The sequence below is a fragment of the Stegostoma tigrinum genome, chromosome 35, assembly GCF_030684315.1.
Source record: "Stegostoma tigrinum isolate sSteTig4 chromosome 35, sSteTig4.hap1, whole genome shotgun sequence".
Taxonomy (NCBI): domain Eukaryota; kingdom Metazoa; phylum Chordata; class Chondrichthyes; order Orectolobiformes; family Stegostomatidae; genus Stegostoma; species Stegostoma tigrinum.
The window spans coordinates 23,304,620-23,448,798 of NC_081388.1; the positions used below are offsets into that span (position 1 = coordinate 23,304,620).

Genomic DNA, 144,179 nt, shown 5'->3' on the forward strand with positions numbered 1-144,179 from the left:
TGCTTGGCCTGCTGTGTTCATCCAGCTCCACACCTTGTACACTCTAAAAGGTCTTGCTCTCATACTGTTTAAATACAAATCACTATGGCAACAGAAATATTTTAAAAGATAATCATTAAACCCTTCAAACCCCCAGAAAACCTACATGTCACTGGTTCAAATACAAGCATTTAAACTCAAAAATAAATTGTATTAAAATATATATAAATCACACCCTTACATCATGATTCCAAAGGAAGATTTTTTTCTGCAATTCCAATCCATACACTGACTTTCAGGGAGCATGTGACAAACAATTGAAATACAGTATTATAGACCTGTTACTGATCAATGTTCACTGTGTCATTGGCTCTCTGCTGCCAGGAATAAAGTTTAACCTCTCATTTTCATTTAAGTGAGTTGAAATGAAAGGGTCGTGAAGATCTTGAACAACTTGCCCTGATCAATTAAAACATTTCTGAACGGAGGTGGGTAACTGATTTGGAGCAAAGGTAGGTAAATGGTGTCAAGATCATGATCTCAATAAATGTAGAACAGACTCAATAGGCTAAATAACCAGCCGTAACACCTTAGCTTTCTTGCTATCCTTGAATCAAAGATGCTACGATAGGGCCATCTTTCTTGTGTGAGGAGCCACATTTTATTTCTTTGTTACTTACATGGCTGGTGAGCAACTTGTAGAAACAAACAGGTGTTGTGAAGTTGGGTAGAATGTTAGGAGGCAGGACGTTAGAATTTGGTATTTGTGAAATATTGGTGTTTGTAACATGCTAGGAGTGAAAGCATTGCATGGTCCATTTAAAAGATTGTGTTTTTTCTATGCTTAGAGATTTAAACAAAATGTCTGTGAGTAGCTTGAAAGTACATTGAAAGTACCCGAATTGTGACCTTTGTATCAAAAGGCCATACAGTTCACAGTTAGCAGCAGTTTTGTTTTGTTACCAAGACAAGTTTTTGAATTTAGCTGATCAATTTGAACCAGGTACTTAGATACCAAAAACAAATTAAGTTTAAAATCTAATGGTTTTGACAACATAGGATCAATCCTAGTGTAAGAAATTGATATGTCATTAGGGGTATAAAGGAAGAGGGTAGTTGGACAAAGACAGGAGAGCGAACAGCCATCTACCAGAGTTAACAGTTCACAGCTCTCAAGAGAGAATTGCTGGCTGTCACAGTCCTCTTGGTTTTAGAGAAAGCACCATCGAAATCAAAATACTTTTGGTACAACTAGTTAATATTCCTCTCAGAAGAATTGATGGGGCAGGAGTTCCTTACAGAACATTTGATGAAGAAGGCACAGAGGATTCCGGAAGACACACAACCTGGCTGTTTCAAGAGAATAAGTTTTCTTTTATTTTAGTTTATATAAGTGGGACTTCTATTTATTGGAACAGCATACCATTAGAATCTTGTTTTATTCGGGAATAGTTCATAGTTACAAGGGGTTTATTCGGTTTATTAATAGTTTACGTAGAACATAGAACATTACAGCACAGTACAGGCCCTTCGGCCCTCGATGTTGTGCCGACCCGTCATACCAATCTGAAGCCCATATAAACTACACTATTCCATATATGTCTATATGCTTGTCCAATGACGACTTAAATGTACTTAAAGTTAGCGAATCTACTACCATTGCAGGCAAAGCGTTCCATACCCTTACTACTCTCTGAGTAAAGAAACTACCTCTGACATCTGTCCGATATCTTTCACCACTCAATTTAAAGCTATGCCCCCTCGTGCTCACCGTCACCATCCTAGGAAAAAGGCTCTCCCTATCCACTCTATCTAACCCTCTGATTATTTTATATGTTTCAATTAAGTCACCGCTCAACCTTTTTCTCTCTAACGAAAACAGCCTCAAGTCCTTCAGCCTTTCCTCATAAGACCTTCTGTCCATACCAGGCAACATCCTAGTAAATTTCCTCTGCACCCTTTCCAAAGCTTCCACATCCTTCTTATAATGTGGTGACCAGAACTGTACACAATACTCCAAGTGCGGCCGCACCAGAGTTTTGTACAGCTTCACCATAACCTCTTGGTTCCGGAACTCGATCCCTCTGTTAATAAAAGCTAAAACACTGTATGCCTTCTTAACAGCCCTGTCAACCTGGGTGGCAACTTTCAAGGATCTGTGTACATGGATACTGAGATCTCTCTGCTCATCTACACTACTAAGAATCTTACCATTAGCCCTGTACTTTGCCTTCCGGTTACTCCTACCAAAGTGCATCACCTCACACTTGTCCGCATTAAACTCCATTTGCCACCTCTCAGCCCAGCTCTGCAGCTTATCTATGTCTCTCTGTACCCTACAGCATCCTTCATCACTATCCACAACTAATTTTAGCTAATTTGTTCACAATTAGAATTAAATAAATAAATTGTTACTCATTGATTATAAAGTGAGTGTCAGGGATTTGTTTTCTTTAACCAGTAGAAGTTGCTGAAAGGCAAGTGAAACTACTTTAACACTCCTTTTTAACAGATTGTATGGCAAGGTGTTCCTCTTTGGGTGTTTTGGTTTTAGTTCTGAGAAGGGGGTCAACCTCCGCTTTTCAACAGATTGGGGGTTCGTGTCCAGGGTCCGAATGGATTTGAATGGGTCTGAATAGATTTGGTGTACAAAAGGTCCTATCAGATTTATACAGACTTGGGTATTAGTGTCCTAGATTTTCATATAAAACTTAGGTGAGAAGTTTAAAATCTGTTAAATTTTGATTGCTTGTTGGTTAAATCAGAAGTGAAATGATGGCTGTTTCATTCACTAGGGTGTCCTGGGGATGGAAGAAGTGATTTTGGTGGTTTTACAGAAGGTAAGCAAGGAAAAGCTGCAGGAATTGGCAGACAAACTGGAGTTGGTGTTGCCTCTGACGGTGAGAAAAGAAGAGGTAATTACAGCAATAGCTTGCAATTTAAATTTACTGGAAAGGCCATCAAAATCTTTGGAAATGGCTAGGATTCAGTTGTAGATGAAGCAGGTTGAACAGGAAGGGAAACTGAAACTGTTTAAATTGTGGTTCCAAGCAGAGGAAAGACAAAAAGAGAAAGAGAGAGAGAGTTTGAACTTCAGAAGTTGCAAATTAAACTTGATAGCCAACTTAAAATAATGAAAGTGAAGATGGAAGATAGGTTTAGTGAGTAGGAGGGTGATGATAAGCAGACCCATCATAGCAAAGACCTTGTAGGGATATATATAAATATGTCAAAATATTCAATGAAAACAATCTAGAAACCTTTTTTAAATCTCCCTTGAGAAATTGGCTAAACAGATGGACTGGCCAGAGACTGTGAGGGTAATGTTAATTCAGACCAAGTTGGTAGGCAGGGCTGGTGAGGTGTTTGCAGCGCTGTGAGGAGGTGTCAAGAGATTATGAAGGAGTAAAACAGGCTATTTTGAGTGCCTACAAATTGGTACCAGAAGCATAGGCAACAGTTCAGAAATAAAAGAAGCAAACTCGGTCAGACTTATTGAGTTTGAAAGAATTAAACAGAACAACTTGGATATATGGATGACAGCACTAAAGATAGAAAAGACATATGAGGATCTAAGAGATAATATTCTGCTGGAGGAGTTTAAAAACTCATTTCCAGAAGTGATAACAACTCATGGTGAGGAACAAAAAGTTAAAACGGTGGGAAGAGCTGCAGAAAGATCGGATGAATATGCATTAGTGCATAAATCGAAATCTAGTTTCCAACAGCTATTTCATTCTGTGAGGGACAGAAATTGAGAAAGAGGGACATTGTTCAACTAAAACAAAAAGTGGTTCACACTGGGAACAGCTTACCACATGTGGAAAAAGAAACCCAAGAGGATGGAAAAGAGGTGAAAGACCTCAGGTGTTTTCCGCAATGAGGTGGGACCCACAAAGACTGAACTAGTGGGATTAGTTGAGGTAGTGAAGGAAATCCCAAGAGAAGTCAAGCAGCTGCAGGAGAGGGTATAGCCTAGTCATGGGCTGCATAGTTAGATAGTGCCTGATCTTTTCAAAGACTTTATCTATGTGGGTAAGTTTTACTCAGGTCGAACAGTGGAGTAAGTAGAGAAGTTAAAATATTGAGAGATACGGAAGCTGGTCAGTCTCTAACAGTAAGAGATGAAAATATTTGCACTCCTTCTGAAATATTGCCTGAGAGAGTGATAATCTGTGGAATAAATGGAGAGAGAATTAATATTCCCATAAGTGGGATAAGGCTGGAAAGTCCAATCAAGAGTGAGGAAGTGACAGCAGGTGTGATTGAAAATTGGCTATTCCAGGAATACAGTTAATTCTTGGAAATAATATAGCTGGATCACAGGTGGAAAAGTCAAGAGAAAACCAGGGAAATGAGTATTTAGAAGGAAAATACTCTGGAATTTTTCTGGACTGTGTGGTGGCAAGATCCCACAGCCAAAAGTTAAAACAAGGAAGGAAAACAAAAGAGAATGATGAAGGAGTTGAGGTCCAGTTAGCTGACACGCTGTTTGATGCATCAGTAAAGGATAAACCTACATGAGCGGTTAGAGGATCAGGCAGAGGTTTTCATTTCTGAAAGATTAGTGGAATTATAATAAAAAGACAAGACAGTAAAAGATTTAGATCATAAAGCCTACCCGGAAAAGGAATAAGAATATATTCCAGAACGCTATTACCTTAAGGACAAAATCTTAAGGCAGAAATGGAGACCTTGGGAGGTTAGTCCAGATGAGAAGTGGGCGGAAGTTCACCAGATTGTGTTGCTGGTAGTGTACAGATAGAAAGTATTATGAGTAGCACATGAATTATAAGTAAAAGATTTAACAGCATCTTAGGTTTGTTTAGTAGATCTTCGTCAATGATCTTTCATCTATAAAATCAAAGTCTGATACTACCTCTCTCACTAACACCTGAAGAAGGACTGAGGCTCAAATGAACTTGTTGGACAATAACTTGGTGTCATGTGATTTCTGACCTTATTTAGGGATGTCATAGATAGTTTAGGCATCAAACACTTTAAATAAAGGTTTAGTGGTCCCTTTCAGATTGAGAAGAAGTTAAGTCAGGTGAATTTTCTGGCAAAGATCCCAGATAGGGTAAAAGTTTATTAGGCATGTCATGTGAACGTGATGAAACATTGCTATGACAGGGAATGGGAACCAGAGAAACAGGTATTTGTTACTGCCACTCAGAGTGAGGAATCAAATCCAGATGATGGGGATTTTGATGTGCTTCAGAATAAATTGAATAATGACAAAGACATTAAGGAATGGAAAAAGGGTAGTAAGCTATATGAACCAGGAACAGAATTGAATTGAAGGACTTATTGCAATACTATGAGGACATATGTAGAAATACAATAGGGAGAATTAATACAATAGCACATGAGGTTGACGTAGGTAATGTTGTTCCAATAAAACAACACTCTTACAGGCTTAATCTTCTCATAGCAGCACGGGTTCAGAAGGAAGTGGAAGCGATGCTCCAAGAAGATATCATAGAGCTGAGTCAAAATGAGTGGAGTGTGCCGATCATGTTGATTCCCAAACCAGATGGTACTCAACAATTCTGTGTAGATTATCAGAAGGTCAATGCCATGACCAAATCAGACTCATACCCAATTCCAAGGCTGGAAAAAAATAGGACAAGCCGCTTACATCGCAAAGTTGGACTTACATCATCGTTACTAGCAAGTACCTTTGTCACAGAGAAGTTTCGACTTTAGTAAGCCCAAATGGGCTGTAACCATTTAAATTAATGCCCTTTGGAATGAAAAACTCACCAACCACTTTTCAAAGGTTTGTGAACAGAGTTGTTGCAGGATTGACCAACTCTGCTGTATACAAAGATGACTTATTGACCTTTAGTCATTCATGGTAAGATCACATGGAGCATTTGGTAGCGTTCTTTGAGAGACTATGGGGAGCAAAGTTGGTCATGAGCTTGGCAAAAACAGAATTTGCAAAAGTGACATTCTTATGGCACAAAGTTGGAGATGGACAGATGATATCAAAGAATGTGAAGACAAGTACCATCAAGGAATTTCCAAGACGATCCTCAAAGAAGGAAGTGCTATGATTTTTGGGACTGAGCGGATGCTGTAGTAATTTGTACTGAGCTTGAGTTGCATGGTGGCACTGTTGACAGATATGTTAGAATAGAACATGAAATTCGGTGGACAGAACAATGCCAGGAGGCATTTGAGAATTTAAAACCTATGTTAGCCACAACAGATTTTTTGAACCCCTTCAAAGTCACCCTTTACGCAGGCAACGTGGGCGTGTTGTTACAGGAGGATGATTGTGGAATGGAAAGGCCAATCAGTTACTTTTCAAGAAAACTCAATATCTACCGGGGGGAAAAAAATCCAACCGTTAAAAATAAATAATTAAATAACGTGAACACTTGTCATAGTTTGCATTCCCATGTGATTATTCAACAATGATTTCAAAGGAATATTTTCCTGATGTTGAAAGCAATTTCATACCAGCGGATTACTGTAAACTTTGTAAACATCAATTTCAAGGGGCATGTTGGATGACTGGACAGTGGCTAATGTTGCGCCTTTGTTTTAGAAGGGATGTAAGGAGAAGCCTGGGAACTACAGACCTGTGAGTCTGACTTCAGTGATGGGTACATTGTTGCATGTGATTCCGAAAGATAGGATTTACAAGCATTTGGAGTGGCAAAGAATGATTAGGGATCATCAACATGGTTTTGTACGAGGGAAATCACATCTGACAAACTTGATTTTTTTTGAGGAAGTAACCAAGAAGATTGATGAGGGCAGTTCAGTAGCCATTGTTTACTTGGACCTCAGTTAAGCCTTTTCCAAGGTTTCACAAGTAGGCTAATAAGTATAGTTAGATCAAATGAGATTCATGTTGAGCTTGCTAACTGGATACAAAATTGGCTTATTGGCAAGAGACAAAATGATTTGATAGAGACTTGGTTTTTGGATTGGGGGCCTGTGACCAGAGGTGTCCCAGGCATCAGTGCTGGACCCACAGTTGTTTGTCATTTATATATGTGATTTAGATGAGAATATATACAACCTGGTTAATAATTTACTGATGACATCAAGATTGGTGGTTTAGTGAAAAGTGAAGAAGATTATCTAAGGTTACAAAGAGATCTTGATCAATTGGGCCAATGGGCTGAAGAGTGTAGATGGAGTTTAATTTGGATAATTTTGAGGTTTTCAATTTTAGTAAAACAAACAAGGGCAGGACTTATACAATTGAAAGTAGGGCCTTGGCTAGTGTTGTAGAACAGACGGACCTAGGCGTTCAGATACATAATTCATCGAAGATTGCATCACATACAGACAGGGTGGTTAAGAAGGCTGTTGATTTGTTTGCCGAGCTGGTAGATTAGTTTGCAGACGTTTCATCATCATGCCTAGTAACATCATCAGTGTGCCTCTGATGAAGTGATGTTGGTCTGCCCCGCTTCTTACTTAAGTGGTCAGGTCTGATGTGGTAACAAAGTGTGAAGCTGGATGAACACAGCAGGCCAAGCAGCATCTCAGGAGCACAAAAGCTGACGTTTCGGGCCTAGACCCTTCATCAGAGAGGGGGATGGGGTGAGGGTTCTGGAATAAATAGGGAGAGAGGGGGAGGCAGACCGAAGATGGAGAGAAAACAAGATAGCTGGAGAGGAGAGTATAGGTGGGGAGGTAGGGAGGGGATAGGTCAGTCCAGGGAAGACGGACAGGTCAAAGAGGTGGGATGAGGTTAGTAGGTAGGAGATGGAGGTGCGGCTTGAGGTGGGAGGAAGGGATGGGTGAGAGGAAGAACAGGTTAGGGAGGCAGAGACAGGCTGGGCTGGTTTTGGGATGCAATGGGGGGAGGGGATGAGCTGGGCTGGTTTTGGGATGCGGTGGGGAAAGAGGGGATTTTGAAGCTGGTGAAGTCCACATTGATACCATCGGGCTGCAGGGTTTCCAAGCGGAATATGAGTTGCTGTTCCTGCAACCTTCGGGTGGCATCATTGTGGCACTGCAGGAGGCCCATGATGGACATGTCATCTAAAGAATGGGAGGGGGAGTGGAAATGGTTCGCAACTGGGAGGTGCAGTTGTTTATTGCGAACCGAGTGGAGGTGTTCTGCAAAGCGGTCCCCAAGCCTCCGCTTGGTTTCCCCAATGTAGAGGAAGCCACACCGGGTACAGTGGATACAGTATACCACATTGGCAGATGTGCAGGTGAACCTCTGCTTAATATGGAAAGTCATCTTGGGGCCTAGGATGGGGGTGAGGGAGGAAGTGTGGGGGCAAGTGTAGCACTTCCTGAGGTTACAGGGGAAGGTGCCAGGTGCGGTGGGGTTGGAAGGGAGTGTGGAGCGAACAAGGGGGTGGTGGGGTTGGAGGGCAGTGTGAAGCGAACAAGGGGGTGGTGGGGTTGGAGGGCAGTGTGGAGCGAACAAGGGAGTTGGTGGGGTTGGAGGGCAGTCCATGATGACATAGCCACCATGGGCCTCCTGCAGTGCCACAATGATGCCACCTGAAGGTTGCAGGAACAGCAACTCATATTCCGCTTGGGAACCCTGCAGCCCAATGGTATCAATGTGGACTTCACCAGCTTCAAAATCTCCCCTTCCCCCACCGCATCCCAAAACCAGCCCAGTTCGTCTCCTCCCCCCACTGCACCACACAACCAGCCCAGCTTACCCCCTCCCCCCACTGCATCCCAAAACCAGCCCAGCCTGTCTCTGCCTCCCTAACCTGTTCTTCCTCTCACCCATCCCTTCCTCCCACCTCAGGCCACACCTCCATTTCCTACCTAATACCTCATCCCACCTCCTTGACGTGTCCGTCTTCCCTGGACTGACCTATCCCCTCCCTACCTCCCCACCTATACTCTACTCTCCACCTATCATGTTTTCTCTCCATCTTCGGTCCGCCTCCCCCTCTCTCCCTATTTATTCCAGTTCCCTCTCCCATCCCTCTCTCTGATGAAACGTCACCTTTTGTGCTCCAGAGATGCTGCTGGGCCTGCTATGTTCATCCAGCTTCACACTTTGTTATCTTGGATTCTCCAGCATCTGCAGTTCCCATTATCTCTGATACAATCTTAGGTCTGATGTGGTGTTTGGCCTTATTTCTGGTTTTACTTTTTAGCAGTTGGTGGAGTTCCGGATTGAATACCAGGCCTCTAGAGATTTCCATGCATGTCTTTGGTTGGCTTGTTCTAGGTTACATTGTCCCAGCCAAATTGGTGGCTTTCGTAGAACATAGAACAATACAGCGCAGAACAGGCCCTTCAGCCCTCGATGTTGCACCGACCTCTGAACTAATCTAAGCCCATCCCCTACACTATCCCATCATTATCCATATGCTTATCCAAGGACTGTTTAAATGCCCCTAATGTGGCTGAGTTAACTACATTGGCAGGCAGGGTGTTCCACACCCTTACCACTCTCTGAGTAAAGAACCTGCCTCTGACATCTGTCTTAAATCTATCACCCCTCAATTTGTAGCTATGACCCTTGTACAAGCTGACATCATCATCCTCGGAAAAAGACTCTCACTGTCCACCCTATCTAATCCTCTGATCATCTTGTATGTCTCTATTAAATCCCCTCTTAGCCTCCTTCTCTCCAATGAGAACAGACCCAAGTCCCTCAGCCTTTCTTCATAGGGCCTGCGCTCCAGACCAGGCAATATCCTGGTAAATCTCCTCTGCACCTTTTCCAAAGCTTCCACATCCTTCCTGTAATGGGGCGACTAGAACTGCACACAATATTCCAAGTGAGGCCGCACTGGCGTTTTGTACAGTTGCAGCATGACATCACGGCTCCGGAACTCAATCCCTCTACCAATAAAACCTAACACACAGTAAGCCTTCTTAACAGCACTATCAACCTGTGTGGCAACTTTCAGGGATCTATGTACATGGACACCAAGATCCTTCTGCACATCCACACTACCAAGAATCTTTCCATTGACCCGGTATTCTGCCTTCCCATTATTCTTCCCAAAGTGAATCACCTCACATTTATCTGCATTGAACTCCATTTGCCACCTTTCAGCCCAATTCTGCAGTTTATCCAAGTCTCCCTGCAACCTGCAACATTCTTCCACACTGTCCACCATTCCACCGACTTTAGTGTCATCTGCAAACTTACTAACCCATCCACCTATGCCTGTGTCCAAGTCATTTATAAAAATAACAAACAGCAGTGGTCCCAAAACAGATCCTTGAGGCACACCACTAGTAACCGGCTGAATATTTTCCAACAACCACCACTCGTTGCCTTCTTTCTTTGTCTGAGTGTGTGGAAACTGTGATAGTTGGTCCCATCTCTTGGTAGCTAGTTGGTGCTCATGTACCCTGATGGCTGGTTTTCTCCCAACCTGTCTGGTGCAGTGTCTGTGGCAGTCCTTACATGGAATTTTATATACAACGTTGGTCCTGTTAATTGTGGGTATTGGATCCTTATTCTTGTAGTTGTCGCAGTGTAGCTGTGGGTTTGTGTGCTACCATGATTCCTAGTGGTTAGAGTATCCTGATGGTCATCTCTGGTACATTTTTCATGCGTGGCAGGGTGAATGGTGTATCAGGATATGCTGTATATTTCTGTTGTTGTCTTTTAAGTGCCCGTGTTGAGAACCAGGTTTCCAGAAATTCCCTTGCGTGTCTGGTGCTTGCTTGTCCCAGTATAGTCACTTTGTCCCAGGTGAACTGATGGCCTTCATTGTCTGTGTATATGGAGACAAATGAATACTGGTCGCGTCTTTTCACTGCCTGCTGGTGTTTGTGTATTCTGGATGTCAGTTTCCTCTCTGTCCAATGTAATGTTTATTGCACTCGCTGCATGGTATTGTATATATCATGTTGGTCTTGTGTAATGTCTTTAGTATTTGATAATATTTGGCACAGTGTTGCTTTGGGTTTGTGTGCAATCACGATCTTATACGGTCTAAGGAGTCCGGTAGTCATTTCTGATATATTTTCGATTGGGACAAAGTGACCATACTAGGACAAGTGAACAGCAGACATGCAAGGGAATTTCTGGAAGCCTGGTTCTCAACATGGAACTCCATGAACAAACACATAAATAGACCCCTTATACAGACTACTGCTAAAACAGCAGAGCCAGAAGTGATGAGACCATCACACCAAGGGATCATACAAATCTGGAAGGAAGCAGAACACCAATGCTTCAATTAGAGGTGGCACTGATGATGTTGCCTAGAAAGGTAACAAAATGTCTGCACACCACGGAACAACTGGCTTGGAGAGCTAACGAATTATTGCATCCACAACCCATGCTACAAATAAATAACTTCCAAGGACTCTCCAAAGTGCAGTATTCTCAACTATTAACTGTATTTCAGGTTGTATTCTTTATCTTCCTTCATTATCCCAGCATCATGGACCTTTATTGATTACTTACTCATATATTTCTTGTCTCTCATTCAGCTTTAGATCATTTATTCCTTTCTGCCATTGTTGTTCACTGTCTCCATTTGTCACATTAATTGTCTGAGATTCAATGATATCAGAAAATCAAAGCCATTGTCGTAAGCTGCTGTGATAATTCCCATTCCCTTTGCAGTCCTGTCTTTGAGCCTGAATAAACCTGCCCCTGACATTAGCCTTCTCTGCAAGCCTGTGTTGAATTTCTGACCGCAATTATGTTTGCGATACTCAGACCACCCACTTCCACTGCAATAATATTGCGTGTCTCCAGCCTTGCCTCGACCCATTGACTTCTGAAACCCCCATGCCCGCACTTGTTATCTTGAAACTCGCCTTAACCTTCAAAACCCACTGCTCCAACTGGACTCTGCCAATTTTATAAATTTGCACCCTCTGTGAAATTAATTTCATCCAACTCTGATCTCCATAACCTAACACACACCCATTCTAGATAATAAAATGTGAGGCTGGATGAACACAGCAGGCCCACCAGCATCTCAGGAGCACAAAAGCTGACGTTTCGGGCCTAGACCCTTCTTCAGAGAGCTGATGAAGGGTCTAGGCCCGAAACGTCAGCTTTTGTGCTCCTGAGATGCTGCTTGGCCTGCTGTGTTCATCCAGCCTCACATTTTATTATCTTGGATTCTCCAGCATCTGCAGTTCCCATTATCTCTCACACACCCATTCTATTTACCCACAATGCCTGTGCTTGCTGACCTGTCAGCCTCCAGTCAGGCATTTTCAAATTATCAGCTATATTTTCAGTCTTTCCTCCATTTCACCTCTTCTACTGTTTGTACTTTTTGTAACCATCTTCAGCCCTGCAAATTTATCAGAGTTCTGTACTGCTCCAATTCTGGTCCTTTGATTTCAAACAGGGTAAGTATTCCCCAGTATACCAGGGAGAGCTTGCCTGCTCCTCTTCAGAATTGAGCCACAGAACCTTTTACACCTATTTGAAAGAGAAAAAAGAACATCTGTTTAAAATCTCATCTAAAATACAGCTACGCAGGCACTCCAAACCTCTTAACTACTGCATTGGACAGTCAGTTTTGACTTGTGTACGCAAAATATGAAATGGGACTTGAGCCCACACCCTTAACCGAGAGGCAAGCATGCTAGAAAGTGACACAAATTTTGGTCAACATTTATAGGCTTTAAGAGAGTCTCTAAGGAGAAGAGAGAGGCAAAGAATTTGGGAAGGAATTCCGGAGGTTAGGGCCTAGGTTGCTGAAGGTGATGTTGCTAACAGTGACGGGACAATGATAATCAGAACACACAGCATACCCAAGGAAGTTTAGAGGGCTGCAGGACTTTATGGAGATACAGAGAGAAAAGGCCTGGAGGCATTTACATGTGATGTGAATTTTAAAATTGAGAAAAAAACCAAAAGAACTGCGGATGTTGTAAATCAGGTACAAAAACAAAGTTGCTGGAAAAGCTCAGCAGGCCTGGCAGCATCCGTGGAGGAGAAAACAGAGTTAATGTTTCAGGTCCGGTGACCCTTCCTCAGAACAGTGTTTGAAACTGAGATTTTGTTTCACATCTAATCTTCATTTCATATGTTTGGACAACTATAGTTTACAAAGATAATATTTATCCTATTAAAGCAAACAATCACAACAGATAAATTATTGTACAGAATAAACAGATCTTGTATCTTTGTGTCTGTTATTGTGAAACAAAGTTGTTTTGATAAACCTGTGATGATATTAATGCTGAATCTAGTTACCGAAACACAGGTAACAATCCACAGTTTAAAAGAAAGTGATCAATACAGCATTTCAAGAGTAATCCAAAAAATGTTGAGAAATGTGAATAACAAGTTGTCATTACAATTACTACAGTAATTACTGCAAACAGATTTTAATACTACAATGAGCTGTACCTGGTGGAAACAAAATTGTCTGCAGGATCATCGGTATTTCTCCTCAGAAGATTGATCATACTAGTTTGTAATTGTTGTTGTGCTACCAAGTTATGGATGACGTTCCTCCAGAGGAACATCTTCATGATGATCATTCCCATTGGGGATCTGTGCATTATTGTTGGGTTTTGCTTTGTCTAATTCGTACTGTCCTCTTTTACGGGCGTTGTTTTTCAAGTACGAGGCCGTTGCTGCAGCTGTTATTAATACTGCTGCTATTCCTGCGATCAATAGTATTATCGATGTTAAATCTATGAAAATATAGAATGAAAAGATACACAAATCATCAACAGTCCAGGGAAATAGACTCATTGCAAAATGCCTGAATATTTCCAAAATCTAGTATCCAGTGTCTTTTATTTAGCTCTTTCCTGACTGTTTTCCATATTCTGTTCTTCACCTGTTTTCAGTCCTCCCACACTGCATGCCACTCCTTGGCAGTCTGCCTTCAATTCCTTGTCTGTTCTTGTTTACATTCTGCAGGAATTATACACAGGTAACTAAATTCAATGTAATGTTCCACACATATCGATAACAGAATTTCTTCCCAGCTGTTTGCAGAATTTCCAGAGTTTATAATTCCTCTCTATCTCTTCCATTGCTGATAACACAACTAAATATCCTGTCTTTCTTTCAGTTTTCAACCCTAGCCATTCATTAGCATTTTCCCCAACACACTGATTGAGCTGCTGTGTTTGCAGTACGTCCTGCTTGTGTTTCTATCTTTGTTTTTCCATGTTTCCCCCACCTCATTGTGAGAAGTGAGGCCCAGAGATGTGCATTTCACCCACTGATCTGCTCCAATACTCTGCCCGATGGAGTGTGTCATGATTCGAACCATGGCCAGGGGATCTCATTGACTATGAGATTCTTCATTGTGGTTTTTAACTTTGTCCAATCAGGGAGCCCTGGCTGACACAAATATGCATGGGATTCAGAATCTCCTCATTTCAGGGACTGACTCTGAGCTGGCTGGCCAAGGCCAGGTTACTGTGCATGCATAAATATAAGGCTGACTAGGTGACAAGATTCCGGCCTCTGTGCGGTTACTTCAGTGGTGACAAGAACATGCCTGAACAAAATTCTTTTGCAGCAGTCATCGTGGGAGTTGGGGTAAGTATTTCTAACATTGTGCCTTTATTTGGGAAGCTTGACTTGTTTGATACTGCCGTTGAAAACTTGCCCCAGTATGTGGAAAGAATTTGATATTTTCTCTGGGCAAATGACATTGGGACAGATGAAAAACAATGAGTAATTCTTCTGACAGTTTGCAGACCCACAGCATTTTCAGTTATTAAGGGCTTAACTTTCCGTGAGGCACCAGATACTAAAACCTTTCAAGAGCTGACAGATTTATTCAAGGAATATTACGACCCCAAGCCTACTCTAATTCTGAAATGCTATCAGTTTTACTTGGCTGTTACAGAACCCTGGATATCTGCATCATGATGTTTCATGATGTTAAGATGTCAGGCAGAGGCATGTAATTTTGGGTTCACCCTGGATGAGATGCTGAGAGACCATTTGTTATGTGGCATTAATGACATTATCCTGCAAAAGCAACTACTAGCAGAATCCCGAATGGACTTGCAACAGGCACTACACTGGCTTTGTCATTGGAAAACGTGGCAAGTGGAGCATGGGAGTTACAGGGCATCCCAATGGAACTGGATATCCTCCCCTGTCCAACTGATTTTGGGGAACACCACTTGTGTAGGCAATTGCAGAACCTCACGCAGTGTACCCTGGGTCAGCCCACAGCCAAACCCCACAACAAAGCTGAGCCTCAGCCAAGTGGCTAAAATGTTCTTCAGGATCTAGGCCGGCGAGCCATGGTAGTCGCTGCTGGTATGTGGATTCAAGACAGCAAAGGAGTCCTACAAGGCCTGACTTGAGTAAGAAAACTCATAGGTCAGTATCGAGGGGAGTGCACACCTTGGGAAGATCCCCCTACACGGGGTTCGGAACAATTAAATTGCTTATCAACATGCAAATCAGAACCAATTATAATAAATGTCTGATTAAATGGTCACCCGGTTCTCATTGAGGTCAATATATCAGTGGTTACAGAACCAGTCTTTAACAAGGTTTGCTTTGGGCTCCAACCCTTAGATTTGTGCAAGACCTCGGCCAGACTGATAATGTACACTGGGGAACCGTTATAGATTAACGGTACCACTTATGTTCCGGTCCCCTATGAGAAGCAGTTGATGAAATTACTACTGATTGTAGTACAAGGCTTGAGTGCAAGCTTGTGTTGGGGCAGAATTGATTGGGAAAGATTCACCTTGGCTGGCTCAATAGTCTTCAATTAGAAAATGGCTGCCTCAGTGAAGTCATAGTGAAATAGCCAGGAGTTTTTCAGGAAGGACTTGGGACAATCAAAGGGAACAAAGCCACTTTACATGTTGACAGGGAAGCAATTCCACAATCTGCAAGGGCTGCCCAGTGCCATTTGCAATGCGGGCAAAAATAGAGGGGGAAATCAGGAGGCTGGAGAGTGAAGGAATCATCAAACCAGTGCAGTTTGCAGAAAGGGCAGCACTGGTCACACCGATTGTAAAGCCTGATGGCTCAGTTTGCCTTTGTGGGAATTTTAAACAAATGGTAAACCATTTCTCATAGCTGGATAAATACCTGATCCCTTGCATAGAGTGATTGTACGTAAAACTGGGGTGGGGTCTGTGCCTTATGAAGCTGGACATGAGCAACGCCTACCTTCAGTTGTGATGAGATGAGGCTTCCCAGAAGTACGCTACAATTAATACCCATAAGGGTTTGTACCACTAAACGAGGTTGTCTATTGGGGTATCCTCAGCCTGCACCCTTTTCCAGCAGACCATGGAGAACATTTTACAAGGGTTACCCCGGGTTATAATTTATCTGGATGATGTACTGATAACAGGAAAGCCAAATAAAGAGCACCTGGAAAACTTGGACATAGTGCTTAAATGTTCCTCCCAGGCAAGCGTATGCCTTAGACAAGAAAATGTTGTCTATCAGGCACCCCAAGTGACCCAGCTGGGTTACAAAGTCAACAAAAGTTGGTTAAACCCTTTGGAAAATAAAGTGAGGGTGATCAAATGTGCTGCAGCTCCCATGTCTGTACCAGGGCTTGGGTCTTTCCTGGGTTGCTGAATTACGACAAGAAATTCAGTTGTAACCTGGCGTCCACCTTCGCACCCTTACACTTGTTGTGGAGAAAGGGGCAATCGTTGAAAGATGGATTCATTGGAAATCATTGCATAGCAGGAATCAGCCTTTAGGGAAGTGAGAAAGTAGGTATTGTCATCTAAGGTGTTGGCCCATAATGATCCAAAGCAAGATGTGGTGCTGACATGCGATGCTTCCTGTACGGTAGCAGGGTAGTGATGGCTCACGGAGGCCCAACGGAGAGGAATTACCAATAACATATGCTTCCTGGACTTTGTGGCTGATGCTGAATGCAAACGTACCAAGTTGAGAAGGAAGGTTTGGCGGTCATCTTTGGTGTGAGGAAGTTCCATTAATATCTTTACACATGTGAATTTGTCATAGTAATGGACCACAGACTCCTGCTAGAGCTACTTAAAGAAGGCAAGGCTGTGCCTCCCATAGCTTCTGGTCAAATTCATTGGGCCCTTATTCTCAGTGGGTACCATTATCCGTTAGAACACCATCCAGGAAGCCAAATGGCAAATGCAGATGCATTGACCCACTTCCCACTGGTAGATACTCCACTGGTGGTGCCTCCCCTGGAAGAGTCCGTTTTGCTTTAGCACTTTCTGGACACCCTTTTGGGTCACCGGCGACAACATTCAACTCTAGACACAGAAAGATCCCATCCCAGCAAAACTATAATGGCTGGTGGTAGCGGCGGCGGTGGTGGGCGGGGGGGGGGGGGGGGGCGCGGAAACAGAAGTGCCATTACAACTACAATTGAAACCTTGCTTGATCTGGTGAGACCAGGTTACCGTAGAGGATGGCATATTACTTAGAGGAACAAGAGTGATTGTCCCAGATACTGACTGAACTGCACAAATTTCCAAAATGAAGATGTTGGCAAGGAGTTATGGCTGGCAGCCTGGATTGGATGCTGACATAGCTGCATTAGTAGGACAGTGCCCAAATTGCCAATAAGCATCACCACTGGCAGCACTCCATAAATGTGTGGGAATTACTGGGTAAACCTTGGACTTGGTTACACATTAACTATTCTGCTCCTTTCACAGAATCCTGACAGTGTGGAAGCAGGTCTTTTGGCCCATCAAGTCCACACGCCCCTCCAAACAGCGTCCCACCCAGGCTCCTACCCTACCCCTGTAACCCTGCATTTTTTCAATGGCCAATTCTCCTAATCTGAACATCTTTAGACTGTGGGAAGAAACTGGAGCAACTGGAGGAAACCCACACAGACACGGGGAGAATGCGCAAACTCCACACAGACAGTCATCTGAGGGTGGAATTGAACCCAGGTCCCTGGCGCTGTGAGGCAGCAGTACTAACCACTGAGCCACTGTGCTGCCCAAAATGGGCTCAATATTCCATTGTGGATGCCTATTCAAAGTGGTTAGACAAGCATAAAACTCAATTGGCAAATTCAGGAACGATGATTGAAAAGCTATGATCATTATTTGTGAGACATGGATTCGCAGAAGTATTAGTCAAGGACAATGGGACATCATCTGCCAGCAGGGAATTCAAGTATTTCCTAAAGTCAAATGAATTCGGCAAGTTCGGATAGCTATCATACAATCTATCTTCCATGTTTTGGTGGAAAGAACCAAATGTTCAAGGCAGGCTTAATGAAGCAACCTACAACACTGTTCGATATCAAACTGTCCCAATTCCTGTTTGATTATTGGAACATCCCTCATGCAACAATTGGGGCAGCTCCAGCAGTGTTGCCAATGGGGAGAAGACTTTGTTAAAGCTGATAGCTCCAGACCTGGGGTGGTGGTGGCGGGGGAAGGGGAGGTGGAGGGTGAAATGGCAGTAGGAACGCCAATGCCTGCCACATGCCTCCTCTAAGTGAGTTCACTTCATGGGGATTTCATTTGTTGCTGGAACACACAAATGGCCCAGCATGGATATGAGGCAAGGTCGACACAATGTCAGGTCCTGTGACATACAAAGTTCAGGGAGGTGAGGTGGTCCTGAACAAACAAATAGATCAGCTGAAAGCTGCTACTGCGCAAACAGGGCAGGTGAAAAACATACCTGGCCCCTCAGAACAGCCAGAAAAGATGTCAGAAACCATGGGTTGTCCCCCTCTGTCCAGCATTGAGGAAACCTCAGAGTCAGAGATGGATGCAGCCTCAAAAACATTACCGCCGGGAGAAGAGGAAGGAACACTCTTGAGATGCTGCAGATGCAAGAGACGGACAATGGTCTGGTACATGCTGCCCATGTCCAAGTCAGAGGAACCAGACCTGAAGCGAAAACATCCCAGGAGAAGCTACAAAAGAAAGGACAGACCTACATTCCTGGACTTGGTGGTAAGGAAACATGGCCAGGTGGATCTCATTAACACTGAGATTCTAGATTGGCTCAGTTTAACAAACCCCAGCTGATAGATATAAACAGGGAATTCAGAAGGTCTTCTCAGTCTAGGGACTGACTTTGATCTGGCTGGTCACAGCTCATGTATAGGCCATATGTAAATGAAGGATGAAATGGTGATGGGAAACTGGCTTCTGTGCAGTTATTTCAGAATGGCAGTGTGTGGGTTTACAGCCACAAATGCCCCCCCAACCCCCCTTGGAGTTATTACCCAGGCATGTGGGACAAACATAGCGCAGGAGGAAGGTACTTCAACACATGAAAAGGAACACATGCAGGAGACTCCAAGATAATAAAATGTGAGGCTGGATGAACACAGCAGGCCAAGCAGCATCTCAGGAGCACAAAAGCTGACGTTTCGGGCCTAGACCCTTCATCAGAGAGGGGGATGGGGAGAGGGAACTGGAATAAATAGGGAGAGAGGGGGAGGCGGACCGAAGATGGAGAGTAAAGAAGATAGGTGGAGAGAGTGTAGGTGGGGAGGTAGGGAGGGGATAGGTCAGTCCAGGGAAGACGGACAGGTCAAGGAGGTGGGATGAGGTTAGTAGGTAGCTGGGGGTGCGGCTTGGGGTGGGAGGAAGGGATGAGTGGGAGGAAGAACCGGTTAGGGAGGCAGAGACAGGTTGGACTGGTTTTGGGATGCAGTGGGTGGGGGAGAAGAGCTGGGCTGGTTGTGTGGTGCAGTGGGGGGAGGGGATGAACTGGGCTGGTTTAGGGATGCAGTGGGGGAAGGGGAGATTTTGAAACTGGTGAAGTCCACATTGATACCATATGGCTGCAGGGTTCCCAGGCGGAATATGAGTTGCTGTTCCTGCAACCTTCGGGTGGCATCATTGTGGCAGTGCAGGAGGCCCATGATGGACATGTCATCTAGAGAATGGGAGGGGGAGTGGAAATGGTTTGCGACTGGGAGGTGCAGTTGTTTGTTGCGAACTGAGCGGAGGTGTTCTGCAAAGCGGTCCCCAAGCCTCCGCTTGGTTTCCCCAATGTAGAGGAAGCCGCACCGGGTACAGTGGATGCAGTATACCACATTGGCAGATGTGCAGGTGAACCTCTGCTTAATGTGGAATGTCATCTTGGGGCCTGGGATGGGGGTGAGGGAGGAGGTGTGGGGACAAGTGTAGCATTTCCTGCGGTTGCAGGGGAAGGTGCCGGGTGTGGTGGGGTTGGAGGGCAGTGTGGAGCGAACAAGGGAGTCACGGAGAGAGTGGTCTCTCCGGAAAGCAGACAGGGGAGGGGATGGAAAAATGTCTTGGGTGGTGGGGTCGGATTGTAAATGGCGGAAGTGTCGGAGGATAATGCGTTGTATGCGTTAATGCAGGAGACTGTTTCTCTGAGCCACTTGTACCCAACTAACCAGTTACAGAGCAGTATTATTAGAGGCAGGGAGCAGTTTATCCACGTGTCCCATTTCCCGAAAGGGTGCGGGAGAACAGGAGCCCAAAGTAATAATAACAACAGTAATATTAAATTCTGACCTTTGACCCTGATGTCCACATCCTTCTCATCACTTCCATATTGATTGGTAGCTCTACATATATAAATTCCTTGATGTTCTGAGGTTATGTACGGAATACGAAGAAATCCAGGACCAATCTCAATATTGTTGCCATTACTGGGATTTACCCACTCTAATACAGGTGAGGGTCTTCCATCGGACATACAGCTTAATGTAATTTCATCACCTTTAGTGACTTCTACCGGAAAGCCTGACACTGTTTTGTTATTTACTGATATGGTCATGATTGTGTCTCGTGGTTTATCTGGAAAAGAGAAGAAAAAGATGAAAATAGGCAGGCATACCCACAGGATCACTGATACAGCTCCCCAACACTGCTTCAGTTAGCAGGATATCCAAACCTGGCCACGTACTGGGGGAGAGTGGACTTCAACAGGGCAAGAAAAGAACAGGGCCGAATGAACAAAAACCAAAGGTTCATGGAAAATCAATAGCTGAACAATGAACTGCCTTCAAAGACAAAATGGTTTGGGCACAGTCAACGAAAATTCCCACAAAGGGGCAAAGGGAGGCAAACAAATGCAAACGATTTTCCATGTCAAAGGAGATGGAAATTCAGTTAGAAAGTGTGTTTCTGATGCATGTCAGATAGTAATTACAGCTGAGAACCAAACACAATACAGAAGGCTCAGAAGTGATGTGACAAAGCAAAATGAGAAACAGATTGAGAGTTAACATATATAAAAAAAATTAGCTGTTTTCCACAAGCACCTCCACAATAGAGGGTGGTGAAAGGAGGATTCGGGACAATAAAAGAGATTAACATTTAGGGGCAAGTGGCAGAGCTGAGATATGAAACTAATTTTCCATATCTGTCTTTACCAAAGAGATAGATGCCATCCAGGCTGTGGTGCCAGGGGAAGAACCTCTGTCACTTAGAATGGATTAGATTTGATAAAGAGGAATGTTTGGATAAGCTCTCAGTACACAGAGTTGAAAAGGCTTGGGACTAGACCAAATGCTTCCGAGGACATGAAAGGAAGTGAGAATGGAAATTACACAGGTAGTCGCAAGAATCGTTCAATCTTGCCTGGAGTTGAAGTCAGAGCTGGAAGAATTTAGAATTGGAAATCTTCTCCAAAAATGTTTTAAAGATTGAACCAGCGATAGCAGACCAATCAGTTGAACTTCAGCAACGGGAAAACTTTCGGAAACAGTTATTCGGAATAAATAATTGTCACAAGGCTGCTGATGTGGTGTACAGGCTTCCAAAAGCTGTTTGATTATGTCCCACACAACAAGATGTTTGAAGAAAGTGATAAGTCATTGAATAAAAGGCATTACACTAATATAGAATCAAAATTGACTCAGTGATAGGAATCAGAGAGTAGCAGCCGATGAATACATTTTGGACTGGATGGAGACGTATAGCAGCATTCCCCAGGGGTTAGTATGATGACCCTTACTGTTACGAATATAGATGGTCTAGATCTTGTTGTGCAGGAGACAATTCCAAAATTAGCTAATGACAGAAAATGTGGAAGCATTGTAAACTGTGAGGAGGACAATGTTCTGGTCATTTACAAGGGGTAGAGTGGGCTGGTAGGTTACAGCGGCAGTGGCACATTGCTATACAGTTAGCAGGGAGTTGTCCTGGGAGGCTTCAACAGTGACCCTGGACCCCACAACGTGACATGACATGAGGCCAAACATGGACAAGGAAACCTCCTGGTGTTTACCATGAACCATACCCCCTCCCCTGCCGATCTGAATTTGTACTCCTCCATGTTGAACATCATTTAGAGGAAACACTGAGGGTGGCCAATACAGAATGTACTCTGGGTGGGAGACTTCAATGTCCATTGATAAGAATGACTTAGCAGCACCACCGACTGAGCTGGTCGAGTACTGAAGGATATTGCTGCTAGACTGGGTCGGCGGCAAATCAAGAGAGAACCAACAACAGGGACAAGCAAAGGTGACCTCATCCGCAACAATTCACCTACCACTAACATGTCTTTCCAAGACAGCATCAGTAATGCACAGTCCTTGTGGAGACCAAGTCATGTCTTCACATCGGGGAGCCGCAGGATGGTAATGAATTTCTGTGGGCAGTCAAATTTGAGCAGGATGCTCCATACTACCTCACAGTTGACCAAGGCAAACACATTTCTCGATCAAAGATGGCCATGTATTAAGGTTGGTGCTGTTTTCTACACTCTTTTGTTCAGTGTGCCTTGCTATGAAGCTCATATCCACTGTTCCTCTTGATCGATGGATTCCACATTGTGACTCCAGTAGGAACTCTCCCACAGCTGGCAGGTAGTGATTGGGAAGTTTAACAATATTATTCCTGCGATGTATAACAGGAAGACTTCTGTGAAGTGAGTGCAATCTGCCTTTTCTCCTTCCTTTAAGGCAGTCACAATCTCAATGTTAGAGAACAATTGGCATACATTCCTTCTAGATGAAGTCTTTTTTTTTGTCAAGAGTGCTCCTCCACCCTATTTCAGTAATGTAGTGCAGATTCCATCTGTGCTGGCAGTTTGTTGGTTCAGAGCTGCCAGCTGACCTTTTTCAACCTGTGTGTTGTGCTGAGATGATGATGGGTAGCATGTTGTGGGATGGGTTCGAGGGCACTCACCTCCATGGTTACACTTCAGGAAGGAGGTAATGGTCTGGAGATGATGTAGAAGACAGTCATGAAAATGGGACAAGGAATGAGGGACTTCCCTTATATGGAAACAATGAAAAGGTTTGGATTGTGCCATTCAAACAGTGACGGCCAAGAGGGGTTCTCTCAGACATCTCCAAGGCGATGAATCAATTGTGGACAAATAAGGAGGAGATTTTAGTGGCAAAAGGATTGATAACCATTAGATACTGATTTCAGATGATTTGAAAAGGAACAAAGTGAGATGTGATTGCTTTTTCAAAGAAAGCAATTGATTGTTTTCTAGAATGAGCAGCCTGTAATGATGGTGGAAGCAGATGCACTTGTGACTCTCATCAGAGAGCGAGAGACAAATATGTGAAAGAGAAACACTACAGTGTACATGCTCACATAGTTACAGTCTGTTGCACATTGCACTGGGGTAATAATGGACAGTGTCCTCACCTGGGGATCTCTGTCCCTTTGGCCTCTGTGAGAAAAGAAGCTGCTGCAGGGCAGTCTCTGTGTGAGGAGACCAAATCAATTTGGTTAGGACCAAGAGGAGAGTCGGTATAAGAATTTCACTGGTGTCCATTTTGACAAAAAAATCCCAATGACCTTTCATGAGGTAAATAATGCTACTTACACAGGACATGGAAGGTTCCAACTTGTTGTTTAATAACAGGGCTGGTTATTGACTGATCTTGAAGTTTCAGTTCAGCTTCACAGATAAACTGCTGTCCATCCAGCTTTGCTTGAGCCTGTACTGTATGAGAGATAGTGAGCCCAGTACTGCTCGATCCTTTCGCTAATATGTCATTTTCTTTCTTCAGTTTGAGTTCAAGATCCCCTGAGACATTTAATACATGGCACGTAATGTTAACCAGATTTCCTCCATGGCTGGTTGGTATTTGGATTTCAGGGGAAGAGAAAACTAAAAACAAGAGACAGAAACTGTTAGAAACATTTGTTTATCAGTGCGGTCTCTATAGGGATGATGATGAGATGTTGAAATAGAAGTAGGTAATTTGTCCCCTTGAGTCTGCTCCACCATTTAGTGAGATTTTAACTTATTTGATTACCCTCAGCTTTGCTTTTCTAGTTTGTTCCACTAAGCCTGAATCCTTTACTGATTAAAAATCTGTCTATCCCAGCCTTTAATATACCTATTGATTCATTCTCACCTTCCCTCAATGGTGAAATATTCTACAGATTTAATATGGAAATACAAACGGCTAACATCAGCTTTAAATGGGTAGTCCCTTATTCTGCGATTATGCTCTCTGATCTGAGACTCTCCTACAAGGGCAACAAACCTCTCTATATTAACCCTGTCAAGCTATGAACCTTGTCTGTTTCAGTACGACCTCCTCTCATTCTTGTAAATTCTAATAAGTACCTGCCCAAGTTACACGCCCTCTCCTTATAAGAAAATCCCTTCCATACTCAGGATCCACTAGGTGAACCTTCTCTGAACTGCTTCATTCCCTTTGAAGTGAAGGCCAACACCTACTGGGGATTTGCCTTCCTCAATTACCTACTGAACTTGGATACTAGCTTTATGTCATTCTTGTAACTGGATGCTAAAATCCCCCTTTGCTGGAGCTTTCTATATTTCCCTGTTGAAGTAGCGGTCAGCTCCTCTGTTCTTCCTGCCAAAGTGCATAACCGCACATTCTCCCTCATTGTATTCTGTATTTTTGCCCACTTATTTAACCTGTTTGTATCCCTCTGTCAATTCCTCGTGTCATCCTTTCCATTCACTTTCCTCATCCAAATCATTCATATATATAGTAAATAATTGTGGCCCCAGCAATGATCCCTGTGACATTCCCCTCATTATTGATCCCTTTATCCTAACTTTCTGTCTTCTATTAGTTCAGCATTCCTCTATATAATTGTGTGCTAATATCCTGCACCCAACACCATGACTTATTTTTTTAGCCTTATGTGTGGTACCTTATCAAATGCCACTTGAAAATCCAAATGTATTACATTGATTGGTTCCCTTTTATCAATTCTGCTTGTTAAATCCTCAAAATAACTGCAATAAATTAGTCTGCCATGATTCCCCTTCATAAGTCATGCTGAATCTGCTCATTTACATATGACTTTCCAAAAGCTCTGCTATTACATCATTTGGATTATACCTCTTTAAACATTTTCCCCAATAACAGATGTTAGAACCGGCTTTCAATTATCTATTTTTACCTTCCACCTTGTTCAAGTAAGTGTGTTACAATGGAAGCATTTCAATCCCCTGGCCTTTTCCAGAATGTAACATTCTTGGAAGATTGCTACCAATAGATTCACTATCTCTGCAGCTACATCGTTGATAATCCTAGAATGCATTCCATCAGAGCCATTATTTCCTCCAGTACTTTTCCTTGAGTGTTAATTATTGTGTTTATTTCCTGACTTGCCGCCCTTTAACTCCGTTGATTATATCGCAATTTTCTATAATGAGGCAAAGAGAGGCAGCGTTCAGTGGTTATTGTTTACTGTCCATTTTACTACTGTTTCAGGGACTGGTAGAAAGACTCACAGCATCATGCCATGTTCCTCGGGATCCTAGTCAGCATTCTTTCCTGGCCCAAAACTGTTTCTGTTAGTCCTGTTGTTCTTATGAGATATGCACAAAAAGCAGGGCAAATCCAACCCAGCCAATTCCTGCCCTATCAGTCTCCTCTCTATCATTAGTAAAGTGATGGAACGTGCCCTCAACAGCACTATCAAGCAGCACCTGGTCAGCAATAACCTGCTCAGTGACGCCCAGTTTGGGTTCTGCCAGGGCCACTCAGCTCCTGACCTCCTTACAGCCTTGGTTCAAGTATGGGATAAAGAGCTGATTTCCACAGGTGTGCTGGGAGTGACGACCCGTGACAGCGAGTTTGCCTTTGACTAAGTGTGCTATCAAAGATAGTTGTGAATGTTGGAGGATAGACATTTCTACTCCAGGAATTTCCCAGTCAGTTGTGTCCCACCCAACCAAGTTCAGCTGCTTCATCAATGACTTTGCCTCCACCATAAGGTCAGAAATGAAGATGCACTGAGGATTACTCAATTTCATCACCACTGGCAACACCTCAAGAGTTGAAATAGTCCATATTCAAATGCAACAATATCTAGGCTTGGTTTGACAAGTGACACATTTGTGCAATACAAAAACCAGGGAATGATCATCTCCAAGAAGCAACATTCCAACCACTGCCACTTGACATTTAATGGCATCACTGTCATTGCATTCCCCACTAACAACATCCCGGGGTTACCATTGACCAGAAACTAACCTGAACTCACCATACAAATACTGTGGCCACAGGAGCAGTCAGAGACTTGGAAAACTGCGGTGAGTAACTCACCTCTGACTCCCCAAACCATGTCCACCATCTACAAGGCACTAACCAGGAGTGTGATGGAATACTCCTCACTTGCCTTGATGAGTGTAGCTCGAGTAACACCCAAGAAGCTCATTGATGAGGGTAGTGCAGTTGCTGTGTTTACACAAACTTCAGTAAGGCCTTTCAAAAGGTCCAACATAGAAGGTATCTTCAAAAAGTAACAGCCAAAGGGATCTCAGGAAGTTGACAAACGGAATCCAACATTGGTTTGCAAATAGGACACAAATGATGATTGCTGAGGGATGTTTTTGTGATTTGAAGCCTGTGACCATATTGATCAGTGCTGGGATTCTTGCTGTTTATTATGTACATGAACAACTTGGATGTGCATGCAGAAGGTATAATTTTAAGTTTGCCGATGATACAAAAATTGGTAGTGTTATTGATAGTAAGGAGGATGGTTTCAGGATACAATCTGATATTGATTAACTGGTAAATTAGGCAGTGAAATGGTAGATGGAAATCAATCTTGATGAGTATCCAATATGGGAAGGACATACACAATGAATGGTAAGCCCTGAAGGAATTCAGAAGAACAGAGGGATCTTGGTTACAAATCTATAGATTCCTGAAATTATCCACGCAGGTAGACAGGGTGGTAAAGAAGGCATACAGGATACATACCTACGTTTGATGTAAAATGTAGGAGCAAGGAAGTCCTGTCACAACTTTATGAAACATTGATTAGGTCTCAGATGGAATACTGTCTGCAGTTCTGGTTGCCACATTATCAGAAAGATGTGATTGCACTAGAGAGGATGCAGAGGAGATTCACCAGGATGTTGTCTGGGAAGGAAAGGCTCAGTTATGAGGAGAGACTGGATAGGCTCAGTGCGTTTTCCCCACAGCAGAGGAAGCTGAGGGAGGTCCTGATTGAGGGAGACAAAATTACAAGAAGCATAGAGGGTGTAGATAGTGAGAACCTTCCCACATGTCAGACGTGTCTAACACCTAAGGACCTGAGTATGAGGTGGGGAGTAAGTTGTTTAGATGACATCTGAGAAACAAAGACAATCCCCCCTCCCATATGGTGGGAGAAATATGGAACATGCTGTCTGAGGGGGTGGTGGAGGCAGATATTCTCACAACATTTAAGAAGCATCTGGGCAAACACACAATCTGCCGGGCAGAGTAGGCAATGGACCAAGTGCAGGTAAACGTGGTTAGTATAGATTGTGGTTAGTTGTTCAGCATCAGCACTGTGGGCAGGCGGGCCTGCTTCTACGCTGTATGACTTCATGAGCATCCAGAGCAAAGCAGCCTACTTGATTGGCAGAAGGCTAATTCTGATGAAGAGTCACTGGACCTGAAATGTTGACTCTCTTTCTCTCCACATGCTGCTGAATTTCTCCTGCAATTTCTAGCTTTGTTTGTGATAGCTACCCAATTCATTGGCACCACATCCACAAACATTGATTCCCTCCACCACTGCTCTGTATCAGCAGTGTATACTATCTGCAGGATGCACTGCAGAAGTTCGCTCAAGATCCTTAGTCAGCACCTTCCAACCCCACGATCACTTCCATTTAGAAGGACAACGGCAGCTCATACATGGGAACAGTACCATATGCATGCCCACTTCCAAACTATTCACCATGCTGACTTTGAAATATGTTACCATTCCTTCACTGTCACTAGGTTACAATCCAGGAACACTGTCCCCAACAGCTCTGCCACAATTGCATTGTGGGTCACCCTCCAGCTCATCGACACTTTCTCAAGGGCAACTGAAGATACACAATAAGTACTGCCCAGCTATTGACAGCTAGTGCATAAAAGAAAACAATCCTGCAATCTGAGATAATGGGAACTGCAGATGCTGGAGAATCCAAGATAACAAAGTGTGGAGCTGGATGAACACAGCAGGCCAAGCAGCCTCTCAGGAGCACAAAAGCTGACGTTTCGGGCCTAGACCCTTCATCAGAGAGGGGGATGGGGAGAGGGTTCTGAAATAAACACCTCCGCTCGGTTTGCAATAAACAACTGCACCTCCCAGTCGCGAACCATTTTAACTCCCCCTCCCATTCCTTAGACGACATGTCCATCCTGGGCCTCCTGCAGTGCCACAATGATGCCACCCGAAGGTTGCAGGAACAGCAACTCATAGTCCACTTGGGAACCCTGCAGCCCAATGGTATCAATGTGGACTTCACAAGCTTCAAAATTTACCCCTCCCCCACTGCATCACAAAACCAGCCCAGATCGTCCCCGCCTCCCTAACCTGTTCTTCCTCTCACCTATCCCCTCCTCCCACCTCAAGCCGCACCCCCATTTCCCACCTACCAACCTCATCCCACCTCCTTGACCTGTCCGTCCTCCCCGGACTGACCTATCCCCTCCCCACCTCCCCACCTATACTCTCCTCTCCACCTATCTTCTTTTCTCTCCATCTTTGGTCCGCCTCCCTCTCTCTCCCTATTTATTCCAGTTCCCTCTCCCCATCCCCCTCTCTGATGAAGGGTCTAGGCCCGAAACGTCAGCTTTTGTGCTCCTGAGATGCTGCTTGGCCTGCTGTGTTCATCCAGCTCCACACGTTGTAATCCTGCAATCTCATTTATTTAACCTTTTCTCAGGATTTTGGTAACACTGGAAGAGCTGCACTTAACATCTGTCCTTGGTGAGTTTACTGTAAGTGGTTCACTCCAGAGGATATGTGCTAATGAAACAGTGGAACTGCTCTCAGAGATAATTCTCTGGCTGTGAAACACTTTGAGAATCCCTGAGAATGAGAAAGGGACTACAGGAATGTACAATTCTTCTTTCATTTGGTCTTGTGGTAACTTGTGTTTGCAACTTTTGAAACGACATTTGTCAGTATTAAAGATTAGACAGTGGTCAATGTATTTACTGGTAGCTGCTTCTCTATTGTTTAAAGTGATGAAAGTTCTGACACGTTGCAATGTTGACAGTGATGAACTATCAGAATGTTGCTGAATGGTAAGCCACCCCAGCCCTCCCCCCACAACCAGAATCCTTACCGTACACCTCAATGAAGACCGTGTGATTCTTTGAGGGAACTGATGGATACTTCTCAAAATCAGCCATACAGACAACTTCGATCAGACCAGTTTCCTGCGGTGTCCACGCTGCTGTTGATTGGACAGTGTTAGAATTTGGCCTTGTGGTAACTGAGTTCAGTTCCTCACCATCCTGAAACCATCGTACTCTCATCTTCTCAACTGGATAGACATCTGAGACCTCACATGTTAATATGACCTCTTGCTTCACTTCTTTGGGCCTTTTGTCCAGGATTCTAGGCTGATCCATGAAAGCTGTAATACAGACAAGAAATTCACTTCATTTTAATTTGCTGCGGTGTATTTTAGTTTTTAATGGACAGTGTGGAAAAGGGAGCAATGCAGGTATTGGACAATACATCACCCCAGGGATTTACCACATTCACCCATAGTGAGGAAACTGGAGTCATCTGCAGGAGATTATATCGCACTATAAGAAGGATCTGCTAATGCCGATCATGGGATGTGACTGGTAAATTTGTCACAGCTTTTCTTATTCATTCACAGGGTGAGGGCGTTGCTGGCTGGGCAGCAACTACTGCCCATCCCTAATTGCCCAGAGGGCAGTTAAGAGTCAGCCACATTGCTGTAGGTCTGAAGTCACATGTCAGCCAGACCAGGTAAGGGTGGCAGTTTCCTTCCCTAAAGGACCAGATGGGTTTTTCTGACAATTAACAATAGACTCATGAACACCATTGGAATCTTAAATTGTTTTTACTGAATTCAAATTCCACCATGGCAAAATTCGAACCCAGAACATGAACTAGATCTCTGGATTAATAGTCTAGTGATAATACGACTAGACCAGTACCTCAATTCACAACAACAAATCAGCTCACTAATTTTATTTTTAAATTAATCTTGCTAATTTTCAGACATTGCAAATATTGAGATAATAAAGTGTGAGGCTGGATGAACTCAGCAGGCCAAGCAGCATCTCAGGAGCACAAAAGCTGACGTTTCGGGCCTGGACACTTCATCAGAGAGGGGGATGGGGTGAGGGTTCTGGAATAAATGGGGAGAGAGGGGGAGGCGGACCGAAGATGGAGAGAAAAGAAGATAGGTGGAGAGAGTATAGGTGGGGAGGTAGGGAGCAGATAGGTCAGTCCAGGGAAGACGGACAGGTCAAGGAGGTGGGATGAGGTTAGTAGGTAGGAGATGGGGGTGCGGCTTGGGGTGGGAGGAAGGGATAGGTGAGAGGAAGAACAGGTTAGGGAGGCAGAGACAGGTTGGACTGGTTTTGGGATGCAGTGGGTGGAGGGGAAGAGCTGGGCTGGTTGTGTGGTGCAGTGGGGGGAGGGGACGAACTGGGCTGGTTTAGGGCTGCGGTGGGGGAAGGGGAGATTTTGAAGCTGGTGAAGTCCACATTGATACCATTAGGCTGCACGGTTCCCAGGCGGAATATGAGTTGCTGTTCCTGCAACCTTCGGGTGGCATGTTTTTGGCACTGCAGGAGGCCCATGATGGACATGTCATCTAAAGAATGGGAGGGGGAGTGGAAATGGTTTGCGACTGGGAGGTGCAGTTGTTTGTTGCGAACCGAGCAGAGGTGTTCTGCAAAGCGGTCCCCAAGCCTCCGGGGACCGCTTTGCAGAACACCTCCGCTCGGTTCACAACAAACAACTACACCTCCCAGTCGCAAACCATTTCCACTCCCCCTCCCATTCTTTAGATGACATGTCCATCATGGGCCTCCTGCAGTGCCACAATGATGCCACCTGTAGGTTGCAGGAGCAGCAACTCATATTCCGCTTGGGAACCCTGCAGCCTAATGGTATCAATGTGGACTTCACAGCTTCAAAATCTCCCCTTCCCCCACCGCATCCCTAAACCAGCCCAGTTCGTCCCCTCCCCCCACTGCACCACACAACCAGCCCAGCTCTTCCCCTCCACCACTGCATCCCAAAACCAGTCCACCCTGTCTCTGCCTCCCTAACTTGTTCTTCCTCTCACCCATCCCTTCCTCCCACCCCAAGCCGCACCCCCATCTCCTACCTACTAACCTCATCCCACCTCCTTGACCTGTCTGTCTTCCCTGGACTGACCTATCCCCTCCCTACCTCCCCACCTATACTCTCTCCACCTATCTTCTTTTCTCTCCATCTTTGGTCCGCCTCCCCCTCTCTCCCTATTTATTCCAGAACCCTCACCCCATCCCCCTCCCTGATGAAGGGTCTAGGCCCGAAATGTCAGCTTTTGTGCTCCTGAGATGCTGCTTGGCCTGCTGTGTTCATCCAGCCTCACATTTTATTATCTCGGATTCTCCAGCATCTGCAGTTCCCATTATCACGATTGCAAATATTGAGTCTGTTTCTTGTATGCCAATCACTCTGAGCGGTCCATGCTGATGTATTCCTGATTTAGCTTCACTGTGATCTTTCCTTTAACTGTCCCAGTTGAGGCTTGGATTGCAATGTTTGTAATCCAGGTGTAAATCTCTTTTCTTGTTATCTCTCAGAATCTGAATTCTTAGCATTTCCTTAAAGGATTATTTGGTGTAATATACAAGATGATCAGAGGATTAGATAGGGTGGACAGTGAGAGTCTTTTTCTGAGGATGATGACTTCAGCTTGTACGTGGGGTCTTAGCTACAAATTGAGGGGTGATAGATTTAAGACAGATGTCAGAGGCTGGTTCTTTACTCAGAGAGTGGTAAGGGCGTGGAACGCCCTGCCTGCCAATGCAGTTAACTCAGCCACATTAGGGGCATTTAAACAGTCCTTGGATAAGCATATGGATAATGATGGGATAATGTAGGGGGAGGGGCTTAGATTAGTAAATTGGCAGCTCGTTCGATAGGCGTAACATCTTGTGTGTGAAAAAACTGTTCCCTCAGGTACCTTTTAAATCTTGCCCCTTTCACCTTAAAGTCATTCCCTTTAGCTTAGGACTCCCCTCCCCGGGGAAAACACCTTGGCCATTCACCCTATCAATGAGCCTCATGATGTTGTAAACCTCTGTAAAATCATCCCTCAGCCTACAACGCTTCGGGGAAAACAACCCAGCCCATTCAGCCTTTCCCTATAGCTCAAACCTCCAATCCTGGCAACATCCTTATAAATCTTTCCTGAACCCACAATGGTTTTAATAACTTTTCTTTTTAAACTTACAGCAGTTCCTTCCTTATTCTTTTATTGTAAAACAGTCCTTTTCCTATTTCAGTCAGAAATCAAAATTAAAGTAAAATACAAAGTAGCAGTATTTACAAAGCATTTGCAGCAAACTTCAGCCAGAAGTGTCCGACTGAGATGCCTAGCTTCACAGATGTCAATGACAAAATGAAACAGTATTTGTGAAAACTAATTAAACACTTGTATTTGTCCCTGATTTATGTTTGTTTGTATTTTTTGTGAATGGGGCTCAAAAAGTTGGTCTTTGATTTTAAAGCATAGATTTATCAGATTACATTGTTGCTTTAATTTTACTTTGCTAAAATTACTATGTCTTTAATAAATTGCCATATCTTTTGTTTAAGATACAGATTGATGTATGGAAGTAATGTTTTGCAATCTGAGATTGTTCATTTCAAAGTCTGTTTGGAAACTATTGGAGTGAATTTTGAGGGTCTTTGAAGGTTTTAATTTTACTGTGTTGCAAGTACAGAAATAGGATGGTTCAGTTGGTTCAATTGTCTGTCTCTGCATCAGAACAAATTCAATACTGTTTTGCTTAATGTTGTTTACCTGCAAACTAACAGTTATATTGCAGCAATAAGCAATGATGAATGAAACAGTATATTCCAGCATTGTATTGGGCACTGGTGGTCATCTTGGAATCAAACTATTAAGACAATTAGCTTGAAAAATTGCAGTTCTGAGCTGTCAAGCTTGGTTTTACACATTCTGTGGGTGGATTAAAGATCTGTAGGACATTTACAATTACACCATGAACTGGTGAGAAAGCTGTATGTTTGCATTCTTATCCAGCATCAGCAATGTTTACCATCACACTTTATAGTAATGACAAAATGGGAACTAACAACAATTTTTGTCAATATCATTTCCTATTGGTTATTCTCAACAAATTATAAATATTTAATCTATGGTATTCTCTAAATGAGGAGAGTGTTTCTTGTGCAGCTGGAACTTACAGTAGGTTTGCAGAGTGACAGAGGAGTTTGTGATTGACATTGTGGCGTTAGAGCCCAAGTCCACTTCAGCCAAGCAGGTGTACTCCTGTCCATCATCTAATAGACTTGCAGTGAAATTGAAGACATTTCTCAACCTGTTATCTTCATCCGGAAGACCTTGTTTTTCTGCAGAATTTCTCTGAACAATCTCACTCCCTCTTATCCATGTGAGAATGAGTTTGTTGTTTGGGTAGACTCTTGGTCCGATGCACTGCAGACTATATCTCCTGTTAACCTCCAGCACTTCAGGGAGCAATGTAGTGTTTATCTCTCGATCTGTTAAAGGAGAATCACAGTTAATAGGATTCACAGAAATAGTGTGTTTAAAGTTTCAGGCCTCCACTTGGTGCAGGTCAGGAATGGAAGTGGACTAACCAGTGTACAGCTTCCCAACATTTTGTCAACTCCAGCATGTAGCCTGAACTATGTGTGCACCCAGTAGGAATCCCCAACCCACCTCTGCAGCTACCGATTAGACTCATTCATACCCTTGTTAAGGGGAATAAGGGAGGCTGTTTGAGATTTTCCATTCAGTCTCCAGTTTCCCAATACAACAGAGACTGATGAACTGCCTGGAAGCAGACCAGGTTACCAGTACTCAAGGCAGCTTGTGGGCCTTCATGCCTGCGTAAGTGCAGGTCCCGTTGAAGACTGCCATATGGAAAGGTTCTCCCTGCAATGGTGTTGGATGAGCTGCTTTCTCTTGTTTCACATGAAACTTTGAAAAACTGGTGGAAATGACTTCAGCCTACATGTGACTCCAGACCTTTAACAAGCTTTCAGCATCCTGGGGGTTACCATTTCTCAAAAACGGAGCTGAACTTGTCATACAAACACTGCGGCTACAAAAATAGATCAGAGGCTAGGAATTCTGTGGTGAATGACTCATCTCCTCCTTCTTCAAATCGTGTCCACTATCTACAAAGCATGAGTCAGGAGTGCAATGGAATACTCCACACTTGCCTGAATGAGTGCATCTCCAACAACACTCAAGAAGCTTGACACTATCCAGGATGAAGGAACCCATTTGATAGGCATGACCACTATCTTTAATATACATTCTCTTCACCACAAAGCATGGCGTACCATCTAGGAGGAGATTCACTGCAGCAGTTCATCCAAGTTCAATCAACACCACCTTCCAAATTCATGATCACTTCCGATGAGAAGATCAAGGGAAGCAGACACATGGGAATACCACCTCCTCCAAATTCCCCTCTAGGCCTCTTGGCATCCTGGCTTGGAATTAAATTGCCATTCCTTCAGCGTCACTGGGTCAAAATTGTGGAAATCCCTCGCTATTTCTTTTATCTGTTCAAGGGATGTGTCATTGTTGGTTTAGTGATTGTTGCTCATCCTTAATTCCCCGAAGGGCAGTTCAGAATCAACCACATCGCTTTGAGCCTGGAGTCCCATGTAGGCCAGACTGGGTAAGGACAGCAGATATCCTCCCAGAAACGACATTAGTGAACCAGGTATGACAACACTGATCATTACTGAACCGGTGTCAAACAGCAGTAAATCAGACAAGTTCCATTTGTAATCATCAGTACTGTCCCATGCCACTGTATTTCTTTAATAGAACACGGAACAGTACAGCACAGGAACACACGCTTCAGCCGACAATCTTGAGCCAAACATGGCGCTAAATAAAACTAATCCCTTATGCCTGCCATTGGTCCACATCCCTCTATCTCTTGCATATTCATGTGCTTATCTAAAAGTTCCTTAAACACCTCTATCGGATCTGCCTCCACCACTGCCCCTGCAGGGTATTCCACGCACCTAACACCGTGTGTGCAAAAAACTTGCCCCCTACATCTCCTTTGAACTTTACAATATCAGATCTCGAATTTTCACTTACTGTATACTGCGACACTCTTTTTCACTTCATTCAGCGTTGAATTATTTGATTTACATCTCACAAAACATGATAGTGTAACATCCCACTTCTGGATACTTTGGAAATAGTCATAGTGCCAAGCAGCGCCAATTGTTCTGTTAGAATTTATTCCTGGTTTAAGTTCTACATTTATTGTTGGATAAGAACATGTTGTGCTGCAGTTCGTCTCCAAGGAGTCCCCAAATTCCACCGCTGCAGGATTTGTATCCATTGAAACTTCAAATTTAGGTTCAGTGTCTGCCAAGAAAACAAAACGCAGTAGATCAAAGATATGGAGATGCCTTTAATCAACTAACTGAAATTAGACTGAACTCGGTTTCTCGATGCATCGTTGCTGCTAACACTGCTGAGTTTCTCCAGCATTTTCTGTTTTATCTTTTACACCAGAGCTGGGGATAGGAAGAAGCATCATTTCAGGAAAATTGCCTGGGATGGCTCCCCACTGCGAAGGACCATCACCCGCACTGCTGCCCCAACCTCTCGCTTGTCCTTCACTCGACATGGGACAGAGAATTGGCCACGACTCTCAGAGTTTGACGCTGAAGCGCTGGCCCCATTCGTACCAGGCAAAACGACCGCACTTGACGTTTCAGCACAAGTTAAACGGAGCGGGACTTTGTAGTTCTTTGTTCCCTACCTTCGCCACAACCCATCAGTAGCGTCTCCAAAATAAAGTGCCCCAAATGTTCAACTAAATTATCAGCAAAGCGGAAAGCCCCCAGGAGTACCAGGTCTGGACACACACTGAACAAAACAGAAAAAGGAATTTACTTTGTTCACAATAACTCACCTGTTATTCTGAACATTAACACGGAGAAGTAAAGACATCCAAGCAGAGATTTCCTCCTAAAATCCATGTTTGTAGAATTTAAACAAAAGGCTCGTCTCTGCTCTGGGCTGGAATCAGAAACTGTAAGTGTGCTTCCTGGCTTGTCGAGCAATTCCACTACATCAAGACCCACACCCTTTCCGGGATATTACAAAGAGGTTAATTTTGGGCAATAATATGGAGAAATTCCAAAAGTAAATTTCTTTCACTTTAACGTTTCACACATTAAGTTGTCTTTTTGAACCCTTTTGTCGAATGCCCCACCTCTGTGGCTGGGACACACAGAATAGACTGTGCCGCCGCACCAGCCCTTTTCAGACCCAATGGGATTCAGGTCGCTCTCTCTGAGGGCCTTTTCAACATGTGATAGTCACCATTAATCCGCTTATTGAGTTGGGGCCATGTGGGTCACGGTCAGTGGAAGGTTGTACTGGAGGGGTACTGCGAAATTCTGCCATTTTCATAACAGTACCTACGTTTGAAACCTTGGAGTCAGGATGCAAGGCAATCAGTGAGCCATAAATCAAGAGTTATTAGGAATCAAATCAAACACATTGACAAGTAACAAACTGTCCTTGAAAGAGACTGGGTCACACAACATCAGATTCTTAAGGAAACTTTTATTTGAAACTAAAATGTTGCTTGGTGGACACAATGTACACCCAACCCTGTAATGCACACTGGCCACACTAGTCCTCAAACATTCTGTTAAGCACTGCTTTCCACTCTCCAGGGCCACCCGGCAGAATGGGGTTAGTTATCATGGTTATCACAAACATGGTGGGGTGATGGGCTTGTTCCGGCGCTGTATTTGTCTGTGCAGCTGCACAAGAGAGGCAGGCAGTCAGGCCCAGATAGCTGTTTAGACTGCTCGCTGCCTGGACTTGTTAACGATCATCTTTACCCAGCTAACAAGTTGGCTCTTTCATCATCCCCTTTTGCTGCCCCCACCCACCATAGTCCAGGCAACTAAAGGCCAAGAGGATGTGGGTGAACTGTAAAAGAATGAAATAACAGATACATCAAATGATGGAAGAGGAGCAGATAATACAGTTACACTTGGGGTCCCAGAACAAACTTAACCTTTCATCACTCAGGCCTGCTGCATTCAGCAGCCTGTACATTAAATACCTGGTGATAAAGTGGAAGATTGTTGTTTAGAGTGCCTCCTGTTGGGAGCCCAGCACCTCTGCAGGAAAAGCAAAATCCCATTGTCTAGAAAGTGAATGATGGAAACGGAGGGAAGGTTCGGCAGCAGCAACATGCCCAGGAAATTCCTGAGCACCAAACAGAATGGCACGGCAGGAATCCTTTTCAAGACAGCTCAAATTGTGGGCTGGGACTTCTGAGGGACGTGTTGGTGCCAATGTGAAATCCTTTCCAAACAGTGGGCAGATCAGAAAGGTGTTCACCACATATTAACTGCTTTGCTATCACAGATGCTGACAGGAACAAATGCAAAATGTTTGTGCCTAGGGATGGTATTGGCCAGAACATTACTTCAACAGACAGTTCCTATGGTGCCATTGCATCTGTTCCCCTACTGTAAAGCATGCTGGTGAATCTGTGTATCCCAGCAGCACAAATGCTCTTGCCCCATGCCACCTCAATCTATATCAGTGGAGATGCATATTTCTGAGCTGCGGCTCCCTCATGACAGCCACTGGTCCTGACCATACAGTGCCCTAATGTGAAGCAACCATCTTCCAAATTCTGATGAGGTTGTGATAAAAGATAGTCAGTTCCTGCAAAGAGTTGTGTCAATTCCTCTGACGTATGAACAGGAGCTGTGTGTCATAATTGAGGCTGTGTGTCTGAGGGAAGAAATCCATCTCTTGTATATATCATCCAGGAGGGAGCTCGACATGAAGACATTGCTGCAGGGTCTGAAGACGGAATGTCACAACCAGGGAGCAAAATCGTACCAGTGCCTGATGACCCTCTCTAGTTGGGAGTTGTAGTACTTTTTCAGTGGACCCAATGATCAACTGCTGTAGCAATTGGAGCAGTCTTATCCAGCATCCAATGTGAATGGTAACTTTGATCTGCGTCTCTTGCCATGTCATTGGCCAGGATGCCTTAGTATACCAGATCGATGTGAAGTAGAGGAAATGGATGGCACCCATCTCCCCTGGCAATGAAGTGTAGAGCTGGAGGAACACAGCAGGCCAGGCAGCATCAGAGGAGCAGAAAAGCTAACATTTTGGGTTTAGACAATGCCGGAATATAACAGTTCACTTCCCAGCTCATGCTGTCACCACTCCTGCTGCTTGAATCAAGTCAACTTCTAATACTTTCATTTGCTTGTCAATATTACTTTGTTTAACTCTCTCAAATTCAATATAGGTTTCCCCAGCTGTTTCCTTAAATACCAAACCCTTTGCCTATATGCCCCAAACACTTACCCATATGCAGCCAATATAGTTTTCTTCACTGCATTATAATGTTGGAAAACCTCCTCTGACAATGGAGCATAAATTTCCTGTACTTTACCTGACAACTTCTTTCTGCAGAAGCAACAACCAGGCCTCTTTTCCCCACATCATTTGCCCAGCCATTTTCTCAAATGAACAAATCTTCAAATTTATGTTGGGCCTATGCAAACTTAAGCATTTCCATATTCAAATCAAGACTCAGCTTCTCTCCACTAGAGGCCGTGTCAACGTCTGATATCTCCTGTTTTTATGGCACCATTTAAGGCTTATATTCAGGTTCCTTGAATTTACCATTTCTTGCAATACCAATTTTCTCATTTCCATCACCATCTCCCTTTACTTCTCTTTCCATTTGGAATTCCATCTTCAGTTTTCCCATTCCTGCCTCATACTGGCTGTGCTTTAACTGGAACTGACTATCACCTGATTCTGGCATTTCAGTACCTGAAGTACTCGGCCTTTTCGTATTTCACTAAACCCAAATGCAGTGCGGGTATCTCAATCACCTCTGCCTTTTTATCTCTGTCAGGGAATGCTACCTTCTGGTGTACCTGCCAACTCAATCAATGGTTTTGAACTTTTCTTTCAGGTTGCCAGTAATAACTCAGCAACTTTCGGGAAATCCTTTCTGTGTCCAATGTCAAGTATAAGTACCGTTTAAAATTAGCTGTTTTTCTTTACCTGTACGATTTACCAAATCACACCCAAATCCTCACTGCCTCTGTTTCCAATTTAATCCTATCCACTTCAAATCCAATTAATCCTTTCCACATTGTATTCCGGCCAACAGTCCCAAAATTTATTACAACCCACTGCGATAGCGCATCTTAAATTGATCCCCATTATTCCCAGAGTTTTACCAAATGGTGTGTAGGGTTATGGGGATTATGGTGCTTGATTAGCTATGTTCACATTGAATGGTAAGGCAGACTCAGTGGGCTGAGCAGCTTGCTTGTTTTCCTATGCTCCTTTGACCTCCAAGATTGGATTGTATTGAACCAATCCTGACAATCTGCTCCACAAGATGTGCATTAAGTGCTCTCTTAAGACCATAAGACCATAAGACATCGGAGTGGAAGTAAGGTCATTCGGCCCATCAAGTTCACTCCGCCATTTAACTCATGGCTGATGGGCATTTCAACTCCACTTCCCGGCACTCTCCCCGTAGTCCTTGATTCCTTGTGAGATCAACAATTTGTCGATCTCTGCCTTGAAGGCATCTAACGTCCCAGCCTCCACTGCACTCTGTGGCAACGAATTCCACAAGCCCACCACTCTCTGGCTGAAGAAATGTCGTCTCATTTCAGTTTTAAATTTATCCCCTCTAATTTTAAGGCTGTGCCCATGGGTCCTAGTCTCCCGGCCTAACAGAAACAACTTCCTAGCGTCCACCCCTGCTAAGCTATACATTATCTTGTAAGTTTCTATCAGATCTCCCCTCAACCTTCTAAACTCTAATGAGTACAATCCCAGGATCCTTAGCCATTCATCATAGGTTAAACCTACCATTCCAGTGATCATCCGTGTGAATCTCCACTGGACAGGCTCCAGCGCCAGTATGTCCTTCCTGAGGTGTGGGGCCCAAAATTGGACACAGTATTCTAAATGGGGCCTAACTAGAGCCTTATCAAGCCACAGAAGCATATCATTGCTTTTATATTCCAAACCTCAAGATAAACGACAACATTACATTCGCTTTCTTAATCACAGACTCTACCTGCAAGTTAACCTTTAGAGAATCCTGGACCAACACTCCCAGATCCCTTTGCATTTCTGCTTTATGAATTTTCTCACCATTTAGAAAATAGCCCATGCCTGTATTCTTTTTTCCAAAGTGCAAAACTTCACATTTACTCACATTGAATTTCATCAGCCATTTCCTGGACCACTCTCCTAAACTGTCTAAATCTTTCTGCAGCTTCCCCACCTCCTCAGTACTACCTGCCTGTCCACCTATCTTCGTATCATCGGCAAACTTCACCAGAATGCCCCCAGTCCCTTCATCCAGATCATTAATATATAAAGTGAACAGCTGCGGCCCTAACACTGAATCCTGTGGGACACCACTCGTCACTGCTTCCATTCCGAAAAAGAGCCTTTTATCCCAACTCTCTGCCTCCTGTCAGACAGCCAATCCTCAATCCAAGCCTGTAGCTCACCTCGAACACCATGGGCCCTCACCTTGCTCAGCAGCCTCCTGTGAGGCACCGTATCAAAGGCCTTTTGGCAGTCTAGATAGATAACATCTACTGGGTTTCCCTGGTCTAACGTACTTGTTACCTCTTCAAAGAATTCTAACAGGTTTGTCAGGCACGACCTCCCCTTACTAAATCCATGCTGACTTGTTTTAATCTGACCCTGCACTTCCAGGAATTTAGAAATCTCATCCTTGACAATGGATTCTAGAATTTTACCAACTACCGAGGTTAGGCTAATCGGCCTATAATTTTCCATCTTTTGCCTTGATCCTTTCTTAAACAAGGGGGTTACAACAGCAATTTTCCAATCATCTGGAACTTTCCCAGACTCCAGTGACTTTTGAAAGATCACGACCAAAGCCTCTGCTATTTCCTCAGCCACCTCCCTCAGAACTCTAGGATGTAGCCCATCGGGGCCAGGAGATTTATCAATTTTTAGACCTTTTAGCTTCTCTAGCACTTTCTCCTTTGTAATGCCTACCATATTCAACTCTGCTCCCTGGCTCTCCCTAATTGTTGGCATACTACTCATGTCTTCCACTGTGAAGACTGACGCAAAGTACTTATTAAGTTCTTCAGCTATTTCCTTATCTCCCATCACTAGCCTTCCAGCGTCAATTTGGAGCGGCCCAATGTCTACTTTTGCCTCTTGTTTGTTTCTTATGTATTGAAAGAAGCTTTTACTATCATTTCTAATATTACTAGCTAGCCTACCTTCATATTTGATCCTCTCCTTCCTTATTTCTCTCTTTGTTATCTGCTGTTTGTTTTTGTAGCCTTCCCAATCTTCTGATTTCCCAGTGCTCTTGGCCACTTTTTAGGCTGTCTCTTTTTCTTTGATATATTTCCTGACTTCCTTTGTCAGCCATGGCTGTCTAATCCCACCCCGGATAATCTTTCTTTTCTCTGGGATGAACCTCTTTACTGTGTCCTCAATTACACCCAGAAACTCCTGCCATCGTTGCTCTACTGTCTTCCCCACGAGGCTCTGCTTCCAGTCAATTTTCGTCAATTCCTCTCTCATGCCCCTGTAATTACCTTTATTTAACTGTAACACCATTACATCCGATTTTGCCTTCTGTCTTTCCAACTGCAGACTGAACTCTCCCATATTATGATCGCTGCCTCCTAAGTGTTCCCTTACTTTAAGGTCTTTTATGCTCAGGTGGAATCCACTTATTAGCTCTTCAAATAGAATGCATCAGTTTGGACATTTGGCAGCTCTGACACACTCCTCTCTTAAATTTAAGAGGCAGCACCAAGTACCCATCAATATTTTAATTAGAAAATCTGTGGCATCCCAAATTCAAATACTCTGAGTCCTGAACAAATATTCATGATCCAAAGGGCTGAACATTTCTCCTGATCAAGGAAAAGAAAGCCAGCTAATCAACCAGACTTGTGGTATTGATGGATGAAATCCTTGGCCAGGTCAATGCTTCTGTAGTTATTCCAGCATGGGAGTGTGTAGGTCTGTGAGGGTAGATCCAGTGATCCAAACTAGTGCTAAGGCAAGACATGACCCTAGCAAAGACTTTGTAATCCATGCTAAGGATGGAGGCCAGGCAACAGTTTTTAAGGAGAAAGAGATGCCCCCTCTTCTAAAGCAGCTCGGCAGTGACAATACAATGCCAAGAGAGGGTCATCTCCCAAGTCATTAAACTTCAGGACCGCATGTAATCCCTCACCAGAATGTCCAGAACATCCTATGGAACTCCACAGTCATCCTGCCTAGCCATGGAGACTTGCACATTGACAGCTTGTTGAGGGTGTCAGTCAGCTTGACAAAGCTCAGCACAGTGTTGGGCTTTTTGGTACCATCTGGGCCAAACTGTGACAATTGGTCCCACAAAGCTCTATGCTTCAATGCTAGATGATCTGCAAACAGTCTAATATGCTCAGGTTTGACCTCTCGTGCTCTTCAGATCCGAGCCAGGAATCTGGAGTTGGTCAGCGGCAGCAGGAGTTCTGTATGGATCTTATGCTTTCTTCCAAGGGAATTGGAGGACAAGTTGTAGTCCAGATACTGCAGGAACACATGTACATCCCTCCAGATGCAATGAATGATAGGTGCATCTGAGCATCCTTCTTCTCTGCAAAGTCTTTCCATAGGGCTGGATCCTCAGTGACATGACTGTGATAGGACTTCAGGCCAACCACCTTGTGCTCTAACCTCCTAATTCTGTTCTTGCTCTTCTTTGTTGACTGTACCCAGTTACTTCAGAAAGAAGACATAGGTGTGGGCCTTGCCCAGATCCCACCATAATCTCAATGAGGGGAAGACTCTTTTCTTCTTCCTCTAGCCAGCCCAGATAAACAAAATGAGTGCTAGAACAGTTTGAACTCCGGTAGCCAGTGTTTGAGAGCTAATTGGTGGATTCCCTCTGAGCATGAAATGGCATAGCACAGTGGACTTGTGTCTTAGGAATGTCAAGGTGGTTGATTCCTTTTACTCTGAATTCTGATTTGATGCAAATGAAGATTTTGGAATTGGTATGGAAATATCAGCAGACATTGCCCAGACCAACCTAATCAGTCTGTCGACATTCCCATCAATGCTGAGTAGCAAAGGACATCATCAGGGCCTCCCAACTCGGTGTGGATCCCCCACTAGCACCACCAAGAAAGATGAACTCACCTGTACAGATGAAATGGAGAAGATTGGACACTAATTACAAAATCATTTTATTATAGACACTTCTTCAAAGAAATTTGCTCTCTGCAGCCCAGCGTGTGGTATATTGATATTCACAAAGTGAAAGACCTTGCCCTAAGAGGACAGTTAGATATATCATTTGGCTTTGCACAGGTTCCTTGATCTTTAAGATTGCTCACTGAAAATATAATACCTGGAATTAAAAGCAAGATTTATTGACCATGATTGAATGGCAGAGTAGACTTGATGGGCCAAATGGCCTGATTGTGTTCCTATACCTTGTCATCTTAAGAAGCTTCATCCTTGCTTCCTCTGGGAGAAATGACTCCCAGAAAGCTGTGGGTGTCCTCCAGGAGTCACACAGGAAGATTTATCTCCCAAAGAGTGAGAAATTCCAAAACTGATTGATCCTTGCTAATTTTGATGTTGGCTATAGTCATATTCATGACAAGGGTATTGTGAAAACACTATGGATACCCTTCCTGTGTAAAGGTAGTATAGACATTTGCAAGCTACCCCTCATACAGGAACCTCCCAGTGAGGAATGATTTTACATGCAGCCACTCATTTCCATTTGTGCCCAACCCACACTTTGGATTTTAGGGGTGGAGTGGTCAAACTGGAGTGCTGTACTAGCTCCAACTAATGCCTCTGCCAGTGGATTTCAGATCATTTCCTGAGTCCTCCACTGAGGTACCATCCTCCTCCAGATTGCCACTGTCAGCTTTTGAACCCTCACCCACATTGACAGAAGGGTTGGATCAGAACCACCAGTTGCCTGTCTGTGCCAATCCTATCCAAGGATCACTGGCTGAAGTGTGGAATCCAGGCTTCACTACCAGCTTTGCGCCAATGGACACAGCAGCTCAGGAACCAGGTCATGTGCCATGTCTGGCAGCAGGTTCAAACCGAAGCATTGAGTGTGAAAGGCTGAAGTGGAAGGAGAGGGGCTTCCACATTGTGACTGCCATCCAGAATATCAATATCTGGGGCATCTACCCTGTCAGGACTGGGTAGCTCATTCAAAATGATCTGAGCAGGTGCAGTATCACAATTCAGATCTCAACTCTCAGGATATCCCACCAGATGACGTGTTTTCATGTTGTGACTGTGAGTAAGGATTCCTCAGTATATCAGGGAGAACTTGCCTGCTCTTCTTCAGAATTGAGCCACAGAACCTTTTACACCTATTTGAAAGAGGAGAAAGAACATCTGTTTAAAATCTCATCTAAAATAGAGCAATGCAGGCACTCCAACCCTCCTAACTACTGTATCTGACCATCAGTTTTGACTTGTGTGCGCAAAATACGAAATGGGACTTGAGCCCACACCCTTAACCGAGAGGCAAGCATGTTAGAAAGTCACACAAATTTTGGTCAACATTTATAGGCTTTAAGAGAGTCTCAAAGGAGGAAGGAGAAGGAAAGAGCTTGGGAAAGAATTCCGGAGGTTAGGGCCTTAGGTGATGTTGCTAACAGTGACGGGACAATGATAATCAGAACACACAACATACCCAAGGATGTTGAGAGGGCTGCAGGACTTTATGGAGATACAGAGAGAAAAGGCCTGGATCCACTTAAATGTGAAGTGAATTTTAAAATTGAGATTTTGTTTCACATCTGATCTTCATTTCTTATGTTTGGAAAACTATTGATTACAAAATAATATTGATCCTATTAACACAAACAGTCATAACAGGGAAATTACTTTACAGAATAAACAAATCCTGTAGCTCGCCTTCGTGTCATTTAGAATGAAACAAAGTTGTTTTGATAAACTTGTGATGATGTTAGTGCTGAATCTAGTTACCAAAACACAGGTGACAATCGACAGTTTAAAAGAAAGTAATCAACACAGCATTTCAAAATCAATCCAAAATATTGAGAAATGTGAGTAAAAAGTGGTTGTCACAATTATTAGTGTAGTTACTTCAAACAGATTTTAATACTGCAATGAGCTGTACTTGGTGGAAACAATATTGTCTGCAAGATCATCGGTATTTCTCTTCAGAAAAGCAGTTTGTAATTGTTGCTGTGTTACTGACTTATGGATGACATTTTTCAAAGGAACATCTTCCTAATAATCATTCCCATTGGGGTTCTGTGCATTGTTGTTGGGTTTTGCTTTGTCTAATTTGTACTGTCCTCTTTTATGGGCGTTGTCGTTGCAACTATCAATACTGCTGCTATTCCTGCAATCACTAGCATTTTCCAAGTTAAATCCATGGAAATATAGAATGAAAAGATACACAAATCATCAACAGTCCAGGGAAATATATTAATTGCAACATGTCTGAACATTTCCAAAATCTGTAGATTGTAAACAAAGGATATTTTTCAATTAAATGTCCAGTGTGTTTTATTCAGCTCTTTCCTGCCTGTTTTCCATGTTGTGTTCTGCGCCTTCTTTCATTCCTCCCATACTACATGCCACTCCTTGGCAGCGTGCCCTCAACTCCCTGTCTATTCCTGGTTAAATCCTGCAGGAATAACTAAATTCAATGTGATGTTCCAAACAAATCGATAACAGCATTTCTTTTCGCTGGTTTGAATTTCCGGAATTGATAATTCCTATCTATCTCTTACATTGCTAATAGCATGATTAAATGTCGTCTCCTTCTTTCAGAATCCAACCCTAAACATTCATCAGCACTATCCCTGAGGCACTGATTGAGATGCTGCGTTTGCAGAATGTCCTCCCTGTATTTTCTCGCTGTATTTATGCTGTTCACCCCTCACCCCTCACTATGAGAAGTGAAGCCCGGCGATGTGTGCTTTACTCACTGATCTGTCAATACTTTGCTCCATGGAGTGGCAGTGTGTGGAGTCACAGCCCCCCAACCCCCCCTTGAAGTTATTACCCAGGCATGTGGGACAAACACAGCGCAGGAGGAAGGTACTTCTATGCACAAAGAGACTGTCACTCTGAGCCACTTGTACCCAATGTACCAGTTACAGAGCAGTATTATTAGAGACAGGGAGCAGTTTATCCATGTGTCCCATTTCCCGAAAGGGTGCGGGAGAACAGGAGCCCAAAGTAATAATAACAATGGTAGTATTAAATTCTGACCTTTGACCCTGATGTCCACATCCTTCTCATCACTTCCGTATTGATTGGTAGCTCTACATATATAAATTCCTTGATGTTCTGAGGTTATGTACGGAATACGAAGAAATCCAGGACCAATCTCAATATTGTTGCCATTACTGGGATTTACCCACTCTAATACAGGTGAGGGTCTTCCATCGGACATACAGCTTAATGTAATTTCATCACCTTTAGTGACTTCTACTGGAAAGCCTGACACTGTTTTGTTATTTACTGATATGGTCATGATTGTGTCTCGTGGTTTATCTGGAAAAGAGAAGAAAAAGATGAAAATAGGCAGGCATACCCACAGGATCACTGATACAGCTCCCCAACACTGCTTCAGTTAGCAGGATATCCAAACCTGGCCACATATTGTGCTCTTATCTATCTTCCAACAGTCATTTCAGAACAGGTGAATCTCTGCAGTAGAGTTGCAGCCTTGAGCTTGCTCACAGTCATGTTGTTTTGATGTACGGTCACAGTGAAATGCAGTCATTGTGTAAATATTATTTCAGCATCAAGGCCACTGGATCTGACAGTCTAAGGATATCACACAGTGTTCAGAGTACTCACAATAATGGAGATTCAAAGGTACAATTTCCTGTAATCTGATACTCACACAAAATGGTTACATTTAGAGATGAGGTTTTTAATCCATGCTCATTTTTGACCATGCACACGTACAGTCCACCATGCTGCAGTTGAACAGATGGGATGTAGAGTAACCCTCTGCTTTCCATTTTCCCATCTTTGATCCAGACCCTCCGGGGAACTGGGTTCCCTTGCCCATGACATGTTAAATTCTGTGATTTACCCCTAATCCAGTTTCCATCAGTTTTGAAGATCTCTGCTTTTAATGATGCATCTGTAAAGTTCATTCCAAGCAAACATTAAGTCATGATACTGATCGACTGCAAATTAAAATATTTTTCAAATTCTTCTGCTAATTCTTTTGGGTGCTCTGCAGGTGTCAATATTCATTATAAAGCTTGCTTCTATTTTAAAACCCAGTGGCAGTGTCGCACAGCAGTGGGTGAAATAAAACACAGGATAAAAGGCAGAATAACTTTCCCTGAAATCTGTGAAAAATGCAACGTTCTGAATGCTGCTTTTGAGAAATTTCCAAATTATTCTGACTTTCTGTTGGGGGTCCTCAGTAACTGAGGAAAAGAATTGTGAATATATTTCAGAGATGGGGTTACCCTAACGCAATGATTATAATGGGGTATTTAAATATCAGGATATTGACTGGGATAGGGGTAATACAAAGAGCAGCCATGGGAAAGCATTCCTAGCCAGCATTCAGTAGATATTTCTCCAGCAGTAAGTATCCAGACTGCTGAGAAAGGATGTACTGCCCTCATGGTATTATCATTGGACCGTTAATCCAGAGACCCAGATAATGTTCTGGTGACCCGGGTTCGAATCCCGCCATGGCAGATGATGGAATTTGAATTCACTAAAATACCTGGAATTACAAATCTAATGTTGACCATGAATTCATTTGTTGATTGTTAGAAAAAACTCATCTGGTTCACTAATATCCTTTAGGGAAGGAAACTGCCATCCTCACCTGGTCTGGCATACATGTGACTCCAGACCCACAGCAATGTGGTTGACTGTGAACTGCCCTCTGGACAATTAGGGTGGGGCAATAAAGGCTGCCTGGCCAGCAACGCCCTCATCCCATGAATGAATAAAGAATGGATGAAATAAAGCCTGATCTTGGTGCAAGTGTCAGTGGGAGAACATTGAGGGCACGGTGTTTCATCAGGACAATGGCAGAAAATGACATTGGTCACTCCAGAGTAAGAATATTCAACTTGGGGACTTCAACAGGGCAGGGCCGATTGAATGAGAACCAAAGGTTCATGGAAAAATCAATAGCTGAACAATGAACTGCCTTCAAAGACAAAATGGTTTGGGCACAGTCAACGTAAATTCCCACAAAGGGGCAAAGAGAGGCAAACAAATTAAAAGCTCCCTTGATATCAAAGGAGATGGAAATTCAGTTAGAAAGTGTGTTTCTGATGCATGTCAGATAGTAATTACAGCTAAGAACCAAACACAATACAGAAGGCTCAGAAATGATGTGACAAAGCAAAATGAGAAATGGACTGAGAGCTAACATATAAAAAAATTGGATGTCTCCCACAAGCACATCTGCAACAAGAAGGTGGTGAAAGGAGTATTAGGTACAATAAAATAAATTTACTTTTAGGGGCAGGAAGTATAGCTGAGGTGTAAAACTAATTGCTATATTTGTCTTTACCAAAGAAGTAGATGTTGCCCAGGCTATGGTTACAGAAGAGGAACCTTAGTCGCATAGAATGGTTTATAGTTGATAAAGAGGAATGTTTGGATAAGCTGTCAGTACTTAGAGTTGAAAAGCCCCAAGACCAGATCAACTGTATCCAAGGATATTCATATGCCTGAGAATGGAAATTGCAGCGGCACTAGGGTTATTAAGTGGAGGTTGACCCCCCCCCCAAAACGTACACCAAAGCAACCAGAGAAGAGCGCTTCACTTTATAATATGTAAAAAGAATGTGAAAAGTAGCATAACCTGCCTTTCAGCAACTTCTAGTGGTTAAATAAAACAAATTCCTAACACTCACTTTACAACAAACAAGTAACAATTTATTTATCTAACTCTAGCAATGAATAAATTGAGTAAACTATTAACAAACCGTTTAAACCCCTTCTAACTGGTAACTTTCAAATAAAGCAACACTCTGGTAGTATGCTGTTCCAATCAATATAAGTCCCATTGATATAAAATAAAGAAAAATAGAGATGTAGTCTGTTGACATTACCACTGGGCTATGTCTTCTGAAATGTTCTGTGCCTTTTCCGTTGAATGTTCTGTCAGGAACGTCTTCACCGTTGAATGCCTTCTCAGGAATATTAACTGGTTGTGTAATAGTTACCTTTGATTAAGATCATGCTTTGTCTAAAACTTAAGAGAAAACTGTGAGAGTCAGTGATTCGCTCTTGCAGGCTGTGAGCTGTTAACTCCAGCAGATGGTAGTTAGTTTTCTGATTTTCTAACCGCCCTCTCCTTTTGCACCCTTGACGACATATCAATTTCTTACAATAGGAGGAGTCTTATGTTGTCAAAACCATCAGAATTAGTTTTTGGTATCTACGTATCTGTGTGCCTGATTCAATTTGATTGGCTAAAATCAAAGGTTGTTGACCTGACGACAAAACAAAAGTGCGCTTGGCCTGATTAATGTATGGCCTTTTGATAAAATTATTTCAATTCAGGTGTGTGTTGTGCACCTCCCAACCCATAACTGCTGTGCACAGACACCCTTTTTCAGTCTCTAGGCATAGAAAAAGCACATCATCTTTTAAAGAGAGCATGCATTGCTTTCCCCCATAGCATTTTACAAACACCAAATTCTAACTTTCTGCTTGCCAGTCCATAAGTACTCCACCTAACTTTACAATACAAGCAATAATCTTTCAAAATGAAAATTGAAATAATGTTTCAATCTCACCTGGAATTGAGGTCAATGCTTAACAATTTTAGAATTACCAACCTTCCTCAAAAAGGTTGTAAGGACTGAACTAGCAATGACAGATCAATCAGTTTAACTTCAGCAATGGGGAAACATCTAGAAACAATTATTCACACAAAAATTAATCATTACATGGCAAAAATGTAGTTTCAGAAAAGTGCATGGATTTATTTTGGGAAAGTTGTTTCTAGCTAACTTGGAGTTGTTTAAAGACTCTAACAGAAACAGTTGATGAGGATAAGGCTGCTGATGTGGTGTACAGGCTTCCAAAAGCTGTTTGATACTGTCCCACACAACAAGATGTTTGAGGAAAGTGATAGGTCATAGAATGAAAGGGACTATACCTATGTGGATACAAAATTGACTCAGTGATAGGAAATAGAGAGTAACCGTCAATGAATACTTTTTGGACTGGAAGAAGACACGTCTCAAAATTCCACAAAGGTTGGTATGATGACTCTTACTGTTACGAATATAGATGGTCCAGATCTTGTTGTGCAGGAGACAATTCCAAAATTAGCTAATGACAGAAAATGTGGAAGCATTGTAAACTGTGAGGAGGACAATGTTCTGGTCATTTACAAGGGGTAGAGTGGGCTGGTAGGTTACAGCGGCAGTGGCACATTGCTATACAGTTAGCAGGGAGTTGTCCTGGGAGGCTTCAACAGTGACCCTGGACCCCACAACGTGACATGACATGAGGCCAAACATGGACAAGGAAACCTCCTGGTGTTTACCATGAACCATACCCCCTCCCCTGCCGATCTGAATTTGTACTCCTCCATGTTGAACATCATTTAGAGGAAACACTGAGGGTGGCCAATACAGAATGTACTCTGGGTGGGAGACTTCAATGTCCATTGATAAGAATGACTTAGCAGCACCACCGACTGAGCTGGTCGAGTACTGAAGGATATTGCTGCTAGACTGGGTCGGCGGCAAATCAAGAGAGAACCAACAACAGGGACAAGCAAAGGTGACCTCATCCGCAACAATTTGCCAGCTGCACATGTATTCAGCCAGGACAGTATGAGTAGAAGTAACCATCACACAGTCCTTGTGGAGCCAAAACCCAGCTTTCACATTGAGGATACCCTTTATAGAGTTGTACGGGTCCATCACTGTGCTAAGTGGGTTAGACTTTGAACAGATCTAGTAACTCAAGATCGAGCTTTCAGGAGGTGCTGTGAGCCATCAGCTACAGCTGAGCTGTACTCAGCCACAATCTACAACCTCATTGCCTTTCTGCCATCCTTCCCATGACCCTCAAACCTGTGTATCAACTCTGGTTCAATGAACAGTGCACAACAGCGTGCTGGGAGCAGCACCAGGCATACCTTAAAATGAGGTAGCAACTTCATGAAGCTATAAAACAGGACTACTTGCATGCAGCAAGTCACAGACAGGACAAAGAGATCCACAACGAATGGATCAGATCTAATCTCTGTAGTCCTGTCATAATCAGCTGTGATTGGTGCTGGACAGTTAAAATAACTCCCGCAAGGAGGAGGAGGCTCCATAAAGATTCCAATCATTAATGATGTCAAAGCACAGTACATCAGTACAGAAACTAAACACAGAGAATGCTGAAGGAACTCAGCAGGTCTGTCAGCAACTGTGGAGAGACAGAGACAGAGTTAAATGCTTGGCTTGCTGCCTTCATCCAGCTCCACACTTTGTTATCTGAGACAGAGTTAATGCCTGAATCCTGTATGACTCTTCTTCACTTGAGACTGAATTGTTGGCTGTTTTCAAGGAGTTAGATATACTTTTTAGGGCTAAAGGTTTTGGGTGAAAATGGGAACAACTTCCTTTGTTGGACTATTAGTAATGGTGGAATTGAGTGGAAGAGCAGTCTGAAGGGCTGAATGGCGTACTCCTGCTCCCATTTTCCATATTTCTGTGTTTCTCTGACCTTCTCTTTCAGGTTCTTTCACTTCTACACAGAAAGTATATGATGATTATTTTGCAAATTACATCATCTCCGACTTAACCGGTTAAAATCAACAACTTACAGCAAGTGAAAATACGCGATTGTTTTCAGCTTCAGGTGTTTTACTGCCGGGAGAGAGAGCAAGAGAGACACTATTTGGTTCGGAGCAAATTACAGCAGATGCTTGGATCTGCAGAGAAGACAAAAAATGCTGGAAATTACAGCAGTTTAGCATCCACGGCGAGAGAGCAAGCTAACGTTCCGAGTCTAGATGACTCTTCATCAGAGCTGACGTGAAATGTGATGGGGCAGCATTTATGCAATAGAGGACTTGGGGAGTCGGGTGCAGTGCTTTGGGAGAGAGGTTTCAAATGCTGCACATCAGAATGTGACTATAGCTGTTTTGACTGCGTTTAATGTTGTCTACCTGCAAGATCATATGGCCATATGGCAATGGTCATATTGCGGCAACAAGCAATGATGAATGAAACAGTATGTTCCAGCATTGTGCTGGGTACTTGTCATCTTGGAATCAAACTATTAAAGCAATCAGTTTGAAAAATCAATGCAGTTCTGAGCTGTCAAGTTTGGTTTTGCACATTCTCTGTAGGACATTTACAATTGCACCATGAACCGATGAGAAAGCTGCATGTTTGCATCCTTATCCAGGATGAGTAATGTTCACCATCACATTTTGTACTAAGGATAGGAAGAGCGAAGGAATTTACTTTTGGAATTTCTCCATATTATTGCCTAAAATTAACCTCTTTGTAATATCCCGGGAAGGGGGTGGGTCTTGATGTAGTGGAATTGCTCGACAGGCCCGGAAGCACACTTACAGTTTCTGATTCCAGCCCAGAGCAGTGATGAGCCTTTTGTTTAAATTCTACAAACATGGATTTTAGGAGGAAATCTCTGCTTGGATGTCTTTACTTCTCCGTGTTAATGTTCAGAATAACAGGTGAGTTATTGTGAACAAAGTAAATTCCTTTTTCTGTTTTGTTCAGTGTGTGTCCAGACCTGGTACTCCTGGGGGCTTTCCGCTTTGCTGATAATTTAGTTGAACATTTGGGGCACTTTATTTTGGAGACGCTACTGATGGGTTGTGGCGAAGGTAGGGAACAAAGAACTACAAAGTCCCGCTCCGTTTAACTTGTGCTGAAACGTCAAGTGCGGTCGTGTTGCCTGGTACGAATGGGACCAGCGCTTCAGCGTCAAACTCTGAGAGTCGTGGCCAATTCTCTGTCCCATGTCGAGTGAAGGACAAGCGAGAGGTTGGGGCAGCAGTGCGGGTGATGGTCCTTCGCAGTGGGGAGCCATCCCAGGCAATTTTCCTGAAATGATGCTTCTTCCTATCCCCAGCTCTGGTGTAAAAGATAAAACAGAAAATGCTGGAGAAACTCAGCAGTGTTAGCAGCAACGATGCATCGAGAAACCGAGTTGACAGTCTAGTGTGACGACTTTAGAAGTGAAAAGTTGGGAAAAGAGGTGCGCTTTTAACATCAGCATGTTGAATTTGTTACAACGCACGTCCAGTCAAGTGGGACTTGAATGCCTGGTCCAGATGTAGGGACACTATCATAGGGACTCTGGTAGCGCCTTTAAGTGTCCTACTCATGGACCAAGAGTCTTGGGTTCAAGTCCCACCTGATCCAGCGCTGTGTAGTAACATCTCTGAACAGGGTGGGTTAGGAAATGTCTAAAAGTGACACATTCCTGGTGAAAGGGTCTGTACCACAGACACTCCAGATCCTGAAGTGGTGAACTTTGTCTCGCAGAGGGGGTTCCGGGCCGGGGCCTGTGAACAGATGATACAGGTGGCCCAAGTAAAGGCAAGGGGAATTTAATGGCTTGTGGAAAATTGGGCAATCTGTATGGATGGAACATTACTGATTAAACATGGTATTCCTCATGCAGAGCCCTGGCCTTTCAACAGGAGGGCAGAGCCTGATGTCCTGTCCTCCCAATTTCTAGTTCTTAATTTTACTGATGAAACGGTGAGGGTAGTGCTCTCTTGCAGAATGTTCAGGTGGCGTTCTCTCAGACAGCGGATCGGCAAACAAAGACATAGCTGATACTGAGACAGTGATAAATGGTAGAAAGTGTGCCAAGAAGAAGTGTGAATAATTAAAAATGGGTTGGCTGTGCAAGAAGTAACCCAGGCACTGCAGGACTTCGGGGATGGGGGCGGGGTAACCAACATGGAAGACCGTGAAATAGTTGAAGTCAATGCTTTTTCCTGATGGCTGTAAGCTACCTGGGAGAATGATGAGATGTTGCTCCTCCAACTTGCATTGAGCCTGAGCCACATTGCTGTTGTTCTGGAGTCACATGAGGGCCAGACCAGGCAAGGGTGACAGTTTCCCTCGCGAAAGGACATCAGTGAACGAGGTGGGTTTTTCCAACAATTGACAATGGATTCACGGTCATCATTAAACTCTTAATTCCAGACATTTACTGAATTCGAAGTCCAACATCTCCCTTGGCAGGATTTGAATGCAGGTGCCCAGAACGTTATCTGTATCTCTCCATTTACACCCAAGTGATAATATAACTAGGCCACTGCCTCCCCTGGAATAAAAAGTTAACTTAATGGCAAACACACAACAATTATTGATTGTAATTAAAGGATACCTGGTTCACTAATGTCGTTTCTGGGAGGATATCTGCTGTCCTTACCCAGTCTGGCCTACATGGGACTCCAGGCTCAAAGCGATGTGGTTGATTCTGAACTGCCCTTCGGGGAATTAAGGATGAGCAACAATCACTAAACCAACAATGACACATCCCTTGAACAGATAAAAGAAATAGCGAGGGATTTCCACAATTTTGACCCAGTGACGCTGAAGGAATGGCAATTTAATTCCAAGCCAGGATGCCAAGAGGCCTAGAGGGGAATTTGGAGGAGGTGGTATTCCCATGTGTCTGCTTCCCTTGATCTTCTCATCGGAAGTGATCATGAATTTGGAAGGTGGTGTTGATTGAACTTGGATGAACTGCTGCAGTGAATCTCCTCCTAGATGGTACGCCATGCTTTGTGGTGAAGAGAATGTATATTAAAGATAGTGGTCATGCCTATCAAATGGGTTCCTTCATCCTGGATAGTGTCAAGCTTCTTGAGTGTTGTTGGAGATGCACTCATTCAGGCAAGTGTGGAGTATTCCATTGCACTCCTGACTCATGCTTTGTAGATAGTGGACACGATTTGAAGAAGGAGGAGATGAGTCATTCACCACAGAATTCCTAGCCTCTGATCTATTTTTGTAGCCGCAGTGCTTGTATGACATGTTCAGTTCCGTTTTTGAGAAATGGTAACCCCCAGGATGCTGAAAGCTTGTTAAAGGTCTGGAGTCACATGTAGGCTGAAGTCATTTCCACCAGTTTTTACAAAGTTTCATGTGAAACAAGAGAAAGCAGCTCATCCAACACCATTGCAGGGAGAACCTTTCCACATGGCAGTCTTCAACGGGACCTGCACTTACGCAGGCATGAAGGCCCACAAGCTGCCTTGAGTACTGGTAACCTGGTCTGCTTCCAGGCAGTTCATCAGTCTCTGTTGTATTGGGAAACTGGAGACTGAATGGAAAATCTCAAACAGCCTCTCTTATTCCCCTTAACAAGGGAATGAATGAGTCTAATCGGTAGCTGCAGAGGTGGGTTGGGGATTCCTACTGGGTGCACACATAGTTCAGGCTACATGCTGGAGTTGACAAAATGTTGGGAAGCTGTACACTGGTTAGTCCACTTCCATTCCTGACCTGCACCAAGTGGAGGCCTGAAACTTTAAACACACTATTTCTGTGAATCCTATTAACTGTGATTCTCCTTTAACAGATCGAGAGATAAACACTACATTGCTCCCTGAAGTGCTGGAGGTTAATAGGAGATATAGTCTGCAGTGCATCGGACCAAGAGTCTACCCAAACAACAAACTCATTCTCACATGGATAAGAGGGAGTGAGACTGTTCAGAGAAATTCTGCAGAAAACCAAGGTCTTCCGGATGAAGATAACAGGTTGAGAAATGTCTTCAATTTCACTGCAAGTCTATTAGATGATGGACAGGAGTACACCTGCTTGGCTGAAGTGGACTTGGGCTCTAACACCACAATGTCAATCACAAACTCCTCTGTCACTCTGCAAACCTACTGTAAGTTCCTGTTGCACCAGGCACACTCTCCTCAGTCAGAGAATACCTTGGATTAATGAGTCTCATCTTGGCCTCAACTCCACTTTCCTGCCTTCCTAATTCGTTGCTGTACCCACAAATATATTTTCTGTTAGTCATGCACAAGGACACCCAGTTCGCTCTGCACCAAAACTCTGTGAAATATCTTTCCATTCAGATAGCAAGTTGCCTTTTCATTCTTCCGTAAAAATTGGATAACCTCACACTTATCAATGTAACACACCGTCTGCTGCATTTTGGCACATTCACGTAACCGATCCCTATCCATTTGTAAATTTCTGATTTATTTATTACAAATTACCTCCCCAACCATTTTAAGGTCTTCTGCAAGTTTGTCTGTAATATCTCGTATTGCTGCATCGAAGTCATTAACAAGGATTGTAAATAGATGGGTCAATGACTGAACCCTCTTTTTTAAGTCCTCTGCCACAAAATCCTTGATAACGGACTCTAGCATTTTCCCTACTGTTAACATCAGGGTCATCAGTGTATAATTCCCTTTTTTTTCTCTCCATCCCTTTTCAAATAGAGAGGTTGCATTAACAACCCTCCAATCTGTAGGAACTGTTACAGAGTTAAAAAGAATCTTGGAAGATGGCCACCAATGCACCATTATTTCTAGGGTCACTTTCCTAAGTACACTGAGATGTAGATCTTGCTTCTTTTGTGAATGAGAACAAAAACTGTAGAGAGGATCAGCAAACTGGCCATAGTACTGTGGTATGGAGATCCATTTACCCAATCTCACCAAGGGCTTCTTGTAGGATTTCACCTATATACTGGGGGAATGGATTAAACCATGTGGCAGTGACTTGAAAGAAATTCAGGAATTTGCACATTAATCCTTTTTACATGATCAAAGATTTAACAGCCACCTTAGGTTCATTCAACACTGCATCAGTTCTGTGACCCTTTGATGTTTTGCTGAAAAATTTTGTGTCTGATGTTACCTCTCTCACTGACACCTGAAGAAGACTGAGGTGACATCAGACTCCAATTACTTGAGAGTTTGCCCCCTAATAGCCATTGATTCCAGTTTTGTTGGGGCTCCTTGATGCACACTCGGTCGATTGCAGCATTGATGTCACTCTCAGTTCACCTTTGAAATTCAGCTGTTTAGTCCATGCTTGAATCAATGCTGTACTGAGATCAGGAGTTGCATGTTCCTGATGGAACACAAACTGGGTATCACTGAATAGGTTATTGCTAAGCAGGTGCTGCTTGACAACAGTTGATGACACTTCTCATCACTTTACTGGTGATAGACTGATGGGGCAGTATTTGGTCGGGTTGAGTTTCTCCAGTTTTTTTTTGTGTACAGGACATACCTGGGCAATTTTCCACATTGTTAGGTAGATGCCAGTGTTGTAACTGAACTTGATGTACTTGGTTAAGGGAAGCAGCAAGATCTGGAGTACAAGTCCACAGTACTATTGCTGGAATGTTGTTAGGGTCCATAGACTTTGCAGTATTCAGTGCCTCCAACTGTTTCTTAATTTATATTCAATGTAAATGATATCAACATTGAAAATGAAATATTCCAAAGCCACTCACAAAGGGAAGATTAGAAATGATGAAGACAGATTAACAGGAGAGTTAGCAGGGGTTAGAGGCAAATAAACTGTAGATGCTGGAATCCAAGGCAGACAAACAGGAGGCTGGAAGAACACAGCAAGCCAGGCAGCATCTGGAGGAAAGGAGTAGTCAATGTTTTGGGTGTAACCCTTCTTCAAGACTGAAGAACCCTTCCCGAAAACTTGTTTGAGATATTAGATTTTGGAAAGACTTGTAATGCTAGAAAAATGAAGGCAGAGTTTTGAAGATTGGGATTGAGACATTTCTAAGTCTTGCCACAAATGGTGGGATAGAAAATGGGCAGACTACAGATTACAAAAGACAAATTTGCAGAATTCAAGATGCAAGTCAGGAGGAATTTGTACAAGTAGTGTGAGACAGAGATCTGATCAGATTTAAGATGTCTTTGAAAATTTAATATTCAACATCATTTAAAAGCAGGGAGAGAGTGTAGATCATTAGAGCAAATGGTGAACTATAGAAAGCTGAAGGAGCTCTGGAGGATCCATGATACTTGGAGCAATCCTGAAGTGCTTGGTGAGGTGATTGGCGAAATGATGAACTTATTATGGATGAGCTGATCTAATGATGAACAAGAAGGCCAGTGCATGTTTAGTGCAGTCATCTTTTTTGTCAATTAAACTTTTGGCAAACTGTAGCCTACAACAGCAGGAATAGCAGACTGAAGATAATTTGGTGAGGACAAGCAACGTAAAAACAGTGGGCGACTATTTCCTTTCAAAGAAAACATCAGTTGGAAAAGATTTATTAAATTTTAATTCATTATTATAACAAATTATTTTAGTGAAATATGTCTTAAGAAATCAGTTTATTCGTTCAAGCATACCTGAGTAGTTAGGCAATGAACATTTATTTTTGTTCCAGACAGTTTTTTATATTGTTATCTTTTTCTTACCTTAAGGTAATAATATGTGCAAATATCTTGGGAGATTTCCGGGAAAAAAAAGCTTCATTCCATATAAGTAGTTAAATTAATGAAAGTACATCCATACATACTGAATGTACTCAGAAAACAATAGTGATGATAGTTCAAAAATGCATTTGTTTGTAAATTTCAAATTATAAAAATATTTATTTTATATCAGAGGCAGTGCATTGCATAAATAATTGGCATTTATATGACACCTATAACATGGTCAAACCTCTCAAGTTTCACCACAAGAGAATTATGAAACAAAATTTAATACCAAGCCATGTAAGGAAATAGTAGGAAAGAGAAAGAACTGCATTTATATAGCACCCTTCATGACCACAAGACAGTCCAAGTGCTTTTCAGACAGCAGAGTACTTTTGTAGGCTCATCATTGTGCACTATAGGAAATGCAGCAGGCAGTTTGCACATACAACCTCCCCCAAACAACAACAAAATAATTGACAGTGATTTTATTATGGCGATTGTTGATTGAGAAATAAATGTGAGCAAGGACATGGAAAAATTTCCCCTGCTCTTCTTCAGAATAATGCCATGCGATTTTTAAATACTCTTTTGAGAGGCCAGATGGGGCCTTGGTTTAAAATTTGATCCGAAAGAGCACTGACAATGCAGAACCATGTCAGCACAGCACTGCAGCGTAAACTTTTAATTCTGTGCTCAATTCCTGGCATAGTACTTGAACACACAGTCCTTTCACTCAAAGGCAACTGGGTTTGAGCTTACAAGTAATGGAAATCTTAGTCAAAGTTGTAGGTTTAAGGAATGTTTCAAAGAAGGGAGAACCAGATGAGTTTAGGAAGTGAATTCTGGAGCTTTTTCTTAGGCAGTCCCTCATGATCAAGGATACTTGCTTTCATTCCAGTTCCATACATTTTAAAAAGGCTGCTGAATCCAATCAATGATCTATGGACTCTGCCACATCCAGGCAGGTGCTGCCTGTATGTTTGGGTAGGTGAAGGATTGTGAGCACTGTGTAGTGTTCAGCCTCATCCTGTATATTCCCAATGAAGTCTCTCATTGTGTTTGATACGTTCTCAAATAAACCTTCTCCATTTTGGTTGGTGACAAGTCAGCGACACCAGGGTCAACAGAGATGTTTGACCACAAAAGGGGTGCTTAAAGGAAATTAGTTCCACTGTGTTACTGATAGACTCCTGCTTTGACTGAGTTCTGAATACAGCAGTTAATCAGAGATTCTGGCCTTCACTGGTGTAGATCACAAGCTTCCATGATCTGTGATCACCTGAGCTTATGCAACTGAAATCACAACCATGAATGACAGGGTACTGAAATTCAGAATTAGCAAGACAGATGCAGACTTCGGACTTGCGGCACATGTAGCTTCACCTGTGAAACCCTTAAATCCGAATAATCTTAACCCTGAATACAATGGCTGTGCATTTATCCCCCTCAGACATTGGGAATTCCAAAGATTCATGATTCTTGAGAAGTAATTTTTCCCCATCTGCATCTTAAATATATAATCCTTTGTACTCACACAATGGCCCCTAATTTCACTTGTATTATGGTTTAAGATCATAGATCATAGAATCCCTTCAGTGTGGAAACAGGCCCTTTGGCCCAACAAGTCCACACCAACCCTCAGACATCCCACCCAAACCCATCACTCTATAACCCACCTAATCTACATACCCTGAACACTAGGGCAATTTAGCATGGCCAATCCACCTAGCCCGCACATCTTTGGACTGTGGGAGGAAACCGGAGCACCCGGAGGAAACCCACGCAGACACGGGGAGAATGTGCAAACTCCACACAGACAGACATGGAACAAAGGCATGGTGACATTTAAACACAAGGATGAAAATTTTAACATTAATGATGTCTCAATGGTAGTCCTCATTTTATCTGTTTATACAGTATACATCATAAAAACCATATACAACCAAACCAAGGAGACAGCAAGGCCTGCAAATGCTGGAAGTCAGAGTCAATAAAACGTGGAGCTGGAGGAGCACAGCAGTTTGGACAGCATTCTCTGGAAGGATCCTGACCAATATGTTGACTTTCCTGCTCCTCGGATGCTGTCGCACCTGCTGTGTTCCCCCAGCTCTGCATTTTATCAACTACAACCAAATCAGTAATCAATATAGTGCTGGCTTTATGTCAGCTAGTGGGAAAGCAGTTGTGCTTACAGAGCTTTGAAGTTAACAGTGATGAATCTGTCTAAATGCCACAGTTCAGGTGATTATCTACTGGTTGTGAAAATCAAATTGAAATTTTTACCACAGTAATTCAAGAATTGCCCAAAATATAACAAGGCTTGTCAGCAACTAGTTGTCTTTACAGCTGGTACAGACTTTAACATGGCAATGAGTAGCACACATCAGTAACGATGTGTAAAATAGGACCACTGGATTATTTTTCAAAGTCAGGACGTGTAATATCTTTATCATTGATTTAATCCATTTGTAATTGTTTCTCCACAATATGGATCAAGTTTCTTTAAAGGAAAACTCTTCTGGTATTCATGCCCATTGGGGATCTGTGCATTGTTGTTGGGTTTTGCATTCTGTACATTATATTCTCCTCTTTTACGGGCATTGAATTTCTGGTACAAGGCCGTCACTACCGCAGTCGTCAATACTGCTGCTATTCCTACGGTCACTACTATTATCCATTTTAAGCCTATGAGAACATAGAAAGAAAAGATACACAGCTCATCAACAGTCTAGAGAAATATATTAATTGCAACATGTCTGAACATTTCCAAAATCTGTGGATTGTAAACAAAGGATATTTTTCAATGGAATATCCAGTGTGTTTTATTCAGCTCTTTCCTGCCTGTTTTCTGTGTTGTGTTTTTCGCCTTTTTTCATTCCTCCCATACTACATGCTACTCCTTGGCAGCCTGTCCTCAATGCCCTGTCTATTCCTGGTTAAATTCTGCAGGAATTACATTCTCAAAACTCATCTGCACAAGTTCCATCTTTTTCATTTTTCCCATTGTCTCATTTTTGCCTATGAACATGCTTCAGGCCCCTGTATTACTATCAATTAATACATGCAGGTTTCTATTCTCGACATCATTAATCACCCAAATCATTTCTTCTTTTTCTAAAATTTTAAGCAGGGTCCAACATTTCTTCGATAATTTGTCCATCTTTTCCGTGTGATGCAAACTCATATGAAGATCCTATTTCTTTTTCATGTTTCAACCCTAAACATTCATCAGCATTTTCCCCCTGAGGCACTGATTGAGCTGCTGCGTTTGCAGAATGTCCTCCCTCTATTTTCTCGCTGTATTTATGCTGTTCACCCCTCACCCCTCACTATGAGAAGTGAAGCCCGGCGATGTGTGCTTTACTCATTGATCTGTCAATACTTTGCTCCATGGAGTGGCAGTGTGTGGAGTCACAGCCCCCCAACCCCCCTTGAAGTTATTACCCAGGCATGTGGGACAAACACAGCGCAGGAGGAAGGTACTTCTATGCACAAAGAGACTGTCACTCTGAGCCACTTGTACCCAATGTACCAGTTACAGAGCAGTATTATTAGAGACAGGGAGCAGTTTATCCACGTGTCCCATTTCCCGAAAGGGTGCGGGAGAACAGGAGCCCAAAGTAATAATAACAACAGTAATATTAAATTCTGACCTTTGACCCTGATGTCCACATCCTTCTCATCACTTCCGTATTGATTGGTAGCTCTACATATATAAATTCCTTGATGTTCTGAGGTTATGTACGGAATACGAAGAAATCCAGGACCAATCTCAATATTGTTGCCATTACTGGGATTTACCCACTCTAATACAGGTGAGGGTCTTCCATCGGACATACAGCTTAATGTAATTTCATCACCTTTAGTGACTTCTACTGGAAAGCCTGACACTGTTTTGTTATTTACTGATATGGTCATGAATGTGTCTCGTGGTTTATCTGGAAAAGAGAAGAAAAAGATGAAAATAGGCAGGCATACCCACAGGATCACTGATACAGCTCCCCAACACTGCTTCAGTTAGCAGGATATCCAAACCTGGCCACATATTGTGCTCTTATCTAACTTCCAACAGTCATTTCAGAACAGGTGAATCTCTGCAGTAGAGTTGCAGCCTTGAGCTTGCTCACAGTCATGTTGTTTTGATGTACGGTCACAGTGAAATGCAGTCATTGTGTAAATATTATTTCAGCATCAAGGCAACTGGATCTGACAGTCTAAGGATATCACACAGTGTTCAGAGTACTCACAATAATGGAGATTCAAAGGTACAATTTCCTGTAATCTGATACTCACACAAAATGGTTACATTTAGAGATGAGGTTTTTAATCCATGCTCATTTTTGACCATGCACACGTACAGTCCACCATGCTGCAGTTGAACAGATGGGATGTAGAGTAACCCTCTGCTTTCCATTTTCCCATCTTTGATCCAGACCCTCCGGGGAACTGGGTTCCCTTGCCCATGACATGTCAAATTCTGTGATTCCCCCTCAATCCAGTTTTCTTGAGCCTGAAAGATCTCTGCTTTTAATGGTGCATCTGTAAAATTCATTCCAAGTAAAAAAATAAGTCATGATATTGAATGACTCCAAATTCAAATATTTTTCAAATTCTTCTGCTATTTCTTTCGAGTGCTCTGTAGATGTCATTGTTCAGAATAAAACTTGCTTCTATTTTGAAAGCCAGCGTCAGTATCAAACAGCAGTAGGCTAAATAAAACACAGGATAAAAGGCAGAATAACTTTCCCTGAATTCTGTGAAAATGCAACACTCTGAAGGCGCCTTTTGAGAAATTTCCATATTACTTTGACTTTCTGTTGGGGGTCCTGAGTAACTGAGGAAAAATTACAAATACAGGATTTACTCCCACTTGGAAATAAGTGGGCATATTAGCGAGAAGCGACATGGTTTTTGTGACAAGGAGGTCATATCTCACTAACTTGGTTGAGTTTTTTGAGGAAGTGACGAAGATGATCGATGATGGTAGGGCAGTGGCTGCTGTCTACATGGACTTCAGTAAGGTCTTTGACAAGGTCCCCAATGGCAGGCCGATACAGAAAGTAAAGTTGCACAGGTTCAGAGGTGAGCTTGCAAGATGGATAAAAAATCTGGATCGGTCATAGAAGACAGACAGGAGCAGTAGAAGTGTGCGTTTCTGAATGGAGGGCTGTGACTAGTGGCATTCCTCAGGGATCAGCATTGGGACCTTTGCTATTTATAATACGTATAAATGGTTTGGTGAAAAATGTAACTGGTCTGATTAGTAAGTTTGCCGATGACACAAAGGTTGGTGGAATTACGGCTAGCGATGGGGACCGTCAAAGAATACAGTGGGATATAGATTGGTTGGTGACTTGGGCAGAGATGGAATCTGGAAAAATGTGAGGTAATGCATTTTGAAAGGAAATCTAGATGCAAAATATACAGAAGAGTACTGATAGGCAGAGTACACAGGGTATACAGGTCACTGAAAGTGGCAACGCAAGTGGAAAAGGTAATGAACAAGGCATACAGCATGCTGACCTTCATCGGCCAGGGCACTGAGTTTGAAAACTGCAGGTAATGTTGCAGCTTTAGAGAAACTTAGTTAGGCTACATTTGGAATATTGTGTTCAATTCTGGTCGTCACACCACCAGAAGGATGTGGTGGCTTTGGAGAGGGTACAGAAAACATTTACCAGGATGTTACCTGGTGTGGAGGGCATTAGTTATGAGGAGAGGTTGAAGAAACTTGGGTTGTTCGCACCGGAACAATGGTGGTTGAGGAGCGACCTGAGAAAAGTCTATAAGATTATGAAGGGCATGGACAGAGTGGACAGTCAGGTGTGTTTTCTCAGGGTGGAAGAGTCAGTTACCAGGGGCTGTAGGTTTAAGATGTGAGGAACAAGGTTTAAGGTGATGTATGAGGCAATTTATTTTTAAATATAGAAGGGGGTGGGTGCCTGCAACTTGCTGCCGGGGAGCTAGTGGAAGCAGACAGTACGGCTACTTTTAAAGGGCATTTTGACAAATACATGAATGGGATGGGAAAAGAGGGATATGGTCCCCAGAAGGGTGGGGGGTTATAGTGGTGATGGGCAGCGTGTCGGTGCAGGTTCGGAGGGCCAAAGGGCCTGTTTCTGTACTGTAATTTTCTTTGTTCTTTGTTCTTGACCTGCAGTCTCAAGTTCTGGACCTGGAATGTCAGGACCCTTATGGACAGTCCCATCGGTGAGATACCAGAATGTCTCAGTGCTATCATTGCTCAGGAAGTCGGGTGCTATGATACTGAAATCACTGCTCTTTGTGAAACCCAGCGGGTAGGGGAAGGGTCAGCTCAGAGAACAAGGTAGCGGCTCCAGCTTCTTCTGGAAACGCAAGGCTGAAGAAGAGTGCCACATCCATGGAGTTAGCTCTGCCATTAAAAACAAACTGGTGGACCCACTGAAAGACTCCTCATGCGGAATAAGTGAGCATGAGACTCTGATTCACCCTTGCTCAGAACCAGTATGTCTCGGTATTCAGAGCATTTGCACCACCATTTGAAGCAGCAGCTGAGGACACGGAGCGATTCTCTGCCAGCCTTGACCAATCTCTCTCATGGGTCCCAACAGCTTCCTCGGTGACTTCAATGCCAGGTTTGGCAAAAGTGCAGGCCTAAGGGGAAGTAAAACTCCAACAGCACCCTTCTCCTGACCCAGTACCATGAGTAAACATCCTCATCATCAACATACTGCTCCATCAAAGGGATAGATAGAAGACAGTGTGGCTGCAGCTGTGTTCCAACACTGGCACCTCCTTGATTACCTCATCGTCAGAGCGATGGATCGGAAACACGCTAAAATCACACGCGCCATGACCACGGCTGATCAATGATGGATGGACTATTGTCTGATTGGAGTCAGGATCATCATAAATATAGCCCGCTGCAGCGGAGACAACAGAAGCAGTATTACAACAAGTTCAACATTGAGGCACTTAAAGACCCAGAAAGAAACAGCCTCATACAACCAACTGGTCTCCGCAAACCTAGCCACTTTCGGCAACACCAACTTACAGGATTCCCAACAGTCTCTGCTCTGCTCTCAAGACGGTCATCATCATTGCCTGCTGAATCTCAGTCAGCCGCTCAACCAGGAAACACCAAGACTGCTTTGATGAGAATGATTAGGGGATGAAGGGACGATCAAGTTGCAAGTGCATGGCCTTTCTGAGTGAAAACAATAATTGCACTCGGAAGAGTAAAGGCAGGCTTACATGTGACTGAAGGCTGAGACACAACAACAAGCCCACGACATAAACAACAGGTGGTGGGTGGAAAAAGCACTGGAGGCCCAATAAATGGCCAACAGCCGTGACATGCAGGGTTTGTCTGTGCTCTCAAGACCACATCAAGGCCGCAGCCCACTGCTGGACTAGGACGCAGTGATTCTTATCAAAGATAGAGAAGCCCATCAAAAAACACTGGGCGGGAATACTTCAGTGACTCCCTCAACCAGGGCTCAGTCGTCAATCTGAATGTCTTTGGTTACACTTCAGGAAGGAGGTGATTTGTCTGGCATGGAAGAGTGTCATGGTAATGGGACAAGAGATGAGGGACTTCCCTTATATGGAAACAATGAAAAGGTTTGGATTGTGCCATTCAAACAGTGAGGGCCAAGAGGGGTTCTCTCAGACATCTCCAAGGTGATGAATCAATTGTGGACAAATAAGGAGGAGTTTTTAGTGACAAAAAGATTGATAATCATCAGATACAGATTTCAGTGATAATGGGAACTGCAGATGCTGGAGAATCCAAGATAATAAAATGTGAGGCTGGATGAACACAGCAGGCCAAGTTAAATCTCAGGAGCACAAAAGCTGACGTTTTGGGCCTAGACCCTTCATCAGAGAGGGGGATGGGGTGAGGGTTCTGGAATAAATACGGAGATGCGGGGAGGCGGACCGAAGATGGAGAGAAAAGAAGATAGGTGGAGAGGAGAGTATAGGTGGGGAGGTAGGGGGGGATAGGTCAGTCCAGGGAAGACGGACAGGTCAAGGAGGTGGGATGAGGTTAGTAGGTAGGAGATGGAGGTGCGGCTTGGGATGGGAGGAAGGGATGGGTGAGAGGAAGAACACACCACCCCACCAACCTCCGGATACAACGCATCATCCTCCGACAATTCCGCCATCTACAATCCGACCCCACCACCTAAGACATTTTTCCATCCCCATCCTTGTCTGCTTTCCGGAGAGACCACTCTCTCCATGAGTCCCTTGTTCGCTCCACACTGCCCTCCAACCCCACCACACCCGGCACCTTCCCTTGCAACCGCAGGAAATGCTACACTTGCCCCCACACCTCCTCCCTCACCCCTATCCCAGGCCCCAAGATGACTTTCCATATTAAGCAGAGGTTCACCTGCACATCTGCCAATGTGGTATACTGCATCCAGTGTACCCGGTGTGGCTTCCTCTACATTGGGGAAACCAAGTGGAGGCTTGGGGACCGCTTTGCAGAACACCTCCGCTCAGTTCGCAACAAACAACTGCACCTCCCAGTCGCGAACCATTTCCACTCCCCCTCCCATTCTTTAGATGACATGTCCATCATGGGCCTCCTGCAGTGCCACAATGATGCCACCCGAAGGTTGCAGGAACAGCAACTCATATTCCGCTTGGGAACCCTGCAGCCCAATGGTATCAATGTGGACTTCACTAGCTTCAAAATCTCCCCTCCCCCCACTGCATCCCAAAACCAGCCCAGTTCGTCCCCTCCACCCACTGCATCCCAAAACCAGTCCAACCTGTCTCTGCCTCCCTAACCTGTTCTTCCTCTCACCCATCCCTTCCTCCCACCTCAGGCCGCACCTCCATTTCCTACTTAATACCTCATCCCACCTCCTTGACCTGTCCGTCTTCCCTGGACTGACCTATCCCCTCCCCACCTCCCCACCTATACTCTCCTCTCCAGCTATCTTGTTTTCTCTCCATCTTCGGTCCGCCTCCCCCTCTCTCCCTATTTATTCCAGAACCCTCACCCCATCCCCCTCTCTGCTGAAGGGTCTAGGCCCGAAACGTCAGCTTTTGTGCTCCTGAGATGCTGCTGGGCCTGCTGTAGATACAGATTTCAGGTCTTTGGCTACACACCATGAGTTCAGCAATACCCCAGCTGTGCACACAGTAGAGAGAGCTGCCCACCAGCTTAAGAACAACAGGACTGCTGGAGCAGACGGTCACCCACCCACCCCACCCCCACTGAGGCATTGAAGTGCAGGTGTAAAGAGCTCTTGCTGCAGCTCCATGCCCTTGTCTGCCTTGTCTGAAACAAGGAGAACATCCCAGGAGAGCTCTGAGACGCCACAGTCGTGAGCATTTTCAACAAAGGGCAACTACAGGGCAGTCTCCCTGCTGTTGATGCCAAGGTCCTCCTGAACTGTCTCGTCCCTGTGGCTGAGAAACTCCTCCTGGGAGACTCAGTGTGAGAATCCTAATGATAATGGAATGGTATGGGTTAGATGGGCTTCAGATTGATTTCACAGGTCGGTGCAACATCGAGGGCCGAAGGGCCTGCACTGCGCTGTAATGTCCTATGCTCTGTGTTTCAGCCATGGAGGGGCCACAGTGTGCATGATTCTCACTGTGTGACAGCTACAGGAGAAATGCAGAGAACAGAACCTATCCCTGTAGGTGCTGCCTTTGACCTTACAAAGGCCTTTCACAACATCAATCGCGAAGCATTTTGAAGTGTCCTTCTCCACTTCGGTTGTACCACGAAGTTAGTCTCTGGCCCTTTCCTGCTCAGCGATGATATGGAAATTATTTGCCCAAGATCGTCCAACGTGGAGGAAGAGCAATTGGGAAGGCATCGAACACCTTGAGACTTGTGCTGTTCAAAAATGGAAGCTGGGCGAAAGCAGTGAAAACAGAGTGTGCAGTCACACCAATGCCTGGCCGTGGCAGAGAGTGGAAGAATGTCATCTGCTAAGGACCACCAATGATGATGATGATGGATGTTGTGGGATGTGTTTGAGGATACTTGCCTCCATGGTTACACTTCAGGAAGGAGGTGATTTGTCTGGCATGGAAGAGTGTCATGATATTGGGACAAGAGATGAGGGACTTCCCTTATATGGAAACAATGAAAAGGTTTGGATTGTGCCATTCAAACAGTGAGGGCCAAGAGGGGTTCTCTCAGACATCTCCAAGGTGATGAATCAATTGTGGACAAATAAGGAGGAGTTTTTAGTGGCAAAAGGATTGATAACCATTAGATACTGATTTCAGGTGATTAGAAAAGGAAAGAGTGAGATGTGATTGCTTTTTCAAAGAAAGCAATTGATTTTTTTCTCGAATTAACTGCCTGTAATGATGGTGGAAGCAGATGCACTTCTGACTCTCATCAGAGAGAGTGAGAGACAAATATTTGAAAGAGAAACACTACAGTGTACATGCTCACATAGTTACAGTCTGTTGCACATTGCACTGGGGTAATAATGGACAGTGTCCTCACCTGGGGATCTCTGTCCCTTTGGCCTCTGTGAGAACAGGGCAGTCTCTGTGTGAGGAGACCAAATCAATTTGGTTAGGACCAAGAGGAGAGTCGGTATGAGAATTTCACTGGTGTCCATTTTGACAAAAAATCCCAATGACCTTTCATGAGGTAAATAATGCTACTTACACAGGACATGGAGGGTTCCAACCTGTTGTTTAATAACAGGGCTGGTTATTGACTGATCTTGAAGTTTCAGTTCAGCTTCACAGATAAACTGCTGTCCATCCAGCTTTGCTTGAGCCTGTACTGTATGAGAGATAGTGAGCCCAGTACTGCTCGATCCTTTCGCTAATATGTCATTTTCTTTCTTCAGTCTGAGTTCAAGATCCCCTGAGACATTTAATACATGGCACGTAATGTTAACCAGATTTCCTTCATGGCTGGTTGGTATTTGGATTTCAGGGGAAGAGAAAACTAAAAACAAGAGACAGAAACTGTTAGAAACATTCCTTTGTCCTGTGGTCCCTCAGTGTGAGGTTAATAACAGTCACACAAAGGCAGACAGCAATTAGTCCTTCTTGCTCAGCCCCTACTTCATTGCTGTATCAGGATGGTGTACAAAGCCCTATAGCATCTTTCAGTGTTCCTTCAGTATTCCAAATATCTAACACAACATTCATTCCTGACCCAAACTGACCAAAGCTATTGTAATATTTATTCTGCTCATTTCAGTTTGTAGAATCCTAAAATCTGTGTTTAGTTAAATTGTTCTCAGGGTTTAAGCATTTAACATCTGTCCTTGGTGAGTTTACTGTAAGTGGTTCACTCCAGAGGATATGTGCTAATGAAACAGTGGAACTGCTCTCAGAGATAATTCTCTGGCTGTGAAACACTTTGAAAATCCCTGAGAATGAGAAAGGGACTACAGGAATGTACAATTCTTCTTTCATTTGGTCTTGTGGTAACTTGTGTTTGCAACTTTTGAAACGACATTTGTCAGTATTAAAGATTAGACAGTGGTCAATGTATTTACTGGTAGCTGCTTCTCTATTGTTTAAAGTGATGAAAGTTCTGACACGTTGCAATGTTGACAGTGATGAACTATCAGAATGTTGCTGAATGGTAAGCCACCCCAGCCCTCCCCCCACAACCAGAATCCTTACCGTACACCTCAATGAAGACCGTGTGATTCTTTGAGGGAACTGATGGATACTTCTCAAAATCAGCCATACAGACAACTTCGATCAGACCAGTTTCCTGCGGTGTCCACGCTGCTGTTGATTGGACAGTGTTAGAATTTGGCCTTGTGGTAACTGAGTTCAGTTCCTCACCATCCTGAAACCATCGTACTCTCATCTTCTCAACTGGATAGACATCTGAGACCTCACATGTTAATATGACCTCTTGCTTCACTTCTTTGGGCCTTTTGTCCAGGATTCTAGGCTGATCCATGAAAGCTGTAATACAGACAAGAAATCCACTTCATTTTAATTTGCTGCGGTGTATTTTAGTTTTTAATGGACAGTGTGGAAAAGGGAGCAATGCAGGTATTGGACAATACATCACCCCAGGGATTTACCACATTCACCCATAGTGAGGAAACTGGAGTCATCTGCAGGAGATTATATCGCACTATAAGAAGGATCTGCTAATGCCGATCATGGGATGTGACTGGTAAATTTGTCACAGCTTTTCTTATTCATTCACAGGGTGAGGGCGTTGCTGGCTGGGCAGCAACTACTGCCCATCCCTAATTGCCCAGAGGGCAGTTAAGAGTCAGCCACATTGCTGTAGGTCTGAAGTCACATGTCAGCCAGACCAGGTAAGGGTGGCAGTTTCCTTCCCTAAAGGACCAGATGGGTTTTTCTGACAATTAACAATAGACTCATGAACACCATTGGAATCTTAAATTGTTTTTACTGAATTCAAATTCCACCATGGCAAAATTCGAACCCAGAACATGAACTAGATGTCTGGATTAATGGTCTAGCAATTTTGTGGGTAAAGATTATTCTCAGAAACCTCACTCTAGCTTTAGCATCAATTCCCTTAGCAAAATTTGTTTTACCTCAGATTGTTTCACTTAAAGTCAAGATGTTTTGGAATACAATCCCATTATAAAGTGAAAGACACCCTATTTCTGTGTTTGCCTTACCTATACAAGTTCATATATTTTACCCCATTTTTCGGTGGGCCTGTAGTCTTCCACCTGCTACACTGCAGTGGAGTAGTAGGGGCGAAGATCAATGCAAATATTCTTCAGAAATAACAATCTCAAATATTTCATCAGTAACTCCTCCAGGCTGATGCTAAATTTAATATAGGGGATGATGGTGATGTCAAGTATCCACTTATCTTTTATTAACTGTTTAGCAAGCTCCTCGAAAAGCTGATTAAAAGGCCAGGACAGGTCAAACAGCTTGGTGCAAGCTAATACATAGTTGTTGGAGACAATACTGGGTGCTATTCATCATGCTGATGATTGTAATAACTCAGGAAACCTAACTGGAAAGGAATATCCTTTCATTGTTGAACACCAAACTAGAGCCGCTACTGATGGGGTACGTGGGCTACTTCCAATCCAGAACAGACAATTCCTCATTGATATTCTCCTGATCAAACTGGTTGGAGATGTTACAACACAACTCTGGAGCAGGTACAACTTGAAAACTGGGCCTCCTGGACTAGAGGTAAGGATACTCCACTGCACCACAAGGCAATGAGTTCCAGTTAGGCAGGCCATTGCCTCTTACCAGGGCAGCTCATACTCAACAAGCTCCATGACGGGATTAATTAGTGATTCCCATGAACCTTGTAGGGTTATCACAATGATGAATAACATTATTTAATTATGGAATTCATGTGTGTTGTCTGATTTCCCACTTCTCTGCACCATAAGTCTGCTAGCCCTCCTGATCTCCTGCCTTCAGTGCTGCTGACTGCTTTCAAGGCTCGTGCTTAGCAGTAAGTTCCCATGTGATGTTAAGTTGGGGCAGAATCTGCTACTGGTTCAGTTATGGAATCTGCAATTTATGTGCTTTGTGTCAGCGTGTGGCATGAGATTAGGACCTGGAAGTGACCTCGGTATTAGAAATGACAAAGCACATGAATTCTGGGCTCCCTGACTAAACTAATAGTAGCCTCTGCTCCCACTTAATGTTCCCAGATTGAAAATCAAGCCTCAGGAATCAGACTGGGCCTTGGATATCTTTTGGAGTCAAGTTATTCAGACTTAGTTTGGTTAAAAAAGAGAGTTATCACAAAATGATTGTAGACCCTCACTATCAAACTCTGATGAAGGGTCTAGGCCCGAAACGTCAGCTTTTGTGCTCCTGAGATGCTGCTTGGCCTGCTGTGTTCATCCAGCTCCACACTTTGTTATCTTGGATTCTCCAGCATCTGCAGGTCCCATTAGCTCTTTACACATGCTCTGGCTGACTTAAAGTGAACATTTACATCTCCTGTATATTTGCACCATAATCCCAAGAAAAGTTTTCTTTTGTTTGCAATATCTTGTGCAGCTGGAACTTACAGTAGGTTTGCAGAGTGACAGAGGAGTTTGTGATTGACATTGTGGTGTTAGAGCCCAAGTCCACTTCAGCCAAGCAGGTGTACTCCTGTCCATCATCTGATAGACTTGCAGTGAAATTGAAGACATTTCTCAACCTGTTATCTTCATCCGGAAGACCTTGTCCTTCTCTAGAATTTCTCTGAACAATCTCACTCCCTCTCAACCATGTGAGAATGAGTTTGTTGTTTGGGTAGACTCTTGGTCCGATGCACTGCAGACTATATCTCCTGTTAACCTCCAGCACTTCAGGGAGTGATGTAATGTTTATCTCTCGATCTGTTAAAGGAGAATCACAGTTAATAGGATTCACAGAAATAGTGCACCTATGGATTCTGTTCCACCTCCTCACACATTTATTCACGTGCATAAGAGGTGTAAGTATGTATATATATTCATTCAACAAGAAGTTACTGAAATACCTCCACACAGGCTGATATCCTGTCACCAAACGACCCTTTATTTAGACATGGAGAGTCCTTGGTACTGATTCACCTTCCTCAGAGACTGTTCTCAGGGTGAACAGAGCCTCTGACAACAGTGTGGAGATGGAGGAATACAGCAGGCCAGGCAGCATCAGAGGAGCAGGAAAGTTGGTGTTTCAGTTTAGGACCCTTCTTCGGAAGTGGGGAGCTCGGAAAAAAATGGAGAGAGGAGGGTTGGGGCTGGGGAAGGTAGGTGGGATGGTGATAGGTGTGTGCAGATAAGCAGTATTGGGAATTGGTCAGTGAGGTGGGAGGGGTGGATAAGTAGGAGACAGGATGGACAGGTTGTGTCAGGTCAAGGAGGTGAGGATGAGAGGGAGCGTTGAACTGGGGATGGAGCCATGGTGGAGGTGGGGGGGAGGGTGTGTGAGGGTGGGGGAGATGTTAAAACTGGTGAATTCCATGTTTAGGCCATCAGGCTGTAAGCTCCTGAGGTGGAATATGAGGTGCTGCTCCTCCAGTTTGTGGGTGGTGTCATTGTGACAAGGAGGAGGCCCAGGATGGACATGTCACCCAGGGAATGGGAGGGGGAATTAAAATAATTGGTGGCTGGAAGGTGTTGTTGTTTGTCACACACAGAGCGCAGATGCTCTACAAAATGGTCTCTAAGTCTTCGCTTGGTCTCACCGATGTACAGGAGGCCACATCAGGAGCAGCGGGTACAGGAGACCAAGTTGACGGATATGAATGTGAATCCCTACTGGATATGAAAGATTTGCTTTGGGCCTTGAAAGGAGGTGAGTGGGTCAGTGTAGGGGCAGGTGTAGCACTTCCTGCAGTTGCAGGAAAAGATGCTGAGGGGTATGGAGCGGATGGGGGAGTCACAGAGAGAGCAGTCCCTACGAAGAGCAGATAGGGGTGGGAGGGACATATCTCTTTGGTTGTGGGGTCAGATTATAGGTGGTGGAAGTGGCATAGGATGATACGTTGGATACAGAGGTTAGTGTTGTGTGAGGACAAGGGGGATTCTGTCTTTGTTTTTGTTGGGGGAAGGGAGTTTGAGGGCAGAAGTGTGGGAAATGCAAGATACGTGGCTGAGGGCATTTTCGAGTTCTAGAGGAGGGAGTTTCAGTCCTGGAAATAGGAGGACATCTGGGATGTCTGGGAGTAGGATGTTCCATCTTGGGAGCAGGTGTGGCAGAGGTGGAGGATTTGGGAGTCTTGCAGGAGGGTGGGTGTAGTCTAGGTAGCTGTGGGAGTCGGGCTTGAAATAGATGTTGGATTTGAGGCAGTTACCAAAGAGGTTTAGGAAGGAGAGGTAGCAATCAGAGATGGTCCAGGTAAACTTTAGGTTTGGGTGAAAGATGTTAATAAAGTTGATGAACTGTCCAAACTCCTCATGGAAGCACTAGGCAGCACCAATACAGTCATCAATGTAACGGAGGAAGAGGTGGGGTTTGGGGCCTGTGTAGGTGCGGAAGACGGACTGTTCCACGTAACCTACAAAGAGGCAGGCATAGCTTGGGCCCATGCAGGTACCCATGGCCACCACCTTTGTCTGCAGGAAGTGGGAGGAATTGAAGGAGAACTTGTTAAGGGTAAGGACGAGTTCGGTTAGGTGGGATAAGGGTGTTGGTGGAGGGGGACTGGTTTGGCCTGAGGGAGTGGAAGAAGTGGAGGGGTTTTAGACCATCTGCATGGGAATTGCAATTATATAGGGACTGAACGTCCATGGTGAAGATGAGGTGCTGGGGGCCAGGGAATCAGAGGTTTTGGAGGAGGCGGAGGATGTGGGTGGTGTCACGGATGTAGGTGGGGTGTTCCTGGACCAAGGGGGAGAAAACAGAATCAAGGCAAGCGGAGATGAGTTCGGTGGGACAGGAGCAGGTGGAGACAATGGGTCGACCAGGACAGTCGGATTTATGGATTTTGGGAAGGAGACAGAAGCGAGCAGTATGGGGTTTTGGAAAGATGAGTTTGGAGGCTGTGGGCAGGAGGTCTCCTGCGGTGATGAGGTTATGGATGGTCTGGGATGCGATGGTTGGTGGTCAGGGTTGAAGTCACAATCAAGGGGGCGGTAGGAGGATGTTGAAGAGATGGCGTCTGGCCTCAGCAATGTAGAGGTCAGTGTGCCATACTACAACTGTGCTTCCCTTGTCCACGGGTTTTATGGTGAGGTTGGGATTAGAGCAGAGGGCAGCATGTTCTGCGGGGGAGAGGTTAGAGTGGGTGAGAGGGGTGGAGAGGTTGAGGCGATCAATGTTGTGATGGCAGTTGGAGATGAGGTTGAGGGAGGGTGGGAGGCCTTGGGGTGGTGTTCAGGAGGGTAGGGTGTGTTGGAGGTGGGAGAAAGGGTCAGTAGAGGATGGGTTAGACTCACAGTTAAAGAAATAGGCATGAAGGCAGAGGCAGCAGAAAAAAAACTGTTCAACATTCAGGCATGAACGGTATTCATTGATGTGTGGGTGGAGGGGGATGAAGGTGAGTCCTTCACTGAGTATTGACTGCTCATCCTCAGTGAGGAGGAGGCCCAAGGTGGGGGTAAAGACCCAGCAGGGCTGGGGCTAGGTTTCGATGTTGGGGTGGAGACTGCCTTGGGAACAGAAGTGATGTCAGTGGCAGTGGAAGTGGTGTGGGTTGGTGTGAGCAGAAGAGGCTGAGGTGACTGCATGGTTAATGACGCCAGGCACATTGAGAGGGAAGTCCTGGGTAGGGTTGAGGACTGGGGGAGGGGGGTGTGGAAGGTGCCCGTGCTTGGTGGTAAGCACAGGTAAGTTTAGTGTACTTCGGGTTTTTAATGTCAGATAGGGTGGAGAAAAAGCATGGGTTGAGGGTGTGGATCCTGCGCAGAACGAAAAACAGAAGAGCTTCCATGCAGATAACCAGGTGTAGAGCTGGATGAGCACAGCAGGCCAAGCAGGAAGGCGGATGTTTCAGGCCTAGACCCTGGGAGAGGCTGGCTCTGAGTTGGAGTAAAGTTGGTTGCAGTGCTAGAAGATACCAGCACATTGCTGAGAGTGTGTACTGGAGGGTCCGTAGAGGAAACTGCTTTTGCAGACTCTGAATGCTCTGTAGGTAGAGGTTGTCGCAGTTTGGGCCAAACTGGGATGGTCTGGATGTAATCTGGAGTCCATTGGGGATGATCCAGCTGTGAAGGCTAGTACTGAGGAAGGAGATGTGGCTATAGTAATGGGTTTGTTTCAGTATGTGGTTGAAGAGTGTCAGGGCAGAGGAGATTACCAGAGGGTCATTTTTGAGGAAATGTCACTCAACCCAAAACGTGAACTGTGTTTTCTCTCCACTGCTGAGCTTTTCCAGCAATTTCTGTTTTTGTTTCTGATTTCCAGCATCTGCAGAGCTTTCAGTCTCTGTGAGGTCCACCTGGGTGACCTTGTTACAACCACTGTATCCATCCTCCTCTGAGGCCGGTTACTTCTTTTCTTGTAGCTCCTCCTGGACCACTTATAGCACTGAGTCAGGTTTCTCCAACTCTGCCTCTGATACAGATAAAGTGTAACGCATAGTAGCTCATCTCTTGCACCTGGAGCATCACAGAAGAAATTTATTGCTCTCTTCAGGCAGCAAGGACATTGAGGCAGTGACATCTACCACAGACTCCATGGTTGAACATACCTGATGGAGAGGGAGACCCCATGGGATCCCAAACAATCAGACAGGCAGTTGAGGAGCTGGGCACATTTTGTTCTTGGATAACAAAGTGTGGAGCTGGATGAACACAACAGGCCAAGCAACATCTTAGGAGCACAAAAGCTGACGTTTCGGGCCTAGAACCTTTCGTATTCCTAAGATGCTGCTTGGCCTGCTGTGTTCATCCAGCTCCACACTTTGTTACCTTGGATTCTCCAGCATCTGCAGTTCCTACTATCTCTGATCACATTTTGCTCCTGCACCATTTGAGAGTTTGCAGTTTTCATGTGGCCCACATGCGTGTTCAGGACCATCACACCTACCGAAACTTTATACCTCATAGTACCTGACGTCATGTTGACCATGCTCGTTACCCATGCAGCACCATTCTGGGGTTCCTACGCCAAACCCTCTCCCCTGAAGTAAACAGTCTGTCTTGCTTAGTGGAGTCTTATGTTCGACCTTGGTATTCCTGATGCTGTTTCATCCTACCCCAAGGTCCAGGAAGATCAGATTTAACTTGGTGTGGAGACTTCTCCCTGTTAACAACACTGCTGGATCTACCCTTGTATTTGCATGAGGCCTGGTCCTATAATCAACTTGGAACTGGGACAATTTGGTATCGCGTGAAGCTTTAGGCTGTTTCTTTAAGTTTGCCTTCAATGTTTGGACTGCTCTTTCTGCGAATCATTGGACAATGCAGTTTGCAGCTGTCCTTATATGATGAATACCATTCAACTTTAGTAAATACCCAAATTCCCCAATGCTAAACGATTGCATGTTATCTGTGACCATCACTGCTGTTAATCCATGTTTTGTAAAAGATGCATGCGTTTTTTTTAATTGTCATCCCTGTGTTTGACAAATGAACTCTATGCACATCAAGCAACTTTGAGTGGGCATGCACAATGATTAAGAGCATTCAGCCAACGAAAGGACCTTCAAAGTTGAAGTGTAACTGATTCCAGGGTTTATCCGGCCATTCCCACAAATATGGGGGAACATCTGGTGGTAATTTTTGTTCTTGTTGGCACTGCAGGCACTGGCCTACCAAAGCAGCTATGTCTGCATCTAATCCTCCCCACCAGACATAATGTCTCATCGACATCTTCATTTTGGAAACCCCTGGATGACCCTGGTGGAGTTCAGCTGGTACCTGGTGCTGACTGTTGCTCAGGACAATCACTCTTACTCCCCAGAGTCTGGTATTGGTCAGCTGGAACTGAAAGTGTGCCTGGAACGTTTAAAATCAGAGCGGGCTCTTCCTGTAATGGCTCAATGCATCCGCATTTGCTACCTACTCTCCCAGACAATGTTGTAATTATACACATATAATTCAGCCCAACACTGAATTCGGTTTAAAGCTATGGGCAGCACAGACTTCTCCTCTTTATGTAGACCTAGCAGAGGTTTGTGATCCGATATTATTACAAAATTTACATCCATAAATGTATTGCTGGAGCTTCTTGACTCCAAATATCATCACCAAACCTTAATGCTCTATTGGGGTGTACAGGGAGGCATCACATGTCAATACTAGATCTCACTTGCAAACATAATTTGTCAACACATAGAGGGTGATGGTTGTCTCTTCGCTTCTCTGAAGGCAATGGCTTGGCTATGTGACCATTTCCAAGGCTGACCCTTTTTTAAGAGTTGATGCTAAGGTACCAGGGTGGAGGCCAGGCTATGTATGAGCTTTCCATAATAGTTCACCAGCCCAAGGAAAGACTGAAGCTCTGGTTCAGGTGTGGGAATCAGGGCACCTTTTGATCAGCCTCCCTTTATCTTTCAACGGGTTTAACCCAGTCTCGTCAACTCTGTAGCCCAAGTAGGTCACTTGGGATGCCTGGAACACACATTTTTCCCTTCTAAGGCATATGCCCACCTGGGAGAAATGTCTAAGGAATATGTCCAAGTTCTGTAAGTGCTCCTTATTGGTCTTCCCCATAATTAGCATGACATCTGGATAAATGGCAAACCTGGGTAAAGCTGGTAAAATGTTTTCCATCATCCACTGAGAAATGGCACAGGCTGATAACACCCAAAATGGTAGTCTCGTTTATTGGTACAAAGTCCTATGGGTGTGAGTTGTAGAATACGTCTAGGAATTGTCATTAACTGCAACTGCATGTACACATGGTTCATGTCTGGCTTCGTGAAGCATAGCCAACCCCCCACTAGTTTTGTGAGGGCTTGGGTGTTTATCCAGCTGCGAGAAGCAGTTTACCATTCATTTAAAATCCCTGCAAAGGTGAACCGACCTGTGGGGCTTCACAATCAGTGTGACCAGTGCTGCCCGTTCCACAAACTGTGCTGGTTTGATGATTCCTTCACTTTCCAGCCTTCTGATTTCTGCCTGTACTTTTGCAGGTAATACAAATGGCGCTGGGTGGGCCTTGCAGAATTGTGGAATTACCTCTTGGTCAACATGCAAGGTGGCCTTGGCTCCTTTGATAATCCCTGGACCTTTCTGAGAAACTTCCAGCCATTTAGTTAGGACTTCACTCAGGCAGCCATTTTCATATCAAAAAATGTTGTGCCAATTAAGGTGAATCTTTCTCAACCAATTTTACCCCATCAGGCTTGTGCCCGAGCCTTTTACGACAATCAGTGGTAACTGAACCAGCTGCTCCTCATGTAAGACAGGAACTGAAGATGTACCCTTCATCTGTAAAGGTTCCCCAGCACAGGTTCTCTGTCTGGCCAATGTCTTGTGCAAACCTAACCGCTAGAGTCCACGCTGAATCTTGGTAAAGACTGATTCTGCAATCATTGACACAGCCTCGCCAGTATCGACCTCTGTTAGAACCAGGTGACCATTTAACCAAGCAGTTATTTTGATTGGTCCTGATTCGGATCTTGCTACGCAATTTAACTGTTCCAAGCCAGATGTAGGTGGACTTTCAGGGTATGTCTCCTGGATACCGGCCTAAAGGTTCTGTTACTCAATACAGGCCTAGTGGGAGTCTTCCTGTCTCGAGTCTGCATTCTGGTAGCACTTACAATGGGTTGGCCCAGATTCTTGAGAAAATTTTAACTGTTTGCTTGAGGCTTGGCTTTGTTTTAGGGTTTTGCCGAGGGCTGACCTAGATCCCCTCTGTTTACAATACGTCCTGAGTGAGGCAATGCAATTGCCTTCATTCAAATGTTCAGTTGGACTGACAAGGGTGCCCACTTCCTTCAGAATACTCTGCAACTCCGATGCTCCACTTGCCACATTTGCCAACGAAAAAGACTGTTGTAGTGCCTGTTTGAAGTCCAGTTGGACTTCAACTAGTAGGTGCGTCTGTATGGTCACATCATTAATCTCACATACCAAATGGTCTCTCAGCATCTCATTAAGGGCTAAGCCAAAGTCACATGCCTCTGCCAGTCACCTTAACCTCAACAAAAATCTTGATATGGATTCCCCTGGCTCTCAAATTACTGAGTAAAAGTGATAGTGTCTCAGAGCTAGAGGAGGCTTGGGATCAAAATATTCCCTAACTAAATCCATCAATTCTTGAATGTTTTAGTATCTGGTGCCTCAGGGAAGGTTAGGCTCCTAATAACCTAAAAAGCTGCAGGTCTACAAGCTGTCAGGAGAATTACTTGTTGCTTTTCATCTGCCCCCAATGTCATTTGCCTCGAAAAAATAACACATTCTTACCACATATTAGGCCCAGTCTTCGATAGCAGGATCAAATGAGTCAAGCTCCCCAAATAATCCCATGATGCCAGAAATACTTACCCCAACTCAGAGATGACTGTTGCAAGTGAATTTCTTCAAGAGGGTGCTTTCTTCTGTTCACCACTGAAATAACTCTGCAGAAACTGGTATCCCATTGTGAAGTCACTCTTTATTTACATGTGGAGAGTCCTCTCAGAGTGAACAGAATACTCCTGTTTATATCTGTCAGCCAAGGCTCTCTGATTGGATGACATTAACAGCCGCAGTCAGGGAACTCATGTTCTACGATATCCACTTGGCTGACCTTGTTACAATCACTATAGTTACATTGACTACATGAATTGTTAGCAACAAATTACATGAGGAGGTATTAAGGCAGATGATTGAAAGCTCAAACAAAAGGGCATGTTCTGGAGAGGGCCTTAAAGGAGGAAATAGAGAGACATAGAGAGAAATGTTGAGGTTTAGGGAGTAAGTTGAGAGCCTAGCAACTTGGCAAGTGAATGCACAGTTTGCAATAGTGGACTTTAAATTCAAGCTGCACCAAATGCCAGAATCAGAGGTTTGTCGGGCTGGAGGGGGCTACAGAGACAGAGTGACACGCTAGTGAAGAATTTGAGTGTTTGTTTTAAAGCTGGCAATAATTACCCTTTGAGATAATGAGCATCATATTAAAGTTCCCATTCTGAAGAAAATGACTAATTACAGAATTTTAGAAGTCAGCCAGGTTCTAGTCCAACAGGTTTATTTGAAATCACAAGCTTTTGTAGCATTGGCCCTGCATCAGGTGAAGTGAGATCACATCATAATAGAAGAATGGAGAGGCTTAATATGGTCACAAGGCAGGAAGAAGGTGAAACCAGAGACAAATAAACTCATTCTAAGAAAAGAAATGTGGATGGATACTGGTTTCAATAGATGATTGGACTATACCACTTAGCTGAGTTTCAATGTGTGTTAAAACATCCCATTTGCCTTATTTTATTTCAACATTCTAGCATTGAAACCACAGACAGTAGATAGTTACTGAGCCATTATAGAATCTCTATCACTCCCATTTTTTAATTAGAACAGTTTTCACTTACTGTAAACAGTGACCACTTCCTTGACCGACCTTTGCTCTCTGTTACACCTTACGAAACAGGGGACAGAGACATCCCAGGCTGTGACTTTTGGGAAAAAGTCTGCTATCCATTTACTTCCAGATTGTCTATGAGGAGTTAGCCCTGATTTATACTCCAAGATAATTAATACGTCTGAACCCACACATGATGTACTGCAGTTTGCCTCCAATGAGTGTCCAAACTCCAGAACTTGGGGGTTTATGTCAACCCAGATGTCAATTCCTGCCATGTTTGCTGCCAAGAAAACAAATCACAGTCAATACATTGACACTGGCTTTATTTCATATTCAGAGTAACTTCCAGAGGTAAATCAAGAAACACAGTAAAACATATTGTCACATTTTATAGAAATGGGGTAATCAGGGCTTACCTTTACCAAAGAGTAGATAGGCAGCAACTTCCAAATTCCACACGTGTGTGATTCAATGCATGGACCATTTAAGAAGGGCTACCCTTCACTGGAAGCTGCAGGAAGCCTGAGGGTAGGAAGTGGTCTTCAAATGAGCCAATTAAATGGGCTGCCCTCGCCTGTCACTGACAATACGCCATGGCAACAGAAAGAGTTTCTCCTCCCACCTTGCCCACTATATTGCCAGCCTTATAGCCTCCCAGCCCACAGCGTGGAGTGGGAAGGGGGACTTACCCCTGTGTATTTTGTGTGGATTCTTCAGCATGACTACTTCAAAGGCTCCGATTTGCTTGCCTTAATCAAACGCGTCTGATCCCTCTAGTGAGCATGGTGCTGTTTTTGATCTTAAAAACCACAGCTCCCAGAGCAAACATTGATAGAAAGCCCCTGAGGAGGTGTCTGTCATGCACAACTATACGCTTCATTTGCCACCACGAACATAACACAGACCACTTTTGTTCCTCCTGTGTCCCTTAGCTGGTGCTAATACTGAAAAACAGCACATTGTTTCATTGTTATTGGAATTCTCCCTTTACAGGTATCAAATATTTTTAATCAAAAGGCTGTTACTTTTTTTGTTTTCTTCAAGGTTTCTCCATGCATTATTCATTTACAATGAAACAAAAGTGGAATTACAGCTGCAATAGGAGGGATGGTGGCATAGAGATAATATCACAGAAGCAGTGAATCCCAAACCCAGGCTTCACTCTCTGGACACGGTTCAGATCCAAACAAAGCCACTGGTGAATTCTAGAATTCAGTGAATTAAAAGTGAACTTAAAAAGAACAAGGGCCTATTAGTTTTGTCTCAAATTTATAGAATTGTTACAGCAGAGAAAATGCTGCTTGACCAATCATGTCTACGTTGGCTTTACCAAGGCCGTCCCCACAGAGGAGGCTGAGAACAGATTTGATCGCAATGTAAAAAATTGTAAGGGGCCTGATTAAAAGTGGATGCGCAGGGTCCCATCCAACTTTGTAAAGAAATCAGTGCGTATGAGGCACAGATTTAAGGCCCACGTTCCTCCTCATCAGATATTTAAAATAGCTAGAAAATGTTTAAAATTATCACACAGAAGGATGCTACGTTTCCCATTGTGTCTGTACTGGGTGAGGCATCTTTCAAATGAGTTGAGAGTCTCTGCCTATATTACCTGCCTTAGGCAGTGAGTTCCAGACACGTAACACCTTCATGTCAGCTCATTTCCCCTCTCCCATCTCCACCCTGTCACCTTAAATCTGTGCCTCATAGTCACTGATCTCTTTATGAAGTTACACAAGACTCTTCCTATCCACTTTAATCAGGCCCCTTATAGTTTTGCACATCTCAATCAAATCTCCCCTCAGCTTCCTCTGTTCCGAGGAGAACAGCCCCAGCCTGTCAACCACACAGGCAATTTTTGCACTGTCTACAAATTCAAGCCTTATTATTAAATATAAATGAGGAAAACAGGGACCCAGCACTGAGTCCTGTGAAATCCCACAGTGAAAGGCTTTCCAGCATACATTTCCTGTTGTTTCTTGCCACTCAGCCAATTTCGCATTCAGTTTGTCATATTGCCACCAAGATCTGATTGGCTTTTGTTCTAACCGGTCTGCCAGATAGGATCTTGGCAAAAACCTTTCTGAAGTCCTCGTAGACCATGTCAGTTGCAATACTCCCAACAATCCTCCCTATTGCCTCCTCAATAAATTCAATCAAGTTTAACAGACTCAATATTATCTTAATAAATCCATGCTCACTATTCTTGATTACTCCATACATTACTAAATTGCATTTTATCTGTCTCTCAGATTCGATTCCAATAAATTTTCCCACTTTCAAGGTTAGACAAGTGGCCTGTAATTATGTGATCTACCCCCACCCCCCACTCCCTTTTTAAATAAAGGTATAATGTTAACTATTTCAATTCTCTGGCATCACACCTGCATTCAGCACAGATTGGAAGTATTGATCGCAGCATCTGTTATTTCCTCCTGGCTTCTTTTAATAACCTGGGATGCATTTCTTTATCATTATCAAAGATGCTACGTCTCTCCCTATGATTGTCATATTCAATATTTCACAATCTTCCTTCTGACAACAATGCCTGAATAATTTACCTTATTTGTGAAGAAAATTGCAGAATCTTCATTAAGGATTGTATCAACATTGTCTATTTCTACATATTGATGGCCTTTTTGATTATGGACTGTACGCTTTCCTTAGCTATCTTCTTACTCCTAATAAATTGGATAAAATTGAGTTTTCTTTAATGTTACTTGCCAATATTATTTTAAGCTATCTCTGTTTTCTATCTCTTTTTTTGCTGTCGCCCCCTCCACTTTCTATACTTCTAGCTTTCTATAGTATTCAGTTATTTGTATCTGATACAAGCTTTCCTTTTCTGCTTTATCTTCCCCTGCAAACTGTTCAGTGGCCTTGTGGCTCTGTATTTGTCTGTCCCAGCCTTTCGTTTGTGGGAACATATTTGCTCTGAATCTTTTAAAGAATCTCTTTCAATGCCTTCTCAGTGTTCTAACACTGATTTACTTCAACTTGATGTTTCAAGTCAACTTTTGCTCAGTAAAATTAGCTTCACCCAAATTTAGAAGTTTAACGCGTGTTAAATCTTTGTCCTTCATCATAATTATATTAAAACTAACTGAATTATAATCACCCTAACCAAATACTGCCCTACTGTTATTCCTTCCATCGATGCAGCTGCACTTCCCACGACAGAATTATATCGTCTTGTTGGATTTGCTAAATACTGGCCAAAAAGGGTCTACTGAATGCACTTAATGAATTCATTTCCCTCCATTCTTCTCACATTAATGCTATTTCAGTTAATATTGTGGTAGGTAAAAGCCAAACTATTACTACTTTGTTGTTTTTGCACCTCTGAGAGATTTGCCAACATCTGTGCTCCTCCTTCAAGAAGTCTATTGTACACTCCCAAGAGTATAGCTGCCCCTTTTGTATTACTTAGCTCAGTCCATATGACTTCATTTGATGATACTTTCAATCTATCATCCCTCCTTAAAATATGTTTGTTTCTTCCACCAAAATTGCCACCCACTTTTCCTTTTAATCCCTCTCCTCTCCTCTACCATGTCTGAAAGCTCTGTAACCAGAAATTCTTCCTGATCCTGTTTAAGCCGTATACAATATCATACTGCCCTCAGCTGGTCTGTCTTATTTAATATACTCTCCACATTAAAATTTTCTAAACTGTGGTCCCTTTGTCATCCAGACTTATTTGCACTTCTGAATTCACCATAGTGTCCTTGCCCACAGCCAAAATAGCTTTGTTTCCTGAACAGCCCTACCAATAAAGTTACATGTTCTTGTTGAGCTTATCACCATTTAATATCCATCTAGAATCATAGAGTTTTACAGCAAGGAAGGGGCTATTGGGCCCATTGTGTCCATGCTGATCATCAAGCAGCTGTGTATTCTTGTCCATTATCCGACAGTTAGTCTGTTGCCTTATATTCTAAGATGATTCAAGTGTTTATATAAAAAACCTTCTTAAATATCTTGGAGATTCATAGAGTCATAGATTCATACAGCATGGACACTTCTGTCCAACTCATCCATGCCAACCAGACATGCCAATCCTACCTGATCCCATTTGGCAACATTTGGCCCATATCCCTCTAAACCTATGTACCAGATGCCTTGTAAATGTTGTAATTGTACCCACCTCCATCACTCCTTCTGGCAGCTCGTTCCATATATGCACCACCCTTTGCGTGAACAAGTTACTCTTCACATTCTTTTTAAAAATTTTCCCTTCGACCTTAAACTCTCTAGTTTTGTACTTCCCAACCCTTCATGATTTTATATACCTGTGTAAGATCATCCCTCAGCCTTTGATGCTCCAGGGAAAATAACCTCAATCTATGCAGCCTCTCCATATTGCTCAACCCCTCTAACCTTGGCAACATGCTTCTAAGTTTTTTCTGAACCCTTTCAAGGTTAATAACATCTTTCCTATAACAGAGAGACCAGAGTTGTGCTCAATATTCTAAAAATGTGCAAACCAATGTCCTGTACAGCCACAACATGACATCCCAACTCCCATACTCGATGCACTGACCAATGAAGACAGCCTTTCCAAACACTCCTTCACTACCCTGTCCACCTGTGGCTCCAACTTTAAGGAACTATGCACTTCCAACCCTAGGTGTCTTTGTTCAGTAATACTCCTGAGGGCCTTCCCATTGATGAATTATCTCAGTAAAATGCAACACCTCACATTTATCTAAACTCCATCTGCCACTCCTCAGCCTATTGACCCATCTGATCAAGGTCCCATCATATTCTGAGGTAACCTTCTTCACTGCCCTCTACACCTCCAATTTTGGTGTTGTCTGTAAAATTACTAACCGTTTCTCCTTTGTTCACATCCAAATCATGAAATCATAAATCATGAAAAGCAGTGGCCCCAGCACTGATCCCTGTGGCACACCGCTGGTCACAGGCCTCCAGTCTGAAAACAATCCTCCACCACCAACCTCTCTTTTTATGTTTTCATTCACAGGATGAGGGAGTCACTGGCCAGGCAGCATTTGTTACCCATCCCTAATTGCCCAGAGGGCAGTTAAGAGTCAACCGCATTGCTGTACGTCTGGAGTCACATGTAGGTCAGACCAGGTAAGGATGGCAATTTCCTGCCCTAAAGGACATTAGTGAACCAGATGTGTTTTCCTGACAATCAACAACAGAGTTATGGTCATCATTAGATGCTTAATTCCAGATACTTAATTAATTCAAATTCCACCATTTGCTGTAGTGAGATTCAAACTCAGGTCCCCAGAACATTATCTGGGTCTCTGGATGAACAGTCAAGCGATTACACCACAAGGCCATTGCCTCCCTATTCCCCTGTCTCCTACCGTCAAGACAATTTTGTATCTAAATGGCTAGCTCCCCCATGTGATCGAACCTCACTAACCAGTCTACCATGTGGAACCTTGTCAAATGCTTTGCAGAAGTCCACTGACATCTGAAGAAGGAGCAAGACTCCCAAAGTTTGTGAATTCAAGTAAACCAGTTGGACTATAACCTGGTGACATGTGATTTCTGACCTTATCCACCCCTGTCCAACACTGGCACCTCCTCATCATGGAGGCCGCGTAGACAATGTCTATTGCTCTGCCTTCATTGATCTTTTTTGTTACCTCTTTGAAAAATTCAATCAAGTTAGTGAAACAATGATTTCCCATGCATAAAGCCACACTAACCATCCCTAATCAGATTTTGCCTTTCCAAATGCATGTAAATCCTGCCCCTCAGAATCCCCTCCAACAATTTGCCCACCACTGTTGTAAGGCTCACCAGTCTATTGAACATAGAACATAGAACATAGAACAGTACAGCACAGAACAGGCCCTTCAGCCCACAATGTTGTGCCGACCATTGATCCTCATGTATGCACCCTCAAATTTCTGTGACCATATACATGTCCAGCAGTCTCTTAAATGACCCCAATGACCTTGCTTCCACAACTGCTGCTGGCAACGCATTCCATGCTCTCACAACTCTCTGCATAAAGAACCTGCCTCTGACATCCCCTCTATACTTTCTACCAACCAGCTTGAAACTATGACCCCTCGTGATAGCCATTTCTGCCCTGGGAAATAGTCTCTGGCTATCGACTCTATCTATGCCTCTCATTATCTTGTATACCTCAATTAGGTCCCCTCTCCTCCTCCTTTTCTCCAATGAAAAGAGACCGAGCTCAGTCAACCTCTCTTCATAAGATAAGCCCTCCAGTCCAGGCAGCATCCTGGTAAACCTCCTCTGAACCCTCTCCAAAGCATCCACATCTTTCCTATAATTGGGCGCCCAGAACTGGACGCAGTATTCCAAGTGCGGTCTAACCAAAGTTTTATAGAGCTGCAACAAGATCTCACGACTCTTAAACTCAATCCCCCTGTTTGGCAGATGTGCAGGTGAACCTCTGCTTAATGTGGAAAGTCATCTTGGGGCCTGGGATAGGGGTGAGGGAGGAGGTGTGGGGGCAAGTGTAGCATTTCCTGAGGTTGCAGGGGAAGGTGCCGGGTGTGGTGGGGTTGGAGGGCAGTGTGGAGCGAACAAGACAGTCACGGAGAGAGTGGTCTCTCCGGAAAGCAGACAGGGGTGGGGATGGAAAAATGTCTTGGGTGGTGGGTCGGATTGTAGATGGCGGAAGTGTCGGAGGATGATGCATTGTATCCGGAGGTTGGTAAGGTGGTGTGTGAGAACGAGGGGGATCCTCTTTCAGCGGTTGTGGCGGGGGCGGGGTGTGAGGGATGTGTTGCTGGAAATACGGGAGACGCGGTCAAGGGCGTTCTCGATCACTGTGGGGGGAAAGTTGCGGTCCTTGAAGAACTTGGACATCTGGGATGTGCGGGAGTGGAATGTCTTGTCGTGGGAGTAGATGCGGCGGAGGCGGAGGAATTGGGAATAGGGGATGGAATTTTTGCAGGAGGCTGGGTGGGAGGAGGTGTATTCTAGGTAGCTGTGGGAGTCGGCGGGCTTGAAATGGACATCAGTTACAAGCTGGTTGCCTGAGATGGAGACTGAGTGGTCCAGGAAGGTGAGGGATGTGCTGGAGATGGCCCAGGTGAACTGAAGGTTGGGGTGGAAGGTGTTGGTGAAGTGGATGACCTGTTCGAGCTCCTCTGGGGAGCAAGAGGCGGCGCCGATACAGTCATCAATGTAATGGAGGAAGAGGTGGGGTTTGGGGCCTGTGTAGGTGCAGAAGAGGGACTGTTCCACGTAACCTACAAAGAGGCAGGCATAGCTGGGGCCCATGCGGGTGCCCATGGCCACCCCCTTTGTCTGTAGGAAGTGGGAGGAGTCAAAAAAGAATTTGTTGAGGGTGAGGACGAGTTCGGCTAGGCGGATGAGGGTGTCGGTGGAGGGGGACTGATCGGGCCTGCGGGACAGGAAGAAGCGGAGGGCCTTGAGGCCATCTGCATGCGGAACGCAGGTGTATAGGGACTGGACGTCCATGGTGAAGATGAGGTGTTGGGGTCCAGGGAATTGGATGCCCTGGAGGAGGTGGAGGGCATGGGTGGTGTCACGGACGTAGGTAGGAGTTCCTGGACCAAATTGGAGAAAATGGAGTCCAGATAGGTGGAGATGAGTTCGGTGGGGCAGGAGCAGGCTGAGACGATGGGTCGACCAGGGCAGGCAGGTTTGTGGATTTTGGGAAGGAGATAGAAACGGGCCGTGCGGGGTTGGGGAACAATGAGGTTGGAGGCTGTGGGTGGGAGGTGCCCTGAGGCGATGAGGTCATGAATGGTGTTGGAGATGATGGTTTGGTGCTCGGGTGTGGGGTCATGATCGAGGGGGCGGTAGGAGGTGGTGTCGGAGAGTTGGCGTCTGGCCTCGGCGATGTAGAGGTCAATGTGCCATATTACCACTGCGCCACCCTTGTCTGCGGGTTTGATGGTGAGGTTGGGGTTGGAGTGGAGGGCTGCCGAGTGCAGTTCTTACTATCTCTTTGTCACTTTGTGTATTGTGCTGTCTGCAGCCTGCCTGTCTGGGTCTGCAGCTTGTTTATTTCAGTATCTTTGCACAGACACTCTGGCCAATGCTTGGCTTGACCTCCCAGCATGCTTAGTGCATTATCCAATTATGCCATTTTGAGTGGCCTGCTTGGGTACAGAGTGTGTGGGCACTAGGAATATGCTTAAGAGGGAAATCAGGAGGGGCAGAAAGGGGACACGAGATAGCTTTGGCAAAAGAGTTCATTTACAGAAGAGGATGAGGTGCTGGAGGTTTTAAAGTATATAAAGGTAGAAAACTTCCTTGGACCTGATCAAGTATCTCAGAACTTTGTGGCAAGCTAGGGAAAGATTACCGGCCCCCTGGCTGAGATATTTGTATCATTGATGGTTATGGATGGGGTGCTGTAAGGCTTGAGAGTGGCTAATGTGGTGCCAGTATTTAAGAAAAGGCTATAAGGAAAAGTTAGGGAACGGCTTTGTGAGGGGTAGGTCATGCCTTACAAACCTTATCGAGTTTTTTGAGGATGTGACTAGAAAAGTTGATGAGGATCGAGCTGTGGATGTGGTGTATATGGACTTCAGTAAGGCATTTGATAAGGTTCCCCATGGTAGGCTCATTCAGAAGGTCAGAAGGAATGGGATACAGGGGAACTTAGCTGCTTGGATACAGAATTGGCTGGCCAACAGAAGACAGCGAGTGGTAGTAGAAGGAAAATATTCTGCCTGGAAGTCAGTGGTGAGTGGAGTTCCACAGGGCTCTGTCCTTGGGCCTCTACTGTTTGTAATTTTAATTAATGACTTGGACGAGGGAATTGAAGGATGGGTCAGCAAGTTTGCAGACGACACAAAGGTCGGAGGTGTCGTTGACAGTGTAGAGGGCTGTTGTAGGCTGCAGCGGGACATTGACAGGATGCAGAGATGGGCTGAGAGGTGGCAGATGGAGTTCAACCTGGATAAATGCGAGGTGATGCATTTTGGAAGGTCGAATTTGAAAGCTGAGTACAGGATTAAGGATAGGATTCTTGGCAGCGTGGAGGAACAGAGGGATCTTGGTGTGCAGATACATAGATCCCTTAAAATGGCCACCCAAGTGGACAGGGTTGTGAAGAAAGCATATGGTGTTTTGGCTTTCATTAACAGGGGGATTGAGTTTAAGAGTCGTGAGATCTTGTTGCAGCTCTATAAAACTTTGGTTAGACCGCACTTGGAATACTGCGTCCAGTTCTGGGCGCCCAATTATAGGAAAGATGTGGATGCTTTGGAGAGGGTTCAGAGGAGGTTTACCAGGATGCTGCCTGGACTGGAGGGCTTATCTTATGAAGAGAGGTTGACTGAGCTCGGTCTCTTTTCATTGGAGAAAAGGAGGAGGAGAGGGGACCTAATTGAGGTATACAAGATAATGAGAGGCATAGATAGAGTTGATAGCCAGAGACTATTTCCCAGGGCAGAAATGGCTATCACGAGGGGTCATAGTTTCAAGCTGGTTGGTGGAAAGTATAGAGGGGATGTCAGAGGCAGGTTCTTTACGCAGAGAGTTGTGAGAGCATGGAATGCGTTGCCAGCAGCAGTTGTGGAAGCAAGGTCATTGGGGTCATTTAAGAGACTGCTGGACATGTATATGGTCACAGAAATTTGAGGGTGCATACATGAGGATCAATGGTCAGCACAACATTGTGGGCTGAAGGGCCTGTTCTGTGCTGTACTGTTCTATGTTCTATTTGTTTGGGGGAGGGGATGTGAGGGCATAAGTGTGGGAAATGCAAGAGACTAAGTGACTAAACCTATTTACCAGGACAATAGGAAACATCGAGCTGTCTCCGGAACCCAGGGACATCTTCACACTCTTATCTGGGAAGTCTACCTGACATATGTGCCCCTGTCACTTTCAGAAATGGAGGATCAAAGGCCACCCTACCGTCCGCATGGCACTGCCTGATTGGGTCTGATCAATCAGGGTAATCGATTCCTGATCGATCCATTGATGGGAATGGAAGATCCTCCCAAAGGGGTGCAGAAGCTTCCAAGGATAAGAATCCCCACAAAAGCACCCTCAGGAGCGGTAACTCGGGACAAGCCACCATTAGCAGAGGTGCCCCTGGGAGCACCAGGAGAGGAAGGCCAGACAAGCATCAGCGTGTGGATCAAGGCTAAGGTCTCCTGTGGCGATGTTTGATCATTCCAAGTGAAAGTACAATGTACTGATTTAGGGTGACAGTGTTAATTGTCAGATTTATAGTATGAATTGTTAGTTTGTGGCATAATCACTAATATAATATTAGCTGTTATAAGCAATGAAGATAATTTCATACTACCATTTAGAGTTGACTAAGCCCTTTGGAAGCTAAGCACACTTTCCTCTTTGTAACTTAGACCCCACCAACAAAACGCACTGATCATACCTTCAGTATTCATGCCTAGGTTTAGATTCCCTACAGTGTGGAAACAGGCCCTTCGGCCCAACAATTCACACCGCCCCTTGGAGCATCACACCCAGTCCCATCCCCCTATAACCCACACACCCCTGAACACTGCAGGCAACTTAGCATGGCCGATCCACCTAGCCTGCACATCTTTGGACTGTGGGAGGAAACCCACAGAGACACGGGGAGAATGTGCAAACTCCACACAGACAGTCGCCTGAGGCTGGAATCGAACCCGGGTCCCTAGTGCTGTGAGGCTGCAGTGCTGACCACTGAGCCACCGTGCTGCCCATTATTCTACCACAAGAAACAGCAAAGCTTGCAGCACCCCTTCCTGTGGAACTCCATCTGCAACCACCAGCCTCTCTCCCGGTCACCAGCCAGTTTCGGATCCATTTGCCAAATTGCCCTGGATTCCGTGGTCTCTGGTATTCCTAGGCAGAATGTGAACATTCTGCCGCTCGGAACCTCTACACAAACCTGACAGTTACTGTCAGTCTCAATCTACCCGATACACTCATTAACCACTGTAACGGCAACTGTCTCCAAAGAAAAAGAATCCTATTGTTGCAAAGCTTGAGATTTCATGCTGTCTTTATCCCATGTGCACTTCCATTTAATTTCATTTTTCATTTAGTGTTAATGGAAAATGAAAAATCCCCTTCTGTTGAAGCTCTGATGTAACTGCTGGTGATGAAGATGTAACTACATACTGTGCTGGGAGCTGTGAGTGTGGATGGAAAGTCCCCGCACAATTCCGGGGACAGGGATAGGTTATCTCAATGAGACGAGAACATTCTTGTGCCGAGATTCAGTCCAGCTCAGTAGGGAATTCCCGTCACTTTGCCGTTATTTGAGCCTCTCAAACGGTCACCATCTTTATTACCGATGATCCCTACTGAAATGCTAAATACAGAAGGAACAGTTGTGTGCGCGAAACAGGGATTCTTTACATCGCGGGCAACAACTTTCTCACATCCCAACTTTGCTCCGTGTCTGTGTGTGTGTGTCTCTCTGTGTGTCTGTGTGTGTGTGTGTGTGTGTGTGTGTCTGAGAGTGTATGTGTGTCTGAGTGTCTGTGTGTGTCTGTGTGTCTGTGTGTGTCTGTGTGTGTGTGTCTGTGTGTGTGTGTCTGTGTGTGTCTCTCTGTGTGTCTGTGTGTGTCTCTCTGTGTCTGTGTGTGTCTGTGTGTGTGTGTCTGTGTGTGTCTGTGTGTGTCTGTGTGTGTGTGTCTGAGAGTGTATGTGTCTGTCTGTGTGTCTGTGTGTCTGTCTGTGTCTGTGTGTCTGAGAGTGTATGTGTCTGTGTGTCTGTGTGTCTCTCTGTGTGTCTGTGTGTCTGAGAGTGTATGTGTGTGCCTGTGAGTGTATGTGTCCGTGTGTGTGCCTGCGTGTGTCTGAGAGTGTATGTGTGTGCCTGTGTGTGTGTCTGTGAGTGTATGTGTGTCTGTGTGTGTGTCTGAGAGTGTATGTGTGTCTGAGTGTCTGTGTGTGTGTCTGTGTCTGAGAGTGTATGTGTGTCCGTGTGTGTCTGTGTGCCTGTGTGTCTGTGTGTGTCTGTGTGTTTCTGTGTGTGTGCCTGTGTGTCTGTGTGTGTGTGTGTCTGTGTGTGTGTCTGTGAGTGTATGTGTGTGTCTGTCAGTGTACGTGTCCGTGTGTGTGTCTGAGAGTGTATGTGTCTGTGTGTGTGTCTGTGAGTGTATGTGTGTGTGTGTCTGTGCGTGTCTGTGAGTGTATGTGTGTGTCTGTGAGTGTATGTGTGTGTCTGTGTGTGTGTGTGTGTGTGTGTGTGTGTTTTGTGGCAGTTTGAGCAGAGATCCCAGGTCCTGGGACAGGACCCACCAACAGCCCAACACTGTCAGGGTCTAGCAGTTTCGGACGTCAGAAACCGATCACAAGAAGCGGCTCTAACTCTAGGTGAATGAACTCAAAAGCTCCAATTCCTCAGTGGAGCGCAGGGCACTCAGCCCCAGAGACACCGCTTCCTCTGCTCGGGCAATTGCGAAGAGGGTTCAGAATTTGCGCCGGGTGGGCTGGGGGGCTTATAGAACCCAACTTCCAGCAAACATATCAAACATCGCAGCCAGCTTTATTTATCACAAGGCAGACTGAATCACAGCAACACGTAATCCGTGAAGTTAGCCCTCTGTCTTTCTGCTTCCCTCAGCACAAACTGAAAACGTGCCCGATAATTGTCGTTCTTCACGGCTAGGAATAACAGGAAAGTCAATCCTCGAACGCAAAATCAATTGCACACAAGAAATGCCCGCATATAAACAGAACTGTACACGTCGCGAACCGCAGCACAAATACACTCAGTAAACACCATGCACTGATTCTAAATATGTTTTTACCTACTTGTCACATAAGAAGTGATAGTCAAGAACTGAATAAGTCCATGAGGTGACATGATCTGGAAGCCCATCTCGCCGGAACGTGGTTGGGGCTCGGCAAACTGTGCTCGACCTGACTAACACCAGCTCGATATTAATAAAAGTGACCTACGTCCTTTCCCGGAAGCTATTCAGAAACCAAGGCAAAAATTCCAGAGGAATAGTTCCAACATCTTGTTTCAGCATTTGATATATTGCCATCTCCCAAATATGGGAGACATTCAATTCACAGCAGACAAACAGCACTGAACAGATCAGAAACTTTCCCCGAAATTAATAAAACGAAACTATTCAGAAATCAGAACAAAAATAGCTCAATGTTCCTCTGCTCTCCGTCAAATGGAGAAGGAAATAAAGCGAGTTCTGCACAACTAGGGTGCTGTTTATTTCCAGCTTCATCAGAAAGAGGGAACAGGAGCTAGAGTAGGCCATTCTGCCCTTCCAGCCTGCTTCTCCGTTCCATGTCATCATTGCTGATCATCCAGTTCTGTCCTCTGTTTCTGCTTTCGCTCCATACCCCTTGATCCTTTCAGGCCCTAGTAACTATGTCTACATCCTTCTCAAAAGCCTTCAAAGTTTTCAATAGTTTTCTGTGGCAGAGAATTCCACGAGTAAAAAAAATCCTTCTAATCTCAGTCCAAAATGACCTACCTGGTATCCTTCAACTATTAGCCCTTGTTCTGAACTCTCTGGCCATCAGGGCCACCCTTTCTGCACCCACCCTGTCTCATCGTGTTGGAATTTTATAGGGTTCTACGAGATCCTTCTTTATTCTTATAAACTCAAGTGAGTATGGTCCTAAGCAATCCAGCCTATCTCCATACATCAGTCCTGCCATCCCAGGAATTCGTCTGGAAACAAAAGCAGAAGTTGCTGGGAAATCTCAGCAGGTCTGGCAGCATCTGTGGAGAGAAATCAGAGCTAACGTTTAGGGTCCAATGACCCTCCTTCAGAATACAGATTGTTATTTTGAAATTTGGAGGCAGATAGTAGGGATATTGGAAATTGATTTAAATTGCCAAGTTGTGATTGGTGGGAGTTCCCTGGGACTCATGTTTGGTCCTCATTCCTTCACTATGATTAACTTGATGAAGGAACAGCAAGGGGTTTATAGAACCCAACTTCCAGCAAACACATCTTCCAAACAAAAGGTCACTGCTAAGCCTAAGTTAAAATGCATAGTAATGACTGTAGAGAGCGATTATTAGATAAAGTGAGTGAGCACAACAGGGACAGATGGAGTTCCATGTGGGTAAGTGCGAGGTTATCGACATTCGATTAAGAAAATTGGATTGGAGTATTTTCCAACTGGTTAAAAGCCTAAACTGTGAAGGAGCAGGAAGATTTAGGAGTCTTAGAATTAAATGAAACTCAAGGATAGGTACAAAAAATAATTTGAAATGCTCCTGGAATGTTGGCCTTAATTTCAAGGAAGCTGGAATGGAAGTTGAGTGAAAGTTTGTTTTGAGCACTGTACTGAGTTCAGTTCTGGGCACTATTTACCTTTAAGCATTTACTGAAATTTGGAGTGTACCAGAATGATACCAGGTCACTGATGATTAAATTATAAAATTGCAGAAATTAGGTTTGTATTCCCTTTTGTTTAGAAGATTAAGCAGTGGTCTAATTGAAATAATTATGACCATTGCAAGGGTTCACAATGTTGATAGAAGCTATTTTCTCTGCTGAGGGAGTTGTAAACAAAGGTAAAGTTGTTGGGGGTGATATCAGGGAGCACTTCTCCAGTAAATGGGGGTGGAAATACATATGATAACATCTCAGCCATATGTCCATATAAAATCATATCATAAATCTCCATATAGTATACACACACACATTTTAATGGCAGAAAGAGCTAAAATATGCTAGGCCTGTTTATGAATATATATTGTTTGACATGTGGGATGAAGGGTCATATACCTCATGAGGGTCACAAACTGGAAGTCAAGACCCTGTATTCCTAGAGTGGTCACAGAAGTTAAAGATATTTTAAAAATTAGGCAAAGTTCTCTGATTTGCCTGTCTTTTAGTTTGGGAGATAACACAGAACAGGTTCCTGTGTCGAGCAAGGATAACCACTCATTACAAATAAATAGATTCTAGCTAAGATAAACAACCATTAACCAATCAGCATTTAACCCTACCTAGCAAACACTCCTACATTCCTTTAAACTCTCCTACTAAACACACATACATACATAGAGAAAGGCAAACAGCTTATGGGTATTGTGGGCAGACAAAAGGTTGCAAAGGCAGTTCAATGGTCCCTATCAACAGAATGGCTGAAATGATCCCTTTTGCTGATCAGAACACTGCTTGACAATCTTCCATCTTCAGATCCTTTCGCTGGTTTGTAAATCAATTACAGGTAACAGCAACTGGAAAGAGGAAATAAACTGACTTTCTTCAAGCTTAAGGCACTTAAAAAACTAAAAGGCCCCTTGGCCTATCAGCTCTGTCCAGTCAAAAATGTCCACCTAACTATTCTAATCCCTTTTTCTAGCAGTTGGCCCATACCTTTGCATGCATTAGCATTGCAGGTATATATCTAACTACTTCATATAGTCATAGAATCCCTATAGTGTAGAAGCAGGCAATTCAGACCATCAGGTCCGCACTGACCCTCCAAAGAGCATCTTACCCAGACCTACACCCCCTGTCCATCCTATCCCTGTAACCCTGCATCTCCCATAGCTAATCCATCTAACCTGCACATCCCTGGGCACTACAGGCAATTTAGAATGGCCAATCCTCTTAGCCTGCACATCTTTGAGCTGTGGCAGAATGTACAAACGTCACTCACACAGTCACCCAAGGATGGAATCGAGCCCAAGTCCATGGCACTGTGAGGCAGGTTCAATGTTATGAGTGTTTCTACCTTGGCCATCTTTACAGGCAGTGAGTTCCAGACTTCCACTATCTTCTGAGTGAAAAGAATCTTCATCACATTCCCTCAAATGCCCATCCATCCCCTCAAATCCCCCTAACCCTTACCTTAAACTTAACATCCTCCCCTACTCATTGATCCTTCCTCCTGTCTACCTAATCTATCCCTACCATCATTTTATACGTCTCAAACATGATTCCCTCAGTCTCCTCTGCTCCAGGATAAATAATCTCATGTCATAGAGGCATAACATCATACAGCATGGAAACAGGCCCTTTGGCCAACCAGGCCAAACAGGTTTCCTAACCTGAGCTAATCCCATTTGTCAGCATTTGGCCCATATCCTCTAAACCCGTACTACTCATGTACCTGTCCAAATGTCTTTTCCATGATGTAACTGTATCAGCCTCCACCACTTCCTCTGGCAGCTCATTTCATACACACACTACCCTCTGCATGATAACATTGCTCCTCAGGTCATATTTTAATCTTTCTCCTCTCACCTTAAACCTATGCCCCTCTGGTTTTGGTCTCCCCCACCCTGGGTGAAAGGCCTTGGCTACTTACCCTACCCATGCCCCTCATGATTTTATAAACCTCTATAAGATCGCGTCTCAGCCTCTGAAGCTCCAGGGAGAAAAGTTCCAGCCCATTCAGTCTCTCCCCATAGCTCAAACCCTCCAATCCAGCAATATCCTTGTAATTTTTTTTGTACCCTCTCAAGTTTAATAATATCCTTCCTATAGCAGAGTGACCAGAATTGTACGCAGTATTCCAAATGTGGCCTTATCAATGCCCTGCACAGCTGCAACATGACCTCCCAACTCCTGTACTCAATGCTCTGGCCAATGAAGGCAAATGTGCCAAACACCTTCTTCACCACCCTGTTCATCTGTGACACTACTTCCAAGGAACCATGTACCTGAACCCTTAGGTCTTTCTGTTTGACAACACTCTCCAGGGTCCAACCATGAACTGTGTAAGTCATGCCCTGGCTTATCTTCCCAAAATGCAACACCTCACATTTATCCAAATTAAACCCCACCTGCCATTCCTCAGCCCACTGGCTCAATTGATCAAGATCCCACTGTAATCTTAGAAACCCTCTTCCCTGTCCGCTACATCACTATTCAAGCAGATGCAATGGCCTAGTGGTATCATCGCTGGACTGTTAACCCAGAGACCCAGACTATGTTCTGGGGATCCTGGTTTGAATCCTGCCGTGGCAGGTGGTGGAAGCTGAATTCAATAAATGTCTGGAATTAACAATCTAACGATGACTGTGAATCCATTGTCGATTGTTGGGAAAAATCCATCTGGTTCACTAATGTTCTTTGGGGAAGGAAACTGCCACCCTTATCTGGTCTGACCTACATGTGACTCCAGACCCACAACAATGTGGTTGATTCTTAACTGCCCTCTGGGCAATTAGGGATGGGCAATAAATGCTGCCCTAGCCAGTGGCACCCTCATCCAGTGAATGAAAAAAAACCGACACCACCAATTTTGGTGTGATCTGCAAACTTACTAACCATATCTCCTATATTCACATCCAGATTATTTATATAAATGATAAACAACAGTGGACCCAGCATCTTCAGCACACCTCCAATCACAGGCTTTCAGTCTGAACGATGACCCTCACCACTATCCTCTGTCTCCAGCTGGCTAGCCAATTTTGTATCCAACTGGCTAGCTCTCCCTGGATCCCACATGCTCTAACCTTGCTCACCAGTTACCAGGTGGAACCTTAGAACATAGAACATAGAACATTACAGCACAGTACAGGCCCTTCGGCCCTCGATGTTGTGCCGACCTGTCATACCGATCTCAAGCCCATCTAACCTACACTATTCCATGTACATCCATATGCTTATCCAATGACGACTTAAATGTACCTAAAGTTGGCGAATCTACTACCGTTGCAGGCAAAGCGTTCCATTCCCTTACTACTCTCTGAGAAAAGAAACCACCTCTGACATCTGTCCTATATCTTTCACCCCTCAATTTAAAGCTATGCCCCCTCCTGCTCGCCGTCACTATCCTAGGAAAAAGGCTCTCCCTATCCACCCTATCTAGCCCTCTGATTATCTTATATGTTTCAATTAAGTCACCTCTCAACCTTCTTCTCTTTAATGAAAACAGCCTCAAGTCCCTCAGCCTTTCCTCGTAAGACCTTCCCTCCATACCAGGCAACATCCTAGTAAATCTCCTCTGCACCCTTTCCAAAGCTTCCACATCCTTCTAATAATGCGGTGACCAGAACTGTACACAATACTCCAAGTGCAGCTGCACCAGAGTTTTGTACAGCTTCACCATAACCTCTTGGTTCCGGAACTCGATCCCTCTATTAATAAAAGCTAAAACACTGTATGCCTTCTTAACAGCCCTGTCAACCTGGGTGGCAACTTTCAAGGATCTGTGTACATGGACACCGAGATCTCTCTGCTCATCTATACTACCAAGAATCTTACCATTAGCTCAGTACTTTGCCTTCTGGTTACTCCTACCAAAGTGCATCACCTCACACTTGTCTGCATTAAACTCCATTTGCCACCTCTCAGCCCAGCTCTGCAGCTTATCTATGTACCCTGTTGAAGGTTCTTGTTAAAGTCCATGTAGACAACGTCTACCTTTCTGACCCATCTATCTTCTTCGTCACCTCTTCAAAAAAACTCAATCAAATTTGCGAGACTTGATTTCTCATGAACAAAACCACACTGACTGTTCCTAGTCAGTCCTTGCCTTTCCAAATGCATGTAAATCCTGTCCCTCAGAATCTCCTCCAACAAATTATCCATCACTGACATCAGACTTACTGGTCTATAGATCCTAGGCTTCCCCTTGCAGCCTTACTTAAATAATTGCGTAACATTAGCCACCCTTCAGTTTTCCAGCACTTCACTGGCTGTCGATGACACAAATATCTCTGCTAGGGGGCCCACAATTTCCCCCAGTTTCCAACAATGTCCTTGGATATACTTGATCAGGATTTATCTACCTTTATGCATCTTAAGACATCTAGAACCTCTTTCTCTGCAATGTGGACTCTTTTCAAGGGATCATTACTTACTCTCCCGAGTTCCCTAGTTTCCACGCCTTAAATCACAGTGAATCTGTCCAATCTCCCTGCATAACTAAAACTTCCTAGCTCAGATAGCATCCTGGCCAATTTCCATTGCACCGCCTCCAGTGCAATCCCATCCCCCCTGTAATGTGGATTCCAGAACTGAACAATATCTTTGGCTTAGCCAATATTACAGTTCCGGAATCACCTCCCTGCTCTTAAACTCTATACTTCAGCTGATGAAGGCAAGTAACCCATATGTCTTGTTAACCATCACCTAACCAACTTTCAGATCATTCACAAACATACAAACTAACATTCCTGCAATTAAGTCTAAATCATTTATATAAACCACAGAACACAGGCACTCATCACTGATCCTTGTGGGCGCCCTCTGGCCAAAGGCTATCATCACACACCCACTCCTGCCACCAATCCCCTCCCCTCCACCCACCCATCACCCTTTGCTTCCTGACACTCTTGCCTTTGCTATCAGTTTTCTATATGGGAACTTGTCAAAAGACCCTTGCTGAAGTCCAAATAACCTACATCGAAAGCGTTGCCCTCACCTATACACCTGGCTGCTCTTTGAAAAACTCAGTTGAGTTGGTCAGATGTGACCTCCCATGAAGAAAAACATGGTAATTGCCCTTCATTAATTCCCATTTCTCTTTGTGCAGATTCATTCTGACGCTCTGAATTGCTTCCAATAGGATTTACACCCCTGAGGTTAGGCTGACTAGCCTGTAGTTTCCTGGTTTATCCCATGTTCTTTTTTTTGAATAAGAGTACCACTTTGGCTGTCCTCTGGACCTCTGGCACCTTTCTTATAGATGAATTAAAAATTATTTTCAGTGCCCCAGTTATTTCCTCCCTTGGCTCACTCAGCAGCCTGGGATACTATAATGCAATACTAATACAGTGCAGCTTAACAATGAAAGGTCTGCTATGCCTTGAATATTAAACATTTTCTTTCTTCTCCCTTATGTTTTAAAAATTCTGTATATTTAAATGTGCACAAATTTTTTTAGAGTCACAGAGTCATACAGCATGGAAACAGACCCTTCGGTCCAGCCAGGTCATGCTGACCATAAACTCAAATGGAACTAGCCCCACCTGCCTGTGCTTGGCCCATATCCCTCCAGACTTTTCTTATTCATGTACTTATCCAGATGCCTTTGAAACACTGTAACTGTCCCCACACCCACCATGTTCACACACAAGCCACTCTCCATGTAAAAACTTACCCCTCATGCCTTTTTTTAAACCTTTCTCCTATCACCTTAAAAATATGCCCCCAGTTTCAAAATACCCCACCCTTGGGAAAATACCCCACCTGCCATTCACCTTATCTACACCCTTATGATTTTATAAATCTCTACAAGGTCACCCCCTCAACCTATGCTCCAGTGAGAAAATTCCCAGCCTATCCTGCCTCTGCTTATAACTCAAACTGTCCATTTCAGGTAACTTCCTGGTAAATCTCTTCTGAACCCTTTCTAACTTAATGAAATCTTTCCTATAATTGAGTGACCAGAACGGGAAACAGCACTCCAGAAGAGGCCTCACCAATGTCCTGTACAACATCAACAAAACATCCCCAACTCTTGTAATCGAAGGTCTGAGCAATGAAGGCAAGTGTGCTAAATGCCTTCATGAACATCCTGTTTATACGTGGCACAAACACCAAATAATTGGTATCTGAACCCCTAGGTCTCTCTGTTCTACGACACTACCCAGACCCTACTTTTAATTGTATAAGTCCTGTCCTTGTTCATTTTACCAACATGCAAAACTTCACAATTATCCAAATGAAACTCCATCTGTCACGCCTCAGCCCACTGACCCAATTGACCAAGATCTGTTTGTAATCTTAGATATCCTTCTTCACTGTCCACTATACCACCAATCTCGGGGTTATCCTCAAACTTACTAACCATGCTTTCTATGTTCTCATCTGAACCATTTATATCAATGACAAAGGTAAGTGGACCCAGCACTGATCCCTGTGGAACCCCACTGTGTTATGGACCAGACCAGACCCCCTCAAAATATATTAAGAAAGCAGCCTAGTCTCTAAATTTTTCTCATTTAAAAAGTATATGTCAGGAGCTGTGTTCTCTATCGCACTTGCATTAGTTCAAACTACTCGATGTTAAGCAAAACATAATTTATTCAAACACAACATTAAAATTCAACAACTTAACTCGATTGGAAAACTTAACAGCATAATTGATACAGTAACTACTACTAATTAACTGTTTCAATATAGTAATTCCATAAGCACAGGCTTGGCAAAAGGCAAATTCGGAGAACAGGTTGTCTTACCTATAGCTTGAAGCAGGTTAAGAATCCCCAGCTCTTGGCTGTAACCAAAAGAGGTTCATAGAAAAGCTTCTGCCACTTTAAGACCCTGACAACAATTACTAAAAACTAAACCTAAAATCCCTAGTTCTGTGGTTGGAAGCTTGACCACACTCATTCAGTCTGTATCTACTGTTCTGACTTTAAAAAAAACCACCGAAAGCTTCATGAGCTGTTTATCTTCTTCAGAGACTGCTCACTACCTGTCCCCTAATCTCGCTCCACAAAAAAAGACCCAGGATGGAATAAACTCTAAAAGCCATTGTATCGTCACAGCTGGACACAGGCTTCCAGTCTGAAAAGGAGCCTTCCACCTGTTCTCTGTCTCTTACCGTTAAGCCAATTGGTCAGCTCACCCTGAATCCCATGTGATGTAACTTTACTAAATAATCTACATGCAGATCTTTGTCAAAGGCTTCGCTAAATTCCAAGTAAACAATGCCTACCACCCTGCCCTCATCAATCACCTTGATTACTTCCTCAAAAGCTCAATCAAGTTACTAAGACACAACTTCCCTCCCACAAAACCTTCCTGACTATTCCTAATCATTCCTTGCCTTTCCAAATGCTTGTAAATCCTATCTTTCAGAATCACTTCCAACAACATACCCATCACTGAAGTCAGACTCACAGGTCTGTAGTTCCCAGGCTTCTCCTCACACCCCTTCTTCAACAAAGGCGCAACGTTCGCTACCCTCCAGCCATCTGGCACCACACTTTTTGTTATGGCTGATACATGCATTTCTACAAGATGTCCCAAAATTTTCTCCCTAACTTCCTGCAATGTCTGAGATGTATTAAATCGGGCCCTAGAGATGTATCTACCCATATATTTTCGAAGACCTCATTTGAAAATGCATTCTTAAAACAGCTACATCACAACATTCTTGCTGATAACCTACAGGGTGATTAGAAATCACAGGTGGCAATACTTGTTCCTTGCACTTGACTACAAGCGCTGGGCTGTGTTGTTCACGACTGCTCAGAAATAGCAAGACCTTGAACAGAATTCTAACTGCGTATACATCCGTGAATCACCCTGTGTTTACAGAAGGCAGAGAGCAAGGCACTGTACTGGATCAAGTTGTAAATGTAAAACGAATTGATTTATTGCATGTCAGATATAGAAGAGCAAACAATTTAAGTTTTTCACTGAGGAAGGTTATTTTTAACTGTTCTCTGTACAGTGAAACTAAATAAGGCACAACTCTCGCTCCCCAGACAAACATTTATTTTCAGTTTGGCCATTTCTAAGGTAACCATAGAATCTTCAATGAAGGCCTCTATGACCGTGTCCAGAAAAAAAACCAGTATAAATAATAAGCACGTTTCATTAGTATTTGAAGAAATGGTAACATGCCTTTTGAAAGTAAAATTTTGCACGGTTACTTCATCCAACACTTTCAACTGATTTTCTAAATTAAAATACAGTATTTTAACACAATTAGAGACCTTTCAACAAAAACCCAAGGGTTTATAACAATGACATGTTTCACTATTTACAAGGAGATAACACGGTGTGGAGCTGGATGAACACAGCAGGCCGAGCAGCATCATAGGAGCAGGAAAGCTGACGTTTCTGGCCTAAAAGTCCTAGTTTATCAGTCATAAACGTAGAATGATTCTGTCACATCAAGTAGCTCTTGCCTACTCAATAATGTGGTGACCACAGTATGGATGGATTGTTTTATGAACAAAGATTAAACAGGCTGGGACTCTGTTCATTTAAGTTTGGAAGAATGAGAGGTAATCTCATTGAAACATATAGGATTCGTAAAGAACTTGACAGCTAAAATGCCAAGAGGGTGTTTCCCCTCATGGGAGAGTCTAGGGCTGGAGGGCACATCCTCCAAATGAAGGGGTACCCATGTCAGACTGAGACATGGAGGAATTTCTTCTCTCAGATGATTATTAGTCTGTGGAACTCATTGCCACAGAGAGCTGACGGGCAGAGACCTCGTGGATGAGGTTGTTGACTTGCTCACCAAGCTGGCTGGTTTTTGTTCAGATGTTTTGTCACCAGACATCATCAGTGGAGCCTCCGATGAAGTGATGTTATTCTACTCTGCTTGGAATTTATACTGCCCGGTCTGTTATGGTGAGTCCTGTCATTTCTGGTTTTGAACTGTTTGTGTTTGTGTATGGGGTCCAATTCTATATGTTTGTTGATTTAAGTACAGGTAGAGAACCATGCCTCTAGCAATTTCCATGTGCGTCTATGTTTGGCTTAGGTTACAATGGTTACTTTGTCCAGTTAAACTGATGGCATTCATTGTCTGAGTGTATCGATATTAAGGAGTTCATCATGCTGTTGTGCTGCTAGATGACGTTCATGTATTCTGATGGCTAGTTTCCTTCCTGTCTGTCCCATGTAAATGTTTGTGGCAGTCATTGCATGGCATTTTGTAAACCACTTTGGTTTTGCTTAATATCGGTACACTCAGACAATGAATGCCATCAGTTTAACTGGACAAAGTAACCATTGTAACCTAAGCCAAACATAGATGCACATGGAAATTGCTAGAGGCATGGTTCTCTACCTGTACTTAAATCAACAAACATATAGAATTGGACCCCATACACAAACACAAACAGTTCAAAACCAGAAATGACAGTACTCACTATAACAGACTGGACAGTATAAATTCCAAGCAGAGTAGAATAGAACATAGAACAATACAGCGCAGAACAGGCCCTTCGGCCCTCGATGTTGCGTCGACCTGTGAACTGATCTAAGCCCCTCCCCCTACACTATCCCATCGCTTCATTGGACGCTCCACTGTTGATGTCACCAAGCGTGGTGACAAAATGTCTGAACAAAAACCAGCCAGCTCGGCAAGCAAGTCAACAATTTCATCCACAACCCAAGTTACAGATCTTTGCCAAAACTTTAAAGTCCTGGTGTTTATTTAGGGTTGAGGTAGACAGATTCTTGAGAAGTGAGGGAAATCAAGAGTTTTGGGGAAAACACAGGAAAATGGTTTTGAGGAATGTCAGATCAGACATGATCCTATTGAATGGCAGAGCAGGCCCAAGGGGCTGAATGGCCTATTTCATGTGGTCCTGTAACATGCTGTACTATAAATGCATGCTAATAAATCAATATGTACCCCAGGAATTAACAGTATTTCTTTCAATTAATAGGAATACAAAAATAAGTTTGTAGGAAATGACTTTCAAAATAAAGGATTCATAAAATCTTTCCAAATATCTAGAATGTTTTTAAATGTGAAAATTTTACAATTAGATTAAAGCATACTTCACCAAACACAAGCAATAACCTTAGTAAGGAAAATGCAGTTTTAGTTTAGTGATTTCTACTTGAGCCATCGCCGGTGCTGTTGATATCTCAATTTGTTGATCTTTGTTTCCATTCAATTATCCCTGATGGGATTCATTGACCTATCTCCCACAGGTTGATTTCTATCGCAGACATTATAGCTGCCACTTCTATTTGCAGTGCTGAACTTATTGATAAGTGTTATAATCAATCCGATGGCTATGCCAATTGTCACGCAGATTATTGGAGAGACTCTGTATCTTGTACCTGTGAAGATATTAGTGAAAACACAAATTATTGCTTTGTTTCAAAGCAACATGTTTATAATGAAGAAATCCATTGCTTAATCACATCATTCCCACATTTACCAGATAGACTGAGTTGGTTCAAGGAGGAAACTCAACCCTACCTTTGCACAGGCGATTCTCAAAGAATCAGTATGGGACGAGCAGGAACATCCTACAACTAATGATATCAGAAAATCAAAGCCATTGTCGAAAGCTGCTGTGATAATTCCCATTCCCTTTGCAGTCCTGCCTTTGAGCCTGAATAAACCTGCCCCTGACATTAGCCTTCTCGGCAAGCCTGTGTTGAATTTCTGACCCCAATTATGTTTGCAACACTCAGACCACCCACTTCCACTGCAATAATATTGCATGTCTCTGGCCTTGCCTCAACCCATTGACTTCTGAAACCCCCATGCCCGCACTTGTTATCTTGAAACTCGCCTTAACCTTCAAAACCCACTGCTCCAACTGGACTCTGCCAATTTTATAAATTTGCACCCTCTGTGAAATTAATTTCATCTAACTCTGATCTCCATAACCTAACACACACCCATTCTATTTACCCACAATGCCTGTGCTTGCTGACCTGTCAGAAAGCAATATTTGACACAGACACGTATAATCCATTGACCCCTACAGTCAGCTGGACTGTAAGAATTAAATCCTCACACCAACTTCCTCTACCACATCTATTCTGCAGGGATCCTCAGAAATGACCACTATTTTCCTCAACCGAGGATTCCTTACAATTGCAGTTGATAAGGTCCTTACTGTATCCAACACCTTTCCCGTTCTTCCGCCTTCACCCCTGCTCTTCTCTTTCACAAGGCTAACAAGGTGCCCCAGACCTCAGTTTCTATCCTACCAGCACCAAAGGACTATAAGATACTATTTCTGCCCCCTCCAGTGGGATGCCACCAGCAGACACATATTACACTCTCTTCCCTTGTCAGCATTTCACAGGCGCTGCTCCATTTGGGACACCTCGGTTCACTCCTCCTGCACTCTTAAATCTGTCTTCACACCCCCTCAGATTACACTTTCCCATGTAATCACAGAGGGTGTAATATTTGCTCATTCACCTCCTCACTGTCCAAGGCCTCAGGCATTCCATCTAAGTGAAGCAGCGATTCACCTCCACTTCACTCAATCTAATCTACTGTGTTCGCTAATTACAATGTGATCCCTTTAGTTTTCCGCAATGGCAAGATGAAACACAGACTGGGTGACCTTTCTGTGGAACATCTACATTCTGCCTGTAAGAACAACCCTGGCCTGCCAGCTGCCTGCCAATTCAACGCAACCTGTGTTCCCCAGCCAAAATCGCTGTCTTGGGACTACTGTAGTGCTCGAGTGAGGCTCAGCAGGAGATGGAGGAACAGCATCTTATTTTCTGCATGGGGTCGCTTAAGCTTCCAGGATTCGATATTAATTTCAATAATTTTAGAACTTGGACACATCATTCCATGTCCTTTACTCACCCCGCACTCCAGACCCTGTCGTGACATGGGCTGCTTTCAGCACAGCGAACCCATTTTCATCTACTTATGGACTCATTATCTGCTTTTCTTCTTCCTGGCTTACAATCATACATCACTTTGTCTGTCAAACTTATTCCTTTCCCCCAGCTCTGAGTTCCACATTTATCAGGCAGTTACTGAGAAATGTCACTGGGCTGAAAATCTTAGCTTTCTCTCCGCAGATGCTGCCAGGGCTGATGAGTTTCTCCAACAAGCTTCTGCTTTTGCTTAGTGATGCCAGTTTGGATAATCAAAAGCTTAGTCAGGGAAGTAGCTGAAAGGAAGCACCTTAGAGGAGGAAAGGGCGCTAGAGGGGTTCAGGAAGAGAATTCCAGAATTTAGGCCCTCGGCAATCTAAACAGTGCAGCCACTAATGTTGGAGGTTCTACTGAAGCCAGAATTAGAGGAGTACAAATATCTCAGAGGGTTATATGAGTGCAGGAGATTACAGAGATAGGGAAGAATGAGCTCATGAACAGACTGGAAAACCTGAAAGATAATTTGAAAGTCAAGGCATTGTTTAGCCAGGACCAAATGTAGTTTAGTCAGCACAGAGATGGTGAGTTAGTATGGTATGGACTTAGTGTGACTAAAGATATGGTAGTACAAAGACTGACATCAGGTTTTCAAAGAATGAATGTGGGAAGCTGGCCTTAAGTGTGGTGGTGGTGAAGTGTAGAAGTCATTGAAGGCTCAGGGGCAGGTGAGTTTGGGAAGATGCAGGCTCTGGCAATGTTACAAAAGAGAAAAATGTCAGCTTTGCGATGTTGTCAGTATGTGGATAGAAGTGCAGGTTCAGTTACATGGCACCAGGATCCGTGGATCTTTGGTACAGAAGCAGTAACTCAGTTTGGGAAATTTCCTAACCAGCCTCAGTAGAAAGGTCCAACACCGCTGATACTTTCACTCCAGGGGTGGGGAAACGATGTCGCATATGGCAACAAATCATACAAGTGGCTCCTGCCCCAATATTTATAGATGGCTTGGAACGTTCTGACTGAGTGAAAATTCAAGCCTAAAGCTGCAAAAGATCCATCTCTTGCAGTTTCCAGTAAAACAAATGCAAGTGGCCTGGGGGACCGAGATGTAGCAGGAACTAAAGACAATGCCTTTGGCCTTCCAAATAATTCCAATAATCCTACATCTTAAGAACTTTGTAAACATACTTCTTTGAACAAGCGTTGGTCAGAATTCCTAATACCGCCTGAGACTCAGTAGCAAATTGTTTTTCATGGTTTTGTGAAGATCCCTGCTGACGTACTACAGGGGAAGTCAGAACACAGAATAAAACCTGGTTTCATAGATGATATGTTTAATTTTGCAGTTATTTAACATTTAGGTTAGTTTCTGGAACCTGGTCACATGAGGCTCCAGATGTTCTTTAACAACAAAGCATAAACTTATTGCACAAAGAAAGATAACAAATATAACTGACTCAATTCCAGAAAAGTGTCACTGCCAGCTTAACATTTTTACTTAACTGACTTTCCAGTTTATTCTCCTTACACTGTTGAGGATATTTGATTTGGTTTGATTTATTGGCATGTGTATCCAAGTTCAGTGGAAAGCTTTGTTTATGAGCAGTACAGGTAGATCATAGTAAGCGAGGACATACAGATTACCGGGTGAAGAAAAGCTTGTCAGAATAAGGCCTATATATTACACTATACTGGATGTATGTGAGACAAGATCAACATTAACAGGATCAGCATTATTTGAAGTTAGACAGCCGTGTCATCAGACTGATAACAGCTGGAAAGAAGCTGTTCCTGAACCTGCTGGTGCGTGTGTTCAGCTTTCTGTACCTGCTGCCTGATGGAAGAGGTTGTACGAGGTCATTACCGGGGTGCAATGCATCTTTGATGATGTTGGCCGCTATTCCATGGCAGCAAGCCATGTAAATGGAGTCCATGGGTGGAAGGTTGGCTTCTGTGACAGTCTGGACTGTGCACACCACCTTCTGTAGTTTCTTACGGCCCTGGGCAGAGCAGTTGCCGTACCAGGCTGTATGCACCCAGACAGTCTGCTTTCAGTGGTGCATCTGTAGAAGTTGGTGAGGGACCTCATGGACATGGCACATTTCCTGAGCTGCATGAGGAAGAAGAGGCTGTTGTGCCTTCCTGACTGTCACATTTACATGGGAAGCACAGGACAGGTTGTCGGTTATCATCACCCTGAGGAACTTGATGCTGTCCACTCTCACAACCTCAATTCTCATGTAGATGTGGTGTGTTCTCCTCCTTTCTTTCTGAAGTCGATGATCAGTTCTTTAATTTTGCCGAAGTTGAGAGACAGATTATTTTCATTGCACCACGTCACAAGCCCTCTATCTCCCTTCTGTAGTTTGACTCGTCATTGTTAGATATCCATCCCACTACAGGGGCATCGTCAGCAAACTTGTAGATGGCATTTGTTCGGAATTTGAGACCACAGTCGTATGTGTACAGGGAGTATAGAAGGGGGCTGAGGATGCATCCTTCGGGGGTCTCCAGTGTTGAACAGTGTTGGGGGAGGAGCAGTTACCTATCCTCATTGATTGGGGTCTGTGGGTCAGAAAGCTGAGGACCCAGTTTCAGAGGGTGGAGCCGAGACCAAGGTCACACAGTTTTGAGATCAGTCTGGAGGGGATAATGGTGTTGAAGGCGGCGCTGTAGTCAATGAACGGCAGTCTCATGTATGTGTCTTTGTTGTCCAGATATTCCAGGGATGAGTGCAGGGCTAGAGATATGGCATCCTCCGTGGACCCGTTATGTCAGTAGGCAAACTATAGGGGATTGAGGCAGATTGGGAGACTGGAGTTGATGAAGGCCATGACCAGCCTCTTGAAGCACTTCATGATGATTGAAGTCAGAGCCACTGGGCAGTAGTCATTAAGGCACTGGTTACACTGCATGTGTTTTATTGGGTACGGGGATGATAGTGTTCTTCTTGAAGCAGCTGGGGACTTTGGATTGTAGGAGGGAGAGGTTGAAGGGTCAGTGAATAGCCTGCACAGGATCTTAGTGCTCAGCTGGGGACACTGTCCAGGAAGACCGATCTGAATTCTGACGTAGTAACAGAAGGAACATTTGTGCCTGTGTTTCCAATTCCGGTCCAAGTTCACTGCCATGGATTTGCCATAATTCTGATGCCAAAACTTTGTCAATTTCAACTTGAAGAGTTCAGTTCAAAGTCTCCTGGTTTGGAAGCTCTACAAACTAGAAACCACAGCAGCTAATGTGACTGGTTCCCCTGAACTGACTTAATTTTGCTTCTTGAAGAAATTATTCTATTTCCTGAGAAGGGCTCTGCTATTTTCTGAACTAAACCTTTGAACCTTCTGTTCTGAGATTAAAACAGAACTAATTCCCTTAATACATGTGAGCTGCTTTTCATAAGTACAAGACTGTAAGCATTTTACCCACGAACACAACAGCGGCTCCTGCAGGGATTCTACAATCATCACATATTATGGTGAGACTAAGATATTTAGTTTGCACATTGATTTTGTTTTAAGGTCAGAAAGTCAAAGAAACGACCGACATCCATCCATCTCTCCTTTGAGATCAAACTCCTACAATAATATGTTACACATTATTTATCATTGCTTCATAGGTGGAGGGACAGGTCATGCTTGGGAAGTGGGGAGGCTGCAGAAGGACTTGGACAGGTTAGGAGAGTGGGCAAAAAAAATGACAGATGGAATATGATGTGGGAAAGTGTGAGATTCTGCACTTTGGTAGGAAGAATAAAGACTTGGGAGTCCTAGTTCAGGATTCTCTTAAGGTTAGCATGCAGGTTCAGTTGGTGGCTCGGAAGGCAAATACAATGTTAGCATTCATGCCAGGAGAGCTAGGATACAAAAGCAGGGATGTATACTGATACTCATATGTCTCTGGTCAGATTGCATTTGCAATATTGTGATCAGTGTTGGGCCCCATATCTAAGGGAAGATGTGATCACATTTCAGGAGCTCCAGAGGAGGGTTACAAGAAAGATCTCTGGGATGAAGGATTTGTCATATGAAGAGTGTTTGAGTATGCAAAGGTGTTTATAATGCTGAGGGGGATCTGATTGAAATGTACACAACACTGAGAGGCCTGGATAGAGGAGGTGGAGAAGACGTTTCCACTAGCAGGAGAGACCTGGATCTGAGACCACAGCATCAGAATGAAGGGGTGACCCTTTAGAAATCAAATGAGGGTGATTAATCTGTGGAACTCATTGTCACAGTGGGCTGTAGAGGCCAAGTCATTGAATGTGTCTTCAAGACAGAGATATTTGGTTCTTGATTGGGAATGGGATCAAAGCTTAGGGGGAGAAGGCAGGAAAATGGATTTGAGAAATTTCAGCCACAACCAGAAGGTGCACCAGATGTAACAGCGGGATAATCTAATCCTTTTTCTACATCTTATGGTCCTGCAGCTTCTGTAGCACGTCTTGGGATGTCTATTACATTAAAGGTTCCAGAAAAATGCATGTTCTTGTTGTTGACAGAAGGATTCTCAAAATATGATGACTTTCTTTCATCGTTTAAGTAGGTCTCAGAATTTTGCTTCCACCACAATTAAAGATTTTCTTCATTTATAACTTTTCAGACCTAAACAAACATTCATCAGCATTTTCCCCGAGACACTGATTGCGTTGGGTGTTTGCAGAACATATTTCATACCAGTTTGTAATTGTTGCTGTGTTACCGAGCTAGGGATGACATTCCACCAGAGGGACATCTTCCTGATGATTATTCCCATTGGGGATCTGTGCATTGTTGTTGGGTTTTGCATTCTGTACATTATATTCTCCTCTTTTACGGGCATTGAATTTCTGGTACAAGGCCGCCACTACCGCAGTCGTCAATACTGCTGCTATTCCTACGGTCACTACTATTATCCATTTTAAGCCTATGAGAACATAGAAAGAAAAGATACACAGCCCATCAACAGTCTAGAGAAATATATTAATTGCAACATGTCTGAACATTTCCAAAATCTGTGGATTGTAAACAAAGGATATTTTTCAATGAAATGTCCAGTGTGTTTTATTCAGCTCTTTCCTGCCTGTTTTCCATGTTGTGTTCTGCGCCTTCTTTCATTCCTCCCATACTACATGCCACTCCTTGGCAGCGTGCCCTCAACTCCCTGTCTATTCCTGGTTAAATCCTGCAGGAATAACTAAATTCAATGTGATGTTCCAAACAAATTGATAACAGCATTTCTTTTCGCTGGTTTGAATTTCCGGAATTGATAATTCCTATCTATCTCTTACATTGCTAATAGCATGATTAAATGTCGTCTCCTTCTTTCAGAATCCAACCCTAAACATTCATCAGCACTATCCCTGAGGCACTGATTGAGCTGCTGCGTTTGCAGAATGTCCTCCCTGTATTTTCTCGCTGTATTTATGCTGTTCACCCCTCACCCCTCACTATGAGAAGTGAAGCCCGGCGATGTGTGCTTTACTCATTGATCTGTCAATACTTTGCTCCATGGAGTGGCAGTGTGTGGAGTCACAGCCCCCCAACCCCCCTTGAAGTTATTACCCAGGCATGTGGGACAAACACAGCGCAGGAGGAAGGTACTTCAACACACGAAAAGGAACACATGCAGGAGACTGTCTCTCTGAGCCACTTGTACCCAATGTACCAGTTACAGAGCAGTATTATTAGAGACAGGGAGCAGTTTATCCACATGTCCCATTTCCAGAAAGGGTGCGGGAGAACAGGAGCCCAAAGTAATAAGAACAATAGTAATATAAAATTCTGACCTTTGACCCTGATGTCCACATCCTTCTCATCACTTCCATATTGATTGGTAGCTCTACATATATAAATTCCTTGATGTTCTGAGGTTATGTACGGAATACGAAGAAATCGAGGACCAATCTCAATATTGTTGCCATTACTGGGATTTACCCACTCTAATACAGGTGAGGGTCTTCCATCGGACATACAGCTTAATGTAATTTCATCAGCTTTAGTGACTTCTACTGGAAAGCCTGACACTGTTTTGTTATTTACTGATATGGTCATGAATGTGTCTCGTGGTTTATCTGGAAAAGAGAAGAAAAAGATGAAAATAGGCAGGCATACCCACAGGATCACTGATACAGCTCCCCAACACTGCTTCAGTTAGCAGGATATCCAAACCTGGCCACGTACTGGGGGAGAGTGGACTTCAACAGGGCAAGAAAAGAACAGGGCCGAATGAACAAAAACCAAAGGTTCATGGAAAATCAATAGCTGAACAATGAACTGCCTTCAAAGACAAAATGGTTTGGGCACAGTCAACGTAAATTCCCACAAAGGGGCAAAGGGAGGCAAACAAATGCAAACGATTTTCCAAGTCAAAGGAGATGGAAATTCAGTTAGAAAGCTAATGACAGAAAATGTGGAAGCATTGTAAACTGTGAGGAGGACAATGTTCTGGTCATTTACAAGGGGTAGAGTGGGCTGGTAGGTTACAGCGGCAGTGGCACATTGCTATACAGTTAGCAGGGAGTTGTCCTGGGAGGCTTCAACAGTGACCCTGGACCCCACAACGTGACATGACATGAGGCCAAACATGGACAAGGAAACCTCCTGGTGTTTACCATGAACCATACCCCCTCCCCTGCCGATCTGAATTTGTACTCCTCCATGTTGAAAATAATTTAGAGGAAACACTGAGGGTGGCCAATACAGAATGTACTCTGGGTGGGAGACTTCAATGTCCATTGATAAGAATGACTTAGCAGCACCACCGACTGAGCTGGTCGAGTACTGAAGGATATTGCTGCTAGACTGGGTCGGCGGCAAATCAAGAGAGAACCAACAACAGGGACAAGCAAAGGTGACCTCATAAGACCATAAGACACAGGAGCAGAAATTAGGCCCTTCAGCCCATTGAATCTGCTCCACCATTCAATCATGGCTGATATGTTTCTCAGCTCCATTGTCCTGCTTTCTCCCTGTAACCTTTGATCCCCTTGACAGTCAAGAACCTGTCTATCTCAGTATTAAATGTACTCAATGACCTGGCCTCCACAGCGTTCAGCGGCGGTGGATTCATAGAAACATAGAACATTACAGCACAGTACAGGCCCTTCGGCCCTCGATGTTGTGCCGACCTGTCATACCGATCTCAAGCCCATCTAACCTACACTATTCCATGTATATAATGCAGTGACCAGAACTGTACGCAATACTCCAAGTGCGGCTGCACCAGAGTTTTGTACAGCTTCACCATAACCTCTTGGTTCTGGAACTCGATCCCTCTATTAATAAAAGCTAAAACACTCTATGCCTTCTTAACAGCCCTGTCAACCTGGGTGGCAACTTTCAAGGATCTGTGTACATGGACACCGAGATCTCTCTGCTCATCTACACTACCAAGAATCTTACCATTAGCTCAGTACTTTGCCTTCCGGTTACTCCTACCAAAGTGCATCACCTCACACTTGTCTGCATTAAACTCCATTTGCCACCTCTCAGCCCAGCTCTGCAGCTTATCTATGTCTCTCTGCAACCTACAGCATCCTTCGTCACTATCCACAACTCCACCGACCTTAGCGTCATCTGCAAATTTACTAATCCATCCTTCTACGCCCTCATCCAGGTCATTTATAAAAATGACAAACAGCAGTGGACCCAACACCGACCCTTGCGGTACACCACTAGTAACTGCTCTCCAGGATGAACATTTCCCATCAACCACCACCCTCTGCCTTCTTTCAGCAAGCCAACTTCCGATCCAAACTGCTATATCTCCCACAATTCCACTCCTCCACATTTTGTACAATAGCCTACTGTGGGTAACCTTATCGAACGCCTTGCTGAAATCCGTATACACCACATCAACCGGTTTACTCTCATCTACCTGTTTGGTCACCTTCTCAAAGAACTCAATAAGGTTTGTGAGGCACGACCTTCCCTTCACAAAACCGTGCTGACTATCCCTAATCAATTTATTCTTTTCTAGATGATTATAAATCCTATCCCTTGTAACCCTTTCCAACACTTTACCAACAACTGAAGTTAGGCTCACTGGTCTATAATTACCAGGGTTGTCTCTACTCCCCTTCTTGAACAGGGGAACCACATTTGCTATCCTCCAGTTGTCTGGCACTATTCCTGTAGACAATGACGAGTTAAAGATCAATGCCAAAGGCTCGGCAATCTCCTCTCTGAATTTTCAGAGGATCCGAGGATTAATCCCATCCGGCCCAGGGGACTTATCTATCTTCACCCTCTGTAGGATTTCTAATACTTCTTCCTTGTGAACCTCAATCCCACCTAGTCTAGTAGCCTGTATCTCAGTATTCTCCCCGACAGCATTGTCGTTTTCTAGAGTGAATACTGTTGAAAAATATTCATTCAGTGCTTCCCCTATCTCCTCTGACTCCACACACAACTTACCACTACTATCCTTGATTGGGCCTAATCTTACTTTCGTCATTCTTTTATTCCTTAAATACCTATAGAAAGCCTTAGGGTTTACCCTGATCCTATCCAATAGCTGCCAATGGGCACCATGCAATGTTCATGGAAAGGTCTCGTCTTCATATTTTCTTTCAGCTTCTTTCATTTTTTCACAGGAGACACAGAGTGAGTGTTTCACCAAGTATAGAGTTTGTTAATACAATATGTGTAACATTTCTGTGCTGTAAAGCATCTCAAACACAGCTTTTCCAGATAAGCAGTGACTACTACAAACCACATATCAATCTATTTATCTGTAATAATTTAAGATCACTTTATGAGTCATATCAATTACCCTCCACCGTAAGTTCAGAAGTAGGGATGTTGGCAGATGATTGCACAAAGTTCCATATCATTCACAACTCTTCAGATTCTAATTTTAAATCACAATGAGTCGTTACATTCCATTTCAAATCAAAGAAAACTTCTGTGTTAGGATCGGACAATGAAAAGTCCATGAGAAACTGTTTACACTTACCTGCAGTTTCCTTCATTCCTGTGGTTTGGAACTTTTGGATCATATAATTGGGAAAGGTCTGCCAGTTTGAGGTAATATAGTTTTTGAGCAGATTATAGCATGGTAAATAAGGCTGGCGAGCTGAAGGTTGGAATATATGAGAAAGAGGCAGGGAGATGAGCCTGCCTTATAGAAAGGCAGAACTGGAAATGTATCACTTCTGGTAATAAGGTATTTGAGAGAGAATACTAAAAGGAAATGGTGATAGCTATAGAAATATTGCTTCAAGGAATGATAATAGCACTGGAGAGGGACAATGGTCAGAATTTTACACTTACTATAATGAGTGGGCTGGCAAGTCGGTCATGGTGGGACACGAGTGGGCATAAAAGTCGGGCAGGATTCCAAAGGGCACTGTGCCTATTACTGGAACTGTGTTTCTGCCTTTGAGGTCAGCATGATGGGAGCATAAGTGCTGGACAATCACATAACTCTTTCTGCAATCATCATGGGCTGAATGTTAACTATTCGTTTTTCACAAATTCACAATTACCTCCATTGAAAATGTTATTCTTGGATACCTCACAAATCATTGAATCAGTCCCATTGTTATCCCACAGATTACACTAGCCCAGGCTGGCTTTGCTTTGAGCTTCCCCTCCTTTCTCCATGTGGGGTGACCTGCTCGTCCTCCAGTATCATTTCCAGTGGTATGGTCAGTACATGGCCTTGCCTCATGGGGGAGGACACATACTCACACAGTTACAGTCTGTGGCACATTGCACTGGGGTAATAATGGACAGTGTCCTCACCTGGGGATCTCTGTCCCTTTGGCCTCTGTGAGAACAGGGCAGTCTCTGTGTGAGGAGACCAAATCAATTTGGTTAGGACCAAGAGGAGAGTCGGTATGAGAATTTCATTGGTGTCCATTTTGACAAAAAATCCCAATGACCTTTCATGAGGTAAATAATGCTACTTACACAGGACATGGAGGGTTCCAACCTGTTGTTTAATAACAGGGCTGGCTATTGACTGATCTTGAAGTTTCAGTTCAGCTTCACAGATAAACTGCTGTCCATCCAGCTTTGCTTGAGCCTGTACTGTATGAGAGATAGTGAGCCCAGTACTGCTCGATCCTTTCGCTAATATGTCATTTTCTTTCTTCAGTTTGAGTTCAAGATCCCCTGAGACATTTAATACATGGCACGTAATGTTAACCAGATTTCCTTCATGGCTGGTTGGTATTTGGATTTCAGGGGAAGAGAAAACTAAAAACAAGAGACAGAAACTGTTAGAAACATTCCTTTGTCCTGTGGTCCCTCAGTGTGAGGTTAATAACAGTCACACAAAGGCAGACAGCAATTAGTCCTTCTTGCTCAGCCCCTACTTCATTGCTGTATCAGGATGGTGTACAAAGCCCTATAGCATCTTTCAGTGTTCCTTCAGTATTCCAAATATCTAACACAACATTCATTCCTGACCCAAACTGACCAAAGCTATTGTAATATTTATTCTGCTCATTTCAGTTTGTAGAATCCTAAAATCTGTGTTTAGTTAAATTGTTCTCAGGGTTTAAGCATTTAACATCTGTCCTTGGTGAGTTTACTGTAAGTGGTTCACTCCAGAGGATATGTGCTAATGAAACAGTGGAACTGCTCTCAGAGATAATTCTCTGGCTGTGAAACACTTTGAAAATCCCTGAGAATGAGAAAGGGACTACAGGAATGTACAATTCTTCTTTCATTTGGTCTTGTGGTAACTTGTGTTTGCAACTTTTGAAACGACATTTGTCAGTATTAAAGATTAGACAGTGGTCAATGTATTTACTGGTAGCTGCTTCTCTATTGTTTAAAGTGATGAAAGTTCTGACACGTTGCAATGTTGACAGTGATGAACTATCAGAATGTTGCTGAATGGTAAGCCACCCCAGCCCTCCCCCCACAACCAGAATCCTTACCGTACACCTCAATGAAGACCGTGTGATTCTTTGAGGGAACTGATGGATACTTCTCAAAATCAGCCATACAGACAACTTCGATCAGACCAGTTTCCTGCGGTGTCCACGCTGCTGTTGATTGAACAGTGTTAGAATTTGGCCTTGTGGTAACTGAGTTCAGTTCCTCACCATCCTGAAACCATCGTACTCTCATCTTCTCAACTGGATAGACATCTGAGACCTCACATGTTAATATGACCTCTTGCTTCACTTCTTTGGGCCTTTTGTCCAGGATTCTAGGCTGATCCATGAAAGCTGTAATACAGACAAGAAATCCACTTCATTTTAATTTGCTGCGGTGTATTTTAGTTTTTAATGGACAGTGTGGAAAAGGGAGCAATGCAGGTATTGGACAATACATCACCCCAGGGATTTACCACATTCACCCATAGTGAGGAAACTGGAGTCATCTGCAGTCATCTCACCGCTTTTATTTTCAAATTAATTCTTGCTACCTTTCAGGCACTTCAAATACTAAGTCTGTTTCTTGTGGGCCAGTTCCTCTGCGTGTCAGTGCAGTCCTGATTTAGCTTCACTGTGTTCTTACTTGCATCTGTCCATAACATCCCAACTGAGGTTGGAATTTCAGTGTTCGTGACCTAGGGATAAATCTGTGAAGTTTTCTTTGCCTTCCCTGTATCATGAGATTTTCTGAACTTTTTATGATCCCATCTCCTGGTCACTGAGTTATATTTAATGCAGCTCAGTGAAATTTCTTTCAAAATACCTGCCACTGTCAGGAAACTGCTGGTTCCCCTGTGGCTACCACAATCATCCAGGGCTCCTGTCAGCAGAAAGAGTGCACGTTAGGGCACTTTAAACAGTGGAATGTCTGCCATGTCAGAAAATCCTCCAATTTGAGCTCTCCACTTCAAAGAAGGAGATTCAACATTTATGGGAATTGGTAAGGACATGGAGCTACAGTCAAAGATTAGTCGTTGAATAGCAGACCAGGCTCAAGGTGTCCAATAGTGTATTCCAACACCAGTTCCTTCTGTTTCTCTGCCTTGCAATGACTTTATTGACCTTTTCAAATCAGTTTTTGCACATCCTGCAGCTGTAGAACATTTACAATTACACCATGAACTGGTCATAGAGTCATACAGCAAGGAAACAGGACAGGTTTCCTTAACTGAATTACTCCCATTTGCCTGCATTTGGTCCGTATCCCTCTAAGCCTTTCGTGTTCTAATGTCTTACAAATGTTGTATCTGTAGCCTTCTCTACCACTGAAAAGGTTGCATGTTTGCGTCATTGTCCAGGATGTGGAATGTTTATCATCACACTTTGTATTAATGACACAAGGGGAACTAACGACAACTTTTGTCAACGTAATTTCCCATTGCTAATTCTTAACAAATTATAGATATTTAAACCATGGTATTCTCTAAATGAGGAGAGTGTTTCTTGTGCAGCTGGAACTTACAGTAGGTTTGCAGAGTGACAGAGGAGTTTGTGATTGACATTGTGGTGTTAGAGCCCAAGTCCACTTCAGCCAAGCAGGTGTACTCCTGTCCATCATCTGATAGACTTGCAGTGAAATTGAAGACATTTCTCAACCTGTTATCTTCATCCGGAAGACCTTGGTTTTCTGCAGAATTTCTCTGAACAATCTCACTCCCTCTCAACCATGTGAGAATGAGTTTGTTGTTTGGGTAGACTCTTGGTCCGATGCACTGCAGACTATATCTCCTGTTAACCTCCAGCACTTCAGGGAGTGATGTAATGTTTATCTCTCGATCTGTGAAAAATAGTTAACAGGATTCTTTGAAATAATCGATCTGTGAAAACTCCAATTCTAATCCTCTTTCTGTTTAACACATGTACTTTTCATGATGTATGTAAATAGTCCTTGTGTGCAGTGGAGGCTAGGCCAGCCTGTGCCTGGCCTGCTCTTTCACGCCTCGTGCTCTGCAGTAGGACAAGAATGTGGAGCTGGGGCTATGATTTAATAGCAATGAAATTAGCACTGATTGCAATAACAACATGTGAAACTGTTGCCACATTGAATCATGTCATGATATACACCACAACTTTGCCTACTGAGCATGTGCCAATCTCCTCCATTCCCTCTGATCAATTACACTAACCACATCCATCCCTCACTCAGCTGCCAGTTCTTCCTCAGCATGGTTCCAGTTCTCCTTCAAAGCCAACATTGAATTTTTGGTTCAGCTCTTTATCATTAACCTCAATGTATAATAACATTTCTATAAATTCCTCCACTAACTCACCCAGACTCCTTCAACAGCTTCCCCCCAAATCCATCACCGCTGCCATCAGGAAAGACAAGGGCAGCAGTAGCATGGGGGCGCCATCACTGATAAGTTCCCCTCCAAGTCACTCACTATCCTGACGTGGAAACTTATCACTGCTCCTTCAGTGTGATTAGGTGATGATCCAAGAATTCAGTGCCTAACTGAAGTTAGGTAGAAGTTACATTTAAAGATGACACTGGCTATATAAACTGCTTCACCACCATGTTCGAGAGAAACTAGGGATAGGCAACATATTTCGGGATTTACTCTAACCAGGAAATCAACAGGAAAAAAATATTTTGTGTTGTGAACCAAAATGCATGGATGGAGTTAAGATATAAATCAGCTGTAATTACATTGAACAGCAGGACAGCAACAAGGAGTTTTGCCCCCCTGCCCTTATGTTGTTGTCCTGTAGCCCATTATACTAAACTCTGGTTAGTTCTGCATCCAGTTCTGGTCTCCACAGTTTAGAAAAGTGAACACGCTTGAGAGAATGTAGAGGAAATTTTACAAGGGATTTCCAGGGATTTGAGCAGTCAGCATGGTTATAAGGGTAAGTTGAGCTCCCTGGAGATTGGGTGGAGATTTGATCTTGGCATACAAGATTAGTACAGGCTCTTGGATAAGTTAGACAAGGAAAACTCTATGCATTAGCTTACAGTAAGGGATCAGGCATCACAGATTTCAGATTTTGGACAAGAAGTGCCGGTGGGAAGCAAAGAAGAACTTTGGTCCACAGTGAGTGCTGATGACCTGGAATCCACTGCCCATGCCACTGGTGAAGTGAAAAAAAATCAATAATTTCCAAAGAAAATTGCACGAGAACTTGAAGGAAGTAAGCCTGCAGGATTTCATGTTGAGACTGATTTTTTTGGAAGCTGGTTTGGATTTGTTTGACCAAATAGCACCCTTCAGTTTTGACTCTCATCTCTGATTGTAAGATCAGGCAATTGGCATATTTTCTAATACATCAAAGGAAATGTTTTGGATACTGTGATGGAATCAATTACTTCTTGTTTTGTGCAATTTATGCTGTCAGCAAGTCCTCTGTATCTTTGTAATATTCAGGCACACTATATTTGGTTCTGTCTAGCAATTAAGGTTGGACTTACTGTGAAATTTTCAATAAGTGAATCAAACTGATTCAAGGCTCACTCAGAACAGTTTACAGGTTGCAGGCAGCTGGGTGAGAGATAGTAAGACAATGTGCGAGCATGAGAGACTGAGTGTAGTGAAGGTTCATGATATGTTATTATTTGGAAGCTTGGGCTTTAAATTTTACAGGACCATATGCACGGTGTCCTGCGACACAGGGACACCGAGGCAGAAATAAATTATTTTGAAAGGACAGTATCATCCAGAAGCATCACTGGACTTGAGAATTTAACTGTTTTCTCTCCACAGAGCTGCCAGACCGGCTGAGTTTCTCCAACATTGCTGCTTTAGTAAATTGAGTGAATAAGTGTGATGACCCACTTGTTCAGCTGCCGAGGAATCAGAGAATACTCATTGGGCAGATAAGTTTTAGACCCATAATATTTCATAATTGTACAATCAGCCAAATCTAACTCTACCTCCTCCCTTTACTTTGGTGCCGAATTTGACTAAAGCAGCTGTGTAAACACGATACACAATGAGTTTCAGTCACTTTTTAAAAAAAATGTTAAGCAAGTCCTTCCACAGTCCTTGGTTTTAAAACTGATCTCTTCTCCCATTTTGGACCATAGTCAAAAGTACAGAAAAGTAAATGATAAGGTCTGTACAATGTTTAGTGACTGACCACCAACAGTGAACAAATCAGAATTGGACTTGAGCTGTCTGACCACCAGCTAGGACCATAACAAGAAGCGAGCTCCAAGCAGGAACAGTGCTGTTTTTAGCTGAAAAGGATGTTATCTTCAGGTTGTTAGTCAGACGCAGGCCACGGGGAAAGTGGTAACCCTGATCAGCTTTGTGAGCTGAAAAGAAGTCATCTGTCAGAAAGCTGGGCGCAGCAGTGGTCAGTTCATTCTATTGGGAAAGGGAATGCCTGAAGGGAGGGGGCTTCTCAGAGTAACTGAAAAGTGGAATTTTTCCAGGTATTAGATTCTGGAATGCAACTTGTGAATCCATGGGGCAACTATCTCCTCACATCCTCACCATCTTTAAGAATTTGCTACGCACCCAGACGAGCGCTGCTAAACTGACAATGCCCTGCTCAGTGATGGATGGATTCTGAACATTTCAGAGAAGGGGAGGGTGGTTCTCCAGTTCTTCACCAGGGATCTGGATGCCCTGGTGGAGGATATGATACTTTTCTGATGGCCAGAACAGTAGACCACAGCAACGGACCTTGCAGCCTGGTATAAAGTCACATCAGGGTCAGTGCGGTCTCCACTGTCCAGAGGAACGGCCAGCAGTACTGTAGGAAAATCAATAGTATTCTCTGCTCCTCCAGTGCCACACTCTTCTCTCTCCTACTTCACACGCACTCTATCTTGGTTATTGCACCCACCTTCCTCCAAGGCTCATGACCTACTGCTCTCTCGATTGCTTGCAGCAAGCTCCCTCACTCCTCCCATTTCCAACCTGCCAGGCCATGAGCCGTGCATCATGCCCTCTGTCATGTTACTCATGTCACTGGGACACCATACCTCCTTTTAAACCACCCCCTCAGTCCCAGGACAAACAGCTGAACCACCTGCTTTCACATGGCACATGGTGCCAGTGTGGGACTGACATAGTGCATTGCCCCACAGTGAGATGTGTGTCACTTGGCTGAGGATTGCTGACCAGCAAGTCAAGCTGTGTGCTTGTATTTCCCAGGATTAATTTGTCTCCTCCAACGCCTCTCCCCCGCCACCCCCAACTCCCAGCTCTTCACGTCCGGAACATGTTGCCGGGTGCACTCTATTTCCTTTTTTCACGATTCCCATTACTCTGATGGAGATTTTCCTAAATGTTGCTGCTGACAGTCCACTTTGGTCAGGTGCTGTCTTGTCATCCTCATCACTTTCCCTAATTTAGAACCTTTATTGCTGGTCTAATTTTGTTATTTTCCATGACTATCTGAAGTCTCACTGAAATATGGTCTCTATCACCAAAATGCAAGCCCGTCCACTGACACTTTGAAACTCACTAGCCTCAATCCCCAACATAGATCCAGTACTGCCGCTTTTCTTGTAGGAATATCAATGTGCTGACCTAAAAAACGCTTTCCTCCATGCCCCCTATAAACTTTTCACACTTAGTTTGTCCCAGTTAATATTGAGGGACTTAAACTCCATATTATTCTTACCCCCTTATTTTCACACTTCTCTTTAATCCACCCACATATCTGCCTGTCTATCTGTCCCTGACTGTTTGGGACTGCTCTGTACACACACACACACACACACACACACACACACACACACACACACACACAAACACAAACACACACAAACACACACAAACACACACAAACACACACACACAAACACGCACACACACGCACACACGCACACACACACGCACACACGCACACACACACGCACACACACACACAAACACACACACACACACACAGACACACACACACACACACACAAACACACACACACACGTACACACACAAACACACACACACACACACAGACACACACACACACAAACACACACACACACACGTACACACACACGCACACACACAAACACACACACACACACGCACACACACACACACACACACACACACACACACACACATACACACACACCTTATGGTCTCATTTCAGGAACACTGTAAGTTATCATCCCTCCTTATTGCGATACTCATAGTGCTCTTTACTCCATGATCAATATTGTGGGACCACTTCATCTTTTCTTCCCTTTGTATTTTGCCTGGGATTCTATACCTCTAGCTGTCAGTCCTATCGCTCCATCAACCATGTCTCTGTGATTGCAGTGATGTAGTGTTCAGGGGCGTGTGGGTTATAGGGGGATGGGTCTGGGTGCGATGCTCCAAGGGGCAGTGTAGACTTGTTGGGTCGAAGGGCCTGTTTCTACATTGTAGGGAATCTAATCTAAAATATCACATGCCCATGTGTCAATCACCATCCTCACCTCATCTACCCTAGCTCTCAAGACTCCTTGCATTAAAATAAATGCCATCCAGCCTTGCCATGTTCCTTTGTGCCTTAACCCCTAACTATATGTACTCTGCCTTTCCCACAGAAATGACTTGTTTGTTTGTATCAGTCCGACCTCACCTCCAGTCTGTAACCTACCTGCCTGTCAAATTAGTTTAAATCCTACCGATTGCACGAAATTCCACCCCCTTCCCTGTAAGGATGTTGCTCTCATTCTGGTTCAGGTGCGATCTGTCAGATTTGAACAGGTTCCACCTTCTCCATGAATCTAAAGCCCATCCCCCTGTCCTAACTCTTCAGCAAAGCTGTGATATGTGTTTTTCATAGACTCACGAGCACATGGCACCAGAAATCACATTCTTTGAGGTCCTACTTTTTAATCTGAGACCCAGCTCTGTCAATTCTTGTTGCAGCACCTTATCCCTTTTTCTCCCTCTGTTGCAATGAGAACCATAATCTCCAACAGTTCACTGTCCTTTACAAACTGCCCTGCAGCCTTTCAGTGACATCCTTGACAGTGGCAATGGAGAATAACACACCCATCCTACAGTCAGATCTGCAGCTGCTGAAATGCCTGTCTGTATCCCTCACGGCTGGGTCTCCTATCACTAATGTTCTCCCCCTCTTTCCATCTCTGTGCAGTTGGACGCAGGCAACATCCCTCAGAAGAATTGTGCATCTCAATGTTTTCCAACTCAGAAAAGCTATTTTAGGATGAGACAGACTCTGGGGCTTGCCTGTCTACTTGCCTGTTCCCCTCCTCCTGTCTGGTGGTCACCCATTCCTTCTCCAACTGCACATCTTTCAGGTGTGGAGTGACCACATCTAAAATCTTGCCTTCCACATAATTCCCAGACTTGGAGAGACACTGCTTTGCTTCCAGCTGACTCTCAAACCCCAAAACCCAATGTTTACACAGCTTGGTGCTTGCTGTAAATGTGGCTGGGAGTGTCTAATACTTCCCGCCCTACTGCTAGCTGTGCAACTCATGTGACTGAGCTCGCTGCCACAAATCTATTGGAGAGACGACAGAGGCACTTACACTGACAGAGTGGAGAAAGTTATCGATCTTCTCATGACATTACTGTGTACTCCTGCTGGTGGCAGAGGGCTGCAGTAACATGGGTGACAGTCTCAGTCCAGCTTGCCATGGTTTGGTGTCATAGTCTCCACTATTGGTCCTAGGGGTGAAGAAAGGCATCCCTGTGCCCCACCCGCTCCAGCGGTACCTCCAGGTCCTTGCCTCCAAAGCACTTGCCAATTTCTCCCTGTCTGCTAAGGCCAGGGCAAATGTCAGGAACTAGGCAAGGTAGCTGCAGGCTTACAGAGCTTGTCAAGGTGCACAAAGGGCTTTTTACAGATGGCCTCAGTACCAAGAATGCTGACTAACTGCAGTGTTTCTGCTGAGTGGTGAGTTGTTCCAGGAACACGCAGAATAAAATGGTGCTGGAATGTGGCAAGGCAGAAGTCCCAGTAAGTGTATTGAGTGATTAATGAGATGAGTTGGGTAAGATATGGTGTGAAAGCTCACTAGGTCTCATAGCAAAAAACAGCCCTCAAAGACCACAACACAGAGCTGGAAGGATGTAGACTGCACTCCCACATGTCTCTACAAGTTACCTCTTACAAGAAATAAAATTTGTCTCAGTAAAAATGTTATGAACCTTCCACTAATTGTCTCACAAACCATCTGTTTCACTCGCGGATATCCTTTAGGGGAGAAACTCTGCCATTTTATCTGATCCAGACCACAGCTTTGTGGTTCACTCTATTATACCTCTGAGGTGGCCTCTCAAGGGACTCAGTTGAAGGGCAGCAAATAATGTTTGGGCCAGTAATGCCCTCAACCTACGAAGGAATATAAAGACCACCAGATGGTGAAGTGTGGGAGGGCTTAGCATAAACCCATTTCACACCAATGCAGCTAGGAAACTTCTCACAGTTTAAACTGTTCCACACCACCTTTCACCCAACCTCATGTGTTCCATATACATATTCAAACGAGAGTTTGTACTCACTGTATACTGTGACAAGCATTTTCTTCTCCTTAGGCTTAGAGTTCTTTGATTTACAGATCACAGAACACACGAGTGTAAAGTCCCACTCCTGAACAAGTGAGAAATAGTCATAATACCAAGTACGGCCCTTTGTCCTGTTAGGATTTATCCCTGATTTATATTCCACAACGACTGTTGGATCAGGACATGTTGTGCTGCAGTTCATATCGATGGAGCCTCCAAATTCCACCGCCTCAGGGTTGACATCGATTGAAATTTCAAATTCAGTTTCAGTGGCTGCCAAGAAAACAAAGTACAGTAAATAGAGAGACACATGACCCATTTGAGTCATTTTCGAGACATACAGTCAGACAGTCATAGAGTAATACTGCATGGAAACAGGCCCTTCAGCCCAAACTGATCCATGCTGGCCATACCACCCACTCAGCTGACCCTTCCCATCCATGTACCTATCTAAACGTTGCTATTGTCTCTGCCTCAACCACTTTCTGTGGCAGCCCATTCCATATACGCACCACCCACTACATGAAGAAGTTGCCCCTCAGGTCCTTCTTAAATCTTTCTCCTCTTACTTTAAATCTGTGCCCTCTAGTTTTCAACTCCCCATCCCTGGGAAAGGGACAATATGCATTCATCTTCTTTACCCTCAGATTTTATACACCTCAATAAGGTCACCCCTCATTCTGCTACGTTCCATGAAATGAAGTCCTATCCTGAACAACCCTATCCTGGAGACCTAGTGGTAATACCACTGGCATGTTAATACAGAGACCCAGATAATGTTCGAGGGACCTGGGTTCAAATCCTGCCATGGCAGGTGGTAGAATTTAAATTCAATAAATATCTGGAATTAAGCGTGTAATGGTGACCATGAATCCGTTGTTGATTGTTGAAAAAACCCACCCGGTTCACTAATGTCCTTTGGGGAAGGAAACTGCCATCCTTACCTGGTCTGGCCTACATGTGACTGCAGACCCACAGCAATGTGGTTGATTCTTAACTGCCCTCTGGGCAATTAAGGATGGGCAATAAACGCTGTCCAGCCAGTGACTCCCTCATCCTGTGAATGAAAAAAGGAAAAGAAAACCTCTCCCTATAACTCAGGCCTACTAATCCTGGCAACGTCCTTGTAAATCTTCTGTGCCCACTTTCTAGTTTAATTCCGTATTTCCTATAACAGGGTGACCAAAACTGTACACAATACACCAAGTGCAGCCTCACCAACACCTTATACAACTGTAACATAGGGTCCCAACTCCACCACTCAACCAGTGAAGGCCAGCCTGCTAAACGCCTCCTTCACCACCCTATCCACCCATCACACTGCTTGCACCATTCGTGTGCTTGTACACCTGCATCCCTGTGTTCCACGCCATTCCTCGGGGCCTTACCATTTACTGTATAACTCCTACCTTGGTTTGACTTTCCAATCTGCAGCACCTCACAGTTATCTGTATCGAGCTGCATTTGACTGACTTCTGTTAAGTGGCCCCTCATAATGTTGGACACCTCAATTACATTTCCTTTCAGCCTCTCTCCTCCAAAGAAAATCATCACAATCTGTTGAATATCTCTTCATATTTACAACTCTCCAGTCTCGGCAACTCCCTGTAAATCCCCTCTGATCACTCTTGAATGCCACCTTGTGTTTCTCAAATTGTCAACTGTTGTGACAAAAGCTGTACACAGTACTCACTGCTCGCTTCTGCCTCTTTCCAAAAATCCACAAACAGGACAGTGCCAGCAGCACCATTGTTCCAGCTTGCTCCTGCCCCACACAACTCATCTCTTCCTACCTTGACCCAGTCTTTTCTCCCTCTTCGAGTCCCTGCCCATTTCATCAGATGTCATTCTGCCACCTTCAGTGAGATGCCACCACCAGACACATATTTCCCTAACCCCCTCTTGTCCTGCAGACCAGGGAGGTGCAGTTGTAGTATGACGCACTGACCTTTACATCACAGAGGCCAGACGCCAGCTCTCTGACACCTCCTCCTATCTCCCCCGGATCATGACCCCAACCCCAACCACCAAACCATCATCTCCCAAACCATCCACAACCTCATCGCCTCAGGTGACCTCCTACCCACAGCCTCCAACCTCATCTTTCCCAACCCCGCAACACCAGCTTCTATCTCTTTCCCAAAATCCACAAGCCTGCCTGCCCTGGTCAACCCATTGTCTCCACCTGCTTCTGCCCCATTGAACTCATCTCCACCTGTCTCGACTCCATTTTCTCCCCCTTGGTCCTGGAACTCCCTGCTTATGCCCATGACACCACCCACACCCTCCACCTTGTCCAAGACTTCCAATTCCCCGGTCCCCAACACCTCGTTTTCACCATGGGCGTCCAGTCCCCATACGCCTGCATTCCTCATTCAGCTGGCCTAAAGGCCCTCCGCTTCTTCCTGTCCCACAGACCCGACCAGTCCCCCTCCACTGACACCCTTATCCGCCTAGCCGAACCCGTCTTCACCCTCAACAACTTCTCTTTCGATTCCTCCCACTTCCTACAGACTAAGGGGGTGGCCATGGGTACCTGCATGGGCCCCAGCTATGCCTGCCTCTTTGTAGGTTACGTGGAACAGTCCCTCTTCTGCACCTACACAGGCCCCAAACCCCACCTCTTCCGGTACATTGATGACTGTATCGGCGCCGCCTCTTGCTCCCACGAGGAGCTTGAACAGTTCATCGACTTCACTAACACCTTCCACTTCAATCTCAAGTTCACTGGAAGCATCTGATTCCTCCCTCACCTTCCTGGACCTCTCTGTCTCCATTTCTGGTAACTGCTCTGAAACTGATATCTGTATCAAGATAACAACGTGTGGAGCTGGATGAACACAACAGGACAAGCAGCATCTCAGGAGCACAAAAGCTGACGCTTCGGGCCTAGACCCTTATATCAAGTCTACCAACTCCCACAGCTACCTGGAATACACCTCGTCCCACCCTCCTACCTGCAAGAATGCCATCCCCTATTCCCAATTCCTTTGCCTCCACCGCATTTGCTCCCAGGATGAGGCATTCCGCTCCTGCACATCGCAGATGTCCTCATATTTCAAGGACCGCAACACCCCCCCCCCCCCCCCCCACCCCCCGCAGTGGTCAAAAATATCCATCACTGTCTTTGTTGTGTTTGCTGCACCTCGGCCCTCACACGCCCAATAAAAACAGAATTCCCTTTGTCCTCATGTATCACCCCATTAACCTCTGGATTCAACGCACCATTCTCTGCCACTTCCACCACCTACAATCTGACCCCACCACCAAGGATATATTTCCCTCCCTGTCCTTATCTGCCTTCCAGAGGGACCACTCTCTCCGCTCCACTGTCCGCTCCACACTCCCCTCCAACCCTCCCACCCTCGGCACTTTTCCCCACAGCCGCAGGAAGTGCTACACTTGCCCCCACACCTCCTCCCTCACCCCATCCCAGGCCCCAAGAAGACTTTACACATCAAGCAGAGGTTCACCTGCACATCCGCCAATATGGTATACTGCATTCGCTGTACCCGTTGTGGCTCCCTCTACATTGGGGAAACCAAGCGGAGGCTTGGGGACCGCTTTGCAGAACACCTACACTCGGTTCATGACAAACAATAACACCTGCCCATTTACCTCCTCCCAGAGTAGTATCCAAGGGTCCAAACATACCTTCCAGGTGAAGCAACACCAGAATCTAGTTTACTGCATTCACTGCTCACAATGTGGGGTCTCTTCTACATTGGGGAAACAATGACCGCTTCACAGAACATCTACATTCTGCTCACAAAAAAGACCCTGAGCTTCCTGTTGCTTGCCACTTTCATGCACCACCGTGTTCCCTGACCAACATCTCTGTCTCTGGCTTGAGGCAGTCTTCCAGTGTCGCTCAATGCAAGCAGGAATAACAGCATCTCATTTTCCTCTTGGGGACCCTGCAGCCCTCTGGATTCAATATCGAGTTCAATACCTTTAGGGTCTAACTCTCCCATGTCCTCGGCCCATACCCCACACACCAGGTCTTGTTATCACATAGCCTGCCATTACACACTACCTATTGTTGGCCACTAACAGTCTCTATTAACAATTATTCACCCTCCCAGCCAATTATTATAAACTCCTTTGTCTATCCATGTGCTATTCTATCTCTTTGGGCTCTATCCCCACCTGTTGTTTAATCCTGATCCCCTCTCCTCTCCCTATTTTCTGCATATCAACCTATATTTTCCCAGCAACCATCCAGTCTGAGGAAGGACCACCATTAACTCTGATTTCTGTTTTTAGATGCTGCAAGATTCGCTGAGATTTTCCAGCAATTTCTGCTTTTGTTTCTGCAATCCATAATGTTGTTTATTCATTCAAAGTGATGTGGGTCAGCATTTACTGCCCATTCCTAATTGCCTGGAGGGCAGTTAAGACTCAACCACATTGCTGTGGGTCTGGATGCACATTTAGACCAGGCTAGGTAAAGATGGCAGTTTCCTTTCTAAAGAGCATTAGTGAACCAGAAGGGGTATTCTGACAATTGACAATGGATTCACAGTCATCATCAGAGTCTTAACTCCACATTTTTCTTTAACTGAATTCAAATTCCACCATCTGCCATGGATTCAACCCCAGGTCAGTGTTTGGCTGAATTCGCTGGGTGTTTGGCTGAATTCGCTGGGTGGTTGGATGAATTCACTGAGTGGTTGGATGAATTATTTAGTGATCGTACCACTGGACAATTGCTCACCTCAAGGTCTCTCTGGTGATTTTATTTCCAGCTGATACTGTCACACGGGAAAGGTTGCTCTCTTGAATGGGAAAGAAAACTTTTGCTTGCCATAAATGACCAGCCTGTAATTAGTTGTTTTATATCCAGGCAAATTGAAAATGTAACCCAGTTAAAGATACAGCTCAGAACCTCCCCTCCTTTCCAAGAGCTCTAACAATGCACACGGCGAGAGATCATGATGACCGTGAAACAGAGCGAAAGATATGGATCAGATTTTAGCCAACTGATGTTATGAATTCACCAATTCACAAGGATTGATTTGAGTTATATGAATGATGCAGATCTCTGTACACTCGACTATTTTTATTTCATTTCTGCGTTCCTTAATTAGTTAAATAGAAGTCTAAAACAAAGCCAGAGTTTAACTTCCTGATAAACTGAAACTGAAACAATTTATATATCAGGAAATCAGGAACGGAGAAATTATTATGGGAAAAGCGAACAAAGTTATCCTTTTTACTGCACTGAAGTAGTAAACATATCATAATACTACTTCAGTCTATGTAAATAGTTAGACATATATTTAAAAATTCTTTACTTGCCTGAAACGGCGAAGAGTAACGTGAAAATCCAAATACACGCTGCAGTTAAAAATAGTCGAGAATCCATCATTATTATAGAAATAATAATTTCTATAATTTAAAATTTTAAAATAATCTGGAGTCACAATAACTTTAAAAGTTTCGGAATTTTGAGACTTTAACTAAACCTAGAGAAACCTGCTGTCATTTCAAACTAACTGAGAAACTGTTAGTCCATTTATCATTTGACAATTCTTCCGGTTACAAGTCAAGTCGCGGAACGTGGGGGATTTCCACTCCCAGTCTTCCTTTATATCACTTCCACAAAGGCCCGACACATCTTTTGTTTCTCTTTACATAATGCTGAATAATTCTGAAATGTTCCGGTGGTTCTCTCGGCTCAGTCCCGGAGGATTGACGATGAAATGCTCCCACACTCCAACTGATCGATTCCAAGGGGCTGCTGATCGAAGTGGCCCCCACATTGGAGGCGGCCAGGGCTAGGGGTGCAGCGAATCGAGTTGTTGCGAGATGCAGTGACCATGAGACCCTGGGAAGTTCATCAACCAGTATATGCTCGGCAAGCTCCAGCAGACTGTAATGTGATCGTGTCAGATCATCTGCTTTTGCTGATGGTGACTGATTGAGAACCATTGACGAGAACATCTTGAAAATATTGTGGTGCCTAAGATTGAGTTTTGACTCCCATCTCAATCAGCACATGGTAGCTCAGATTAACAGGGCCCCTGCAGTGCAACGTTCCCCAAGACTGCACTGGCCTTTTCACTGTCCCTGCCGTGCCTCAGTGTTCAAGTGGGGTTTGAAGCGGGAACTTGTCACAACAGGTGAAGCCAGTCAGCGGGAGACGGTAAGATCTCCAACGGCTTGTGTCAACCACATTCAAACTGGCTTCACGAACACGACCCCGAGCTTTCTCCAGTGGAATTTCACGTTGCCATCCCGGGCCTTCCGGCTCCAGCTTCTGTATCACTGAAACCGCAAACAGAACCTCCTGCCCCTGGCGGGACTGTCGCTCGTGGCGGACATCCTCAGCTTTCGGCACAAATGGATGGAGGATTATACTGGAACCCAGCCTCCCCATCCCAGCACACACTCTCTGTGGGTCTCTACTGGAACCCAGCCTCCCCTTCCCAGCACACACTCTGTGTTGGGCTCCACTGGAACCCAGCCTGCCCATCCCAGCACACACTCTCTGTGTGGCTCTACTGGAACCCAGCCTCCCCATCACAGAACACACTCTCTATGGGGCTCTACTGGAACCCAGCCTCCCCATCCCAGCACACACTCTCTGTGGGGGTCTACAGGAACCCAGCCTCCCCATCCCATCACACACTCAATGTGGGGCTCTACTGGAACCCAGCCTCCCCTTCCCATCACACACTCTCTGCGGGTCTCTACTGGAAACCAGCCTCCCCTTCCCATCACACACTAACTGTGGGGCTGTACTGGAACCCAGCCTCCCCTTCCCATCACACACTCAATGTGGGGCTCTACTCGAACCCAGCCTCCCCTTCCCATCACACACTCTCTGTGGGGCTCTACAGGAACCCAGCCTCCCCATCCCATCACACACTCAATGTGGGTCTCTACTGGAACCGAGCCTCCGCTTCCCATCATCACTCAATGTGGGGCTCTACTGGAACCCAGCCTCCCCATCCCAGCACACACTCTCGATGGGTCTCTACTGGAACCCAGCCTCCCCTTCCCATCACACACTCTCTGTGGGTCTCTACTGGAACCCAGCCTCCCCTTCCCATCACACACTCTCTGTGGGGCTCTACTGGAACGCAGCCTCCCCTTCCCATCACACACTCAATGTGGGGCTCTACTCGAACCCAGCCTCCCCTCCCCATCACACACTCAATGTGTGCCTCTACTGGAACCCAGCGTCACCTTGCCATCACACACTCTCTGTGGGCCTCTACTGGAACCCAGCCTCCCCTTCCCATCACACACTCTCTGTGGGGCTCTACTAGAACCCAGCCTCCCCATCCCATCACACACTCTCTGTGGGTCTCTACTGGAACCCAGCCTCCCCATCCCATCACACACTCTCTGTGGGTCTCTACTGGAACCCAGCCTCCCTTCCCATCACATACTCAATTTGGGGCTCTACTGGAACCCAGCCTCCCCTTCCCATCACACACTCAGTGTGGGGCTCTACTGGAACCCAGCCTCGCCATCCCATCACACACCCTCTGTGGGTCTCTACTGGAACCCAACCTCCCCATCCCATCACACACTCAATGTGTGCCTCTACTGGAACCCAGCATCACCTTGCCATCACACACTCTCTGTGGGCCTCTACTGGATCCCAGCCTCCCCTTCCCATCACACACTCTCTGTGGGGCTCTCCTGGAACCCAGCCTCACCTTCCCATCACACTCTCACTGTGGGGCTCTCCTGGAACCCAGCCTCACCTTCCCATCACACACTCACTGTGGGGCTCTCCTGGAACCCAGCCTCACCTTCCCATCACACACTCACTGTGGGTCTCTACTGGAATCCAGCCTCCCCTTCCCATCACACTCTCACCGTGGGGCTGTACAGGAACCCAGCCTCCCCTTTCCATCACACACCAATGTGGGTCTCTACTGGAACCCAGCCTCCCCATCCCAACACACACTCAATGTGGGTCTCTACTGGAACCCAGCCTCCCCATCCCATCATCACTCAATGTGGGCCTCTACTGGAACCCAGCCTCCCCTTCCCATCACACACTCTCTGTGGGGATCTACTGGAACCCAGCCTCGCCATCCCATCACACTCTCACCGTGGGGCTGTACAGGAACCCAGCCTCCCCTTCCCATCACACACCAATGTGGGGCTCTACTGGAACCCAGCCTCCCCATCCCAACACACACTCAATGTGGGTCTCTACTGGAACCCAGCCTCCCCATCCCATCATCAGTCAATGTGGGCCTCTACTGGAACCCAGCCTCCCCTTCCCATCACACACTCTCTGTGGGTCTCTACTGGAACCCAGCCTCCCCTTCCCATCACACACTCTCTGTGGGGATCTACTGGAACCCAGCCTCGCCATCCCATCACACTCTCACCGTGGGGCTGTACAGGAACCCAGCCTCCCCTTCCCATCACACACCAATGTGGGGCTCTACTGGAACCCAGCCTCCCCATCCCAACACACACTCAATGTGGGTCTCTACTGGAACCCAGCCTCCCCTTCCCATCACACACTCTCTGTGGGTCTCTACTGGAACCCAGCCTCCCCTTCCCATCACACACTCACTGTGGGGATCTACTGGAACCCAGCCTCCCCTTCCCATCACACACTCTCTGTGGGGATCTACTGGAACCCAGCCTCGCCATCCCATCACACTCTCACCGTGGGGCTGTACAGGAACCCAGCCTCCCCTTCCCATCACACACCAATGTGGGGCTCTACTGGAACCCAGCCTCCCCATCCCAACACACACTCAATGTGGGTCTCTACTGGAACCCAGCCTCCCCATCCCATCATCACTCAATGTGGGCCTCTACTGGAACCCAGCCTCCCCTTCCCATCACACACTCTCTGTGGGTCTCTACTGGAACCCAGCCTCCCCTTCCCATCACACACTCTCTGTGGGCCTCTACTGGAACCCAGCCTGTTCAAATATTCATCCACTCGCTGTTCGAAAAAAATCCATTGAATCTCTTTCACTTTCCTTTCAGGCCCCATGATCCCGGTGACAGCCGCTGGCAATCTGTGAGCAGATCTCCACAACTTCTTTCACCAATAATCGTCCTTGTTTGCTTTTTGATTTTCAGGTTCTGTTACTGTAATGGCCAACTTTAGCCAGTGACTGCCTGTTGGTGATTTTCGGATCGTTCATTCAGTACATGGCCAAGCGGCAGTTTGCGATGTGGCATTTTGTGTACTTTGACAAGGAAGAAATGTATAGCCTGTGACAGATGAGTTACACTTTAGTGATGCGAAACCTGCCCTGGGGCGTGGAGACTTGGAAAAAGGCAGAGCTTTACACTTTGCCATTGTGGCATGTTTGTCGCTCATGTTTGCTGGTGACAGCTTCTGCTTTCCTCTTGGGCTGATGTGTGGGAACCACCTGGTCTTCTCTACAGAAAGTTATGGCTTTTGCCGCGGAGCCCTCTCGACCTCACTTCCCACCTATCAGACTTAATATTTCTCTTGTGGGGCTGATAATCTATTCTGTATCCATCAGCTGGCAGAGGTCTTTCAACAAATGGACAGGTGAACTATCAATGACGTTAGGATGACCAATATCCTCTTTCCATCTCTCATCTGAAGGTCAGTTGTCATTCTATCTCACACAAGAACCTGCAAATTTCTCCAACAGTCATTGAGAAGAGGGTACAATATGCTGCCATGGTGTTAACGCAATGAACAGTGTGACCTCAGTGATCGGATCAGAGTTAGGCGCGAGAACTATTGTGACTCAGAGTTAGAGCTTTCAGTTGTGATGTTAGAGGTAGGATTTTAATGGAGCTGTGTAGATATATCTGTAAGAGAGATGTCTTAAAAAGCTGGAAAATCTTGCATTAATGAGAGCCTTTTTCAGAATCTCAGAAATTGAAACTGCTGCTGAACAGTTTATCTCGAAACTGTTAACTTTAAAACTGATTGATGCAGAGGCATATGGGAGACCCATGCTGTCATATGTCCGTGTAAAGGTGCTGCCCGTGTACTGGAGTAGACCCTCCGACCCTGTACACACACAAACACCATCTCCATGCTGCAGCTCGATGGTCCTGGTTGGGGGTAACTTCGGGTGTTGGCCTGAAGGTGGTGGAGATTATATACTTTCCTGCTGGTTCTATAGGTTAGCTCCACTCCTGCAGGGAGCTTGTCGACCATGAGGTGCAGCATTGCAATGAGACAGTGTTAGGGCGATGACGCAGTCCCGTATGACACCGGTCCAAATGGGGAGTGGGTGGGCAGCGCTGGAGCCTGTTATTGTTCCCGCTATTTCCATGTCATCGCTGAGCAGGAAAGGGCCAGAGACTAACTTCGTGGTACAACCGAAGTGGAGAAGGACATTTCAAAATGCTTCGCGATTGATGTTGTGAAAGGCCTTTGTAAGGTCAAAGGCAGCACCTACAGGGGTAGGTTCTGTTCTCTGCATTTCTCCTGTAGCTGTCACACAGTGAGAATCATGCACACTGTGGCCCCTCCATGGCTGAAACACAGAGCATAGGACATTACAGCGCAGTGCAGGCCCTTCGGCCCTCGATGTTGCACCGACCTGTGAAATCAATCTGAAGCCCATCTAACCCATACCATTCCATTATCATTAGGATTCTCACACTGAGTCTCCCAGGAGGAGTTTCTCAGCCACAGGGACGAGACAGTTCAGGAGGACCTTGGCATCAACAGCAGGGAGACTGCCCTGTAGTTGCCCTTTGTTGAAAATGCTCACGACTGTGGCATCTCAGAGCTCTCCTGGGATGTTCTCCTCGTTTCAGACAAGGCAGACAAGGGCATGGAGCTGCAGCAAGAGCTCTTTACACCTGCACTTCAATGCCTCAGTGGGGGTGGGGTGGGTGGGTGACCGTCTGCTCCAGCAGTCCTGTTGTTCTTAAGCTGGTGGGCAGCTCTCTCTACTGTGTGCACAGCTGGGGTATTGTTGAACTCATGGTGTGGGATGTCGTCGAAGACACTCAGATTAACGACAGATCCCTGGTTGAGGGAGTCACTGAAGTTTTCCACCCAGTGTTTGTCTGTGACAGAGGGACTTCCAGGAGTTTAAGCGATCAACATTGAAGGAATGGTGATATATTTCAAAGTGAAGTTGGTGTGTGGTTTGGAGATAATTTGCAGGGGATAGTGATTCTCAGGCATCTGCTGCCCTTTTCCTTCTAGAAGGGGGTGATCATGGGCTTCAAAGGTGCGCGTTGCGTACTGTGACTGAGCATCAGTGATGGAGAGAGTGGGTGTTGAAGGTGGCGGATGGGTTCGCAATCAAATGCATCCACCCTCCCGAATGGTGGTGATCTTTTTGAGTTTTGTTGGAGCTCACTCACCCAAGTGAACATTCTGTCGTGCAATCACTTGATATCATATTTGATCAAATGATGCCTTGATGTCAAGATAAGTCATGTATCTCCTCTTCACTTGCACCCCTGTTGTCAATGCAAGTTTTGAATGTAATTGGAGACAGGTAGCGTGTCGAGCTGTCAGACCGGGCAGCCTGGTGGTCTCTGAATGGCAGCATGTGAACAGCTGCACTGCCCACCCATGACAGCACTGTCACGCGAAATGGAGTCAGTCCAATGAAGAGAGGTAGCCAGGTATAGAGCTGGACGGACACAGCAGGCCAAGCAGCATCAGAGGAGCAGGAAAGCTGATGTTTTGGGCCTAGACCCTTCTTCAGGAATGGGGGAGGGGAAGGGGATTCTGAAATAAATAGGGAGGGGGTGGTCAGATAGAAGATGGATAGAGGAGAAGATAGCTGGAGAGGAGACAGACAGGTCAAAGAGGCGGGGATGGAGCCAGTAAAGGTGAGTGTAGGTGGGGAGGTAGGGAGGGGATAGGTCAGTCCAGGGAGGTCAAGGTGGTGGGAAGAGGTTAGCGGGTAGGAGAGGAGGGTGGGGCTTGAGGTGGGAGGAAGGGATGGGTGAGAGGAAGAACAGGTTAGGGAGGCAGAGACAGGCTGGACTGGTTTTGTGATGCAGTGGGTGGAGGGGTCGAACTGGGCTGGTTTTGTGATGCGGTGGGGGAAGCGGAGATTTTGAAGCTGGTGAAGTCCATATTGATGCCATTGGGCTGCAGGGTTCCCAAGCGGAATATGAGCTGTTCCTGCAAACTTCGGGTGGCATCATTGTGGCTCTGCAGGAGGCCCAGGATGGACATGTCGTCTAAAGAATGGGAGGGGGAGTTGAAATGGTTCGCGACTGGGAGGTGCAGTTGTTTGTTGCGAACCGAGCAGAGGTGTTCTGCAAAGTGGTCCCCAAGCCTCCGCTTGGTTTCCATGTACAGGTGAACATCTGCTTGATGTGGGAAGTCATCTTGGGGCCTGGGATGGGTGTGAGGGAGGAGGTGTGGGGGCAAGTAAAGCACTTCCTGCGGTTGCAAGGGAAGGTGCCGGGTGTGATGGGGTTGGAGGGCAGTTTGGACCGGACAAGGGAGTCACGGAGAGAGTGGTCTCTCCAGAATGCAGACAAGGGTGGGGAAGGAAAAATGTCTTTGGTGGTGGAGTCGGATTGTAGATGGTGGAAGTGTTGGAGGATGATGCGTTGTATCCGGAGGTAGGTGGGGGGGTATGTGAGGATGAGGGGGATTCTCTTTTGGTGGTTATTGCGGGGGCGGGCCATGAGGGATGAGGTGCAGAAAATGCGGGAGACTCTGTCAAGGGCGTTCTTGACCACCGCGGAGGCGGGGAAGTTGCGGTTTCTGAAGAATGCAGACATCTGGGATGTGCAGGAGTGGAATGCCTCATCCTGGGAGCAGATGCGGCGCAGGCGCAGGAATTGGGAACAGGGGATGGAATTTTTGCAGGCGGGTGGATCGGAGGAGGTGTATTCTAGGTAGCTGTGGGAGTCTGTGGGCTTGAAATGGACATCAGTTTCTAGCTGGTTGCCTGAGATGGAGACAGAGAGGTCCAGGAAGGAGAGCGAGGTATTGGAGATGGTCCAGGTGAACTTGAGGTTGCGGTGGAAGGTGTTGGTGAAGTGGATGAACTGTTCGAGCTCCTCGTGGGAGCACGATGCGGGCCGATAAAGTCATCAATGTAACGGAGGAAGAGATGGGGGACAGGGCCAGTGTAGGCATGGAAGCGGGACTGTTCCACGTAACCTGCAAAGAGGCAGGCATAGCTTGGGCCCATGTGGGTACCCATGGCCACCCCCTTTGGCTATAGGAAGTGGGAGGAATCGAAAGAGAAGTTGTTGAGGGTGAGGACGAGGCGGATGAGGGTGTCGGTAGAGGGGGACTGGTCGGGTCTGCGGGACAGGAAGAAGCAGAGGGCCTTTAGGCCATCTGCATGAGGAATGCAGGTGGAGAGGGACTGGACGTCCATGGTGAAGATGAGGGTTCCATCTCTGGCAACCGAAACGTCAGCTTTCCTGCTCCACTGATGCTGCTTGGCCTGCTGTGTTCTTCCAGCTCTACACCTTGTTATCTCAGATTCTCCAGCATCTGCAGCTCCTACAACCTCAGTCTAATGAAGATGTACATCAGGAAGTGCCGTTCCCATTTCAGTGCTTTCTCACTTACTTATATCATGCTCTGTTTCTACTCGCTTAGGAATTCTTTCATTTTCTCTCACTTCCTGAAATCTCTCCATCTGTCTACAAAAGTCCCCTCTATGATCAAGCTTCCAGCCACTTTTCCAAACATTCCCACAACGGGAATTCTTTCATTTTCTCTCACTTCCTAAAATCTCTCCATCTGTCCACAAAAGTCCCCCCCTCTATGATCAAGCTTCCAGCCACTTTTCCAAACATTCCCACAACGGCCAGCAACTATTCATTTCTTCCCAGCAGTACATGGATTTTTTGCTCCCTACTGTGTAAGTGAATCTGTGGGAGGATGAGCTTTGGAATATGTTGGTAGTTAGAATGGAACAAAAGTGACCTGAGAAATGGTTTTGTCTGATCTTTCATCTCCGGTGTTTGAGAGGCCAAAACATCAGGTTTTCTTTTTCTCTTTGAAGTAGAGATTTACACCCTGGGTTTTACAGTGAAGTTAAATAATTTAATGCACTATCTTTGAGATTTTTGACTCACTTTGGATTCTGATGCCCATGATCTTCTCTTCAGCTCCAAGGTGATTAACAGCTGAACATTTATATACTCCAGAATTTTTGGCTGTAGCATCAGAAATACGGAGAATCCCTGGAGGATTAATCACAATATTGCCTTGTTTGGGACTTTCCCACTTCACTGTTGGCTGTGGATTTCCTTTGCTGTCACATTGTAATGTAATACTGTCACCTTGGCTGAAATAGACTGGAGCCTCCAGTCTATTTTAGCCAAGGTGACAGTATTACATTACAATAACTTTTGTTATTTGCTAACAGAGCTGTAATTATTGGTTTATCTGAAAACGAAAACAATTTGAAATTAGGAGAAAAGCCACTTTCAGTTAATTTTGTTAAGAAGCAATAATACCTCAATTTAATTTCAGCGCTTCAAATATGTGTGATCTGTGAAACAATCCCATGCCCCGATTTCTGCCGTTGTGCAAAATTGCCCAGAACTGACTCTCTGCTTCTTTCTAATGAGAGTTTGCTGCAGATGTTTGGGCCACATGGAATGTAGGATTGCAGTCTGGATCCTGTTAACATGCAAAATTCCACAATGATCCCACCAATGTCCTCATGCCTCAATCTTTTTAGGATGAATTGACTAGTCAATCATCTGGAAGAAATGCAAAATTGAAACCTCATGTGCCCTTTGAGGTGGAAGTATGAGAAAGTAATTGACATTATTCAAGGCAGAGCATGGGAGTTCTTGTAATGTTCTGCTCAATATTCATCCCATAGCCAAACATCTCTATAATCATTTTCTGAAGAAGGGCCTCGACCCAAAAAAATCAACTTTCCTGCTCCTCTGATGCTGCTTGACCTGCTGTGTTCATCCAGCTCGACACCGTGTTATCTCTATAATGCATCATTTGGCTATTTACCTTAATGCTGTGCTGTGGAATAGCTCCCATCTTTTGATACAACGCGCACTTGATTGAAGAGATTAACCAGCTGCAAAGAGTTTTGAGATGTTCTCAGTTTGAGGAAGTTGCAAGACAAATCTAAGATCCGTATCACATTCTGACAATGTGCCTGGACAGCTCCATCCAAAAACTATGTCTGACTTGCATTCGCCCCATTGTCCGCATGAACAATGTGACAACTTGTCTCTGCCTCTCCCTTAATGCTAACCTTCCAACACATGCCGATGACAGATGGGAAGAGTGGTCAGCTGTGTACTGAGAGGAAATGGGAGCCACTGCTATCACTCTCCTTTGCTGTAAACACAATGTGCCTGTGAAAGGGTCTCCGAAGCTCTCTGTGTTCTGTAACTCTGATACTTCTCCTTCTATGTGTGATTTGGACATTTGATGTGCTCTCCTCAGCCCTTTCCCAAACCAGGCAAGCCTGGCAATTCGCAGTACTCAATCAGGCTGGCTCTTGGATTTACATTTCTCCTTAAATTGTGCAAATTTTCTTATAATGGTGCCACTGGCTAATTGGATCCCTGGGATGCAATAAGCAACGACACCTTTATCAACGACATCTTCATTAACAACATCTTGATCAACGACACCTTTATCAGCGAAATCTTTATCAATGACATTTTTATCAACGACACCTTTATCAGCGACACCTTTATCAGCGACATCTTTATCAACGACACCTTTATCAGTGACACCTTTATCAGCAACACCTTTATTAGCGACATCTTTATCAACGACACCTTTATCAGTGACACCTTTATCAGCAACACCTTTATTATCGACATCTTTATCAACGACACCTATATCAATGACATCTTTATCAGCGACACCTTTATCAACAACACCTTTGTCAACGACATCTTTATCTACGACACCTTTATCAACGACATCTTTATCAGTGACACCTTTATCAGCGACAACTTTATCAACGACATCTTTATCAACGACACCTTTATCAGCGACACCTTTATCAGCGACATCTTTATCAACGACATCTTTATCAACGACATCTTTATCAACGACACATTTATGAGCGATATCTTTATCAACGACATCTTTATCAACGACATCTTTATCAACGACACCTTTATCAGCGACATCTTTATCAACGACATCTTTACCAATGACATCTTTATGAATGACACCTTTATGAGCAATATCTTTATAAATGACATCTTTATCAACGACATCTTTATCAGCGACACCTTTATCAACGACATCTTTATCAACGACACCTTTATCAACGACATCTTTATCAGCGACATCTTTATCAATGACTCCTTTATCAGCGACATCTTTATCAGCGACATCTTTATCAACGACATCTTTATCAATGACATCTTTATCAGCGACACCTTTTTCAGCGACAACTTTATCAGTGACACCTTTATCAACAACACCTTTGTCAACGACATCTTTATCTACGACACCTTTATCAGCGACATCTTTATCAGCGACACCTTTATCAGCGACAACTTTATCAACGACATCTTTATCAACGACACCTTTATCAGCGACATCTTTATCAACGACATCTTTATCAACGACATCTTTATCAACGACACATTTATGGGCGATATCTTTATCAACGACATCTTTATCAACGACACCTTTATCAGTGACATCTTTATCAACGACATCTTTATCAATGACACCTTTATCAATGACACCTTTATCAGCGACACCTTTATCAGCGACATCTTTATCAATGACACCTTTATGAGCAATATCTTTATCAACGACATCTTTATCAGTGACACCTTTATCAACGACATCTTTATCAACGACACCTTTATCAGCGACATCTTTATCAGCGACACCTTTATCAACGACATCTTTATCAATGACATCTTTATCAGCGACACCTTTATCAGCGACACCTTTATCAGCGACAACTTTGTCAGTGACATCTTTATCAGCGACACCTTTATCAACGACACCTTTATCAACGACATCTTTATCAACGACACCTTTATCAACGACACCTTTATCAACGACATCTTTATCAACGACACCTTTATCAATGACACCTTTATCAGTGACATCTTTATCAGCGACATCTTTATCAGTGACGTCTTTATCAGTGACGTCTTTATCAGCGACACCTTTATCAACGACATCATTATCAACGACACCTTTATCAATGACACCTTTATCAGCGACACCTTTATCAG

General features: G+C 44.4%; 4 protein-coding genes across 6 annotated transcripts; all 4 read right to left on the reverse strand.

Moving 5' to 3' along the window:
- Nucleotides 1-13,062: 13,062 nt before the first annotated feature.
- On the reverse strand, nucleotides 13,063-36,310 carry LOC132206319 (intercellular adhesion molecule 1-like). Its single transcript, XM_059639924.1, has 7 exons — nucleotides 36,210-36,310; nucleotides 35,381-35,656; nucleotides 33,478-33,792; nucleotides 29,348-29,641; nucleotides 23,615-23,902; nucleotides 20,335-20,619; nucleotides 13,063-13,566 (listed from the first exon to the last, which is right to left on the reverse strand). Exons 1-7 carry the CDS (start codon nucleotides 36,274-36,276, stop codon nucleotides 13,367-13,369), a joined length of 1,725 nt encoding a protein of 574 aa, XP_059495907.1. The 5' UTR covers nucleotides 36,277-36,310; the 3' UTR covers nucleotides 13,063-13,366.
- An 8,341-nt stretch (nucleotides 36,311-44,651) lies between these two features.
- On the reverse strand, nucleotides 44,652-47,417 carry LOC132206345 (limbic system-associated membrane protein-like). The gene is made up of 3 exons (XM_059640019.1): nucleotides 47,247-47,417; nucleotides 46,607-46,891; nucleotides 44,652-44,724 (listed from the first exon to the last, which is right to left on the reverse strand). The coding sequence occupies exons 1-3, from the start codon at nucleotides 47,365-47,367 to the stop codon at nucleotides 44,696-44,698; spliced, it is 435 nt and encodes a 144-aa protein (XP_059496002.1). The 5' UTR covers nucleotides 47,368-47,417; the 3' UTR covers nucleotides 44,652-44,695.
- Nucleotides 47,418-58,700: 11,283 nt separating this feature from the next.
- On the reverse strand, nucleotides 58,701-94,650 carry LOC125447613 (intercellular adhesion molecule 1-like). 2 transcript variants are annotated; one of them, XM_059639798.1, is made up of 8 exons: nucleotides 94,335-94,650; nucleotides 81,622-81,894; nucleotides 72,755-73,069; nucleotides 70,386-70,679; nucleotides 69,409-69,696; nucleotides 63,063-63,308; nucleotides 62,423-62,707; nucleotides 58,701-61,454 (listed from the first exon to the last, which is right to left on the reverse strand). In XM_059639798.1, exons 1-8 carry the CDS (start codon nucleotides 94,399-94,401, stop codon nucleotides 61,219-61,221), a joined length of 2,004 nt encoding a protein of 667 aa, XP_059495781.1. In that variant the 5' UTR covers nucleotides 94,402-94,650; the 3' UTR covers nucleotides 58,701-61,218. The 2 variants fall into 2 exon arrangements, with proteins under 2 accessions (XP_059495781.1, XP_059495782.1); XM_059639799.1 differs by lacking the exon at nucleotides 63,063-63,308.
- A 10,613-nt stretch (nucleotides 94,651-105,263) lies between these two features.
- On the reverse strand, nucleotides 105,264-133,116 carry LOC132206008 (intercellular adhesion molecule 5-like). Of its 2 annotated transcripts, XM_059639978.1 has the most exons (8): nucleotides 132,354-133,116; nucleotides 127,050-127,325; nucleotides 120,088-120,402; nucleotides 118,623-118,916; nucleotides 117,646-117,933; nucleotides 113,517-113,801; nucleotides 112,426-112,654; nucleotides 106,123-106,234 (listed from the first exon to the last, which is right to left on the reverse strand). In XM_059639978.1, the coding sequence occupies exons 1-7, from the start codon at nucleotides 132,421-132,423 to the stop codon at nucleotides 112,455-112,457; spliced, it is 1,728 nt and encodes a 575-aa protein (XP_059495961.1). In that variant the 5' UTR covers nucleotides 132,424-133,116; the 3' UTR covers nucleotides 106,123-106,234; nucleotides 112,426-112,454. The 2 variants fall into 2 exon arrangements, with proteins under 2 accessions (XP_059495962.1, XP_059495961.1); XM_059639979.1 differs by lacking the exon at nucleotides 112,426-112,654 and having other exon boundaries at nucleotides 105,264-106,234.
- Between the last annotated feature and the right edge of the window lie 11,063 nt (nucleotides 133,117-144,179).

Coding starts and splice junctions, on each gene's coding strand:
- LOC132206319 (XM_059639924.1), bottom strand. CDS start 36,276: ATGGATTTTAGGAGGAAATCTCTGCTTGGATGTCTTTACTTCTCCGTG. Junction 35,657..36,209: donor GTTAATGTTCAGAATAACAG/GTGAGTTATTGT, acceptor TTTTCTTGGCAG/ACACTGAACCTAAATTTGAA. Junction 33,793..35,380: donor AAAGAGTGTCGCAGTATACA/GTAAGTGAAAAT, acceptor CTCCTTTAACAG/ATCGAGAGATAAACACTACA.
- LOC132206345 (XM_059640019.1), bottom strand. CDS start 47,367: ATGGAAAGCAGAGGGTTACTCTACATCCCATCTGTTCAACTGCAGCAT. Junction 46,892..47,246: donor TCTAAATGTAACCATTTTGT/GTGAGTATCAGA, acceptor TCTCTTTTCCAG/ATAAACCACGAGACACAATC. Junction 44,725..46,606: donor TGTGGACATCAGGGTCAAAG/GTCAGAATTTAA, acceptor TCTTTCAAATAG/GTGTAAAAGGTTCTGTGGCT.
- LOC125447613 (XM_059639798.1), bottom strand. CDS start 94,401: ATGGGCTTCCAGATCATGTCACCTCATGGACTTATTCAGTTCTTGACT. Junction 70,680..72,754: donor TGTCACTCTGCAAACCTACT/GTAAGTTCCAGC, acceptor TCTGTATTACAG/CTTTCATGGATCAGCCTAGA. Junction 61,455..62,422: donor TGTGGACATCAGGGTCAAAG/GTCAGAATTTAA, acceptor ATGTTCTCATAG/GCTTAAAATGGATAATAGTA.
- LOC132206008 (XM_059639978.1), bottom strand. CDS start 132,423: ATGATGGATTCTCGACTATTTTTAACTGCAGCGTGTATTTGGATTTTC. Junction 127,326..132,353: donor GTTACTCTTCGCCGTTTCAG/GCAAGTAAAGAA, acceptor TTTTCTTGGCAG/CCACTGAAACTGAATTTGAA. Junction 113,802..117,645: donor TGGAACCCTCCATGTCCTGT/GTAAGTAGCATT, acceptor TCTCTTTTCCAG/ATAAACCACGAGACACATTC.